At 35.1% G+C, this 144,179-nt stretch overlaps 4 protein-coding genes and 1 long non-coding RNA gene across 6 annotated transcripts in view; 2 read left to right on the top strand and 3 right to left on the bottom strand.

Annotated features, from left to right (window-relative positions):
- Positions 1-12,552: 12,552 nt before the first annotated feature.
- LOC127862657 (uncharacterized) lies at positions 12,553-20,262 on the bottom strand. Its single transcript, XM_052401859.1, has 4 exons — positions 20,053-20,262; positions 14,368-14,539; positions 13,616-13,764; positions 12,553-13,426 (listed from the first exon to the last, which is right to left on the bottom strand). Exons 2-4 carry the CDS (start codon positions 14,472-14,474, stop codon positions 13,251-13,253), a joined length of 432 nt encoding a protein of 143 aa, XP_052257819.1. The 5' UTR covers positions 14,475-14,539; positions 20,053-20,262; the 3' UTR covers positions 12,553-13,250.
- A 31,409-nt stretch (positions 20,263-51,671) lies between these two features.
- LOC127862517 (uncharacterized) lies at positions 51,672-122,517 on the top strand. The gene is made up of 15 exons (XM_052401677.1): positions 51,672-51,795; positions 52,131-52,343; positions 54,683-54,816; positions 55,237-55,345; positions 56,125-56,306; positions 57,242-57,364; positions 57,805-57,916; positions 58,297-58,469; positions 60,845-60,955; positions 65,187-65,243; positions 65,974-66,097; positions 118,336-118,509; positions 120,719-120,828; positions 121,820-121,919; positions 122,343-122,517. Exons 1-15 carry the CDS (start codon positions 51,705-51,707, stop codon positions 122,357-122,359), a joined length of 1,830 nt encoding a protein of 609 aa, XP_052257637.1. The 5' UTR covers positions 51,672-51,704; the 3' UTR covers positions 122,360-122,517.
- Positions 97,052-116,300, top strand: LOC127862518 (uncharacterized). Of its 2 annotated transcripts, none has more exons than XM_052401679.1 (11): positions 97,052-97,125; positions 97,615-97,744; positions 98,082-98,297; positions 100,065-100,193; positions 100,621-100,729; positions 101,564-101,745; positions 108,949-109,393; positions 109,683-109,800; positions 110,538-110,710; positions 111,806-111,912; positions 115,760-116,300. In XM_052401679.1, exons 7-11 carry the CDS (start codon positions 109,310-109,312, stop codon positions 115,818-115,820), a joined length of 543 nt encoding a protein of 180 aa, XP_052257639.1. In that variant the 5' UTR covers positions 97,052-97,125; positions 97,615-97,744; positions 98,082-98,297; positions 100,065-100,193; positions 100,621-100,729; positions 101,564-101,745; positions 108,949-109,309; the 3' UTR covers positions 115,821-116,300. The 2 variants fall into 2 exon arrangements, with proteins under 2 accessions (XP_052257639.1, XP_052257638.1); XM_052401678.1 differs by having other exon boundaries at positions 111,806-111,916.
- Positions 98,856-101,488, bottom strand: LOC127862520 (uncharacterized). Its single transcript, XR_008040662.1, has 3 exons — positions 100,573-101,488; positions 100,051-100,185; positions 98,856-99,214 (listed from the first exon to the last, which is right to left on the bottom strand). It is a non-coding gene; the product is annotated as an uncharacterized LOC127862520 (long non-coding RNA).
- A 13,450-nt stretch (positions 122,518-135,967) lies between the features above and the next one.
- Positions 135,968-144,179, bottom strand: part of LOC127862204 (ras-related protein Rab-10-like) — a 25,233-nt gene continuing 17,021 nt past the window's right edge. The window contains exons 4-6 of the mRNA XM_052401214.1: positions 143,106-143,195; positions 142,642-142,743; positions 135,968-142,167 (exon numbers count right to left, since the gene is read on the bottom strand). Of these exons, the coding sequence (XP_052257174.1) occupies positions 142,087-142,167; positions 142,642-142,743; positions 143,106-143,195 (273 nt within the window). The 3' untranslated portion in view covers positions 135,968-142,086. The remainder of the gene's footprint in view (positions 142,168-142,641; positions 142,744-143,105; positions 143,196-144,179) is intronic.

Here is a 144,179-nt window from a genome sequence, read left to right as displayed (position 1 = left end):
CAACATCTTCAAGCGTCCTTAAATAATAGAATGCGCCCACTTGTGGGAAATAAATTTGCTTTGTACAATTCAAGAACTGAAGAAATAGTCGCAGATCAAGTGTCGCTTATCGTATGCAAAGATGAAATCGTGTGCGTATAATATGAACTTACACAATTGAAATCGGTGACCATTAAGCGATATTACCATAATAACTTGCCGTAATACATAATACTACAGACAATCCTATACAACCCCAAATACGTTTTGTTGTACAATATTTTAAATGGGAAATGTATCAATTCTTATATATTTATATTAGTATATTTTATTTCATGTTCAAAACATTAAGACCGCATGACATTTTGTTAATAGGTTCAATACTTGTGACATGGACAATCATAATCAAGCGTGAATAAATGTATGTCTGTGCATTCATGTGTAATACCCTGGCCGATTGTTAATCTTCTTTTAAATTCGACTAAAAGGAAAATCGAAGACGGAATAGTAAATAACTTAAATTGCGCACAACTAGTCTGTCGTCATATTTCATTAAATGTCATTTAACGATCATGCAGTGAATCCCAATTTTATTATATTAAAGACAATTACATATATACCAAAACCGAAATCAAGTTTGATGTACCAAATGTAATACGAGAAACCATTAATACAGCCCCAAAGCAAATCAACGCACTCTAAAACCATTAGAGTTATGTTTCTTTTTAAAAAGTCAATACCCCTGAACGTGTTTTTGGTTTTGAAATACAGGTTACACTTCTGCATTTGTAACAACCTTAAAGCGCACATACATTATAAAAGAATACAAGGCTCTTCATTAACTTGTGATTAAGATTATTGTCATTATCGTGAGAAGGCGAGTGTGTATATTTGTCGCTACATGAGTTTGGCAGAGAGCTTGGACGAATATAAATCTAAATTTTAACCAAATAAAATGGAAGTCTAATGCGATATTTGTAAATAGCTGTGAAAACCCAACACCTCGGACCACCCAGTTATGAATATAATAATGATATGATTATATAACATGTAACTATTAAAACAAACTTTGGCCAGGTTTGTGTGGAAAGAGAATTATGCATACAATCCGACTTCCGAAAAAATAGTCACAAATTAAGTGTCGCTTGGCTAATGTAAAAAAGCATTCATATTAATGTTGTATACACTAATATTATTACATTAATCCAAATGCTTAACAAAAATATGACGGACGTGATTTATAATTTAGGGTTTTCTTTAGAACGATAATGCAACGGTGATTAAATAACTGAAATCTATAAATATCATAACTATATTTTGGAATACCAGAAAACTCCTAAAATATAAATAAACCAATGTCCTCAAATACCACTTCAATCACAAAGTCATGATATATACAAATCTCATACAAAATACAATGTATTTCCTCATTTATTGCAAATAAACAAAACAAGACTTGTATACTTTGAAATACATTTTCTTATTTTTTAAAGCAGCTGGACAGTCTACTGTCTCCATAAAACATGACAAACATCAACATGATATAATAATTCAACAGAAACTTATTAACAAAACTAATGTTATCTGCATGAAAACCGTTTTATTCAAACACACACATACGCATACAATATACCGCCTATTTTGTTTTCCATCTCTAAGTTAACCAATAACTAAATAATAAACTATGTACAAATAAGAAATCAAACTCAAACTTTATTCAGGTGGGCTTGCGTACATGCGGGAGCTAACCGGGTAAGTTGAAAATAACTTCAAAGATGGCTTCGTTTTCGTGTTTTTCGTGAAGGAAAAGCGGATATTTGTTTACCGGTAAGCCACTTTATATTTATATTTCTTTTAAATGAATACGCCCTTTCGACTCTACAGTGTTTGGGCTTTCCTCGTTTTTTTTGTTTCAAGATCGTTGACGTCGGGATAAAAAAAGTTATTGAAAGAAACCCTTCAACAAATCTGCTGACTACTTACGCAATTAAAATCACAATATATCATTTTCCCGACGTCGTTTCATCTCTGATACCCCCCTCCCCTTTAAATTGTCTTCCTTTTAAGCACGTTTTGGAACCTGACTTCCAAATGACAAACAGCTCTTTCCTATTTTAAAAGGTTTTACACAAAATAGCTATCGTGAATGAATTCCTCATATATGCGAATGTTTTGGGGAACATTTTCCCTTAAGAGATCAAAAGTATATGTTTTATTTTTTGTTATATTATTACTTTGTATTATTAAATGTTTTATCGTATAGTTAACGCTAACATTTTGTGTGAGTGATATAAGAGTATTATTTAAACATTGAAATAATTACTTATCACCTTGGAATTATTAAAGGTAAATGAAAACCCAGCAATCAAACAAAAAAGATAATTTCGAAGTACCACGGCAGTTAAAGACTCAAAATACAATGACATGAACTTGCAATATATGTGTAATGAAAAACAGAAAACGGTAAAGCCGTTTCGATACTATTATAAGGTTGTTGTGACCTGATGCAAATTATTGCGATTCGGAATTCCTGAAGCAATTTGAAATACCTGACGCTTGCTTAGAAGATGCGCATCAGTTGATGTTTTATATTGCAAACTTAAATATTCATTTTCTATTTTAAACAATTCCATGTGACGCGTTTTACCTAAACGATACGGATACAGGCATGTTCCTTTGATGTGACACATTTTGGACGACCCACTTTTAAACAAGTTCTGAGTTGGTCAATGTATTGTAGTCGCAAAAAGTTAACTTGTATTGGATAGAAAGATTTGTACAAATACAATACACGATATGATGTCAGTAGAAGTGATCAATATATACATTTATCACATGTCATACCCTGTTTCCCATGTAATATAACCATTACGAATTAAAATGTGTATCCCAATTAAGGTAGCACACCTCTAATGGGCACATATCCAAATATAATCTAATTAATTATTTTCTTAATCAGCATCATTTCACTGAACTAAATGCAAATTTGTAGGTAGGCTTTCCATGCCTTTAAAAAAAATATACCGATTTTTTCAAAACCACCCCCACGCTCGGCTTTTGTCCAGTTTATTTTCACCCCTGGGGTATATAAAAGTTCCATAATTCATTCAAATTTCCAAATATGGGCATGCAGTTGGTGTGTACAGATGCTGTAAAGGTGCTAAAAGTTTAAACAAGATGAAATAAGTATTCTTTTACAGACATTTATTTTTTACAAATTTTTATCTATGGAAGAGCGCCATGAAATGTAAGTGATTTCAGCCAAGTAAAAATTGGGTCGGTTAAAAACAAAGTGTCATAAAATTCAAAACAGTATCATTTAAGCACTATTTTGAACATAGTTTTTTATAGAAACACTATATAAAGCAAAAATACCAAGAAATAGACAGATTTACCGTTTACTTTTTGAAATAAAAATAAAAATGCAACATGCATGATTCGTATTTTCAACAGTAAATCACCCAATTTCGCCATAACGTTGTTTTAATTTTAATAATTGAAGAATGTGCATAAAAATTGCAACATATTTAACAATAAATATAGCTTATATGCCATATTAAATCAAATTACGTTAGAAAATAAATAAAACGCGTCGCAAAAAAGTATACGTCGTCGGCAGGATTCGAACCTGCGGAGGAATATCCCAAAAGATTTCTAGTCTATCGCCTTAACCATTAGGCTACGGCACCTAACAGTAGGCTCTTCAACCTTCGAAGAAATCGCGGGAAATCATTAGAGGTGCGCTACCTTAAACAGCGAATTCGGTGGATTAAAGCCCCGTTGATTAAATTTCCGCTATAAACCACGGCACGAAATGAGGTCATTTTTTCGACAAAATGACGTCATAAATCCAGCGAAATTATCCAGTGAACTATTTTGTTTATAAATAAAAAGGTTTACTGAATAAAAAGTGGGATAAATAGAATAATAGATAAGTGTTGATTATAGATCAGGTTTATCATGCTCACCACGAAAACGAAAAAGCACTAGTCAAGGCTAGTGCTTTTTGTTTGCTAACCTCGCATGATAAACCTTATCTATAATCAACACTAACCTATTATTCTCTATATCTTACACATGTGTAATATATTTTTATGCGGTTTTATTTGCTTAGTTTTCGTTCGATTGACCAAATTTTGTTTTTTTGTTGAAATGGTGTTGCAACGTCAATTGACGTCTAGAAATGTAAACAACATTCGGGATTCATCATTATGTTTGCGTAAATATTTATTTAATTTTCTCATTTAAAACATGTGATAAAAAGATCTGACACTTGTTGTCACTTCATACCATATTTTATATAACTCTTCCAAGAAATTAGTTAGTATTAACAAAATTCCTGAACTCGTTTAATACAATATGGTATGATATGACAACTCGTGTCAGATCCTATATGTATTTTGTTTCTTTAATACTTATGTGAATATTATTTAAGACTGTTGTATTGAGGAAATAAAGTATTGGTTCAATTATTTCAATTGTTCCTAACATGTCCTTCTAATTTTAAGTAATGGTAATATGCAAAATGCATAACGAATTCATTTCGGCCCCAACAAATGTTATCATGTATGCTAGTGCTGAATACACTTGAAAATGTATGCAGGGAAATCGTGGGAAAAAAATGACGTATCACAGATAATGGTTTATTTGAATTAAAAAAAACGTGAGAAACTATCATCATGACATATACGGAACAAAACGTGTAATTAAGTAGCACGATATCAATTATATGTAAGACTTGTCTATGTAGACTTAAAAAAAACATTCACTTAAATATGATTTAAAGTAGTATCGGTATGAAAACGGTTAACTTATCACTGCAAAATTGAATGTGCACACTTAATTTTACACGAAAATTGGTGCGGTTAATGTACAGATTAAAATCTGACATCAAAACAAACCTAAGTATGCCGAATTTGCGTCGCGAACTAGATATCAATCATTTATTATTTCCAACCAGTTAACTTTGTGCATATTGGTGAAAGAGGAATTGTAGATATGTAAACATGTGTCTTCAAATATCCCTAACAATAACCCACGATATGTAGTATCTAAATTTAGGATCGTTCAAGGATTTCAACGGAATATTCAAAAGAAAAATATTTAATCTATAATGCACATGTATGCTTGTGACTGGCAACTAGCCTACTTGATTAGGAGGTATGGGGAGATTGGCCATAGAAGGGATTTTATAAACTTTCCCCGCACTAGTTATATTACCGGGACAAGGGTCGACCCTACGATGATCGGAATGTCAGTATACAAGTAAGTAAATATTGATACGTATGTCTATATGAAATGCTTCAAACAACAACGGTGGTAAAAGAGACGCACCTTTATTTTGTCCTCTGGCACTCCGAAGTCCTTTGCAATGTTCTCTATCATCTCTGACTCGGGGTATGGATTCTCGTGGAAGAGTTTCAACAACGTCTATATCTGTTAATTTGTATAGTTGATTCGCGCCTTTTTCTTGTTTATCTGCTCGGAGCTGGTGACCGGCTGCTCATGTTTGGACTCCGGGGAAGCGCGCTCACTTCCGGAAGATATGTCGGGACTTCCGGAAGAGGAGACGGGAGATGAATCCAGAGATGACATCGACGCATCGCTCTTATTTGGAGTGACTTGACGCACAACGCATCCGTTTAACAGAAGTGCTTCAGGTTCGAGATCGTCTATAAATACATTAAGAGATAGGTTAGATTCCCTTCCCGCACGTATTTATAAAAATTTATTGCATTAAAAAACTGTAGTCTTTACATTTTATGAGCACGTGTGTCTTTGATTTTATGTAAATATAAATTGGGATATACACATTGGAATGTTGATGCAAAAGAGAAATTTATTAGTTAATAACCATTGATGTTATTGTTTAGTATTGATGATGCTTTTATTTTCAGTAATTCTCACCGGTGTTCGCCTGCAGGGCCTTGCGTCTGTAAGACATGAAGTGTGAGGTAGTGTACGGCGTGTATCGTGCCGCACTTGACATTCTAGTTGACAAGTTACCTTCACCTTTCAATCGCTGCGAGACTCTCTGGATCGTCATTGGAAGTGCGTAGCAACGCCACTTGCGATGTTGTAGTTTGGAATTTCCGACAACCGATTTATGCACTTCAATGGCCAACCCTCGCTTTTATTGTGCAGATTGACATCACGTGACATCAGAAATGCGTTTGAAACGTCATCCGAGCGGAAGTTTCTGTCTGTCGTCTGCAGCGACCAATTTCCACCAGATTGATAAGTCTATATCATTACAATAAAACTAGTAAAATTATGGCATAAAACAATCATCAATAAGCGACTTATTCACCTTAAAATGTTATGTTATCTTATTATTTAATCAAAATAAATTTCTACATTTAAATTAATGTATATAATTATGGTTCATTATGTCTACTTTTTAAATACATTATATCTGAGTTAATACTTACATGTTCGTGCATGATTTTGTAAAGAGTATAATTATCTTGAATTTGATATCATTGCAGTCTACCGGTAATCACAATTGACACTCAAACTACGAGGCATTCAAACAACAACAACAAAAACCTTTATTAGCATATAAGCATAATACAATTCTTTTTTTGCCACAAAAACAGAAAGTGGCGCAGTGTTTATAATAATATCAATACATTGATTCAATAAGAGAAGTTTACAAAAAACAGCAGTAATCAATATACATGTAATTATATCATCAACTGTAACACGAGGAAATTTTAGAATTATTTAAATTATACAAACATATTCAATGAAAAAATCAATAAACATGGCTATAGTCTTGTAAAAGTTAACAATTATAACTGATTGTCTATATTATTACGCATTTCATTAGCATGAAAAATATATTTAGCAAGGTTAATAATGTCTTTTTTATTTGCCGACTGCATTAGAAAGTCAAATTTATTTAACGTTGGCCACCTTTGAAAATATGGTTTTAAATATTCCTTTCTTATTTCTCTATATAAAGGACAAACAAGTAGAAAATGATAGCGTGTCCGTTGCAAAACTTACACTTTCTATTTTCGCGCAGTATATTATTATAACGACCTCTTTCGATTTCTAATTTATGTGACGATAATCGAAATCGTGTAAGTGATGTTTTGTATTTCTTATTTGTTATAAAATCAAGATATGGTTCTAACTCAAAAGTGTTTTTAAATTTACAATAGCTCATGAGTCTAGGGGAATTATTTATCTCACTATACCAGCTTTGCTTGAAGTTATCTAAAAAACGTTGTTTATTTGTATTGTAGATGAATGTTTGATCTGTTTGATTTATGATAGTTGTTTGATCCGCCCATATATTGCTTAACCCAAGCTCGTCAAGAGTGTTTTTTATGTGTGACGCCCAATTTCGATGGTTATATGTGGTATTTTGTTGTGCATCGTTAAATATCACAGAATATGTTATTTTTGTGATACTGTTATCACTCGATCCAAGTATTTTTAACCAATATCGGAAAAATGTAATTTGAGTATTATGAATAGCGGGTATCGTCCTAATTCTCCGTACATACCGGCTAGATTGGTGGATTTGTTTACTTTTAAGATTGTTCGAAGTAGTTTTGCATGTATTATTTCGATTTCTTTACCTTTCGTAAATCCCCATACTTCTGCTGAATAGTGTAGGGTTGGTGTGACAAGTTTATCAAATAGGTTTAATTGTTCGCGTGTTGAGAATTCGTATTGATTTATAATAGTGACAAGTCTATGTAGAGCTCTATTTCCGCGTTCTGCTAATGTTTGGGCTGTTTTATACCAATTACCATTCTTAAATAGTGTTATACCTAAGTATTTAAAGGAAGTCACTATTTCAAGTAATTCCCCGTAGAGGTAAAAATTGTAATTTGTATGGCAATTACTTTTTTCGAAGATCAAGACCTTTGTTTTACGTGTATTAATTTTAAGTTGAGACACTATGCAGTAATTTTCAATGTCATTCAACATTGATTGTAATGATGTTGGTGATGTCGCGAAACGCGGATACCAGCTTGGTACTAATTCTTTTTGCGATATCAGTTTTTGCCATAACAGTGCACGGTTTATGCTATCATAGCATTTAGCATAATCAATGAAAATGCAGTATAACTTTTGGCCCAAATTTAGTACTTTATTTATTAGACTGTTAAGTATAAAAATACAATCTACCGTACTTTTGCCTTTTTTATATCCGTATTGGAAATCAGATATTGATTTGTTCAATTCGCACTATTTGGTTATTCGGTTTAATAATACTTGTGAATAAATCTTTGATGTTATAATATTTCGGGTTATTCCGCGATAGTTTTCTGATTGATTTAGGTCACCACTTTTATAAATTGGTGTAATGTAACCTAGTCCCCAATCTTTCGGGTAATTTCCACTTTCTATGTTTAAATGTTATTGAATATATGTGTCAGGTGCGGTTTTATGACGGTGTATAAAGCTTTGATTATTTCAGCGGGTATCTGATCCGGTATGCTTGATTTTCCGTTATGTTGTGTTGATAATGTTTGTTGTATTTCATTTTTCGTGATCGGGGAGTCAAGAATGTCATTTGTTTCGCTGTTGCTAGTGTTGTCATGGATATTGTCAATGTTTTCATTTGAAATGTCGTTCATATCATTAGTATATAAATTATTGAAATGTTCACACATGCTTTTTTATATTGATATTGTCGGGTATACTCATATGTTGATTATGACATTTTTTTATATATTTTTCCAAACTTGTTTAGGCTGTGTTTTAGCTATATTGTTTAACCGTGCCCTTTCTTTGACTCTTTAGCGGTATTTTGCTTTTCGTCGTAATATATAAGCGGGTAAGCAGGAACCGTTGACAGAATCGAGTGAACTCAAAACACAGAGAGCAAACTGCTAACTCGGTCCTTACGCGAGTATGAAAACAATTCAAATTGTTCTGGCAATCACAACGATGTAACGAGCGTTCAAAGGACCGATCATTCACACATGAGTAACCGTTCAAGCACTATGTGTGTTTGGATTAACTACCTTTCATTTGCGCGTGACAAACACGTTATGTACGTCGAACAGTACCACGAGTAGGTTATGAGTTAATTGCAATATGTCAGCAATTGCAAACATGCCCGTAACTGTAATCGTTCCAATCAAACTTATTTTGTGAGGCACTATGCACGCAAATGAAATCTCGAATGACACGATATATTCATATTAAGTATTAATAAAGGAGCGTACAAAAACATACGAAGTAAAGATATTAAAGGGAATGTATGTTTTTTCCACCAAAAATAAAATACATCTTGCAATTTCTACACAAAATATATATTAATATTAACATGCAATACAATTATAACAAACCAATCACATTAGAGAGGGTGCGCATTCTGGTTTAAAAATCCTTGAACTTCTATCACGGACCTTTATCACGACGTTTGGCGCTTTTTATGCAAAAGTACTAGCGTTTTGCACTCTTCTTGTCGAGCATGAAAGCTGGTTTTATATCATTCGAAAGACTTATATTCGTTTTGGCAATGTCTTGTGTTTTTGCACAATGTGTTTGTATTTGTTAATGTAGTTCTTTACTAAATATTTTATAGTTGAGCATATATTGTAGGTTGTAGCAATTGAATACACTTGTCTTAAGTTTCAGCAGTTTTTCATGCAATATGATTAAGAAAGTATTACAAATCCAAATTTAGACGACAAAAGAACTTGTTTGCAAGTTTTCGTTTTAAGGAGTGTTTTGAGTATACATGTTAACGAAAATTAAAAGCGATAAAGGCATAGAAATTGTTCCATCTTGTGTAATCAGAGGATATGTAGTACCGCATTTTGTTGTATACCCAACATCGGTCTTGTTAACTTAAGTGACTTCTATTTTCGGTCAGCACACTTCGTTGAAGTATAACGTATATATAGTAAAAATAAACGTTCATCATCTTTAGTGTCATAATTCGAAATTTCTATCATAATAAATATCATCATCTTCATTGTTATAATCATATCGTCTACGAAATAAGCACCACCGTCATCATTAGCATCAGCATGTTCACACAGAGTTTTTCTGATCACTAGATTATCAACCTTGCAATTATAGGTCAAAACCATTTGCTTTGATATGGAAATAAGAGAAATACTTTTTCTGGTGACTGCATTATTGTTTGAAACACGAAATTATGAGACGATGGCGATAGTAGCAGTGATTATTTTGCTAGTGTTGTTGTTTATGATGATGATAAAGATGATGTTCGGAAAAATGCTGATGAAAAGGAAGTTGATAAGGATAAAGAGCGAAGATCACAACGATTATATTCCACTTCAAACTACATTTATTGTATAATAACTTAAATAACAGAAATGTTGGTACCGACAGAAACTAACTTTGGTTTTGGCCACACATGTTGGGTTGACACCAAGCATGACCAAACAGGGCGCAATTGCGTTTGTTTATTTGTCCAATAATAGTTACACTTATCTAAGTGGAATGCTCAAATGTTAAGAGATTAGTTGACGAAATTAATGTTTAAGGGAAGCGGTGAAGTTTTGGTACAATACATTCTGTGAGTTCATAAGTAAATGATCGTTAAATCATTGGTTTGCTGTTTATTAGTTTTAATGTTAATGTACTTTGTATATGTTTTTAATACAAATTATCGTTCATCATCGCTTATTGTAAACTAGAAGCTTTATTGTTAGCTTTATTGCTGAAACAAATGATGTTCTTGTTGTTGTATATAAAATAAATTTTAAAAAAATAAACGCCTCAAGAATATGCGTTAAATCAATAAAAAAAAAATTTCAATTGCAGCAACAACGAACCATGGTTCACTTAAGCCAAGCATTATTCATTGTATATGTTCTCGATAGTGTTGCTAAAAATTGAATTTATACTCGATATCGATCGCAGCGAATTCGCAATCGACATTAAACGCATTCGTTTTAATGTTTTGGTTCGCATGAATACTGTAGAGGTTTTCCTGTTGACTATATATTTGCCCCATCCGATAATGAAGAACTATAAGTAAAAAAAATCATTCACTTTAACTATTCGCATGGCGTGAAAAAGCCTTTATCCATGACATTTAAGAACAGTTTTTATAATCAACGCAAGTTTCAAACCCATAAAAAGGCTGTTATCTGTCATTAAATCATTTCAATTGACCAAGGCCTAAGTTTTCAAAAACAAGATATACTTCTGCATATGTAATAACTTTACGGCAAACTTACCGGTAAATAACATATATAAAAAAGCCTTTGCGTGAATATGATTCACTTTAATACATACGATCGGGAGCTTGGAGTCTAAACCTATATTTAATTCAAACAAAAAGGATGTCAAATGCGATATTGGGGAAATAGCTTTGATAACCCAACACCTCCGGACCTCCCAAATATGACTCGAATACAGACCTGTATATATATTGGGTAATTTTTTAAACAAACTGTAGCCAGGTTTGGAGGGAAATACGATACTGTATAATATCAAATTCCTAAAAATTGTCACAAACAGTGTGTCGCAAGCGTATGGATAGAAGTTTTCATGTCAATTTTATATAATTGTATATAATGAGAATTAGCACCATTCAAAAATAAAATATGGGAAACATGATTTATCGTTTATGTTTTTCTGTAGAACATTTATACAAAGGAGATAAAATAACGTACACCTATAAATAGCTTTATTATAGTTTGGAATACCAGTTTACTCCTTATGATTATTAATAAACCAATCACAATAGCCAATAGATTTAAAGATCAACGGACCCGATTAAAAAATCCTGAAATACACCAATATTATGCGAGATTATAACGTTTAAATGCATTTCCATATCATAATTCGATTAAAACCATCGTATTCAGCGAGTATACAGCCGATAAATATGCCGATTTTTCGCACTTCGTGATCGAGTCGACATTTTTGTCTCACCCGGAAGTGACGTATGAGTTAACCACTTGCTACGAGTTCATAACAAAGGAAACGGTATCAGCTTTTGTCTTTTTAAAGTTCGTCATATAACGTGTTTTTATTTTTCATAGTACACATCCACAGGACATCGCATCTTGACTGTTTAAGTATTTAATTATAATTTAATCAGGCAAATATAATTGACACATTGAAAAGATATAATTATTCCCTGAAACTGATCGACGTACGAATGCCAGTCCAAATTTACTAACCGTTCAAGTTCAACACTTCAACAACGTACTAGTTGAAATAAATAATGTTGATTTGAAATGAATAATTCTTACGTAAATGGTCGTGTCATTTAATACTAAATGACCGAGAATAGATGTTTTATTTATTTTGCTAGTATCCTGACATAGCCATTTTGTTGAAACCCGATGTGTTCCCTGCACACGATTTTTTATTTATGGTAAATTGATCTCATTTATGTCGACATTCACTTCAAAGTTTGAATGATCTCATTTCTGTTGTTTTTTAATAAATATTTTTTAATAATAAGTCTTGATTTTATATAAATATGACGCAATTGAATTTTTCTAAACTCTCCACGAGCGAGGTGACTTAATATTATTAATGAGAAATAGCATGTCAAACTTTTACTCTCGATGTTTTTGAAATGGAGAAAACATTCCAACACAACAATATATATGTAGCATACAAGTTTATTGCAACATCTAAAAATATAAATTACCACAGACACAACAACAGAACAACTTGTAACCTGACGACAAGTTTTAGAAAACTGGACGAAATAAGTAAATGAGCTTTACTAGCACAATGTTGCAATACAACTTGTCATGGAGTCATATTAAGTACCTTTAACAAAATGACTTCTAAAACATCTTTTACAGACCAATACTATCACACAAAAAACACTACATGGTCCCAACATTTAAAAATAAAGGTGTTGACATTAACATTTTTATACTAACAGTATAGCACACAATGGGAAAACTATTATTACAGCATATTTGTCAAAATAATACATTCACATTTTTCAAAAAAATAATTGTAGTTGCTATGTTAATTTGAAACAATACGTGATCAGTGCTTCAGCTAGGTTCTAATTTGTCAAAAGGGCACATTCGTAGACATTGTCATATAAAACTTGGGGCATATCATGTTTTCACGTCGAGTCTGCACAGTCTTATCAGGGACACAGGCTAATATGGGACGAGATATTTTGCGCACGCTTTGTCCCATCTTTCCAGCGCGAGGATTTTTTTAATTAATTACAAACATATATGGCACAGGCTAATCTGGGATGACACCTTACGCACGTACACTAAACCCAGCTGGAGCAATACATGACAAATGGCATGCCAAGTTGTTTCCAATTACTGTAATTAATTAAACCTAGAGCGGTGCAACTGCACTGCTTCATTCTTTAAAATTTTCTTCGCAGATGATGCTAATGGTGGTGGAGAGAACAGAATGGAAGAAGATGCCTGCTTAGCAATCCGGGTGCTCTTGAACTGTTGTTTTAATTGCAGCAATTCAACCATGAGCTCTGTGACATAATCTGAAAAAAGCATCAACAATTTATTTTTTACTACTTGGTTAAACTATGCACATTGAACAAATAAATAAAAATACACATATTATGCATAAAAAACAACAACAACAGTCAACTTAGTCAGTTTCACTGTTAGGTTTTTGTATATTATATATTAGAATGCCAATTTTCTATTTTGCTTAGAAGGACCATTACCATAATTGCAGGCCTCTTTGACAGGTTTCACGACATGGTGTCCCGCTTTGTACTTTGGATACGAAATCCTGTAGCGCTTTTCGCCGTTCTTCTTCTCTGCATGTTTCCTGTGCGCATTAGAAACGGAATGCAGGGCTGCCAGATGCAATCTGGATTACAAAAAATAGCCTTTAATCACAAATTATATCAACAATTACTATTTCATATAACAACAAGGCTTGTCACCATAGGATGACATATGCCCCCTTTTTCCAAATTTGTCTAAACCTAAACGCAAAGTGTTTTTCCACATTTTTCGAAACCTAAACGCAAAGTGTGACGGAATTTCAGACAGACAGTGCGATCGCTATATGCCCACCTTCACGGGCATAAAAAGGAACTAAAATCATTTTCACAACTAATGCATATTTATTATGGACATATGCTCATGGGCACTTGATGGTTTATGAACTGCAAATGACAATGTTTATTAGTCAACTAGGATATTAATTTTACTCGAATTAAAGATCATATTTTTGGTTGTTAGAATTTCCGCAACCAATGCCGAATGTAAAAAAAACCAAACCGCATCATAATCAAATGTTGTTCTCATTAAACTTGCACAAATATTTATCAATCGTGTAGGAAATAAACTAATTTTTGCCTTAAAGTTGAAGTTTTATAAATTATTACCACTGGACTATGAAAGACAAAAACAACATGCCTGCGCTAGCTCTTCTGTAGATATAATATTAATCGATCACAATTCATACCTCTGTTTCATTGCTGCGTATGAAAAGCAGACAAATTTTGGCGCAAATTGGCAGACCACCTTGTGTTGAGCCTCCAGCATCGAGGTCTGTTCAGCTGGTGACAGCATGCGAATGTCAGAGAGAAGACGCTTGCTTCCGATGACCAACAGTAATTCCTTGTGCGCCTTCGAGCCTAAAGACAAGTAATAGTCCAACTTTCATGGCAACACATGTCATTGAACAAAATTTCATAATCATTTCATTTACATTAATCGGATGTTAAATATATAATCCGATAAATGTAAATGAAACAAGGGTTGTTTGTAAAACATGCATGCCCCCCATATGGGCTGTCCGTTGTAGTGGCAGCCATTGTGTGAATACGTTTTTTGTCACTGTGACCTTGACCTTTGACCTAGTGACCTGAAAATCAATAGGGGTCATCTGCGAGTCACGATCAATGTACCTATAAAGTGTCATGATCCTAGGCAAAAGCGTTCTTGAGTTATCATCCGAAAATCATTTAACTATTTCGGGTCACCGTGACCTTGACCTTTGACCTTGTGACCTCAAAATCAATAGGGGGTCATCTGCGAGTCATGATCAATCTACCTATGACGTTTCATGATCCTAGGCATATGCGTCCTTGAGTTTTCATCCGAAAACCATTTTACTATTTCGGGTCACCATAACCTTGACCTTTGACCTAGTGACCTCAAAATCAATAGGGGTCATATGCGCGTCGTTATCAATCTACCCATTAAGTTTCATGATCCTAGGCGTATGCGTTCTTGAGTTATCATCTAGAAAAAACATTTTACTATTTGGGGTCACCGTGACCTTGACCTTTCACCTAGTGACCTCAAAATCAATAGGTGTCAACTGCAAGTCATGATGTGTTCTAAAAACACTGTATTATGTGAATTGAGAATAAGACATCAAACAGGGAATGGACACCATTTTGGTGATTTTCTCAAACAAAACTATTCATTTCATGATCTACATTTATTTTTGCAATATAGTATTAGTATCTTTAATTAAAGCTTTATACCGGTAAGCAATTTCCATGACAATTTCATTAAAAATGGTTGTTGTTTTTTTTCATTTTAACTCTTACTGTATTTTAAAACTGTGTCCATGCGCAGCATTATAGCTCATTTCATCAGGATTTGTTTTTTAATTAATAAAAAAATCAAGTTTTGAAGAAATCTATTTAAATGATGCCAGTATTTATGCAAGTATCTGTTTTAAATATAATTTGTCAAACTATATAAATACAATATATAAAAAAATATCCCAATTAAAATAATACAGTGTTTAAATTAAAAGAAAGCATAAAGACAAGAGTCAAGAATAAAAGTGTAGATTGTTGTTCTTAATTAAAATGTTATTTATATTTTTTGCTGTTGTTCAAAATTAAAATGTTATTTATATTTTTTGCAATTTATTTCCTATTCTATTTATAAATACTGTTCTATCTACTAGTGCAGTATGTTGTATATTCAGTTGTTATGATTACTGCAGTCTGATAATCTGCTTGTTTTATTACTGTCTGTGCCAAATACAATTGATAACAGTAGATCACTGATAACAATACTTGACTTTACAGAAACAAAGAGGACCATCTATTTTATGACACCAGCTTGATTTATGGCAGCTGTAGGGTGGTAATACACCACATTCTGCCAACTTGGTGCCTTGTTGGCATGGTGATTTGCAAAAATTCAGCTAGTTTAGTGACCAACTTATTTTGTACAGAAACCATCTAATTAAAGCAACTTTATAAATAAAATATATAAATGATAACCCGAAAAAAGCTTATTTAATTTTACACATATTATAATGCTGTCATTTATTTTCTACAAGATTTGTAACACAAAATTGTAAAATAAAGTAAACTTTGTATTCATAATAGTAAAACTACATGTTTTTCTTTTTTCCACTTCAGAAATTAATCAAACAACACATCTTTAGTACATTGAATGCTATAATGAAATCTCAAAATGGCTAAAGCCCATAAGGAGCAAAATGAGTTTATTACACTGAAAACTGTTTCCAATGCAATTAATGCATCAGTCATTGAAATTTAGATGTAAATCTACAAGCAAGTGGGGCTAGTAATATGGACATTTGAACTAGCCCGAGTCAGATTTTACTAGCCCAAACATTTTTGTTAAAAATGCAGATAAACATAACATAAAACATCCAAAGAAGCATTCATTTATTCAATCTTTAGAACACAATACAACTCTCATATTAATTTCATCCTCATCCAAGTCAGCTTCCTCTTCATCTGAGCCAGCCTCTTTCGGATCCTGAAATAAGAAGAAATTAATTTCACACACGGATTTCAATTTTATCACAATTATAAATATATACATTAAGTTTAGGTAAAAAAATAGCAGAAATGTATCCCATATATCCATGTGAAAGAGAGAGCAAACCTGAACCACCAGAAAATATATAAGCAATTTAGTGCCAGGTTATTCTACAAAAAGCCAGTTGACAAATGCGTCAATCACACTTACCTCAGATTCGCATTCCTCAACGACGTACTTCAATGACAACTGTTCGGCCATTACTCTCTGTGTCCCGAACGAAACGCAAAACATTTATTTTACATAATAACAGTGCCTTCCCCAGGAATTTGTTCAGGCGCCCCGGGGGTGGGTTCGGGAGGGGTGTCCCCTCCCGACGTTGATTTTTTTTTTAATTTAACGTGTCAATTCACGTTCTGTGGTGCGTTATACATGTAACTCAAAGAAAAACAGCGTCAAAAGACGTCATTTGGTGCACTATGACTTCAAAAAAATCCCCCAGTCATTTAAAAATATTTTTTTTTATTGTTTAATTGTTTTAAAACTTTTCCGCACAAATAGTAAAATCCCGACTCGAACGATTCCCCAATACATCCGTTTCAACCCGACTCTATTACTGTATACTTACTATTTTTCAAGTTTCTATTTACTACCCGATAATCCCGTTTATTCCGTTTTTATCAATCTCTTTCTGGTAAATATTTACGATAAAAGCTTTCAGTTATTTCTTTAACACAAACCTTGCCATTTTTTAAGTGACTATTTATAGATTTGATGAAATATTGCCTCTGAATATGCGTCAATCCCCTGACCTGTTGTGTGCTTGTTAAAACGCTCAATACACGTCATTTGTATGCAATAGACGCGACGTTGTACATGCTGCATAATTTTCGCGCTCTTTTTAATTGAGAAAAAGATTCGACACAAAATAAATTTGCACTGCTTATTTGAAGCAAAAATATTTAACGTTGCGGTAACATTTACATTCGGAAGTGTGTTTCGGATTAAAAACGCGTTAACATCGACTTACGGTAATGGGTTTCGGATTACAAATTTAATTATTCCCATTTGAGATTTCAACAAATATTAACCGTTGCGTAATAAATTCAACGATAATTTGTTTACACACTTTACGAGTCGAGTAAATGTTTTGACGGAATTATGCATGAAATTCACGTTGTCCACGAGGATCACGGCCGGTTGCCATCATCAGTCTTCTAACTATCGATTATCGGACGAAACATTTACAAGTGTGCGTAATTAATTCAACGAAAATTTGTTAAAGCGCATTACGTGTCGAATAAATGTAAAAAAAACGAGGTGAATCAGTTCTATAAATGGACATGTTGAAATATACATGTTCTGGAATTAAATAAATTGTTATCACATAATTGTAACCGCTATAATAATTAATTGTTTACCACTTGCAATTAATTTCTCGTATTAATTATGAGTCATAGGTAACACTTGTTTACAGTAAAAAGGTGTGATGATGATGCCCGAAACCGTCTTTAATGTTGTGCACTGTACTAATTACCGGTTTTATATTACTCAAATGGTACAACTATTTGCTAATCAAGCTGCGATAAACTCTTATTTCATGCCCGACGTCAATAAAAAATAATGGTCGATAGTTAACCCCGCCCCCATAAGCATTCGCGTAACCGATTGGACGATGAACTTCACAGTTTGACGACTGGAAAGTTACCAGATACATCCTTGTCAGCATTTAAATGACCGTTTAATGTTAGAATAATCGATACGCGCGTCATGCTATTCTCTTATCAGTGGATTATCCATTACCCCATGTGGTGTTTATAGCGATTACTTGTGAAAGTAGGTACCGAGTGCTCTTTTAAAACAGGGAATATTGATACACTGATAGGGAAACCTTGATTTTTTTGGACAATCTCCACTTTCTTTTACTGAAAAATACACTGATCGGAAAATTTCAAGCGCCCCGGGGACTCTGATTTCGAAATTCAAGCGCCCCGGCAAGGGGCGCTTAAATGGCCTGGGGAAGGCACTGAATAATAATCCGGGAACCGCAAAACCATGCGCTTTATGCACAGTAATCCAATTATCGGCTGATTGCCCAGCACGTGCGCGCAGTGTGTTAAAACATAAGCAGCTGTTGATTTAAGCGGCTCAAAACTTTGTTTACAAATATTGAAAATGAAATTCTAACTCGTTTTGTTAAATGAATTGTACAAACATCGGGCTTGTAATATTGGATTTCCTACAAGCCCGAATTAAAAAAAACTAGTTTTTTGCTGTCGGACTAGTGCGATTTTCGACGACTGATGCATGTAACAATATTAATTTGAAAATATAACATTTATTCAGTCTTAAATTATAAGCCAGACATCCCGGGTTTGGTAAGATGTTATTTGGGCTTCTAGAAATTAATAATTTATATAGTCAGGCTATTGGATTTTTCTCCTGTTTCTAATATAGAACAATGATTTTGGCTAAATATATTACCCTGAAGACTGAAATTGAACTGTTATTTAAATTATCATGGCACTACCAGTAGCCTAAATAGCCATCAGCTACTAAGTACTAGAATCAGTTGCTGTTCAATTTATGAAAACACAAAAAAATCAAGATGCATTTTATGATTCACACTACATGAAGAATAAATGGTATATTAATAATAAAACACATGTCGGCTACTAATTCAAATTTCTTTTTTATTCTTTTAACAGTTAAATGGCACACTATTTCTAACTTATCATCTCTTTTTCTAAACCAGCATTAATACATTATTGGAAGTCTGAATGTATTTACTAAAAAGTCCTTGCGTTTTCACATTTTAAACAATAAAAAGATCAGCAACACATTATTAATTGAATTTTTGGTAAATAGGTAGAAAATATGGCTTGTCAGCAACTGCTTTACATTAGAACTTGAGCTAAATTAACCGTGGTGGAAAACAGTAAGAGGTCACGGTGGTGTAGTGGATGCGGTGTCCGTCTAGCGATCGGGAGTTCCTGGGTTCGCTCCCTACTCAGGGAGCTTTCTCATTATCTCCTCCATAGACACCAAGTACTGGTTCTTCCCAGGAAATGGACTCAACAGTGTCCACTGCTTGAAATGCTTATTGTGTCGACTAGCAGTATATTTAGATAGATACACATTTGTATTAAGATCGAAATGTGTCGATTTCAAACTGATGCCTGTCAAAACACTTACAATAAATAATTAGATCTTGCCGTACTGCCAAAGTCAGTTTGGTTACTAGCTGCCAACTATTCTAACTACATACAATGATTTTTAATTCAAAAGTATTTTTTACATAGTCAGTGTTTTAGCTTTTTGAAATAACATAGAACTTGTGGTATTAAGATGCATATCTGATCATTGACCTTATTAATTAAGTTCTTACCGTTTTGCGATTTCTCTTGGCAAAAGCACCATAGTTGTCACGTTTCCGTTTGGGGGCTCCTAACTCGTCTGGCCTTAGGGCTTTCGGCTGTAATGCCTTGAAGTTGTCCGTGTCAGGGAACAAAGTTGGCACTGCATCAGGATGCAGCGACAGTCTCATCCCAAAGCCCGCACTCGCCATCACACTCGGGGGGGGGGGGGGGGGGTCGGACAAAGCACTTATCCTCAAAATGTTTTATGCAGAGTTTTGCATATTTGCTTGGCGTAAAGTCCACCACCTTTCCGTCGATAATCCTTCGTGAATTCACGGCTAGAATCCATTTCCGCTTCATACTTTCGTCCTTTGAGAAGCCGAAGAATCCTTTCTTCTCCGTTTGCTTTTCAGAACGAGCATTGCAGCCATACGCTGCACAATGAACCATCTTATAAATCAGTAAATCTTCAATGTCATGTAAAAGTTCGACTCGTAATCAACACAAAAGAGATTATAAATTAAGTATATGCAAGTGAATGATCAACACAGTCTTGTAATCCTTGAAGTTTTGAGGGAAATTTGCATGCTTCAGTGCATACTGTACATAACATGGGAATATTCGTCATGCGCAGTGGTGCACACATACGTCATCGGGGTAAAATAGCGGCGGAAATTGCCGAACGCGTTACGGAAATTCCCGATCTTCAAAATCATCGTTTGTTTAGCTCTAACTTTATTTTTTAATTTTATTTTTTTACTTTGTTGTTATAATATGGTATTACTTTATAAAATATGATCAGTTAAGCAGATTTCTTCTGTTGACCTTTAATTCGGAACTCACGCGCTGTGGAGTTTTCCGATTTCTGAGCGCGCGCGGGAGGTACAAACATTGTCATTAAAACAGTAATGACCAGTAACGTCGATATCCGATTTGCTTCCCATTCAGTAGTGGATAATCAGTATTTAAACGACAGTAGGGTTTCTTTTAGGAAATGTCAAAATTCAAGTCTTTTGTTGTTATTTTTATTACTTATATTATTAATAATTACACATAACAAATCTAACACGGATATGGTACATGTATGTCGAACGATTAATACATCCGTAAACGACATGAAAAAACATACTTTGTCAGCTGTATGGTAATGAAGGAACCTATACAAACGGATTGACATATGCAATATTTCTTCTGAAAAACATTATTCATGTTCAGATTGTTTTTTCGGCATGCTGTATAGATATAGCAAAAAAAAGTAATATATGGTAAAGCTCGTTAGTGATGTGCCTTCTTATCTTAAGGTCTTAGTCTTTAGCGAATAATTTTCTTTAATTTTCAGATTAGATTAAAGAAAAGCATCACAATAGAGCTATATCAATAGACATATAAATATCCAACTGATATGGAACGATATATTAGTTCTAGTAGTACGAAATGACTGAGGATAGTAAGGTTTTTGTTGTTTGGTACTTGTCTATATGATTTTAAATATATTTGAATAGTATAATATATATATATATATATATACGATGGAGTCAATGTCTTGGTAGTTTCGTTGACAAACTGCCATTAAAACTGAATGCCCAGGCATAGGCACAGTATATTCAATGACAAAGTTACTTGACCGAAGCAGTTTACATGGACATGCAGTATTATATCGTGTTACATAGTATTCTTACGAATTAAACACGATCGAGATTAGTTCATCCAAAGAAAAATGATTTAATCATGGTATTTTTTTATTAACTCTAGAGAACGTTTGAGCAGAAAAAAGTGGTGTTTACTATTCAGCGATAAGATAAATTTTTGATTCACTCTCTTTTAAAATATGCTATTCAGCTTTTGTTTGTACCTATCGCGCTTGCTCAAATATCGGAAAAACCCAGACTGGAGAGTTCCGAATAACAACTATTTCAATAATACATGTCTATTTCAAGCATTACGTAGGGAAGTTTTATCACACGCGAATTTAAGCCATTTATATTAATAACAAATGAAATATCGAAGTGTAATCTTGATGGAAGTACAGATATTTCATGCCTAGTGACACAGCTTACTCCTACAATAAGAACAGGAGGACCCTGAGAATCTTTTAACGCTGTCCTGACATACTGTAAAACAGTGGAACAAGTTTCGGAATCCCGGCAATAGAAAGCAATAGAATGTGAAAAATATGTAAACGTGTTGTCATTTCATACCAAATTTTATTAAACTCGTCCAGGAAATTAGTTTGTAAGCACGCCAAAGACTCGCTTGCTAACAAAATTCCTGAACTTAAATAAAATATGGTATGATATGACAACTCGTGTAAGATCCTTTATGTATTTTTTCTTTCAATACTAATGTGGACATATATTATTTTAGACTTTTGTATTGAGGAAATTAAGTATTGGTTCAATTGTATCAATTGTTCCTAACATTTCCTTCTAATTTTAAGTAATGTTAATATGCAAAATGCATAACGAATTCATTTCGGCCCCAACGATTGTTAGCATGTATGCAAGTGCTGAATACACTTGAAAATGTATGCGGAGAAATCGCGAGAAGAAATGCCGTATCACAGATAATGGTTTATTTGAATGTAAAAGAAAAACGTGAGAAACTATCATCATGACATATACGGAACGAAACGTTTAATAACACTTATATGTAAGACTTGTCTATGTAGACTTAAAAATAAAAACAAATTAAAAACTGCAAACATCAGCTGTTCATGTTTTTGTTTGGTTCTTGGGGTTTTATTGTCTTCTTTTAGTCCGGCGCTGTTGAAAGATTGTGTCTGGCATATTCTAAATTTTAACTCGTGCGGTGCATGAATGGGGCATGGTATCTCAGTCCTCACTATATGGAAAATTATTTAAACTGAATGTTTGATTTCGAAACTTCACAATGAAAGCATAATATGCCCATTGACTGTAACCTATGACATTCTTCACGCAATCACAAGAAATTGTCAGATGGTGTAGAACTTCTCCCTATTATTGTGTGTACAGCGGACACAATGTTTCTATAAGTTATCATTGTGACCTTGAACGTTTGCGATCCGAATCGATAAATTAAAAAAGGCTATCATGTTGTACAGACCAATCACTTTATGAAATATATATTAGGGATGTCAACGAATATCCGAATATTCGGTCCCGGACCGAATATTCGGATACTATTTTCCGAATCGAATATTCGGAAGAAGAAAAATAAAAAAAATCGAGTAATTTCAAAGACTTTGTATTCGTGAAATTTGCTTCAAACATTGTACAAAAAGTCGTTCCTCGTGTCATAATGTTTAGTCCGGATAATGCGTCGCTATGGTGATGACAGTATACCGGTCATAAATCCCGCTAATTGCCTAACAAAGACAGTCACTTTGTGTCAAAATTATGATAGGTTCTAATCGCATCGGCAATCAAAACACCGACCTGCACTTGATCCAATGACTCGAATTACATTTAAAATTATCAAAGATTAAATGAGTAAAGGAAAAGCCGACTTGGTGTAAAAAAACAAATAAGACCGTATGGCAATTAAAACACCGACCCGTCTTGATCTAATAACTCGAATTACATTTAACATGATAAAAGATTAAATAAGTAAAGGAAGTGCCGACTTGGTGTGAAAAACAAAAAAGATCGTATGGTTATAATCACGTTGTCCAATCAAAAAAGCTTTTAGAAAATAATTTACTCAACCTCTAACCGAGCAAGAGAATTCTGACGAACTTCAGAGATATTTGCTTGTGAAAATGGAGCCAAACGCTAAACCTCTCGACTGGTGGAAACGTCACGAGAGCGAATTTCCGAAAGTCGCGTATGTTGCTAGGAGTGTTCTATATGTACCTGCAACTTCTATGCCATCTGAGCGCATATTCTCAACCACTGGATTGCTCATCAATAAACTAAGAAATAGACTCGCCAGTGATCTGGTCGACGCAATCGTGTTTTTAAATAAGAACAATGTTCATGTGCCCAGTGACGCCGATCCGAGTGACTTTTAAATGTGGCAACGGTGTTTTGTTTGCATGTGTTCGCTATGTAAATAATACGTTTAAGTTCAGTTCAAATTATTTATAGATCTAACTGTTTTGTCATGTAATTATTTTGTCGTCATGTAAATATTATGTTTCTCGTTCTATTGTTGATGTACAATATTAAAGCACGTGTTCGCTATGTAAATACTATGTTTAAGTTCAGCTTAAATTATTTATAGATCTAACTGTTTTGTTATGTAATTGTTTTGTCGTCATGTACATATTATGTTTCTCGTTCTATTGTTGATTTACAATATTAAAAGTTTAAAAACAGTTTTCGTCATTCAATTTTAACAATTAGCGACGGCAATGCTGTGTCAATATTTAGTCACTTCCGGGGAACTTCCGGTAAAAACGAAAGTAGAATTCATGGAGTAATGGTACGGTAAACATAGTTGATTTTTTTCTAACAGATGTTGACCGAATATCCGAATATTCGTTCGGAAGGATGACCGAATATCCGAATACCAATATCGGTATTCGTTGCCATCCCTAATATATATACATTTTGAAATTAATCTCGTTGACCTTGAACCTAAAATCGTTGTGGATTTTGAATATAATAAAAATCAACCATTATGGGAAATAATAATGCTCTTCATTGAAAAGTTCTGATGTTTTAGCTAAAGAACTTGCCTTAATGACCCCTGTGATCTGACCTTTGATATATTGCTGGACGTTACTTTTTAAGAGTCATATGTAACAAGCAACAATTTATTCCTGTTCTTCTTCAGTGTCCTAGTTCATCGACTCTAACGTCTAAATCTATCCACGCAAATTTTTATTTTAGATCTTTTATCCCAATGGAATAAAAAATGTCGGGACTTCCGGAAGACGATACGGGAGATGAATCCAGAGATGACATCGACGCGTCGCTCTTATTTGGAGTGACTTGACGCACTTTGCATCCGTTTAACGGCAGTGCTTCAGGTTCGAGATCTATAAATACATTAAGAGAGGTTAGATTCTCTTCCCGCACGTATTTATAACAATTTACCGCATTAAAAAAACTATAGTCTACACATTTTATGAGCACGTGTGGCTTTGAATTTATGTAAATATGAATTGGGATATACATATTGGAATGTTGATTCAAAAGAGAAATTAATTAGTTTATAACCATTGATGTTATTGTTTAGTATTGATGATGCTTTTATTTTCAGTAATTCTCACCGGTGTTCGCCTGCAGAGCCTTGCGTCTGTAAGACATGAAGTGTGAGGTAGTGTACGGCGTGTATCGTGCCGCACTTGACATTCTAGTTGACAAGTTACCTTCACCTTTTAATCTCGGCGAGACTCTCTAGGTCGTCTGTGGAAGTGCGTGCGTAGCAACGCCACTAGCGATGCTGTAGTTTGGAATTTCCGACTACCGATCTATGCAGTTCAATGGCCAAACCTCGCTTTTGTTGTCCAGATTGACATCACGTGACGTCAGAGATGCGTTTGAAACGTCATCCAAGCGGAAGTTTCTTCTGTCTGTCGTCTGCAGCGACCAATTGCCAACAGATTGATTAGTCTATATCAAAACAATAAAACTAGTAAAATTATGGCATAAAACAATCATCAATAAGCGACTTAATCACCTTAAAATATTATGTTATCTTATAATTTAATCAAAATAAATGTCTACGTTTAAATTAATGTATATAATTATGGCTCATTATTTCAACTTTATAAACACATTATATCTGAGTTAATACTAACATGTTCGTGCATGATTTTGTGAAGAGTATAATTATCTTGAATTTGATATCATTGCAGTCTTCCGGTAATCTTAATCGACACTCACACTACGAGACATTCCTTATATATACGCGGATTAGCAGGAACCGTTAACAGAATCGAGTGAACTCAAAACACAGAGAGCAAACTGCTAACTCGGTCCTTACGCGAGTCTGAAAATAATTCAAATTGTTCTGGCAATCACAACGATGTAACGAGCTTTCAAAGGGCCGATCTTTCACAAATTGTGAACCGTTCAAGCACTATGTGTGTTTGGATTGCCTACCTTTGTTCAATGATTGCGCGTGACGAACACTAGATTTACGTCGAACAGTACCACGAGTAGGTGATGAGTTAATTACAACGTGTCTATTTACAAACATTCCCGTCACTGTGATCTTTCCAATCAAACTTGTTTTTTGAGGCTATGTGCATGCAAATGTATTATCGCATTACACGATATATTAATACTTAATGTAACTATATCATCGAAAGGAACTTCCAAAACATACGAAGTGAAAATAATAAAGACAATATAGGCTTTTTCACCAAAAAGGTCATAAATCGTACAATTTCTACACAAAAATAAATATTTATATTAACATGAATTTTTTAATCACCATTTATTAACGTTAAAGAAGGTGCGCATTTTGGCTTGAAAATCATTGAACGTCTATCACGGACCTTTATCACGATGTTTGGCGCTTTTCATGCAAAAATGCTAGCGTTTTGCACTCTTCTTGTCGAGCATGATAGCTGATTTTATGTAATTCGAGAGACTTATATTCGTTATGTGAATGTCTTGTGTTTTTGCACAATTTGTTTGTATTTGTTTATGTAGTTCTTAACTAAATAATTTAAAGTTGATCATATAGTGTAGGTTTTATCAATTGAATACACTTGTCTTAAGTTTCAGCAGTTTTTCATGCAATATAATTAAGAGTGTATTACAAATCCAAATTTAGACGACAAAGGCCCTTGTTTGCAAGTTTTCGTTTTAAGGAGTGTTTTGAGTATACATGTTAACGAAAATTAAAAGCAATAAAGGCATAGAAATTGTTCCATTTTGTGTAATCAGAGGATATGTAGTACCGCATTTTGTTGTATACCCAACATCGGTCTTGTTAACTTAAGTGACTTCACATTTCGGTCAGCACACTTCGTTGAAGTATAACGTATACTAGTATATAGTAAAACAAAACGTTCAATATCTTCAGTGTCATAATTCAACATTTTTATCATAATAAATATCATCATTTTCATTGTTATTATCATATCGTCTACGAAATAATCGCCACCGTCATCATTAGCATCAGCATGTTTACGCATATGTTTTCTGATCACTAGATTATCAACCTTGCAACTATAGGTATAAACCATTTGCTTTGGTATGCAAATAAGAGAAATACTTTTGTCTGGTAACTGAATTATTGTTTGCAACACGGAATTATGAGACGATGGCGACAGTAGCTGTGATTATTCTACTTGTGTTGTTGTTGATGATGATATGAAAAAGATGATGTTTTGAAAAATGATGATAAAAAGGAAGAGGATAAGGATAAAGAGCGAAGATCACAACGATTATGTTCGACTTCAAACTACTTTTATTGTATAATCACTTACAACAAACTTTCAACACATAGCATGATGTTAAAAAAGTATCGTTTACAGAAAAGTTGGTACCGACAGAAACTTAGTTTGGTTTTGACAACACATGTTGGGTTGACACCAAGCATGACCAAACAGGGTGCAGTTGCGTTTGTTTATTTGTCCAATAATAGTTGCTCTCATATGAGTGGAATGCTAAAGTGTTAAGAGATTTGTTGACAAAATTAATGTTTAAACGAAGTGGTGCAGTTTTAGTACAAAACATTCTGTAAGTTCATAAATAAATTATCGTTAAATCATTGGATTGTGGTATATTAGTTTTAATGTAAATGTACTTTGTAGATGTTTTTAATACAAATTATCGTTCGTCATCGCTTATTGTAAACTAGAAGCTTTATTGTAAGCTTTATTGCTGAAATAAATGCTGTTCTTGTTGTTGTAGATAAAATAAATTAAAAAAAAATAAACGCCTCAAGAACACACGTTATATCAATAAAAAAAGGTTCAGTTCCAGCAACAACGAACCATGGTTCACTTAAGCCAAGCATTATTCAATGTATATATGTTCTCAATAGTGTTTCTAAAATTTAAATTTATCTATACTCGAGGACGATCGCAACGAATTCGAAATCGGAATTACACGCATTCGTTTTAATGTTTTGGTTCGCATGAATACTGTAGAGGTTTTCCTGTTGACAATATATTTGCTCCATCCGATAATGAAGAACTATAAGTAAAAAGAATCATTCATTAACTATTCGCATGACGTAAAAAGCCTTTATCCATGATATTTAAGAACAGTTTTTATAATCAAAGCAATTTTCAAACCCATAAAAGGGCTGTTATTTGTCATTAAATCATTTCAATTGAACAAGGCTTAAGTTTTTAAAAACAAGATACACTTCTGCATATGTAATAACTTTACGGCAAACTTACCGGTAAATTACATATATAAAAAAGCCTTTGCGTGCATATGATTCACTTTAATACATACGATCGGGAGCTTGGAGTCTAAACCTATGTTTAATTCAAACAAAAAGGATGTCAAATGCGATATTGGGGAAATAGCTTTGATAACCCAACACCTCCGGACCTCCCAAATATGACTTGAATAAAGACCTGTATATATATTGGGTAATTTTCGAAACAAACTGTAGCCAGGTTTGGAGGGAAAGCGTATGGAATTGTATATAATGAGAATTAGCACCATTCAAAAATAAAATATGGGAAACATAATTTATCGTTTATGTTTTTCTGTAGAACATTTATACAAAGGAGATAAAATAACACACACACCTATAAATAGCTTTATTATAGTTTGGAATACCAGATTACTCCTTATGATTACTAATAAACCAATCAAAATAGCCAATAGATTTAATTCGGAACTCACGCGCTGTGGAGTTTTCCGATTTCTGAGCGCGCGCGGGAGGTACAAACATTGTCATTAATACAGTTATGACCAGTAACGTCGATATCCGATTTGCTTCCCATTCATTCAGTAGTGGATAATCAGTATTTAAACGACAGGAGGGTTTCTTTTAGGAAATGTCAAAATTCCAGTCTTTTGTTGTTATTACTATTACTTATATTATTAATAATTACACATAACAAATCTAACACGGATATACAGTACATATATGTCGAACGATTAATACATCCGTAAACGACATGAAAAAACATACTTTGTCAGCTGTATGGTAATGAAGGAACCTATACAAACGGATTGACATATGCAATATTTCTTCTGAAAAACATTATTCATGTTCAGATTGTTTTTTCGGCATGCTGTATAGATATAGCAAAAAAAGTAATATATGGTAAAGCTCGTTAGTGATGTGCCTTCTTATCTTAAGGTCTTAGTCTTTAGCGAATAATTTTCTTTAATTTTCAGATTTGATTAAAGAAAAGCATCACAATAGAGCTATATCAATAGACATATAAATATCCAACTGATATGGAACGATATATTAGTTCTAGTACTACGAATGGACTGAGGATAGTAAGGATTTTGTTGTTTGGTACTTGTCTATATGATTTTAAATACTAGTTTATGTTTATTTATGTTTATTGTTTATTAAACAATCCATCCAGAAGGCCAAAAGCCCAAGTGGACAAAGCAAGCATACACGATACAGTGTTTACACAATACACAGTTTATGATTATACAAAATAAAGTTATGCAAAGAAATAAAATCGTTTGGTTACAACGGTGCATACATGAATTATTATACATTGTGAATTATTATACATTTTTTAAATATATTTGAATAGTATAATATATATACGATGGAGTCAATGTCTTGGTAGTTTCGTTGACAAACTTCCATTAAAACTGAATGCCCAGGCATACGCACAGTATATTCAATGACATAGTTACGTGACCGAAGCTGTTTACACGGACATGCAGTATTATATCGTGTTACATAGTATTCTTACAAATTAAACACGATCGAGATTAGTTCATCCAAAGAAAAATGATTTAATCATGGTATTTTTTATTAACTCTAGAGAACGTTTGAGCAGAAAAAAGTGGTGTTTACTATTCAGCGATAAGATAAATAATTGATTCACTCTCTTTTAAAATATGCTAGTCAGCTTTTGTTTGTTCCTATCGCGCGTGCTCAAATATCGGAAAAACGTAGACTGGAGAGTTCCGAATAACAACTATTTCAATGTCTATTTCTAGCAATACGTAGGGAAGTTTTATCACACGCGAATTTAAGTCATTTATATTAATAACAAATGAAATATCGAAGTGTAATCTTGATGGAAGTACAGATATTTCATGCCTAGGGACACAGCTTACTCCTACAATCATTACAGGAGGACCCGGAGAATCTTTTAACGCTCTCCTGACATACTGTAAAACAGTGGAACAAGTTTCGGAATCCCGGCAATAGAAAGCAATAGAATGTGAAAAATATGTAAACCTGTTGTCATTTCATACCATATTTTACTAAACTCGTCCAGGAAATTAGTTTGCAAGCACGCCAAAGGCTCGCTTACTAACAAAATTCTTGAACTTAAATAAAATATGGTATGATATGACAACTCTTGCAAGATCTATGTATTTGTTTCTTAATACTTATGTGAACATATATTATTTAAGACTTGTGTATTGAGGAAATTAAGTATTGGTTCAATTATATTAATTGTTCCTAACATTGCCTTCTAATTTTAAGTAATCTTAATATGCAAAATGCATAATGAATTCATTTCGGCCCCAACGATTGTTATCATGTATGCAAGTGTTGAATACACTTGAAAATGTATGCAGAGAAATCGCGAGAAGAAATGCCGTATCACAGATAATGGTTTATTTAATTTTAAAAGAAAAACGTGAGAAACTATCATCATGACATATACGGAACAGCTGTTCATGTTTTTGTTTGGTTCTTGTGTTTTTATTTCCCTATTTTAGTTCGGCTGTGTTGAAAGATTCTGTCTGGCATATTCTACATTTTACCTCGTGCGGTCCATGAATGGGGCATGATATCTCAGTCCTCTGAATACGGAAAATTATTTAAACTGAATGTTTCATTTCGAAACTTCACAATGAAAACATAATATGCCCATTGACTGTAACACATGACATTCTTCACGCAATCACAAGAAATTGTCAGATGGTGTAGAACTTCTCCCTATTATTGTGTGTACAGCGGACAAAATGTTTCTATAAGTTATCATTGTGACCTTGAGCGTTTGCGTTCCGAATCGATTAATCAAAAAAGGCCATGATGTTGTACAGACCAATCACTTCATGAAATATATATAAATTTTGAAATTCATCTCTTTAATCTTGAACCTAAAATCAGGGAGGATATTGAATTCATTAAAAAAAAATCAACCATCATGAGAAATATGAATGCTCTTTATTGAAAATTTTTGATGTTTTAGCTAAAAAAAAAACAATAAATGAACCCTGTGATCTGACCTTTGATCTATTGCTGGCCGTGAATGTTTAGGAGTTGTATGTAACAAGTAACAATTCATTCGTGTTCTTCTTCAATGTCTGAGTTCGTCGACTTAAACGTCTGGATCTAGAAATGCTAATTTTTATTTCATGTCTTCTATCGCAATGAAAACACACTGATTATCAAATATAGAAATATATATAACCAGATATGTTTTATAAGAACAAAAAAATAACGTTATCAAAAAATAAGACGGTGACCCATGTTAAACTGTTTACTTTTAAACAAAACATGAAACAAGAATGAGCATAGCTAGGTTTTAACACAATTATAAACAATTACAGTTAACAAACAATGAAACGCAAACGTGATTTACTATAATGTATACGGCATAACTATAATGTATAATGCAAAGATTGCAAGCCATCGCCTGTGGAATACGTTGGTAGTGTGTAATGGTGATGTCTGTAACCCTGTGACGTCATCGCGTGTTGCGCCGACGTCATCAATGGATTTGTTAGCACAGACGACCACGATGGCATACTGGTTGTCATGGGAACTGACGAGAAATACGGCGAGTTCGGTGTGAGGTCATATGTTGACACACGAGGATGTCCTGGAAGTAGCTGGTTGTAGTTGTTTGGGCTGAGCGCGCCTGTTTTCATCCACGGGAAATTGAAATGAGTTGAGTGTTGCAGTGATTGCGAGATCATGTTTCCGTATATGTTGGCGTTTGAGGGAACATATGACAACATCGGAGACACTGGCATGAACGGATGACCAGATAAGTTGTTCATGTTGTCATTGACTCGCCTACGCCATCTCGCGCGTTTGTTTTGAAACCAGATCTGAAAATAAAGGAATCGAGACTATAAAATGCACTTGTTATGAAGTCTTGATTTTTAAAGTGGATACATTGAATGGCCAAAACAGTAATTCATCATCAAAATAACGTGAAATGCTTGTTAAGTTGGATATGATTTTCGCCCCTCATTCGAAATCATCTGCAAGGAAATCGATAAAAGAAAACGTGGACATCGATGCAATCATTTTTTTTCGTCAAGACGACACAAATAAACATGTATGTCTTATGCCCATCACTCATGTGATGCAGTGTATAAATGTATGGATCGTGAACAGAATGCCATGAGTTTATCCTAAGCTTTGTATTTTTTTTAATTGACTGTTTAGTTATCAATACTTCATGAATAATGTCTAATTAATCTTATTTGAACAGTAACACAAGGAGCTCAAGGTAATACATTAAGTTAATCTTACTCAAAATGTATATTTTATCTGGTTTTAATATGTTTGTTACTTACATGTTTATACGTGTTTAATAGATGTTAAAGTAAAAAAAAAACAATTCACGTTAAATCTGATTTCAAGTAGTATCGGTATGAAAACGGTTAACTTATTACTGCAAAATTGAATGTGTACACTTAATTTTACACAAAAATTGGTGTGATTAATGTACAGATTAATTTCTGACCTAAAACAAACCTTATTCGCGTCGGTTACTAGATATCAACCATTTAGTATTTCCAACCAGTTACCTTTGTGCACATTGGTGAAAGTGGAATCGTAGATTTATTAACATTAAAATAAGAAGGTGTCTTCAAAAATTCGTAACAATTACCCACGATATATAGTATCTAAATTTAGGATCGTCTAAGGATTTTAACGGGATATTGAACAGAAAAAAATTGAATCTATAATGCATTATGTATGCTAGTGACTGGCAACTAGCCTACTTGATAAAGAGGTATGCGGAGATTGGCCACAGAGGGGGTTTCAGTACCATTCCTCGCACTTGTTATATGACCGGGACAAGGATCGACACCACGATCATCGGAATGTCAGTATACCAGTAAGTAAATATTGATATGTATGTCTATATGAAATGCTTCAAACAACAACGCTAGCAAAAGAGACGCACCTTGATTTTGTTCTCTGGCACTCCGAAGTCCTTGGCAACGTTCTCCATCATCTCTGACTCGGGGTAAGGATTCTCGTGGAAGAGTTTCAACAACGTCTGTATCTGTTCATTTGTGTAGTTTATTCGCGCCTTTTTCTTGTTTATCTGCTCGGAGCTGGTTTCCGGGCTGGTGACCGGCTGCTCATGGATGGACTCCGGGGAAGCGCGCTCACTTCCGGAAGACATGTCGGGACTTACGGAAGACGATATGGGAGAATGAATCCAGAGATGACATCGACGCATCGCTCTTATTTGGAGTGACTTGACGCACGTCGCATCCGTTAAACGGAAGTGTGTCAGGTTCGAGATCACCTATACATACATAAAGAGATATTGTTTAGTGCTTTCCCGCACACATTTATTACAATTTATCGCATTAAAATATGTACTCTGCACATTGTATGAGCAAGTGTGTCTTTGATTTTAGGTTAAGACAATCAAAATTGATTAAATATACACAGGGATAAACATATTGGAATATTTATCAGATTGAAATAGAGCGATAAAATTATTCATTTACATTTAATGTTTAGTATTAATATTGCTTTTTCAGTAATGCTCACCGGTGTTCGACTGAAGAGCCTTGTGTCTGTAAGACAGGAAGTGTGATGTAGTATACGGCGTGAAACGTGCCGCACTGGACATTCTGGTTGTGGACTGACCGTCACCTTTCAATCGCGGCAAGACTCTCTGGATAGTTTGAGGAAGCGCGTGCGTAGCAACGTTACTAGCGATGCTGCAGTTTGGAACGTCGGACAACCGATCTGTGCAATTCAATGGCCGAACCTCGCTTTTATTGTGCAGATTGACATCAAGTGACGTCAGAGATGCGTTTGAAACGTCATCCGCGCGGAAGTTTCTGTCTGTCGTCTGCAGGCACCAATTGCCAACTGATTGAAAAGTCTGTATCATAACAATAAAATGTGTATTATTCTGGTATAAAGCAATCATCAATAAGCGACTTAATCACTGTAAAATATGTAAAGAAGTATGTGTACTTTATGAATAAATTGTATCCGAGTTAAAACTTACATGTTCATGCATGATTCTGTGAAGGATATAGTTATCTTTAATTTGATGTAATTAGTAGTCTAATCACAATTGGCACTCACACTACGAGATATTCCTTATATATATAAGCGGGTAAGCAGGAACCGTTGACAGAATCGAGTGAACTCAAAACACAGAGAGCAAACTGCTAACTCGGTCCATTGTGAGTCTGAAAACAATTCAAATTGTTCTGGCAATCACAACGATGTAACGAGCTTTCAAAGGGCCGATCATTCACACATTGTGAACCGTTCAAGCACTATGTGTGCTTGGATTGCCTACCTTTGTTCAATGATTGCGCATGACAAACACGTGATTTATATCGGACAGTACCACGAGTAGGTGATGAGTTAATTATAACGTGTCACTAATTACAAACATTCCCGCCACTGTTATCGTTCCAATTAAACTTGATTTTGAGGCTATATGCATGTAATCTCCTATGACACGATATATTAATACTTAATTTAACAATATCATCGAAGGAGATTCCCAAAATATACGAAGTGAAAATGATTAAAACAATAAATGCCTTTTCACCAAAAAGGCCATAAATCGTACAATTTCTACACAAAAATATATATTTATATTAACATGTTCTTTAAATAACCATTCAATAACGTTAAAGAAGGTGCGCATTCTGGTTTTAAAATCATTGAACGTATATAGGAATAGTAGTGGTAATGACAGTGTAAATCTAAACAATAAAAAGATATCAAAACAAAGAGGCCCGTCCAGCGAGGAACAGATTTCAGACACTTCTTTTTCAGTAAGTGATTTACTTGGTCTTACAAACTCTGTATTATATGGCGAAGAAGTCAGTGAAGTCAGTGATATATCAAACACAAGTGTGTTTCTAAATAACCACGAATTCTGCAAAGCGCCAAAGGATACCACCATGGCCGGCGCTCAACCAACATTGCAGGATGTTATGAGTGCCCTAGGAGTAATTAGTGGGCGACTTACTGCAGTTGAGCAAAAATTACAATGCTTAGACAACATGGATCAGCGTATGGCAAAAATGGAAAAGGACATTAAAACCCTTTGGTTGGATCTTGACGAAAGAGTAAAAAAAGGTTGACGAGCGCGTGTCGATGCTCGAACACGTCACAGCGGGGGCGGACATTGCGGCGGCACAGGTCTCTAGCAGGATCGGCGGCCTTGAACGGGAGCGCGACAGCCTTCGGGACGACCTCGTGTACATGAAATCGCAAAGTATGCGAAACAACCTTGTATTCACTGGCGTGCCGGAAGTGGACAAAGAGACGCCTGAGGTCACGGAGTCGATACTTAGAAAGCACATTAACGAGGCTCTAAATATTATAAAAGAAACGGCGGACACAATTAAGTTCGAGCGAGTTCATAGATCGCCGGTGGAACATACCCGTGGGAAAATTCGTTCAATAATTGCCAAGTATTCTTTTTTCAAAGACAAGGAAATAGTGAGACGGCAGTGGAAGCATCTCAATGGGACAGGATTTAACGTTTACGAACAGTTTCCACCGGAAGTTCTCATTTGAAAACTTGGGTTCTTGACTCCATGTGCAATCTTCAAGCGAGAACCTAGGTTTTCATTCTGAGAACCTAGGTTCTCATTTTGAGAACCTAGGTTCTCATGAGAAACCTAGTTTCTTGGGATTATGCGTCGAACCGCTTGCCATATAGCTGCTTGCCATATCCGTGGTTTTCATTTGGGAACCATAGGTTCTCTGAGAACCTAGGTTCTCTTGAGAACCTAGGTTCTCATTATGAGAACCAAGGTTCTCATAGAACCTAGGTTCTCATGAGAACCTAGGTTCTTTGAAAACCTAGGTTCTCATAGAACCTAGGTTCTCATAGAACCTAGGTTCTCTGAGAACCTAGGTTTTCAGAGAACCTAGGTTCTCAAAGAACCTAGGTTCCATGAGAACCTAGGTTCTCAGAGAACCTAGGTTTTTAGATCCCTAGGTTTTCAGAATTACGCGTCGGACGGCGTAAACTTGCTCGTTTGGAATACGGGACACATTATTCAGGGCGCAAGATCACTGGGGTTCACATATGATTACACACGGGCTGGACAGAATGAAAACACGCCGTTAAGAACTTTATTTTTGCAGGTATCTCAAGTTATTGAAATATGTTTGCAAAGTCTTTAGCGCATAAGTTTTTCTTGCAATGTTGCCGATATCTTACGATTGAATAAAACATTATTACACATAATCAATAGAGATAAAACTTTATACCATAATGATTGCTTCCTACATGTAGGTCACAGACGTACCTAAAAAAGAAAACTGCACCGTACAGTCGTTTGAGGCCTGAACAAGGGAACTGAATATTTGAAACTCATTCAATGCTGTTACAATGTATTATGTAACGATTGATCTGAATTTTTAGTCTCAAAATAATATTTACAATTAAAGATGTATTTCATAAACAGTTCAATTTTTTATTAACGTGTTCAGACCAATGTCGACCGATTACTTTACTAATTTCATTCCTCAAGAACACCCATGCACGGAAACATGAACAAGAAGCGGTCACCGACGGCTAATGCCTGTTGTCACAAATATTCAACAGATAAGTTTCGTAGAATATTACTGAGCATTGTCTGAACATTGTTCAGAAAATGCTCTTGGGGAGAAACATTCACGGTTTCACGCCTATTTCTATTCATTTTACACATATGCCGCCAGCGTGTACCAAGCAATGGGAGACAACTGGAGGTTAATTATTGCAAGCGATTCGACGCATAATCCCAAGAAACTAGGTTTCTCGTGAGAACCTAGGTTCTCATGAGAACCTTGGTTTACGAAATCCCAAGAAACCAGGTTTCTCACGAGAACCTAGGTTCTCATGAGAACCTAGGTTCTCATGAGAACCAAGGTTTATGAAATCCCAAGAAACCAGGTTTCTCATGAGAACCTAGGTTCTCATTTGAAAACCTTGGTTTACGCTTGAGAACCTAGGTTCTCATGAGAAACTAGGTTTTTCATGAGAACCTAGGTTCTCATAGACACATAGAACTTAGGTTCTCATGAGAACCTAGGTTCTCATGAGAACCTAGGTTCTCATTCTGAGAACTTAAGTTCTCGTTTGGTATCCTAGGTTTTCACAAGAACAAGAACCAAGGTTTATGAAATCCCAAGAAACCAGGTTTCTCATGAGAACCTAGGTTCTCATTTGAAAACCTTGGTTTACGCTTGAGAACCTAGGTTCTCATGAGAAACTAGGTTTTTCATGAGAACATAGGTTCTCATAGACACATAGAACTTAGGTTCTCATGAGAACCTAGGTTCTCATGAGAACCTAGGTTCTCATTCTGAGAACTTAAGTTCTCGTTTGGTATCCTAGGTTTTCACAAGAACCTAGGTTCTCATTTGAAAACCTAGGTTCTCATGAGAACCAAGGTTCTCATTTGAAAACCTAGGTTCTCATGAGAACCTAGGTTCTCATTCTGAGAACCAAGGTTCTCATTGTGAGAACCTTGGTTCTCATGAGAAACCTAGTTTCTTGGGATTATGCGTCGAACCGCTTGCCATATTTGACTCCTTTGCGGGTTCCATATTAAATTATTCCGCAGAAGTATGGGGTTTTAACAAGTCAGATGACATCGAACGCATACATTTAAAATTTGCAAACGATTACTTCAGGTTAAAATAAATACATGTAATGTTGCTGTTTATGGAGAATTAGGTAGATATCAATTGTATGTAAACAGGTTTGTAAAAATTACAAAATATTGGTTTAAAATGTTAACCAGTGAAAATATTATTATGCAAATTGTTGACAAACAAGCTTTTAACGATTGCAATAAAGGTTTTACAAATTGGGTCACACATGTCAAAAACATGTTAAATAATTATGGATTTGGTTATGTATTTGAAAATCAAAATGTTGTGCAAATAAATAGTTTTATTAGAGAATTCAAATGTAGACATGTTGACAATTTAAGACAAGAGTAGTATGGTAAACTGAATAGCAGTCCTGTATTAGATATGTATAAAGTTTTTAAAACCTCTTTTGAATATGAAGAATATTTGGACTTACTTACTAGACGTCTGCGTTTATTTTTTGTAAGAAAAAGAGTCTCTTCACATCCGTTGAGAATTTAAACTGGCAGATATGCCCAAAACAATATTCCACGCAATGAACGATGTTGTTTATGTTGTAATGACACTGATTTAGAAGACGAATATCATTTTATATGTATATGCCGATGTTACATTGATTTAAGAAAAAAATATATAAGTAATACATATTATATTAATCCATCTGTGTATAAATTTCACAAATTATTAGTTTCTTGTGATAAATTAGTAATTTCCAATGTATGCAAATATATAAAAGAAGCTCTAGTTGTAAGAAATACAATCCTAAACAATACTGTTGAATAGATTTCACCACCCCTCGTTAGAACTTATGTGTTCTTACCATATATTATGTTTAATTGTATTGATTTTATGTTATATAATGTTATGTTATTATTCGCATTCACGTGACAGAATATGATGTGTGTTTTTAGTATTAAGACGATGTACTATTGTATAAGTCTGAATAAACTATGTCTGTCTATATCACGGACCTTTATCACGATGTTTGGCGCTCTTCATGCAAAAGTGCAAGCGTTTTGCACTCTTCTTGTCGAGCATGAAAGCTGGTTTAATGTAATACGCAAGGCTCGTAATGTCATTGGATTGTGTTTTTGCACATTTTTTTTGTTTTTGTAAAAGCAGTGTTTTCTTTATTAAATATTTTATAGTTGGACATATATTGTATGTTTTATCAATTGAATACATTTGACCTAAGTCTTAGAAATGTTTCATGCAATTTGATAATTAGTGTTTGAAAGGGCCTTGTTTGAAAGTTTTTGTTTTAAGGATTGTTTTTAGTATAAACTAACAATAAAAGCGATAAAGGCACAGAAATTGTTTGATATTGTGTAATCAGAGGATCTGTAGAACCACATTTTGTTGTATACCCAGCATCGGTCTTGTTAACTTAAGTGGCTTCTTATATTCAGCACCACACTTCGTTGAAGTATAATGTATATATTATATAGTCAAACAAAACGCTTCATCATTTTCATTGTCATAATTCAACATTTTTATCATAATAAATATCATCTTCATTGTTATTATTATATCGTCTACGAAATAATGACCACCGCCATCATTTGCATCAGCAGCTTCAGGCAGAGTTTTTCTGATCACTAGATTATCAACCTTGCAATTATAGGTCAAAACATTTGCTTTGATATGGAGATAAGAGCAATACTTTTGTCTGGTAATTGAATTATTGTTTGAAACACGGAATTATGAGACGATGGCGGTAGTAGCAGTTATGATTTTGCTTGTGTTGTTGTTTATAATGATAAAGATGATGTTCGGAAAAATGATGATGATATAAAGATGATGTTCGGAAAAATGATGATGTAAAGGAAGAGGAAAAGTATAAAGAGCGGATATCACACCGATTATGTTCCACTTCAAACTACTTTTATTGTAAAATCACTTACAACAAACATTAAACACATAGCATGATGTAAAACAAGTCTTGTTAACAGAAAAGTTGTTACCGACAGAAACTAACTTTGGTTTTGACAACACATGTTGGGTTGACACCAAGCATGACCAAACAGGGTGCAATTGCGTTTGTTTATTTGTCCAATAATAGTTGCTCTCATATAAGTGGAATGTTAAAATGTTAAGAGATTTGTTGAGAAAATTAATGTTAAAAGGAAATGGTGCAGTGTTGGTACAAAACATTCTGTAAGTTCATAAATAAATGATCGTTAAATCATTGGATTGCGGTTTATTAGTTTTAAAGTTAATGCACTTTGAAGATGTTTTTAATACAAATTATCGTTCATTATCGCTTATTGTAAACTAGAAGCTTTATTGTAAGCTGTATTGCTGAAATAAATGCTTTTCTTGCTGTTGTACATAAAATAAATTTAAAAAAAACGCCTGAAGAATATACGTTATATCAATAAATAAGGTTCAAATGCAGCAACAACGAAACATTATTCAATGTATATGTTCTCTATGGAACGGTATTTAGGTAAAAATTACACCCTTCTTAATGACTGTGTCACGATTCTTGATGGTACTTTCAATTTGTATGTAGACACCTGTTCATGCTTGATGACACATACATCTTGCCTGATGACCAATGTCTATTTACATTCTGCTTAATGGTATCATTCATGTGTACAGATGCAACATTATTGTTCGTTAAGTGCATGCTGGGTATGTGTATGTTGGTTTGTGCAGAGAGACTTGTGCAATCAGCGCAGTGCATAATGGAATCAAACATTGATGCGTTGGATAAATTAACGCGATGGCAAGATGTGAGTTTAACCCAAGCACAAAGCAACATACACACAACATACAATCATGCATGATGCAATGATGTCAATTGACATTCGTTCCGAAATGCTACGGACGACTACGGAAATTAACGGCGTATAACGGAAATTTATGTAATAGCAGAAGTTGCGCCCCTTTGTGTGATATTTGCTACTGATACGACATTAACCGCGTGTTTGTAGACGTAACTTTTTTTTGTTAATGACTAACCATGATTTGTGTACAGTCATTTACCTTCAATAACCAAAGAAACTCTATGAATATAGTTCAATATATGCTACTTATACATGTATGCAGAGCTCCAGATAAAACGCTTAAAGTCGTAAAAAAATGAATTGAATTTAGTAAAAAAGTAGACTTAAATTCTCTGCGTACGGTTACACATTGAAAAAATAAAATAAGAATTAAAAATTGCGATCATGCGTAAAACTCAATATCAATGCATATAATGTAAACATTTCATCAATGAGTTCTCACTCGTCTAGGCCCTCATTAAAATTATGAAATCAACAGCACTTTAACGTTATTAAGAATTATAGACCATCTTTAAAACAGTCGAAAAGCCAAACGTTTTCCATTATCTGGTCCTTTTTTCACAAAAAGTCTGCTGTAACCCGGCAATGCCATGAGCTCTTCTTAGACTATAAACCTAAATGCTGATGTGCCAAAAATTATACTTGCCGGTTTCATATCTCCGAACTAATATGTAATACGCCCGGTGTTTTTATATGCGGATTAATGCTCTGTTTTAGATCCATAATTCATGAACGCCTTAAAATTTTCAAAAATTAACACCGGATTAATTTTCAACGACATTTTTTCATACGCATTTGATATAAATATTATAGAGCTGAACAAAAAATTAAATTAAGCCGTTTTCCCGGCACACGGGCTGGATATACACCTTTTAAAAAACGCTATAACTATTACAGTACTTGTGCACTTAATTGATTATAAACAATGACGGTTGAAATCCGTGCGTGGGATTTTTTCTGGTAACCAAGAGCGACGTCAACGTTCATGAAGCCTTTCATTCATAAATGTATATGCGTCGGGTGCCAAAACCAGCATCACCAACACATCAGCTCCGTTATGTCCTGAATAAAATACATGTAAACATGAGTACCAACTGCAACTAACAAATATCAAAAACATTCACGGCAGTCAATTTCTTGTGTATGCCTACTGTTCTCAATGGCAATAATAAACGTTTTTTAATGGAGGTTATAAAACAAAGGGAACTAATTCAGCTAAAATGGTTCGGATGTTTTCTCTATTTTTTTCGAAAAGTAATTTATTCAACATTCGGAAAATAAACGTGCGCCACCTGCTGTCATAATTTGGTAACTTGCATTCTGCTGAGTTGCATTCTGCTTACTGCCTGTTGCTAACTGCCGTTGCCGTAATGGCGCTTAGTGGCAAAACCGATTATGACTGGTTTCAGGAATAATGAACACACAAACATTGGATAGTCACCGAGCATGTTGCATCAATCATCAAGTATAACCGAAAAGACAACAAGCATGTTGGAATTGTCATTAAGCATATTAGAATAAACATCAGGCATAATGTAAATATTCACCATGAGTGATGTAATGTTGCAACAATCATCAAGTATAAACGAATAGACAACAAGCACGTTGGAATTGTCATGAAGCATATTAGAATAAACATCAGTCATAATGTAAATATTCACCACGAATGATGTAATTTTTACCTAAATACCGTTTCATAGTTCTCAATAGTGTTGCTAAAATTTGAATTTATCTATAATCGAGGACGATGGCAACGAATTCGCAATCGAAATTAAACGCATTCGTTTTTAATGTTTTAGTTCGCATGAATACTGTAGAGGTTTTCCTGTCGAAAATATTTTTGCTCCATCCGGTAATGAAGAACTATAAGTATAAAAAGTCATTCACTAACTATTCGCATGACGTAAAAAAACGCCTTTATCCATGACATTTAATAACATTGTTTATAATCAACGCAATTTTCCAACTCATAAAAGGGCTGTTATTTGTCATAAAATCAATTCAGTTAAAGAAGGCTTAAGTTGCGACAAAAAGGAAACACTTCTGCATAATTGTGCAACAACTTTACGGCAAACTTACCGGTAAATTACATATCTAAAAAAAAAGCCTTTTCGTGCATATGATTCACTTTAATACATAGGATCGGGAGCTTGGAGCCTAAACTTATGTTTAATTCAAACAAAAAGGATGTCAAATGCGATGATGGGGAAATAGCTTTGATAACCCAACACCTCCGGACCTCCCAAATAGGCATGGAATACAGGCCTGTATATATAATGGGTAATTTTCAAAACAAACTGTAGCCAGGTTTGAAGGGAAATGCGATATTGAATAATATCAAATTCCTAAAAAAATTGTCACAGACAGTGTGTCGCAAGCGTATGAATAGAAGTTTTCATGTCAATTTTATATAATTGTATATAATGAGAATTAGCACCATTTAAAAATAAAATATGAGAAACATGATTTATCGTTTATGTTTTTCTGTAGAACAAAGGAGATAAAATAACACACACCTATAAATAGCTTTATTGTAGTTTGGAATACCAGATTACTCCTTATGACTATTAATAAACCAATTGTCAATTTCAATGATACATGTCTATTTCTAGTATTACGTAGGGAAGTTTTATCACACGCGAATTAAAAGCATTTATATCAATAACAAATGAAATATCGAAGTGTAATCTTGATGTAAGTACAGATATTTCATGCTTTGTGACACAGCTTACTCCTACAAAAAAAAACAGGAGGACCCTGAGAATCTTTTAACGCTCCCCTGACATACTGTAAAACAGTGAAACAAGTTTCGGGATCCTGGCAATAGAAAGCAATAGAATGTGAAAAATATGTAAACTTGATGTTTGATGCCGAAAACATCAGACCTTAAGCCATGGAGTGTAAGCCGGGGCATGTCACGAGGCATTGTGTAAACCGAGGCATGTCGCTATCACGAGGCATTGTGTAAACCGGGGCATGTCGCTATCACGAGGCATTGTGTAAACCGGGGCATGTCGCTATCACGAGGCATTGTGTAAACCGGGGCATGTGGCTATCACGAGGCATTGTGTAAACAGGGGCATGTCGCTATCACGAGGCATTGTGTAAACAGGGGCATGTCGCTATCAAGAGGCATTGTCAGATGAAAGTTAACACTTGCTCAACTCATCTCCAAAATTGTGTGCACGGTGGAAAAATGTTCACGTAAGTTATCACAGTGACATTGATCATAAAATTAAAAGAGGGTCATGATGTCTTTAAATTGTATAACTTAGTGAAATATAAAATCTTTGCAAGTAATACTATATTACGAAGGTGATCTCTGTGACCATGACCTTTGTTATACTTAATATAAAATCACGATTGTCGTAATTTGTTTGTTTGGTTCGATATTTCGCCGTTTTCAACAGTATTATATATTTTAATAAACCTTGCCAACATTATAATTCACCTATCTTTCGACATTGTCTGCAAGGAAATCTGTGAAAAACGAAGAAATCAATATCATACAAATATCAGTTTTCGCAAAGGCTACACATAAAAACAGCGGTATACCTTTTATTCCGCAGTGTGGTGGGGTAATGGGTCGATATAGTGCTCGTACACGGAATGTTTTGAGTTCGTCCTTAGATTTATATCCTTCCGTTTCAACATTGACTTATTATTATAAATACTCAAAAAATGATGTAAATCCATTTAACTCTAAAGTTTATATTTTATATGGCTTTTTAATATGTTTCACTTAATTGCAGTAATAGCAACAAAATAACCCATTCACATTAACTGTGTATTCAAGTAGTACTTGGATATAAACGATTTATTTAATGCAGCAAACTTTATAAGTAAATCTTTGCAATTACCTTAAGAGATTTCGATTTAAGAAAAAATCTATATTGTTTAGTGACTGAATACTGCCTTACTTGAAAAAAAGGGAGGAAATTGTCATTACTAATACCGCGAAATGTACATACACAGGTAAGTGCATATTGCTAAGTATAAATCAAAAGCTAAATAAAACGCTGACAACAGAGACGCACCTTGATTTTGTTTTCGGGTACTCCGAAGTCATTGGCAATGTTCTCAATCATCTCGGCTTAAGCAACGTATATATCTGTTCATTCGTGTCGTTGATTCGCGCTTTTTTCCGGTTCATCTGCTCGGCACTGTTTCCCGGGCTGGTGACCGGTGGCTCAGGGGTGGACTCCGGGGAGTCCTGCTCACTTCTGGAAGATATGTCGGGACTTCCGGAAGACGATACAGAAGATGAATCCAGAGATGACATCGACGTATTATCGCCCTTATTTGGAGTGACTTGACGCACTTCGCATCCGTTCAACGGAAGTGCTTGAGGTTCAATTCGTCCAGAAATACATTTATAGGTAGGGTTGAAAGGCTTATCAAATGCATTTATAACAATACATTGAATTAAAAATCATGTGTCCTCACTTTAAAAGAGCAATTGTATTTTTGTTTTCAAGTTAAGACTGTCCGTTTTGATTCATTTTAAATGGCGAATACATATTGAAATTTTCAATCCTCATAAGGGATATAAAATAAGTTCTAACCATTTAGTTAATAGTTGGGATTTAAAATAGCTTTACGTTTTAAAACAAGAGAAAGTGTTATCGTTATGTAGGATAACATAATTAAAATTGTTCACAAAGAAAATAAGCATATAATAATGTGATTAATGTTGCAATCATTGAACTAAACGCTTGACACTGTGCGGTCAGTACGTTTTATCTTCATCCATGTTACATTCTCGCGAATCATGATTATTTTATGTCTAGTTAAATTGATCGTTTTTCAAAGAGATGTATATTTTGTATTTACTTCAAATATATGTTTGTATTGTATATGTGTGTTTACGCCGATGAGCTTTATAGTAAAAATATGTTATTCCGTTCTGTTTTATAATACATTTTTTAAAGTAATACTCATCGGTGTTCGTTTAAAAAATCTTGTGTCTGTAAGACAGGAAGTGTGAGGTTGTGTACGGCGTGTTACGTGCCGCACTGGACAGTCTGGTTGACGACTGACCTTCACCTTTCAGTCGCGGTGAGACTGTCTGGATCGTCTGTGGAAGCGCGTGCGTAGCAACGCTACTAGCGAAGCTGCATTTTGGAACTTCGGACAACCGATCTGTGCACTTCAGTTGCCGGGCCGTGCTTTCATTTAAAAGATTGGCAGGAAGTGACGAAAAAGATGGCACTGCGTTTGAAACGTCATCCGCGCGGTGGTTACTGTCTGTCTTCTGCAACCACCAATTACCAGCAGATTGAAACGTCTATATTATAAGAATAAAGAAAACATTATTAATAGTATGGCCTAAAACAATCGACAAAAAGCGACTTAAACAAATAAACATTAATATGCTCAGAATATGAAATTAAAATAAAATTATCGACGTTTATATAAATGTTTACAACTATAGCTTATGTGTTTGCATCACTTGCTTTGTTCATTGATTGCGCGTGACAAACACGTGATTTACGAGAGAAGATTAGGAGTAAATACAACGCGTCATTAATTACAAGCATTCCCGTCACGGTGACCGTTGCATTCAAACTTGTTTTATGAAGCAATATGCTAAATGCAAATGTAATCTCGTATGACACGAATAAGTAATAACAAATGTTACTTTGTCATCGAAAGGAGCCTGCGAAAAAACGCGAGATATAGATATTGAAGTAAATACAGTACAAAATAGCTTTTGGACAGTACCACAGTTCGTTAAGGTACCACATACTTAGAGTAAAATACAATGCATCATCGTCGTCGTTGTCATTATTCGACATAATTATCATAATGAAATCACCATCGTCATCATCAGTATTATCATTATCATATTCACCACCGTCATACCATATCGTCACCGTCATTATTATCACATTCATAATTAACACAAGCATATTCAGCCGCGTTTTCTCGTCAGTTTCTTCATATTGGAATCATCGATCAATACTCATTCGCTATAAAATTAACTGTCATGTATAACTATGTCTGGATACTGAATTATTGCTTTGAAACATGAGATTAATACTTTCATATTGTGGATGTAAATCGTGTATTATACGATGATAGCATTTTAAGACGGGCCAGACAAGAAAACATATTTGTATATCTCAATATGCTTATAAATTGTGCTAAGTGTTTTAACATTTTAATAACATAGCGGCATATCTCTTAGAATCGTCAGTTTTTATCTAGATCTAAAAATATCTCGTTCATATTTAGTTCTCATCAAAACAGCAAAATACTACATAACTGCCAAAAACGAACTCTTTTTTGTGTTATATTTACTTTTTTATATACCAGAGAAATTCTCATTCATTCACTTTTAACTTAGTTTGCTTGCGGTGAAATTTTGGTACAAAGTATTTAAAAATCATATCTCATTTTGTCGATCTTTAGAAATGTTGCGCTGTGAGTTAAAGAATAATTTGGAAAATGTGCATTCTTCGAAACAACGATGTTAAATATAAATAAACAGTATGATGAATTATAGTATTCTTAAAAAACACTCGCGTAATAAGTTGCGTGATTGTTCTCTCATAGCACAATCGACTATTAACTGTATTGTTTTTAAGGTAAATGTAAATATATTGCATGAATTGATTATTATTATGTTTTCATGGAACACATTCTTAAGGCCAAAGTTGAACTTTTTCTTGAATTGCCGGTCACAACAGACTACCAGTACTGAAAAGAACATAGTTTTATTTTGTACGTAAATTCTTCTGAGCCATAATAAAGTGCATATAATAAAACATTACAATATAACGTGATTTACTCGTACGTGTCCCTTAAATATATGTGTTTGTATAACAAATCGAGTAAAACGATGTATATTCAATACAAATAATGTATTCAAAACGTTGTGTTGCTGTCATTGCATGCGTATAACAATTTACTGATATTAACAAAACTCGGGCAGTTTTTTTTTCATGTTCGTCATAAACGAATCTGTAAAAGAAATAGAGAGGTTTGGTATTAAATTACACAAGCTGTCTTGATAATTTGTTTGTAGTGTCAAACGTTTAGGGCATGAAAGAACTAATGAAACTAGTATTATTCTATACCAATATATTAAATATATTAAGACGATAAACGCTCTATTTTCTTGCTGTGCATAAGTTTGTCTGCTAGTTTCAAAACGAAATTCATAACTTCAACGGCATAATTGGGATAATTTGCGATAAAACAATGTTTGCCCACATTCAATATGATCACTGAATGTCCCAAAATGTCAGTTCGATAACATAAAATAGGTTTACCACATCGACGAAAAAATAAACTAAGTATTTGGCTAGAAGATGACCTCAATGCTATCGGTAATTAAGGATGAAATACAAAGCTTTCTGGATTTGTCCTGAAAATTTTTGTTGTGCAGATGACCATGAAATTGATTTACACATATACATCCATTTTTATACTTAGTCACGTTCATCTAAATAATGTACACTAATCCCACCATTTCTAAAAAATATAATATCTGTTTTGTTAGTATTAACCCTCATTCCTGACTACACAAAATGTATCATTTAAATTTATATGTTGTTGAATTATGAATGCAGTTTCAGCCCAATTCGTGTGTTTCAATGTTCATTTCAGATTTTCTTATCGATTTATCTTCGATTGATTATCTTTTAAATTATATTCATTCAGGACATATTTGCAAGTTGTTATTTTAACAGATTCGAGACAGTATTTTTTGACATTTTAACGAATTGTGGTTGGCCCAATATCTCTGTAAACAAATTCATTTTTTGTTAGGCTCAAATTGTCACGCTTTTTCCCTGTCCATTTAAATGTGTGGCAAATGGTCACTTTCTTCAAAGTTAAGACCTTGCAGTTATCATAATAATGATCCCCTAAGTCACTTGCCACAAATAAAGGACCTAGTCATGATCATAATAATCATATACTTTGTCACTTTGTCAAGAAAGAACTTTTTAGTGATCCTAAGAATAATCTGTTGATGAAACTTTACATGAACCCTTTTCATGTTAAAATTGTCCTGTATTTGTAAAAAAAAAAGATAATTAAGAAAGCCACATTACAGCTCTAGAGAGTCAGTGGAATGCATGATCTATCAGTTTTTAAGTTGAATCATTAATAACTATAATTGACCCTTTACTGTATTTCATGTCAAAACCGGCGAGCACTAGCCCCCATGGTCGGAAGATAATGCATACTTGATATAATGTCATGCGCAAATATTAGGACAAAGAGCCCTTAAGTATTCGTTCATAAAACTTGCAATATATTTCGACTATCAGTTAATATACGTGCCCTATCAGTTCGATATAGGAAAAGTATGGGATCGATGTTTCATGCACACTAACAAAATTAGATTTTTTTAGATTAAATTGTGTGCATTCCGACGGATAGTCAAGAGTGCCGGGTAATACATTATTAAAATGCCACTTTGGGGTATTTAAAAGGGCCAATACTTGTATTAGTTTGCTTTCAGTGTGCATTTGAGTTATGACAAAACTATTATGAAATAGGTATAGCAGTTTGGTATTGTGTATACCAGTTTCCTTTTCCATAAATCAAAAGGGTTCCAGTTTACCGCGTAAAACATCTCAAGCATCGTTTAACCTCGAAATATTACTAATTCATCCTCAACATGCGAACTCGTTTTTAAAGTAACAATTCGCTCAAAGTTTGCGAAACCTTTTTCTGGACTACTTGTATTAGGTTTTAAATAGTAATTTGACACAAACTGATCTATCAAGAATACGTCTTCATTCGACGTTCTTTTTTTATTCGTTTATGTATGTAACTAGCTTGACTACATATTTTCAGTGGCGTACCAGACCCAAATTTTAGCTGAGGCAGTATTTAAAGTCATTCTAGGGGGCTCGGGGGCATGCCCCCCTTGAAAATTTGTTATACCTATAACGTCTCTGGTGCGTTTTAAAGGCCATTTAAACCACATTTTATACCTATATTATCGAAATCGTGGACGCTACATATGACTGTTTAGTATCAATAAAGTTAACACACACACAATCTGCTATAAGTTTATAGTCAATTTTAGATAATGTTACCATAAACGGTTTTTGAAGTGACAATGGTGTAACAACCTTAACTACAGAAAAATAGTCATATAATTCATTTGAAGTTAGATAGAAAAAAGAAAAAAAAACGCGACGCAGCTCTCTCATAAAGCCATAATATGTATATGGATTATTGAAATACTAAAATAATATAGATCTACCTTATAACATGAACAAAAACAGATCTATCAAACATTTTAGGGGATAATGTTTCAAGAATTGTGAAAAACGTTTTAACTGTTTTAACATGTTTTATTATTCTTCAACTTTTAAATATCAATCTTATTGAACGCTACTTCAACTCTCCCGTCTCCATCATCACTGATTGAATACCTCAGCCAATAAATTAAAATAATTATCGGCCTCATCATGAACCAATTGCACTCAATGATCATATTTGTTGGTGAATATCATCGTGCCTAAAATTCATTAAATTGCCTCAATTTCTTATATAGATTTGATTCTTTGAAATAATTTTTCCTTTTTTCCCTGTAATCTCAACATTGCTCTGCAAATTCTTTGCCGAGGCAACTGCCTCGGTGTGCCTCAGCGTGGCTTCGACGCTGATTTTGTAATACATACGATGTGTACAAAATATAGCATTAATTTAACAGAACTAGTTAAAAGTACACATGTCTCGTGTAAAATAATTTCATTTACATTTGCTATTACTTTCCGGAAATGTAAATTTGTTATTACAAAAAATCCTCACAATTCATAAACCAAATTTTATATGTTAACAAAAAATATTTTTTCATTTATGAACAACTCGTTAGGTATATGATCGTAAATATTCACGGTAAGGTGAGTGATAACTAGATCTATTTATTCGATCTTAAAATTAATTATAGCTCATGGTATCCGCAAAATCGAGTTTTCGAGAAGTTGGGACAGCTGTATCAATTGTAACGCATATTATCTTTGTTTTCAAGACAATATTTGCCCCAGATGAACGCGAAAAGGTGTGTGTTATCGTATATCATTTATAGAACAACTGTATAGGTAGTAAAACGAAGTAAATTGAAAAAAAAACTTTCAAAGTTAATAGATGTAATTTCTCTTTTCTACCATGATCAGGTTTTCTTTTCTTCGGATTCTTAACATATCTTTCCGTTTTTTCAGCATTATGAAACATTAATAACAAATAAAAACGCCTATATAAACAGTAACCCTAAAATACAACACAAAAACTTTTGCGTTTGAAGGAAAACTTTTGAAGGATAGCATAAAGTCTGATTGACAATAATAAAATAATGCCCCTTTATGCCTGTAGAAAACTCACGGGGGCAATACTAACAGGTAAACATTGATAAAAACTGACAGACCCAGACCAAAACAGAAACAAATCTCTGCTGGGAGCCTCCTGTACTATCAATAGCAGTGTCCGTAAGTTAAAATTGTCAATTAATCGTGACAATATTAACTGCATAAGTCTGTTTGGAAATATTCAATCGTGGTAACGTTTTCAAAATTAAGATTCTTTTACTAATTCAAAGAATTGTACATAGCTATGCTTTCCATAAATTAACGAAATTGTGTTGTACGACATTCAGTTGTGTTGTTGTTTTTAACAGTAACTTTTCAACTGATTCTACATAAGTTCCTTTTCAGTTGACAATCGAAAACTACTAATGAAAATTAGAATTATGACATATTCTTATAAATTTCCTCTTATACTCATTCACAATTTTAATGGCGTAATATACTTATGCTTCTTTCACAGAATTATTTTGAGTTGCAGCGTGTTTGCAGTAGGTCGGAATATTATGAACCAAGCAACAGGTATAAATAACAATTACATTTGTAAACAATGCATTACATGGGCTACATTTGATACCAATGTGTTGGAACAGATGCACTTTAAATTACAAGTAACTTAAAAGTTATTTGCAGATGTGGAGATTATTGATTTTCGCGGTGTGTGTCTGGATGGCGATGGGTCAGGTATCTAGCACCACGCCACCACCCTACATTTACCCCAGATGCGCGCCCAGGAACACCACCATCCTAGCACCTTATTGTAAGTGTGAGTTTTTAATTGTGTTGAATTTTAGTGATACTGTTTATACGGACAGTTTTTTAATTTTGATAATAACGTAAGAAGAAAATTAGGGTGACGAATCAGAAGAACAAAAAAATCATTGATCACGGTCAAAACGTAATTAAACCTATTTACATTGTAAGTTTCAATTTACGTCGATTAACGGCTTATTCAATAGCTCAACTGAGTGTAAAATTACGAAGACTTGTGGATTTGTACAGCTGAAAATATGATAAATAAATCAGTGAATGTATGGGCTTATAACTTTGAACCAATTTGTTTATGAACTATCATTTCTCGTATTGCTGCTTCAGTGCAAAGTAACGGCACCGTACTACCAGCCGTGCCAACGTTCCCTGATACGTTCCAAGTGCGAGTGGAAGCGAACATTCTTGAAATGAATAAGACGATCGTGGGAGAGGAATTCCACGACATGAACAAGCGCGCCGCATTGAGAACCATCACGAACAATTCAGAGAACTATATGATCTTAGACTACTACAACGGTCAGCTGTTCTATGACGTCAGTAAGTGTGTGATGTCACTGGCGTTTGAGACGGTACTGTTCGAATAGTAAATATATTTGCATGACAATGCCTTAAACATAATATGACAAGTGGAATTAATTTATTTTTGTCTAAGTGTTTCTTTTACAATATACACAATTGCTACTTTTTCATGGTTAACTTTTCATTAGCAAATGCAGTGCCGTAGCCAGACCCAAATTTAAGCTGAGGCAATATCTTAGGTCCTTCTAGGGGGGTCCGGGGGCATGCCCCCCGTAATTGTTTTATACCTAGAACGTCTCTGGTGCGTTTTAAAGGCCATTTAAACTACATTTTATACCTAAATTATCGGAATCGTGGACGCTACATATTACCGTTTGGTATCAATAAAGTTAACAAAAAAAATCTGCTACAAGTTCATTGTCAATTTTTTTATTCTGGTACCATAAATGGTGTTTGAAGTGACAATGATGTAACAAACTTTACTACAGAAAAAAAGTCATATACTTCATTTGAAGTCAGATAGAAAAAAGAAAAAAATGAGACGCAGCTCCTTCATACAAGCCATAGTATGTATATGGATAATAGAATGTGCTTTACATATTTATTATTGAAACACTAAAATAAATTAGATCTACCTTATAATATGAAGAAACAGATCTATCAATCATTTTAGCGAATAATGTTTCATGAACATGTTTAATTATTCCTCAACTTTTAAATATCAATCTTATTGAACGCTAATTCAACTCTCCTGTCTCCAGTCGAATCCCACATTTGAAGAATTTGTTTTCGATTAACTTCATTGACTATTAAAAAAAAAGACTTGAACTTCTTTATATCAAAAAAGTTTAATACGCGGGATATCATAATTTGAAAATTCTAATGTAAACAAAGATTCTTACCGTCTGAACCGGTCCCGGATTAAACTCGACGCCGGCAATAAAGAGCAGAATTCCAATAAGGGCGAAAACTTCAACCACCTGATGTGTGTCTAGGTCCAAAATGGACCCAGACCTGGCCGTAAAACACCCGATCCTCGCTAGGTACGTTCCGATGTCCACAATGATTGAAACATCGAAGTGTACAGTACAACGCTTTGTTTAATAAAAGTATTTTCCTAATCATTTTGCTGAGCCATTTGGCATCAATTGAAGTTATTAAAATGAAATAATTATCTGCCTCAACATTCATGAACCAATTGTACTCAATGATAATATTTGTTTGTGAATATCATAGTGCCTTTAATTCATTAAATTGCCTCAAATTCTTATATTGATTTTATTATTTGACATTGATTTTCCTTTTTCCTTGTAATGTCAACATTGCTCTGCAAATTTTAGCCGAGGCAACTGCTTCGGTGTGCCTCAGCGTGGCTACGGCGCTGAAATGAAAGCACGCTTTCCACATATATAGCTCTTTGATTGAGCAGATATTGCGCATTTAGTTTTAAAAAAAACTGCAAGAAAACCTGTCTTTTATGCACTATAGATTTTTGCAAATGTATTTAAATAACTTGAGATATTTGCAAATATAAAGTTCTTAACGGCATGATTACATTCTGTCCAGCCCGTGTGTAAACCCCTGAAAACAACGTTGATTCTGCACCCTGGTAAGGATGCTATGAAATGTGTACCTGGAAAGTTGAGTGGCTAAATAGGTTGAAACTCAGATCCGTGTACTAAGATAACATGGAAAAATCGAAATTAAGAGACATAATTTCAAAATTTAAAAACTGGGAGACAAGAACACAGTCTAAGAAACTAGATATTTGTTATTTGTTCACACTGAATATTATTGAAGACGAGTTCTTTTTTGTTTTAATATGTACTTTATATAAAAATTAAAAAATTAAATATACCTATCTAGACTAATAATGGTATGCTATTTGCACCTAAATGGACATAAAGTGTTAAATATCTAACCACAAAATACCATTTTAAACAATTTCATATATTTCTGAAGAATTATTTGCTACGCATGCGTATTCATGTTTGCTTATTGCGTAACTGTATTAGACTATGAGCTGAATATGCTTTAGTCATGAATAAACTTTCTGTTTTGACGATTCTTAAAAATGTTTTAAACTTCCCCAAAGTTTGTGTTGGGGTAAATTACACCACAAAAACAAAGCTTTAGCATAGACTTTTACCCGCAGTCACGTGACCGCGTCTGCAGATTTCACATACGGAATCTTTGAATTCTTTGCTGCGTAAGTGATATTGTGAAAGTGATTATATACATGCAACAAATGTGTTGTTTCTATCCATTGTTTATGTCGTCTATGTAAATTAAATTTTTTGATAGCTTCAGATAACAGTAACAAATGTTTTATTTCAATTATTTTCTTATTTGCTCAGACGGTGTCTGCTATGCCACGGATCTGAAGTATGACGACAATCAACTGTTGTTTGGAATGCAAATGACCGGCGCTGGTATTCCCCATTTCTACAGCACGGCGCAGGCACTGCAGTTCGCAAAGGCCAATGGAATGGTGGATACTTCTATTTACTTTGGCAGTTTGTAATCGTCATTCAAATACACATGTTGCCAATGTAAGACAAGACCCAGAGCATATTATACTATGTTTGAAGTTCGGACCATCTTAATTATCATACAGTACAATAGGAAATAGCGCAACATGACACCATAACAACCGCAAAACGATAACGAAGTACGGCATCACATTACTTTAGCCCAGTGTTACATAAAAAAATAAAGTTTATTAAGCACTTTTTCCGTGCACGGCAGCAATTATATACAAAGCATAGGAAATACTAGGTTATTGTAAATAATTGCACTTACCAAACATCTAATAGGACTTGAATAATGCCACCACGTGGTAAAATTACAGAAATCAGGTATTGAAACTATGATGTTACAACATCAATTGTGCCTTAAACATCTCTTTCAGATGTACATGGGCCGTCAGGAGATCCGAGGCATCCTGTGTGCCTGGTGGCGCTCGTGTATGTACTGGGACATTCTGGCCTCCAACTTTACCCTCGACTTCTTCTTCACAGGTACTCATACTCGGTACTAGTTGTTCATAGTTTCGTGATGATTAAGCATAAGTTGTGCTTTTAACAGGTTTCTTCATATAATCGTGCTTAAGAGCCAACGATTATATTATGTATTGATGCTCATGTGCATGTATCGATAAAGTCAACGTGTCATCTAGATTGTCTGTGTTAAATATTTTTGGTATCAAGTATGCCGATGTTTAGCTCTGTGTTCATCTTTACATACTTATGTTTTGCCAGTGGTAGTTAGTGATGCCATTGGATTAATTCCTTGTGTCAATTTTTTTTTATTACAATAGCAGATTTCATTCTTTTGTGGTTGTTTTCAGTGGACATCATCTGTTATTGGTTTATGCATTTCCTGTTAAGTTTTAGTGTTACGTTCTAAGGTCGGCATTATCCGATAATCATTGTTGTTGGTATTGACTTACCCTGGACATGTTCATACTTAATTACAATTTTCTAGACTAAACCTAAACATATGCAGAGGTTCTAATTTGAACCTTTTCTTTTTGGTGGTTGCCAATTTACAGGCATAAATTGATCAAGTTCACAATAAGTTTTCGTTATTTTTTAAACATTATTTCTTAAAGTAAATATGCAATAAAAAAACAGCTTCATTTAAATAAGACATCATATGAAACGCCACCATCCCATCTCCAACAACAACGACAGCTACAACCACTCATGACTAAGTTTACTAGTAAATCAAACTTTTAATTAAAAGACAAACAAATATAATACGAAGTATACACACGAACGATATATTTTGATATTAGCTCAGGACAGCAGTTTCACATGGGTTGGACCTGACAACGAGAACGTGGTTCCCATCCGCGCCGAGATTCACGGGACCCAGTACATCCCCCAGGTGGACGGGTCTAACTCCAAAAATTTCCATCACATATACGAATACTTCGACTTCCGCAACGCAATCTGGGCTCCCGATGACAAGTTTTGGGTAAGTCATGACCACTTTTTCAAATGTTAACGTACAAATATTATATCGCATATATTAATATGTTGATTACATATTCCGCTTCCGTCGTTTATCGACAAGCGTAGTGTGCACGGGCCGGTTAATGGTTTTATATTTAAAATATCGCCCCTAATACATTTGACACATCTAACCGCAGTTACGTATAGTATTTTACCTCTGAATGTGTTTTCAGGCTCCACAAGGCTTGCTATTTGCCACGATTAGGAATGCATTACACGCGTTTTTATGCTTCCACATGGCTTGTGTGAACACAATACCCGAATTTCCAGATTTATCACACACATTACTCACAAGGTCGTGATATGCACATAACAGACATATACCATGTTGCAAAACACCACTATTCCGTGCTTGCAGCCGCTTCATGGCGTGGTGTGCATATAACACCCATATTCAATTTATAATTACACCGTAAGTCCGTGTGCCTGCAGCCGCTTCACGGTTGTAAATTATTCCACAATGGATTTTTGCAGCCGCCTTACGGTGTGATTTGCAAATGCAACCGTACTCCACATTTCATTAGAAACATATACCGTATTTGCAGCCGCAAAATGTCGTGGTGTGGACATGACACGTGTATTCGACGTTTCATTACACCCAAATACCGTGTTTACAGCCCACACATGGCGTGGTGTGCACATGACGCTGGTATTTGATGTTTTATTACACACATTTAAAGTGTGTGTAGCTGCCACACGGCGTGGTCACACATAGCAGCCATGTTGCCTTTTTCACCCTCTATCATGTTTGCAGCCGCCTCATGGCGTGTAGTGCACATGACACCCTTTTTGATATTTCATTGCACCCAGATATCGTGTTTGCAACTGCAAGATGTCGTTGTGATCAAATTGTAGCCATATTGCCTGTTTCATAACACCCTTATACCATGTTTACAGCCGCCTCAAGGCGTGATGTGCTCTGGCCGTAGAGACCCGAAGCCTGTGCCGCAGCTGACTTCGCAGTATTCGTACCGATTGGAGATCGTCGACTCTGTCAATGCAGCGGTCTCACGTGCGGATGTAAGTAAGATCGTCGGGGTAACACTCTTTTTTTATAAAATCAAAAGGAAAAATAGTGAAAATTATTAGAGGAGCGCATTCCTAATCGAGCCCTTTTTTATTGTTTACGTAATACTGAAGTTTAAAAATACTTGTTCTCAGGTTAATTTAAGTCCAGTTTTGTCGACAGCCCTATGCCTATTAAAGCAGTTTCAAAGCCGTTTCATGTAAACATACCAGAACCGGACCAAAACTCTGCCAGAGCAGGTATTAATGTTAAGATCTCCTGACGGACACCATTTCCATCACACCGCTTTAGTTAAAGCTGAACAAGCGTTGTTACAATAATACGATGAGCAACGTAAAACTCACTAACAAAATATTTTGGTATCTTTAATAGCAAAAACAGTATCCGAAATTAGTTTAGCTATTCAAAGTATTTTTCGAAAATCGCTTTGCAGATTTATTACGACTTCTCGTACCAGCTGGTCAGGTTCGACTACCGGCCGAGTAGCGCTGGGTACCCGTATTACACGACCAACCCCGTCACCCAGATACACGACTATAGCACTGGTAAGGTCGACTGATGTACAATGTGTTTAGCACTTAAAAAGCCTAACAATTAATTTAGGGGTCTGTTAAAAAATTCGTATTAATCAAACGAAATTTGTCTTATTTGAATAGGCCCGTTTATTCAGTCAATCGCGCTCATTTCGTACTTCAAAATCGATATACCTGATGATGGTAAAATTACTTTTAAGTCCTCTTTTATTTAATGGCTGACTGTAGTTCACGTTTTAAGGCAAAAAAAAATGTACCTGCGATATAATAAAAAGGATGCTTATACAATCTACACATAACAACGATAATTGTTAGAAAGCATGCATATTTAATTTTCATTTAACAGTAATTCCACGAAATCTAACTAAATGTTACGACATCACTCTAATAAGGTTTCGCCTACGCTATCGACAAGACTCAAGGCAACTGCTCCGTGAGACCAATCCAGAACGCAAGTTTTTACGCCTCCGTCACCCAGAGGCCCGACACGCAGTTCTACATCCACATGAAGGCTGCATCCCAGCTCCTCTACCTAGATAACACGACATATTCGTATGAGGGACAGGTATATAGCAAGTATTTAAAGTTTTATATTAAGACATGTTTACTGTATAGCATTATAAGTTGGTAAGTCTCAAATGGGATATTCTATTAAGCAAAGCACGTTTCAATATATTATTACATAGAAATCAATGAGGTTAAGTGTTGAAAAATTTCACATTTCCAAGCACAATATTTTAATTGTTACAACGTATTTCTTTTCAAGCAGATTTCAAAGACATCTCGAAACCTAAAAACATTTAAACACATTGTTCATTCTTGTTTCGTTTACATCTGGCCAAAACAAATAGGGATGGTAACGAATATATGGATATCCGAATTCTGGTCAAGTATCAGGATACAAACAAAAAGGGGCTCCGAATTCGTAAATAAACGATATTAACCCTTATGTTATGCACGTTATGCTCCTTAACGTATATTTCGACGTTAATCAGTTCACCAGACATCGTTGACAGACTATCATACATCCGTAAATTTGACTGTTACTCAACGGGCGCCAATGACAGTACCCCCATCAATATGGCGATAATAGCCTAGTTGGCTAATTGTTCGCTTGCACCTTCGTGTTTTGTTTTATGGTCCTTTTTGAACGACAATTGACGACAAAAGGCTCCTGGTCTTTACTTAACGGGTGCAACCTTTTGCAAACATTTGCTCTGTACATTCATTTGCTTTTCAATTTGTCAATACCAATCTCTGTCTGTAAAAAACACAATGTAAATAAAGCTGTGTCTTTCTTCACTGTTGCATATGCAATCATTAAGTCGAGTACTGCTAGCTACCTGTGCGAATTTCTTTACCAGTGCTAAATGTATATATATAATGTAAAATATCTAGCTTGCCTGAGTTTGTATCAGTTTTACGATTTTTTTACGAACGTATTTTACCTCTTTGATATATTGTGTATAATTAAAATAATTTTAATAAATTAACAAGGGACAAAATTGTCACAAAACCTGGTTTTCATTGTTAAACAAAAATGTGATAAAGGGAGAAAACTCAAACTGAACTTTTGAAATGAACAAACAAAATTAACCCCCTTTGTAAGTTTTTTTTTTAATCTATTTTTAGTCGTGGCGACCTTAACATTGGAGATATTGACGTGATTCTTTCGTGCGACACACCGTCCCATGATGGTGAACAAATGTGCCAAATGATTTTAAAATCTCACAATGAATGACATAGTTATGGCCAGGACAAGCTCATTTATGGCCATTTTTGACCTTTGAACTCAAAGTGTGACCTTGACCTTGGAGATATCGACGTAATTATTTCGCGCGACACACCGTCCAATGATGGTGAACAAATGTGCCAAATGATTTTAAAATCTGACAATGAACGACATAGTTATGGCCCGGACAAGCTTGTTCCGCCCGCCCGCCAGCCCGCCAGCCAGCCCGCCAGCCCGCCAGCCAGCCAGCCAGCCAGCCAGCCCGCCCGCATTCGCCAATCTAATAACCAGTTTTTTCCTTCGGAAAACCTGGTTAATCATATAAACGCGTTGTTTTATTCAGTTGTGTGTTAAAGGTGCTTAATATCGTATTCAAAGTTTTGTGATGTTGGTAGTGATGTTGGCTGTAGTCTTATGTAGTTTACCTATAAAAGTATACGGATATCCGAATATATTCGGATACTGTATGCGGTTATCCGAATACCGTTTTTCGATACGATCCCCATCCCTAAAAACAACCAATCAATCTTACTTCCAGAGATTTGAAAATGATGCGCAAAAGATGTTACTTGTGCAGTTCGGTTAGATAAGTCGCCTCAGTTAAGTCGGTTGAATTGTTCAAGCATTATTTCGTGCTAGACGTTAGCTTAGCAATCACTCATGTACCATTGTGTAAAGATCGTTTTTTTCACATTGTAGTTGTATATTATTTTATTCACTTTAAATATATACAATTTTTGCTTGGAATACATCGTCATGCTGTTTAAGAGGGGGTAGCACTCGACTAACACGAAGGCGACGTCAAAGCCGAGAAAGCAATTTTTCGCCGTTTCATTAATTTTATTAATTGTAAAAATGCCGCTCACTATCCAGCAATATCGGCAAGAAAGGGATTAGCGTTTATAGCGTATTATTATTCGCTCTATATCCGATTTTATCCGCTTCAAAATTTCTTAGCGGGTCACAAAATTACAGCTCACGCTAAGAACATTTGCAGCGAGTCAAGTCGAGATAAACAGTGAATATTTAATACGAAATAAACGCTAGAAACTTTCTTGCTGGTATGGCTGAAAGGTGAGCGACATTTAAACAATCAATGCAAGTAATAAAGCGTAAAAACGGCGAAAAATACCTGTCTTGGCATGGACGTCATTATCTTGTTTGTCACGTGATTACCTCCTCTGTGTTTCCCATTTTTTGTGTTTCAGCGCACTGTTCGAGGAATGCTTTGTGACGTGTATATCTCCAAGCGGACGGACTTCACACTTCCCAACATCTCCATAAATTTCACGTCGACCTTCGAATTCTACTTCTGGTCTGTAAGTTATTAGAAACGGCTTTCAAACTGTCAAGGAAGTTATATAAAGCTGGTGCAGTTTAGACAGAATGCAAATATTTTATATTTCAACAGTCTGTTTTGGAAGTTAAGCTCTATCGAAGACTAAGTATCCACTTATTGAGCGAGTTTCATTTAGATTTTTAGCTGCACAAATGGGTGAGAAAAGTTGCCTGCGTTTGCTCTCCGTTTTGCCTGATACTATTTGGATAAAACGTCAGTATGTCGTGGTCGGCTTGAGTTTTGGTCATAGAAATTATAAGCATAACAGACATTGTTTGTTATTTATCTTGGTAGTCGCTTCATGTACTTGATTCCGATAGTAACTTAAAATTATTGATATGTACCAACTCTAGTTTTGCATACCGTCGGTGTATTTAAGTTAAGGTAATGGCCCTTTGAATTTTTTCACCTTAGATATACTGTCTAGTTGAAAACATCTATCCGCACTGATTGGGCGACGCTATAGCCCTTCAACAATATCAGGCAGAAAATACCGTACATGAACTTGGTTCACATTTATCGCATGTTTACCATGCTATGATGCAAACATCATAATTTGGTATCTAAATAATATTTGCAAAAAACAAAATTAATGACGTTTTGAGATTTAATGACTAGAATTTGCGAAATGCGTGTGAATGTATGCATATGGTGATATGAATTTATTCGGTTTTCTATCGCCATCTATGTTACGTGTTGTCTCGAAGAACTTCACATCAAGCGTATTCTAACATTCGACGTGCTGATCTTCACAGAAGAATGTTATTTCATTGGTCACATTTTAAATGTGGAGAATTCATAACTTAAAACGTGTTGTTTTTTTTTCACCAAAAATAATGACATTGATGCAATATGTTTTAAACCATACATACAAAATGAAATTACATGTATAGGAAAAAGACTTAGATCTCCTTTCTTTAAATTATGGATGGTCTTTTCTTTGGTATAGAAGTAGTTACATATTATAATGGTGACAAACCTTGCATTTACATACAAATGATGTCATTCACAAAAAGATAGCACTAAAACACAATAGTAACATTTGGTATTAATATCATTCGGCATATGAGAGTTTAATTTAAATTATCATAATAAAATAATAATAATAATTATTATTATTATTATTATTATTATTATTTTATCACATGCAGTTTATGATAGTTTATGATAGTTTTAAATCAGAAGTCCTGTCCAGCAAGTAGATAAGTATAAGCTACTTTTGAATCACTTTGTCGTATTAATATAATATAGTATTAAGTTGCCGCATAATTGACAGTTTTTCCGAAGCGGATTTCTAAATGTTATTAATGTGATAAACAAAGCCAGAATAAGATGTTTGTGATTATCAGACATGGGTGCATTACGAAGCAATTTTTTATAACAAATAATACATAAAATTGCATTCAATTTTTTGTGGTGATTACAATCAACACTCGCGATCAGCTTATTAAGGTATAGTACATAAAAATGAGGTTACACCAAACAACAAACTGGAAATACTTAGACATTTGTCGGCAAAAACATTTAAGTAAATCGAAAAAATTACGACTTTAATACTGAGCCTTTAGGAATACCGACATTTACTTTTAATGACTGGGAATAAGAGGCGCCAACACATATATTTTGGGTATGGTTAAACTACAGAAACTTTGTATACATTGTAGTATTTTTCCACTCATGTCATTTTGTGCGAGATTTAACAAAAGACAGATGCCAAACTCGATAAAAAGCCTTGGATATATCACTGAGTATCATACATTTAGCACTTTCTTAACATCAATAGAACGATGTATTTCATTAAATATATGTATCCGTTGATAGCCCGTTGAGTGCCGTCTCAGAAATCCTTATATCATGAATAATTCTTGCAGATTGCTGATAATAACAAGAAATCAAATGGGGCGCAATAACGTGGTTCTACGAGTGTTTATATACCATTTGATTAAGTGACTAACAGACGAAAAGAAAAACGGGGGGAAGGTGGCCAAAAAAGAAGTATTTACTCACGCTAAAAGCACTATATGGTATCATAAACCGTTCTGAATATTTGAAGGATAAGATGTGAGCGTAAATTGCAATATCTCAATCGCACGCGTACGAAAAATGAGTTTCTTTTTTAAACAATATGATTTGTGAATAAATATGATCTCTAAGTACTGAAAAGAGGAATAAGAATATGGGGTAAGCTAACAGGATTTAATATGTTTATTTTCGTATCTGTATTGAATTTGCACTGTCCTTTACTACAGGTAATGAATTGTATATCGAGTCAGTCGTGTTTCCTGATTTGGATAGTATTGCTGTCCGAGTCTGGCTTCCTGAGTTTGATAGTCTTGTTTCCTTATTTGGATAGTCTTGCTTCCTGATTTGGAAAGCCTTGTTCCCTGATTTGGAAAGTCGTGTTCCCTGATTTGGATAGTCTTGCTTCGTGATTTGGATAGTCTTGCTTCATGATTCGGATAGTATTGCTTCCTGATTTGAAGTCTTGCTTCCCGATCTTGATAGTCTTGCTTTCTGATTTGGATAGTCTTGCTTCCTGATTTGGATAGTCTTGCTTCCTGATTTGGATAGTCTTGCTTCTTGATTTGGATAGTCTTGCTTCCCGATCTTAATAGTCTTGCTTTCTGTTTTGGATAGTCTTGCTTTCGGATTTGGATAGTCTTGCTTCCTGATTTGAATAGTCATGCTTCCTGATTTGGATAGTCTCGCTTCTTGATGTGGATAGTCTTGCTTCTTGATTTGGATAGTCTTGCTTCCTGATTTGGATAGTCTTGATTCCTTATTTGGATAGTCTTGCTTCCTGATTTGGATAGTCTTGCTTCTTGATTTGGATAGCCTTGTTCCCTGATTTGGAAATTTATGCTTCCGAAGTTGGATAGTCTTGCTTACTGATTTCGATAGTCTTGCTTCCTGACTTCGATATAGTCTTCCTTCCGGCTTTGGAAAGGCTTGTTCTCTGATTTTGATAGCCTTGTGCCCATATGTGCATAGTCTTGCTTCCTGATTTGGATAATCTTGTTCCCTTATTATGCCCTTCTTCGAAGAAGAAGGGGTATATTGTTTTGCTGGATGTCGATCGGTCTGTCTCTCGGTAGACCAGTTTGTTACCTATCAATTACTTGTCAACGAATTGACTGATTGGCTTGATACTTCACATGTGCATTGGCCTTGGACAGCAGACGACCCCTATTGAAAATGAAATCACAAGGTCAAAGATCAATGTCACTATCACACCAAGTGTGAAAATCATTTCCGATCAATAACTAGTCAACGAATTGACCGATTGGCTTGATACTGTACATGTGCTTTGGCCTTGGACAGTAGATGACCCTTATTGAAATTTGGGTCACTAGGTCAAAGGTCAAGGTCACTATCACACTAAGTGGGAAAATTGTTTCCAATCAATAACACGTCAACGACTTGTCCAATTGGCTTGATACTTCACATGTGCATTGGCCGTGGACAGTAGATGATCCCTATTAAACTTGGGGTCACTAGGTCAAAGGTCAAGGTTACTGTTACACATTAAGAGTAAAATCGTTTCCGATCAATAACTCGCCAACTGATTCACCGAGTGACTTGATACTTTCCATGTGCATTGGCCTTGGACAGTAGATGATCAAAATTTAAATTGGGGTCACTAGGTCATAGCTCTGTTTGGGGGGGGGGCATATGTCTCCGACTGCGAACTCTTGTTTGGATAGTCTTGCTTCCTGATTTGGACAGTCTTGCTTCCTGCTTTGGATAGTCTTGTTCCCTGATTTGATAGCCCTGTGCCCTAATTTGCGTAGTCTTGCTTCCTGATTAGGATAGTCTTGTTCCCTTATTTGGATAGTCTTGCTTCCTGATTTGGACAGTCTTGCTTCCTGGTTTGGATAGTCTTGCTTCCTAATTGGATAGTCTTGTTACCTGATTTAGATATTCTTGCTTTCTGTGGTAGATTGGTTTGTACCGTGATTTGAATTGTCTTGCTTCTTTATTTGGAGAAAAAATCCTTATTCTAATAGTCATGCGTCCCGATTTGGATAACACGGGATGATCCAAAAAACGAAATAGACCGTTATTAAAACCAAGCATTCTGGATCTAGTTTGGTATGTTTCAATGGAAATCAATGGTTTTGGGATCTTAAGGTATTTTACGCCAAATTCATGAATCCGTGTTATAAAGTGATTACATTTTAGCAGCCTTATTGTGTTATTTCTAATTGCAGGATTCACCGATCAACCTGACCACACCCGTACAGCTGGTTATTACGACACCCGACATCGTGATGTATAGCACATATTTGTAATTTAAAATACTTTTCAGACTTTGCCACGATCAGCTTAAACTCGTCAAGGCATTCCTTCAGCGAATTGCAAGTAATATCCACTCATCGACTTTATACAGCGCATTGCAAATTAAGTGTTAATTCAAAGATATTCACCAGTCCATTGTTAGTTTTGTAATGTCAATTCATATACATTTACCTGCGCATTGCAATTTTAAATATCCATTCATAAATATTTACAAAAGGATTGCAAGTATATATTTTTCCTTAATGAGTATACACATAGTTAACCTTAAGCTGCATTAGCAGAAGAAAAACATTTTACACTATTTATTATGACCTTTTATTATCGCAAGGACCTAATTGGCGAACAACGAGCCACAAAATCATAAGTTATGATAATATAACCGAAATTGAAAAAAAACCAGCAAAATCTTGAAACGTACTGATTTGTTTAATTATTTGTAGTTTGATAAGAAATGATATCATTGTGCCATGATTATATACAATTGCAGACAGGTTTGCATATAATATATTATTTAATAATATATTATATAATATATTTCTGTATTAACACAGAAATTTGATTGAGTTTACATCCATTACCGTTCAATTGTGAACCCAACAAAGTCAGTGATACTGCACCCTGATAATATATGTCCATCCTTTTTTAAAACTATTTGTTCGTTCAAGTTTCAATAACGCGTTATATTTAACGTGGTTTCAGGTAGGTTATCGAGAAACGTACAATATCTACAACTGGGTGCCAGAGGACCCTACCTACAACAGGTTCGACGTCACCATCTGCTATGACGACAACTCACAGAAATCTTTCACCATGGAGTGGCCGGGTAGGTGGCTGCGGAGTACTGATTGGACAATTAAATCGATACACTGCCATGGTCGTCTAATCTCTCGCATTAAAACGAATGAAAATATTTGCTGCTTATCATGACCCTAGTCAGACAGCGCTTTCCTGAAATAGTATTTAAAAAAAGTATTTTTAGCTCGACTATTATGTATGAAATATATATAGTAGAGCTATCCTACTCACCCCAGCGTCGGTGTTCCCGTTCCCGTGTGCGTGAGCGTTGAAATGTTAAAGTTTGCGTACCACCTCAAATATTTTCTAAGTCCCTTGACATATTGCTTTTATATTTTGCATACTTCTTTATCAACATGACCCCAATATATAAACAAAAGTAGACAACTGTATCAAGCATTTTGTAAGAAATATGGCCCTTTTACCACTAAAAATATGCATATTATTGATAAATCTATGTTAAAGTTTGTGTACCACCTCAAATATTTTCTAAGTCCCTTTACACATTGCTTTCATATTTTGAATACTTCTTTACCAACATGGCCCAACCTATATACAAAAGCAGACAACTTTATAAAGTATTTTGTAAGAATTATGGCCCTTTTTCCACTTAGAATATGCATATTATTGATATATCTGTGTTAAAGTTTGTGTACCACCTTAAATATTTTCTAAGTCCCTTGACATATTGCTTTTATATTTTGCATACTTCTTTACCAACATGACCCCAACCTATAAGTATCAAGGCAATTGCTTTTAAACTTCAAATACTTTCTTACTATCATGTGGGTACTTTACTTAGAAAGTTGAATTTGACCTTGACCTTTGAATGACATTGACTCTCAAGGTCAAATTAATAAATGTTGTTCAAATTGCCATAACTTCTTTATTTATGATCAGATTTGATTCAAACTCCCCACCCAAAAAAAAAGTTGTTTCCCCTATTTTTGAAAGATAATCTAATAAATTACCACACACCCACATTATACCCCCTTCTCCACCCCCAACCCCCCTCCCCCCCCCCCAAAAAAAAAAAAAACATGGTAAAAACAATACGAATATTTATTCATTTTATTTTTTAAGGACAGTCCAACCATCCCACTCAAGCTATTGCTTTCAAACTTGAAATAAAATCTTATTAGTTTGTTTTGTGTCTTTACAAATGTTCAATAGATTGTGGAAAATATACCTAAAGTCAGAATCGTCTATACAGTTCAACTTCTTTAAACCATAAGGGATCAATATGTTTCAATTATGGTCCTATTCAACTTAGAATATGACTATATTACCTTGACCTTATTGAATATGAACATTTTCCCCATGATGGGTTACGTTATACCTGTCAAGCACTCGAATAGTCGAGCGCGTTGTCCTCTGACAGCTCTTGTCCTGACGTTTATTGATTGTTTTAAATAGAAGCGACATACTGATCAACTCGATTGAAAAATGCATGACCATATGTATTACAATTTTTACAGTTGAACCGGTATAACGTTAAACTTTCAATTAACGCTCCTTATGTTGAAAAGATTGACACAACTTGTATGAAACTAGAACATTACAATAGTGTGAATTAATTAAATTGTATAGCACTTCTTCTGTAGCCACATTTTAATTCATCTTTGCAGGAAGCTGGGAATCAAATATCGCTCAGTATCAGAACCAGTTTGTGCGCGCGGTGACGCAGACGATCTCGCGCCTGACGCACGTGCAACCCATCCGCTTACAGACGCCAACGTTCAACTTTGACTCTGCAAACATCTATTTTGTTGCCACACTGCTGGAAGCCCCATCGCCCTTGGGTAATTAGCGAAATGCAAAGTTATTACTCGAACCTATCTAATATTATTATAGGTTTAAACCTGTATTAACAACGGCTTATTCAATATAAGAAAGTGGAATCCTCCTGCACCATACGCGATGCGCATACTGATCAATAGTCAAACGCCGGATATAACGTAATAAAGTGCTATATTATTTGTATGCTTAGTTCGATACATCTTTGTGCAGGTTAAACTATAGAATTTTGTGTATTCTCGTAATGTACTGCCGTGCTGATGTCTGACAATAAGGTGGAACAAAGCGGAGTAAACGTTCGACTCCATGTATCAGCAAATCAATTCAATCAATCAATTACAAAACAAAAACGGTACATTGAGATAATACAGTATCATGTTCTTAATAAATGTAGTCCTCTGTACGTCTACACTTTGCCCAGGTACGGTTGTCTTCCGGTGCTTGAACATTACACTGGATAAGGTATGGACCGCCCTTCATAAATGTATGTCTATAATTTCTCCTAGGTACGGTGGACTGACATAGATTGAAAATTTCCCTGGATAAGGTATTGACCGCCCTGAATCAATGTATGTCTATATACTTTCCACTAGGTACGATGGACTATCAGAGCTAAAACATTCCGCTGGATAAGGTATGGACCGCCTTGCATCAATGTATGTCTTTATATTTTTCCCAGGAACGGTGGACTATCAGAGCTTGAACATTCCCCTAGATAAGGTATTGACCGCCCTATATCAATGTATGTCTATACATGTATATTTCCCCTATGTACGGTGGACTATCAGAGCTTGAACATTCCCCTAGATAAGGTATGGACCGTCCTAAATCAATGTATGTCTATATACTTTTCCCTAAATACGATGGACTATCAGAACTTGAACATTCCCCTGGATAAGGTGTGGACCACCCTGAATCAATGTATGTCTATATACTTTCCCCTAGGTACGATGGCCTATCAGAGCATGAACATTCCCTTTGATAAGGTGTGGGCCACCCTGAATAAATGTATGTCTATATACTTTTCCCTAGGTAACGTGGACTATCAGAGCTTGAACATTTCCCTGGATAAGGTATGGACCACCCTGAATCAATGTATGTCTATATACTTTTCCCTAAGTACGGTGGACTTTCAGAGCTTGAACATTCCGCTGGATAAGGTATGGACCGCCCTGCTTCAATATATGTCTATATACTTGCCCCAGGTACGGTGGACAACCAGAGCTTGAACATTCCCCTAGAAAAGCTATGGACCGCCCTGCATCAATGTATGTCTATATACTTTCCCAAGGTACCGGTTTACTACCAGAGCTTGAACATTGGCCTTGATAAGGTATGGACCGCCCTGAATTAATGTTTGTTTATATACTTTGTACGGTGGACAATCAGAGCTTGAACATTCCACTAGATAAGGTATTGGCCGCCAATTATAAATGTATGTCTATATACTTTCTCCGGGTACTGTTGACTTTCAAAGCTTGAACATTCCGCTGCATAAGGTATGGACCGCCCTCCATAAATGCATGCCTATATACTGTCCCCATGTACGGTGGACTATCAAAGCTTGAACATTCCCGTGGATAAGGTATGGGCCGCCCTGCTTAAATGTATGTCTATATTCTTTCCCCTAGGTACGGTGGACTATCAGAGCTTGAACTTTCCCCTGGATAAGGTATGGACCGACCTGAATCAATGTATGTCTGTATACTTTCCCCTAGGTACGGTGGACTATCAGAGCTTGAACATTCCCCTGGATAAGGTGTGGACCACCCTGAAGAACTCCGTGCTGATCGGGGACTTCCAATTCTCACTGCTCATCAACGGACAGGTTACACTCACCTCTTCCTTTACACATCCCTTCCACGTGTACTTCGGACTTTTTTGTTTTGTTTTATATAACAAAAATATACCTGTAAATTTTATCATTGATATCAGGACAAATAAAACTGTCACGCACCTGTGATTCCTGCACATACAGCATGATAGATTTAAGTCCCCGGTCATAGCAAATATACGAGCAGAATCGTAAGAAAACGTGTTTGTATTGAGAATATCACTGAAAATCCGGTTGAAATCGGTTGAAAACAAACAATATAGCGATTTTTATTTTGGGGTCGAATACGGTAATGTACGAAAAGGACCTAATTAATATTCAGGATTCGACACGTTAATTCAAACCTAAACAAAAAAAAATGCGGATACGGGCGAATTTAGCGGAGAGAAGGTAAGAACAAATGCAAATACATCCGTTACAGACGGAAGTAAAGTTGCAACGCTACGTTTTTGCTAAATCTATGTTTCATCTTCCATATGCTTATAATGATTAGCGAAAGCTAAATATAGATATAATTTGCATAACTCGCGACGCTGCAATGATTTTCGCTTATTGCATGTATTTATGATCATTTATGTATTATTTTATCGTTTCAAAACCGATTTTGAACAGGTTTTCGATGTAAACCTCGATACAAAATATATTTCAAAGAATTTATGTAAAGTTCAATTCTCGCTATACGATTTATATGCAAAACGACGATCTATTCCGCGAACTGGGACTTAAATATTTAACAAATTAGTTCTGCTATCACGTCTTTTCTAAAAAACTATACCACGTAAGCCTTTTTTTCAAATCACGTCTCTCTTGTGTAGCTTTGTACAAAGTATGAACTTCGCATGATGTATGTATTGTATGGGCGTTACAATATCTGCATAATATGAGGATTTCATATTATACATACTTAGTAATGTTATGTATTCGAAGTCGTCAGCGTCGTTTTACATTTGCGAAAAATCACTTTTCTGAAAAAAAAACACTTTAAAATATATATATATATATATATATATATATATATATATATATATATATATATATATATATATATATATATAACAAGGTATTCCGCTCAAAATCACCCGAAAACAGGGTGCATCGCTCTGAACAGCCATTACTTCATCAATTTTGCAGCGACTTTCACGATCTCGGTCTTATTCAACGCAGATATGAATTTCCTTTCTGGAAATGTACATATCTTGCAATATTTTTACAAATGCTGGGTCAACTTTTAAGAAATAACACGATACACAACTCGTGTAACCTACTTTACATCGATCAGACCCGATCTAAGACTGCAATCTTCACGGAGTCAAGGGTATTTCCCTGCAGAGTTCACGTATCTCGATACCATAATTCAATTAAACGCATGAAAAAAACATTCTTACCGTGCTTGCCGTTACATTATGCATCAAAACTAACTGTCCAGCGCCGTTTGAAACCTTTGTTTACAAACATTTCAACTTACCGACATTTTAAACACACGGGTGATTTCATTTGGTACAATGCGAAGGTGTGTCTTTACACCTGAAGATTTCATTTATGAATAAGTTTCCAAAGGATAAGTACCGTAAATAACATGATTATTTATTCATATGGAATAGTAACGTAAATGTGTGCAGATGCAATGAGTAACAAAATGCCATTCTAGAAACCGGTCATTTTAACATAAAGCAACATTCAATTAAAGGAGAACAGAAAAAAATTAACGTATAATTGAGCCTAAAAGGAGATATTTGGTTATATTATAATGTTGTTCGGATAAACTTTAACAAAGTATGTAAGCTACGTACTTAATTAAAATATGAACATATATTTGAACAGTGACTATACTATTATGTGGCGCAGTCCAAATGCAAATATTAAGATTTCGTGGCGCGCACATTACAATGATTATTTTTTTATTTTATAGCAAGTGCAGTTCACCGCTGGAAGCATAAAAGAACATGAGAAAAAGAACACAAATACACCATGCATCAATGACCCGCAGAAATCGTCTGGATACAGTGTAGGTAGGTATCCTGGAACAGCAAAGGTATCCGAATACGCGACCCAAATCATAAAGACTAAAATTCTTAGCAGGCATCGAGCGCATGCCTCAGGATAAGCCTTCGACGCCGGATCGACATTATGTGCAAATCCAAATGCTCGCGCGGAAATGCTGAACGCTCGACGTTTAGAAATTTGAAGTTCGTACAAATTTTTAATCATGCCCAAGTTTTCAAGCTCTCTGAATTATTATTGAATAATTACTTTACTTATGTATTTGTTACCGGTAATTTTATTTGGTCTTGACATGTGATGTGAACCGAAGAACTTATGGAAACCCCCACATGTCTGGTTTGGTGACAACCAACTAAACAGTGGGGACAAACTCTTGCCGCATAGCGAGAAATTAGTAAACCAACTTCCCAACAACTCGAGTTGGCGGCTGCAATACTCTGAAATATATGTTTTACTTTCAGGTTCGATATCCAGGTTAGCTGTCGGTATGACAATACTGGGCATCAAGTTTTGCCAACTGATCTAATTGAGTCTGCGAGCATAGCTAAGTTTTAAACACATGTCGGAATGAACTTGTTCAAGACAATAGTCACATTAGATTGTGCAAATTAAATTCCACGAAAATCGGGGAGAAGCAGTTATCTTTGTGTTGTTTATCTTCACATGTACCGCAATCAGTGATATCAGTTAACTAACGGATACTCACATATCCTCTTTGAAAATATGCGAATGCAATCATAATGGGCAGAAATACTCATACAAGAAAGACACGTTCGACTAGTTGAAATTGCGACAATTAAGTTATCACCATTGTGATAATATTATATATATATATATATATATATTAGTGTGTGTGTGTGTGTGTGTTATAAACGTTTGACTTATAATTCTACGCTTTTTGTAAATATGTGAACATCTAACACAACTGAAACCGTTTTGTATGTATGTAACGACTGCATGTTACGACTGTTTGTCGAGTAAACATATCCGATACAGAAATACATGATAGAATGTGTTGAAAATTGTATATGATGTGGAAAGCATATGTTCAAGTATCAGCGAAATTTATTCAGTAAACGTTTTCGAGATGGGGAAGCTGCTTGGAAACAGTCCGGGTAAAAAAACACTAAACTTATTTCACAAATTTGCATACGCCAGTAACTGGTATACAAATCTTCGTAGTCACGGGGAAACCTATCTAATCCTTAGGTACGCAAACACTGGCTTACTAATTTTGTCGCTCCACAATTTCTTACCAATAATTGCAGCGAATGAATCAGAAAAAAAGCCGCAGTGGACAGCATATTCAAATAAGAAAGCCCAAAATAAGAGTAAAGATTGATAAGAAATGTGTATAGTTATCAAATATCTTATTACTCAGGTTGTTTTAAAGGGATCTTTTCACGCTTTGGTAAATTGACAAAATTGAAAAAAGTTGTTTCAGATTCGCAAATTTCCGTTTTAGTTATGATATTTGTGAGGAAACAGTAATACTGAACATTTACCATGGTCTAATATAGCCATTATATGCATCTTTTGACGATTTTAAAACCTAAAAATTATAAAGCGTTGCAACGCGAAACGATTGAATAATTTGGAGAGTTCTGTTTTTGTCGTTAAATTTTGTGAAACTACGAAGATTGCTTATATAAGGTATAAAATACTTCACGTATATGTACTCGGCGGAATAGCTCAGTAGGCTAGAGCGTTTTTACTTCAGGACTCTGGCAAGATTCCAGGGGTCACTGGTTCGAAACCTGGTCCGGGCAATGTTCTTTTCCTTTTTTTTAATTTTATTCTTGATTTTTTACTGGAGCTTTTACGATCCAATGTTTACATTTATCGATATAAAGCATTTAATGAATAAGTTAAAAAATGCCAAAATCTGTGAAAAGGCCCCTTTAAGATTGTTAAACAAACATGCCAAAGTGACGTTGGAAGCTCACCTGGCAGCGTTACCGTGCGTCGCGGTACTACATCTCTTATTAAAAAAATCGTGATAGCTTGTAATTATTAAAAACGCTTCAACAATCCCTTGTTTATCGTTGACCTCTTATTGACTTTTGACTTTAAAATCACTATAAAATTACATAAAAAAGTAATATTACAGAAAAGCTGTTTTATAAATACAAATAAGACATTTTACCTCTGATTGACCTTTGAGCTCAATAGAAGGCGAACTTTTTTTGCAGGTCGAACACACATTGGGCCATGCTTTATCAATTTTTCCACAAACGGGCTCGGCAAAAATGGTCCTCCTTCATAATGTGATACGTGTACCTTTAATACGATTTAATAAGGTTTAATCTTGGCATATTTGAAAATAATATCGTACTTTACGTTCCGAAAAGATGTTCCGTCAAACAAATATATAAAAACCGTTGTTCTCAATGTGTTTATTATATTAATACATATGTTGACAGACATGAAAATAAAAATATAAAGGAAAAAAGTGAAGTGACACATCATGAACTGAATGTTTCATTTTATGCACTTTATATCGAAAATCACATATTGTTTTTTAATCAAATGGTATTTAGGGCACATCCTTTTTTCTTATTTTAAGGGTTCCCAAGTAAAAAATCATCGCCGACTTAATTCAAGAAAGGTGAAAGCATCACGTTTGCAATTTGGAAAAAGTTACTTCGACTTATCAAAATAGGCACCGAACTAACGTTTCGACCTAAACCAATGTAGCTTACGTAATTTACTAGCAAAACGAAAATGAACAAATTAAATCGCTACGTAGGCGTACAACGTCGGACGTCAAATCGGACACTAGAAACAAGCAACATTTTATAATAAAAATCACGTCCCACTTAATTTGAACGATATCTTTGTCTTAATGACACGCATGAACAACTCTATGCAGCCTAGTCTCTTGTGTAACGTAGAGTTTCTACATTCGCATGCATTCTTAAATCAATAATTGTTGTTTGCAACACCTTCCCGTCATGCTTAGCATTTCTTTTATTATTTGAGAGTTATTTGATGATGGCAAAAATATGATCCTGACAGGGTTCTTTTCTCTTCTACGACTCACAGTGTATTTGAATTTGTATCACAAATGTTATGTGTGTTCTCTGAGCGTATTTCGTAGTCTTGTCTATTCCCAGCTGATCAAGATATAATACAACATCAACTAGATACAAAAGCAGTACTATTGTCCGATTTATATTTACTGAACACTGTTGAATTTAAGATTGTCAAGTAGAAATATACCTGTATTATTAATAAATTTAGATATGATGTAAGTGAAAAAATAAGTATTCATAATACTCTTATTTCACTACATATAATGGTATTATTGGCTATATAAGCACGTTCACAATATAAGAAGTTAACATACACAGAATGCATTTTTTATAAATTACATTATAACAAGAACAGTTAACAATCAAACATAAACATTTTTTGAATATAACTGGATGTTAACATAGCCATAACTTAAAATATCTTCCCACAAATTACATATTTTATCTACATAACTAAATGTATGCAAAACTAGATACCTATCAGCAACAAATCAAACCCCTTGTCTATAAAGCCAATATTATCATTAAACAAGCTTCGCTATGTTCTCAAACACATTAAATTAACATCTTGTGACATTTCAAGGCAATTCAACTAAAACAAACAGCACATATTGTTCAACTCCAAGGTATCTTAATTGTCTGCATAATAAGTCCACCTTGTGTTATGGTGTAAATTGACACATGAAGGTTAACAATAAGCCATTCGTTTGTTCTACGGAAGTTTGACTAAAACTTATGACTGACATACATACAATACACACATGTGGTTCTGGTAAATATTTGTTTCTTTTTAATTTCAATATAACAAAGTCATTGTATGCTTAATACTTATCATTAAAATAATGTGTATTCTTGTTCTTTCTGTGTCTGTGATTATAACACTTAAATAATCCAATTTCACAACTTTATGGCAAAATAACATGTGCAACTACATACATTTAATCACAGTACAACACACATTTATTTTGGTGTTAGTGAATTGTTTTTTTCTTTTACGAGTTATACAAACACATGTTAAAACTCACTTACCAAAAAAAACTTAATGCAGAATTACTATTATTAAGAATCATTAGAATTATTAACTAATTGTCTAAATAAACAAATCACATAATGCCATACAAAATGCACATAAATCATACAGTAATAAACCGAATAAAAATCTTAGTCTAGATATACCAGTATTGGTGTTTTACATTTGTATATGCTTGCTATTTTAAACATAAACAAGTAAATGATAAATAATAGTATAGTAATGTTTATGTAAATTAACATCAGTTGATAAATGAACAATTTAAAATTTAACTTTTCTGACATATGTGGACTTTCACAAACATGAAGAAGTATTATAGAATATATACACTTAGCTTATATGAACAATGAAATTTTACATTGAAAAATATAGAAATACTTGACAAAACAAAAATGTGAGACGGAATATAACTTATTCTGATTAGATAACAATATATTTGTATGCATGACTTCTGCTTCTTAACTAGCTAACTGGAGTAAACGAAACAGAAATGCATAACACTTATTACCCTGTAAACTTTTATATTTTGCTAGCAAATTCTAATAGATGTATTTCTTACAAAAAGGCTATATAACATAAATTAATCTCACGATATTCCATAATTAATGATGAGATAGAAATAATATGTATCATCACATTTGTCCTGAATGGTAATTCAATAACTTTTTAATATTTAAACCATCGTCTTCTGTTAACAACCTATTTAAAGAGGTTATCAAATTGAAGACTGTTTTAGTCAAAACATGGTCTAAATATATTCACTATTTTAAATGAAAGTAATACAATAGTTCGATTTACCTTCTTACATACATACTACATACATTTACCATTGAACATTGCATCATGACAAATTCACTTGTGGTATTGAAGAAAAATTCAACACATTATACCCAGAATGTCTTTACATGTTGTCAATTACACTTAACATTTCATAACATAGAACTAACACAATTTGAATTAATTTTATCATATTTCTCACTTACTAGTTATGAAAATAAGGCAGACTTTTTTCTTAGATCAAAGGTTTTAAGAAACCAAAAATCTTAAAGTAACATTACTACTCAAAATCAACGAAAATTTCGAACATTATTTCGTAAAATAAAGCTAAACAATTAAACATATTTGTTTATTATGGCAATTGCCGAAAAAAACTTCAACGCCAGATGTGGTCTGGTAATAAAGATGTTTGTAGATACAAAATGCTCGTTTTTATTATTTTTTTGCATAATGGTAACATGGTACCATTTAAGTGTTCGTGTGTCGCATGAATAGATATATTAGCGGGAAATTAACATGGAATTGATTGTGTCACAAATAAATAAAAACGAGCATTTTGTATCTACAAAAATCTATGTAATCATACCACATCTAGCGTTGAAATTGTGGCTTTTGCTATAAGGAACACTGATTGTTTAGGTGTTAACTTTATTTTACGAAATACTGTACGGAATTTTGGTTGATTTGAGCGTAATAGAGGCTGTAAAGTAAATGCATAGAAATATACAAATCATCACATAAAGCAAAATGACAATCCATACAAAAAACAATTTCAAATACCTTAGTCACCTTTAAATTTATTCTGTCGTACGTGAATTTAGAACCTCTACAGAGTAACAGATTACAACTATCCATAAAACAAAAAATTCAATCAAAGCGGAAGGAGTCGTCTCTGATAAGCCTATACAGACTGTGAAATCGGTAGGGATACTTTATGCACATGCATTTAGCCCTGTTTTCTCACAACCCGGCTCAATGTTAATATGGATACTCAAACGTTTCCTGAGTTACTGGGTAAAGATTGGTCAATAACCATAATCAAACGGTCAAAAATTCTAAATTGCAAATGGGCTTACATAATTGTAAGCACTACATTATATCAATTCTGCTAAATTACATTTTAATCATGTGGTTATAGTTAATTTTAGTAAAATTCTATCATTTGGAAAATGATATTATCAAAGAACAAAAAGATGGTCTCCTGTTAAATTCTTTATTTGTAAACTAAATAAGGCGCACCGTTTAACAAACAATATAGCATAAACGAAAGTCTCTACAACGCATAAGGCAAAGGCTTCAAAGAACCGCCTGCGGAATACTTCAGTAGAGTGTACTGGTGATATCTGTAAACATGTGACGTCATCGTGTGTTACGATCCCGTCATCAACACATTGGTAAATACAGACGGCATCGAAGAGCTACTGGTTGTCATGGGGACTTTCGAGATATACGTCGAAACAGAGCTCGGTGTGAGTTAGGATAGTGACAGACTTTGCTTTTTGTTGTTGTTTGGGCTTAGAGTGCCTGTTTGCATCCATGGGTAGTTTAAATAGGTTGAAAGTTGCGGTGACTGCGAGATCATGGTGGCGTATGAGGGAACGGGCGACATTATTGGTGACATGGACATAAACGGCTGACCATGGCAGTTGTTCATGTTGCCATTTACCTGTACTCGACTACGCCACCTAGCGCGCTTGTTCTGGAACCAGATCTGAAAATAAAGAATATGAGCAATAATAAATATGCATTAAGTATTGTTATATAGTCATCGTTTTAAAAACAGAGACATGGCAGGATCAATTCGTCGTTAAAATCAGGTAATTTGTTTGTTAAGTTGAACTTTCGCCGTTTTCGACAGTATTATACTATGTTTTTTAACCCGCCCTCATTAATTTGAAGCCATCATTCGACATTGCGAGTAAGCAAAACGAGGACATAAATGAAACAAAATTGTTTCCGTACATATAATACATTATAAGTGGACATTCTTATGCCAGCAACTGCCCTACATGTATAAGAGAATGAGTAAAGTGGCCGTAGAATGGATTTATGACCAATTTCCACACAATGTATATGGTTTAGCCAGAGATCGATTGAGTAGCGATCTACCTACTGAACTAGCGGGCCATTTATGAATATGCGCAATTAAATACGTTTATGTAGATCTACATGAAAAGCCCCATAGAATAACGCTGTCAAAAGAGACGCTCCTTGATTTTGTTCTCGGTCACTCCGCAGGCCTTTGCAAGGATTTCCATCATCTCTGACTTGGGGTAGGGATTCACGTGGAAGAGTTTCAGCAGAGTCTGTATCTGTTCATGTGTGTAGTTGATTAGAGCCTTTTTCTTGATCATCTGCTCGGGGCTGGTTTCCGGTCTGGTGACCGGCTGCTTGAGGGCCGACTGAACAGAACAGAACAGAACAACTCTTTATTTACACCCAAGTTCACAAGGTATACAATAATGGCAACATAACAAAACGATGATTCAGTAAATTTTTGGAATCAGAGCCGGTTTATTTAATAAGAAATGTTCAAATATATCTCATCTTCATAATCAGCTGATCACTGGTTAACTGACGTCACAGTCACATGACCGATGAAGGGTCACGTGATACGAGGAGACCGTCATACACACGGGATAGCTCGAGTTCCTCGTCTCTGTTAAGTTATGGCCGCTGCTGTTTTATCCCAATTGCTTCTTTCATTTGCGTTTCCATAGATGTTCTTCGGAAGTGAGTACTTTAGTGTTGTTAGGGTTGTTTACAATGTTCTTATATGACGGAATAAGTTCGTGTAAGGTGTTCTTTCTCTCTAGTGTCAAATTATCTCGCTGTTTCACCTACATAGTCCTTTTCATAATCCTCACATTAGACCTGATATATAACATCACATTTCTTCATTTTTTCAGTTTTGTCTTTAACTTTGGTAAGGTTGTGTCTGGTGGAATTGAATGGTTTATGGAAGATGTTGGCTCCATGTTTTTTAATACTCTGGACAATACTTCTGAGAAGCCACTGATGTAAGGTTTACCTGCCATAGGTCTATTTTGTGTTCCTTATCTTTGTCTACTACTTTATCTTCTTTTTTAGTTGTCTGAAAATCCAATGCTGGTATCCGTTGGTTCTTAAAGCGGATTTCACATGTTCGATTTCCTCTTTCTGGTCTTTTTCTTCTGTTAGTGGGTTTTGGCTCAGTTGAGGAGAGTGCGTACAATCGAACTTTTGTGTTCTAGGTGGTGGTTGGACTGAAAGTTCAGATACTGGTCGGTGTGCGTCGGTTTTTTGTAAATCGTGGTTTTCGTCGACCCATCATCTGCGACGTGAACACATGTGTCCAGGAACGGAATACGGCCTTCTGCCTCCTCCTCTGAAGTGAACTTTATATGTTCGTCAATAGACTTGATATGGTCCATGAATTATTGGATATCGTATTCATGGATTTTTGTCGTGGTTTCATCCACGTACCTTAGCAAGAGGGACGGTGGGTGACTATCAGTTTCCAATGCCTTTCTCTCAAAGAACTCCATATATAAGTTCGCGACAATCGGCGATACGGGAGATCCCATGGCCTCATAGTGCTTCTGGTGGAAAAATTGTTTATTGTTTATTAAGTATGTGCTACCATGGCAAAAGTCTAACAACTCGATCACTTGTTCAACACTGAGTTTCGATCGTTCGTTGAGCTTGGTGTCTCCAGCCAATTTGTTATTTATCACTGTGAGTGCTTTGGGTACTGTAATTGAAGTGAAAATGCTGAGACATCATAGTATACCAGTTTCGTGCCTATGCTACTCCTAGATCCTTGATCTTCTGGACGAAATCCATTGAGTTAACGATGTGGTATTCCGTTTTACCAGCCAAGGGGCCAATGACCGTAGCAATGTATTTAGCGGTTGCGTACAGTACGCTTCCTGTGCTTGATACAATTGGTCGTAAAGGAGCATCCTTTTTGTGAATTTTGGGCAGTCCGTATAATTTTGGAACGTTCGCTGCTGTGAGACAAAGTCGATTGTACAGGTTATCTGAGATTAGATTGTCTTTCTTCCACTTTTTTCAAGATATTAACCAATCTAGTTTTCACTTGCCTGGCGGGGTCCTTTTTCCGTGGTTTATAGTTGTGCCTGTCTCTTGTAAGCTTATCCATCTTGATAACGTAATCCGTTCTGTTCAAAACAACCGTAGTATGACCCTTGTCAGCAGGTAAAAATACAATGTCTTTCCGTTTACCTTAGTCATACAAGGCATTTCTTTCCTTGGTGGTGATGTTGGTTTTGGGTTTGGTGGCATTTTTCAAAATCTTTACACCCTCCCCGCTTAAACTTTCAGCGGCCAATTTATCCTCTAATTGATGGCAAACCTGTTCTGTTGAGGCAATAATTTCATTTATGGGGATGGTTGGAGGGGTAAAACAAAAGTTCATACCTTTCTTTAACATCGACGTTTCGTCCTATGACAACGGCCTGTCCGATAGATTGACGACCCATTTGTCAGTGTTAATCAAGTCCCTGTCTGTTCCCTAGTCTGATCTCTCTTCTTCTTTCAATAAAAGTTTGGAAAACTTCTCTCGTTGCCGTTATTTACATTTTCCATGTTTATCCTCATGCGCATGCGCGAAGGCGTCTTCCACTTCCGACCAAATAGAGGGAGACAACTTCGATTTCGATTCTTATCGTAAACATTCAGATTCTTCTCCCATTTTGGTTTGAGTGTATCCACATTGTCTAATACGTTCTCAAAGTAATTTTTTCTCGGTGCTAGCTAAAATATTCTCTGCTTTCACCCCGGGAATAGTCCGTTTCAGGCGAATACTATTGGGCGTTATGTTGTTATGACAACAGCGGACATTGAAAAGTTTGTGATTTTTCCAGCGGGGCAATTTTAGCACCAATTTCTCTCCTCGTCGCACTTCTTTTAGGACTTCACGTCCATGTTGACTGAGAAAACGTTCATGTAGGTTTCTCTGCTCTGGTTGATGCATAATTTAATGAATTCTTGGACACAGAGCCGGTTTATTTACTTCGAAATTTTCGAAGATACCATATCTTCTTCATCAGCTGATCACTGGTTAACTGACGTCACAGTCACATGACCCTCAAAGTTCGTATGGAGGGGGGAGTGTCATATATTTACATGTATATATGCAAAAGTTATAAATCGAGATCATAAATCATTTGAGTAATGTGTGAACAATACGTAATAAAGAATAAATCTATAAAAAAACAATGCAATTACAATACAAATTATATATATTGTCGGGAAGGCATAATAACAAAATAACATTAGCTGTCAAAACCGACATTTCTTAATAGCGTTTATTGTATTTACAAAAAATACAGTTTGATTCTAGAACAAGAGTGCCAAACTGTCACAAGATACGCACGTTTGAAGGTTTTGGACTCCATGCTTAATGCTTGTGTCCAGCAGCTGGAGTTTCACTTCTTTATATTGAAATGCACTAAGTGACCTCGTGACCTAGTTTTTGACCCAGCATGACCCATATTTAAACTTTACCTAGTTATCATTTGGACACAACTTCTGACAAAATTTGTGAAGATCGGATGAAAACTACTTCAACAAGCAAATTCGTTGAATTGATATCCCCCGCCGGTATGCTTCTGGACACAAGTGTTATATTTGACACTCAAAAAAGCATTTTTTCAATATACAAAGGGCCATAACTCCGTTATTAACAGATGTTGTACAATGCCATTTGGTGTGCATCATCCTCTTATCCATATATATACTCATACCAAGTTTCAATGAAATCCGCCAAAGCACTTCCAAGATATGGCTTCGGACGGACGGACGGAAAGACACGGAAGGACGGAAAGACGGAAGGACGGATGGACAACGCCAAAACAATATCCCTCCGCCTATGGCGGTTGATAATTAGAGAGCGGACACCATGCTAAATCCTTAAAATGCTCAAAGTGAACCTGTGACCTAGTTTTTGACCCGGTATGAGCCATATTCGAACTTGACCTAGATATTGTCTAGAGACAACTTCTGACTAAGTTTGGTGAAGATCGGATAAAAATTATTTGAATTAGAGAGCGGACACTGCTGTGGACGCCGCCGCCCGCCCGCCCGCCGCATGCCCGCCGCCCGCTTGCCGCCCGCTCGCCAAGGGTGAAACTATAATACGTTCCGTTTTTTTCAAAACGGGCGTATAAAAAGAATAAAGATAAAGACGTCCAAAACAGAAATATGAACAGGCAGTCTAGGAGCATGTAGCACGTTCCCTGAGCAATTTATTTTTTCTTTCGCGGTTTAGGATGACGATAACAAGAAAGAGCGTTTGAATGGGAACGCCTGCCAGCAATTATCGGATTTTAAGCTAAGGGATGGAACGTACCGTTATAGCGCCAGGTCAGCTGGTAGTTTTTTAATAAATTAAGTTCCCTTGAAAATGTTGAAGTTGGCATTTTTGTATTATGTTTACTCACAAATATTGTATTAAATAAATAACTAACGGGAAAGAACCCGTTATTGGAAAAAAGCAATACGGAACAGCAACATACATATAATACAGTGAGGATGGTTGTCATTCGTAAAACTTCAGAACAAAATATAAGGAGGCATAGGCTTGGAAAGATACTTAAATTTTACACCCAAGAGAATATATATGAACATTTAGGATCTTTTTACAAAATCTTGTTAAAAACAAATGCTTATGAGATAACTATACAAGGGCGGGGTGGAAAAAAATAAAGAAACTAATGCGACAAGAACACATGTATGATAGTAATGGGATGAAATGGTAGTGGGGTGGGGTGACATTACTGTTGTTTAAAACTTGGAAGGATTATATATATTTATAAATTTGAAGAATTGTATCTATTTATAAATTTGCGCACTTTAAGGTGAAGTGTTGACGTTGCAAATATAATTGTTTAATAGTAAGGCTTGAAGTTGGGGTGTTGAGTACACTTAAATTCTGTTCTCTTTGTGTTTTGAAGTAGGGGCAAAATAGAAGGTAATGCTCTTCACTTCCAACCTGGTAATTTGTACATTTTGTGCATTTTCTGTCGGTTTTCGGGGTGCCATCATATCTGCCTGTTTCGAGTGGGAGGTTATGGTTGGCTGTTCTGAATTTGAACAGGCTACTTTGCTCACGCTGAGGCACAAGTGAAATATATTTTTCTAGCTCAATATTCTCGTTGAATATTCTATATGTTCTGGTTTTATTTGATGTAGTGAGACTGTTTTGCCATGTAGCTTTATATTGCTCTATTTATATGTTTTAATTGTGTTATTTATTGTTATATTAGTGTTCGATTGGACTTGGTTGTGCCATAAATCTATGCAGCCTGTTGCATTGAGAATTTCTTTTATTTTATTTATCCATTTGAAGTTGTTGTCATGGAGATCCATTATATAGTTATTTATCTGTGCTGCAAAGTTATTTTGTTTCCCGTTAAGTATTCTAGTCCAGAAAGATATCATTTTTGCTTGAATAGTAATTGATAGTGGGTACTTGCCAAGCTTTCCGTGTAAAAAGATATAGGTGTCGAACCTTTAGCATGTGTTATTTTCTTCAAAATGTATTGTGGATTCTTTCAAGTATATCAATGTTTTCATATCCAAAAATTTCAGATCCGTAGGTCAGAACTGGACAGCACAGTATGTTCAACGAGTTTTATAACGAGGTCGATTGGGAGGCTTGAATTGTTTGCCCTTGTGAAAAGTAAGTGCACGGCTTTGGTTGATTGTTCTGCTATATGTTTGCGTGCTTTAAGAAATGATCCATTGCTTGAAAAGTTGAGACCAAAATAATGATAGTTGTCTGTTATCTCAATTGGTGTGTTACCAATGTAAAATTGAAGTTGTAATATTGTCTTGCTCCAAATATTATTATTTTTGTTTTGCTATAATTAATTTTGAAAGTGCCAGTTGTTACAATATTCATAAAAAAGTGTTTAAGCTATTTCGGAAGTCATTTGGGCCATCTGAAAGTAATACAGTGTCATCAGCATATATTTAAATATGAAGTTTAAGCCACAGTGTTAATTGGTCTTTTAACTCTACACCAACAGAACTGTTCTGATGGAAAAATGCTTGCTTGGAATAAAGAAAAGAGAAGTGGGAAAAAGTTTACTCCTTGTTTTACTCCAATTTCTGAAATAAATGTTGAAGGGACAGTGTCATTGTATGCAATACAGGATTCAATATTAATATACATGTTTAAAATGATACTAAAAAATTACCATTTATTTAGCTTTTTATAAGCTTATGCCAGAGGCCTACTGTCCATACCATATCGAAAGCCAGCGAGAAATCAATGCATGCACAATAGAGCTTTTGTTTTCGTTTTTTAAGGATTTATATTAAAAAGGGAAGTTTAAAATTATAGTCACTGGAAGAGAAGCCTTTTCTAAATCCTGTTTGGTTTTCATCTAGTAGATTGTTGTTTTTCAAGAATTGAGATAATTTTTGATTTAGTACAGAGGTGGACAGTTTTCAAAGACAGCTTAATATTGTAATTGGTCGATAGTTATTGGGATCTTTAGGGTCAACTTTGTTTTTAAAAATTGAGATGATAATACCTTCAAGCCATGTTTTGGTAATATTTCCAGTATCAATGATACAGTTAAATAATTAACAATAAAAGGGTATTAGGATTTCTTTGGTTGATTTAATATATTCATTAAGAATGTTATCTGAAGGGCTTGAGGCTTTAGAGTGTTTTAGGTTATTTATGCATTTATTTATTTTATGTTCAGTGAGTGGCGCATTAAGGTACATATTTAAGTCATTGGTGGTGTGTATATAATTTTGAAACGATCGTCATTAATAATATTTGTATTTATAATCTTAAAGCGCTCATAGAATTCATCAATAAAGGGTGCCATACTTAATTTGGGTTGAGGTTTCAAGAAGTTCAACATTTTCCAGTATTGCTTTGGGATTATTTCATTTAATAAGTTTTGAAGAAATTTTTTCATTATGTTTGTAAATGAATATATTCATTGTTCTTTTATTGCTTACTTGCATTTTTTAATCTTAATTTGTTTTCATTATTTTTATTTTTTGTTTATTTGTTTTCAGCATTATTGTAGTTATGTCTGGCTTGATAGCCGGGGTTTGTTGTTGGGCCTATTTACTATATGATTGTTTCTAAACAATTTAGGGTACGTTTGAATTGCTGTGTTGTGGAAAATGGACTGTAGTTTGCTGGTTATGACTTCAACTGTTTCTTTGGATTGAGGGTAGGTGTAAAGTTGTGATATTAGATTGTCTATGTCGGCCATGTTAATGTTTTGCTTAAAATGGTTTTCCATGCCTTGTTCCCAGGCTGGATGATGAAATGTTGGCTTAGTGTCTTGTTTTGGCATTTAGTTGTTCAATATTTTTAAGTCCCATGTAAGAGCGCTAAGTCCATCAGAGAATAAGGGATCTGTTTGAATAATCTCAAATGAGTCAATGTTTGGGAATGGGTGTTAAACAAGTCGTCATTAAATACAACTTTATTTTTCTGGTGTCAAATACATTGCACCTAGTAAGATATCTTCATCTAGTTTGGATAAGTTTTTGAATATGGTAACCCAGAGTATGTATTCCGAATTATTTTGGACAAAGTGAACATATTGACTAATATTGTCGTTTACATAAATACCAATGCCTCCTGATTTTCTTCTGTACTTTTTCAACCTCTGTTTTGATATAATATGGAAACCATTAATATCAACAATGTCATAATCATCAAGATGTCAAAAACAAGTCAAACAAATTTACAATGTCGACAAAATCAGGGTAATTTAAACGTTTTTTAGGCCGCTTACATTCAGACAACATAATTTTAAGTATATTTCTGATTTCAGATTACGCAGAGCGCCTCTCCCCCCTTGGGCCTATTTGAGAGAGTTCTAGGGATTTTCACAATTCGTCTTCTGGTGAGGAACATCGTTTTCATCGGAGTTTGTGGTAACAGTTTGGGGTGTTCTGGAATTAACACGTGTTGCAGATTGATCTGTGTTTGTGTGCGTATTCGTTGACTTTGATGTCCATGGGCGCTGTAAATCAGATTCCCCCGAGGCAGACGATCTTTTGCTAATCGTGTGCGTCTCCTTATGGAGCAGGAGATTCAGATTGAGGACGCCTGGAAGTGTGTTTATGTTCATTTAAAGAGGAGCTCATTTTGTTGGTGTGGATCCTATAAACTGTTGGATTTGGGGCTCCTTCATATTACTATTTGGACCGTGTATTGTGGACTTGACTGTGCTGCGTGACTTGTGGAGTGGGCACCTTATCGCCAGGAGCGGGCTTATGGTGCACTTCGTATTGGTGGAGTTTTGTAACGAATGATTGTTGACTATAGTTGCCGTTTGGAGAGTAGTCGTGATTCTGTCGCCATTCAGGACTTTGCTCCAATCAGGAAACGTGTCTGCCACAACATGACCATCTGCCACTATATTTGCAGGATATACAATGCTTATTTTGTTATTTGGGTGCAAACCACAAAGTTTTTTGAGCTCTGGCCACAAAGTTTTGAGAACTTTAATAATATCTTAAGGGTAGTCTCTGTTCATGTTAAATGGTGTATTTCTTAATTTATTTGCATTGCCAATACAAGCTATGTATCTCTAAAGTCAAGGTAATAAACGATGAAAGCTCTTGTGGAACTATCCGGCTTCTAGCCTCCAGATAAAGTGACTTATATTCGAGTAATCTCAATCTAACGTCATGTTGGTACACTAAGTTTTCTAGTGATTTCACTTGGTTGTGTAAGCTCAAGCAGTCATCAACATTCTGTTCAATACTGCTCATCCGTACAGATAGTTTATCGTCAATACATAGATTTTCATATTCATGTTGTGAGATTGAATGCTCCTAACATTGAATACTTTGACCGCCATTTCTGTACTTGCTAATACGTTGAAACGGTTTTCTGTCACACACGCAACGTGCTCACCGCTCATATACGAGTTTTATATTGCTAGAATGATCCATTGTTGCACACCTTGTTCAATGCTATTAAAATATTATAACATGTTGTCTTGATTTTGTTTGTTAGTGTGTTTTTTTTCACTACAAAAACAAATCAACCATCTTGATCGGAAGTAGCAATCAATCCGGGGAGACGCGTTCTCTTCTGGAAGACATGTCGGGCCTTCCGGAAGACGATACGGGAGATGAAAACAGAGAAGACCTCGACGAATCGTTCGTATTTAGTGTGATTAAACGCACTTCGCATCCATTTAACGGAAGTGATGCAGGTTCGCACTTCGCATCCATTTAACGGAAGTGGTGCAGGTTCGAGGTCGTCAAAAATAAATTCAAAGATAGGGTTGAGTGCCTTCCCGAACGTATTTATTACAATGTATCGCATTAAAAATCTTAAGTCTACAAATTGTATGAGCAATTGTGTCTTTGTTTTCATGTTTAGACTATCGAAATTTATTTAATATAAATGTGGATACACATATTGGAGTGTTGATAAGATTCAAAAGAGAAATACATTTGCTTATTTCCATTTATGTTATTATTTAGTATTTATGAATACTCACCGATGTTCGCCTAAAGAGACTTGTGTCTGTAAGACACGATGTGTGATGTAGTATACGGCGTGTAACGTGCCGCACTGGAAATTCTGGTTGACGACTGACCCTCACCTGTCAGTCGTGGCGAGGCCCTCTGGACAGTCTGTGGAAGTGATGCTGCATTTTGGAACTTCAGGCAACCGATCTCTGCACTTCAATGGGCGAACCTCGCTTTTATTGTGCAGATTGACAACAAGTTACGTCAGATATGCGTTTGAAACGTCTACCTCGCGGAGGTCTCTGTCTGTCGTGTGCAGCCACCAATTGCCAACAGATGGAGTAGATTGTATCATAACAATAAAACGAGTAAAATTCTGGCATAAAGCAATCATCAATAAGCGACTTAATCACCTTTCAACTTTATGTTATCTTATTATTGAATTAAAGTACACTTTCTACGTTTCAATAAATGTATAAAATATTGGCTACTAATGTCTACTGTATGAATACATTGTATCTGAGTTAATACTTACATGAACGTGCATGATTAAGTGAAGAGTATAATTATCTTGCATTTGATGTCATCGACAGTCTAATAACTTATTAACTATTAGCACTCACACTGCGATACATTCCTTATATATAAGCGGGTAAGCAGGAACCGTTCACAAAATCGAGTCAACTCAAAACACAGAGTGCAAACTCGGTTCTTACGCGAGTCTGAAAACAATATATTTTTGTCTGGCAATCACAACGATGTAACGAGCTTTCAAGGGCCGATCATTCATACATTGTGTACCATTCCATCACTAACTGTGTTTGGATTACCTGCCTCTATTCAATGATTGCGTGTGACAAACACGTGATTTACGTGGAACAGTACCACGAATAGGTGATGAGTTAATTGCAACGCGTCACTAATTACAAACATGCCCGTCTCTGTGATCGTTCCAATCTAACTTGTGTGTGAGGCAATATGCATGCAAATGTTATCCTGCGTGACACGATATATTAATACCTAATGTGATTGTATCATCGAAAGGAGCGTCCAAAAAGCATACGAATTGACGATATTAAAGGTAATATATGTTTTTCACCAAATAGTCATACATCGTACAATTTCTACACAAAAATAAATATTAACATTAACATTTTTTTAAACATTTCAATAACATTAAAGAGAGTGCGCATTATGGTTTTAAAATCATTGAACGTCTATCACGGACCTTCATCTCGATGTTTGGCGTTTTTCAAGCAAAAGTGATGGCGTTTTGCTCTCTTCTTGTCGAGCATGATAGCTGTTTAAGTGTAATTCGAAAGACTTATATTCTTGATGTCATTAGCTTTTATTTTTGCACAATTTGTTTGTATTTGTTAATGTTGTTTCTTTATCAACGATTTTATAGTTGAGCATATCTTGAAGGCTTTATTAATTGCATACACTTGTCTAATGTCTTAGCACTTTTTATGCAATATGATATACCGGTATTATCGATTAGGAATTTAAATTGTGACGACAAATGCCCTTGTTCGTTTTCGTTTTTTAAGGAGTGTTTTAAGAGTAAACTAAAATCAAAAGCGATAAAGGCATCGAAATTGTTCCATATTGTGTAATCAGAGGATCTGGAGAACCGCATTTTGTTGTTTACCCAACTTCGGTCTTGTAAACCTAAGTGACTTCAAATGGTCAGCACCATACTCTGTTGAAGTGTAACATATATATGTGTGTGTGTGTGTGTGTGTGTGTGTGTGTGTGTGTGTGTGTGTGTGTGTGTGTGTGTGTGTGTGTGTGTGTGTGTGTGTGGTGTGTGTGTGTGTGTGTGTGTGTGTGTGTGTGTGTGTGTGTGTGTGTGTGTGTGTGTGTGTGTGTGTGTGTGTGTGTGTGTGTGTGTGTGTGTGTGTGTGTGTGTGTGTGTGTGTGTGTGTGTGTGTGTGTGTGGTGTGTGTGTGTGTGTGTGTGTGTGTGTGTGTGTGTGTGTGTGTGTGTGTGTGTGTGTGTGTGTGTGTGTGTGTGTGTGGTGTGTGTGTGTGTGTGTGTGTGTGTGTGTGTGTGTGTGTGTGTGTGTGTGTGTGTGTGTTTGTGTGTGTGTGTGTGTGTGTGTGTGTGTGTGTGTGTGTGTGTGTGTGTGTGTGTGTGTGTGTGTGTGTGTGTGTGTGTGTGTGTGTGTGTGTGTGTGTGTGTGTGTGTGTGTTTGTGTGTGTGTGTGTGTGTTTGTGTGTGTGTGTGTGTGTGTGTGTCCGTCCGTCCGTCTGTCCTGGCCACTATCTCCTCCAATACACTATAAGCACTAGAACCTTGAAACTTACACACCCGGTAGCTATGAGCATATGTGCGACCCTGTTTGGAATATTTGGAATATTGATCTGACCCCTGGGTCAAGAGTCATGGGGGTTGGGGTGGGGCCAGGTTAGAGATTTTCACTCATTTTTTTATATGTTATTTTACATTAACTTCTTCATTTCTTCACCGATTTACTTCAAATTGATACTGAACATCTATTATAACAATACGGTCAATCTCAACTATGCATGGCCCCATTACCAACCCTGGGGCGCCCCTCCCACATAGACCACGCCCACCCAAAATTGCCTTTGACTATAACTTCTTCATTTCTACACCGATTTACTTCAAATTGATACGGAACATATCTAATGACAATACGGTCAATCTCAACTATGCATGGCCCCATTACCAACCCTGGGTCGCCCCGCCCACATAGACCACGCCCACCCAAAATTGACTTTTACTATAACTTCTTTATTTCTACACCGATTTACTTCAAATTAATACTGAACATCTCTTTTGACAATACGGTCAATCTCAACTATGCATGGCCCCATTACCAACCCTGGGGCACCCCGCCCACATAGGCCACACCCACCCAAAATTGCCTTTTACTATAACTTCTTCATTGTTACACCGATTCACTCCTAATTTATACTGAACTTCTCTTATGACAATATGGTAAATTTCAACTATACATGGCCTCATTACCAGCCCTGGGGCGCCCCTGGTTCAAACATGCGGCGTGGGGATACGCGTTGGCCTCTACCGCGCCATTTCTAGTTATTTTTAATGTTAATGCACTCTGTATAGGTTTTGAATATAAATTATAAATGTTCATATAACGCCTATTTTTAACTAGAAGCTTGATTGCTCAAAAAAATGTTTTCCTGTTGTTGTACATTGTATATAAAATAAATTAACAAATTTAACCCCTCAATAATATGCTTATATCAATGAAACACATTCAATCGCAGGTATAAAGACTCATTGTTTACTTAAGCCAAGCATTATTAAATTTATATGTTGTCAATAGTGGTACTAAAATCAGAATTTATCAATACCCGAGGACGATCGCAAAGAATTCGCACTTGAATTTAAACGCATTCGTTTTAATGCGTTGGTCCACATGAATACTGTAGAGGTATTCCAGTCTCCAATATTTTTTATCTATTCGATAATGAAGAACTCTAAGTAAACATCACATTCACCGACTATAATATGACGTTAAAAAGTCTTTATCAATGCAATTTATAAACAGTGTTTATTATCAACGCACTGTTCAAACCCATTAGACTTTAGAGGGCTGTTATTTGTCATAAAAAATCATTTCAATTGAACAAGGCTTATGTTTTGAAAAACATTATACCTTTCTGTATCTGAAACATCCTTACGGTAACCACACAGGTACATTATTATATAAGAAAAGCTTTAAACTAACTTGTGATAGAGATACTTGTAATTACCTTGAGTAGTCGTCTGTGCATATGTTGCACTTCAATAAATACGGTGGTCGGGAGCTTGGATGAGTCTAAACCTATGTTTAATCCAAACAAAAGGAAAGTCAAATGCGATATTGGGGAATTAGCTTTGATAACCCAACACCTCCGGACCTCCCAATTATCATATGAAACATATACATACTTGTATATATAGCAGGTAATTATTGAATCAAAATATAGAAAGGTTTGTGGGGATAAGCGATGCTGAATAATGTCAAATTCCTAAGACATAGTTACAGACAGTGTGTCGCGAGCGTATGGAAAGAAGGTTACATGTCAATATTATATAATTTTATATAAAAAGAATTAGCGCCAGTTTAAAATAAAATATGAGAAGCATGCTTCACCGTTTATGATTTGCTTAACGCTCTGTGGTTTCGTTTTCTTCACCACACATATGACATGTTGGGTTAATATCAAACTGTTTAAAGTTCTTACGTTTTGTTTGAAGCATACACGTCCCTGTGAGTAATCGTACGTTTGTTTTTAAACGTTCTGACTCCCTGGCAGTGTATTCCAAGAAGAGTAAAGGAAGAATCTTGCCTGGAAGTAGTTATCTTGTCTCAAGAAGAACAATGTGAAATTTAAGGGTGTTAAGCTGTCTATATGATCACTCAAATAACTATGAACCCCCTTGTGTACACGTGTCTTCCATCTTCCCTTCGTCAGCAAAGTCAGCAACAGTCCCCAAATCGTACTTCCACATTATATGCTGCACTTGTGTGAACCAAGATGAGCTGTCAACTTATTTTAAGTTAATCTGACGTTAAGCAGCGCCCACTCAATACTGGTTTTATCTTGCGATCATATAGTATGTAAGAAGATCGTCGCCTGTATGTGAATTTGTGCTTCGATCGGTAAAAGTTAGGATAGAAGATATATTGCCGCATTGGCTGTGTTATCTGGTAATCTAAGAATTTCTTTCACAAACTTTCTTTAGAATGTCTCGAGACAGTTACTAATGCGTTCAGGTGGTAATAACAGTTCAAATTCATATAAAAGCACCGGAAGAACATAATATTTGTAAAGATGAATAATTGACAGTACATTTAGTCCCGCTTGTCCTTTGTAAACACAACCGATTATACTATATGCTTTTCTTCTTGCTTTGTTTTAATTTTTCATCCACATTAGCTGTTTGGTTGTTCTGCATAGAATCAATTCGTATAGAACCGAGATGTATAGCCCTTTGCACAGATGGTATTTCAACAGTGTTCATGAAGAGGGGAGTAGACACGCCCTTTTTACGTTGGTGACTAACATGGATATGCACGCTCTTGGTAGGTTGTAACAGGTAACGCTCCATATTGGGGAGCTGTGATGAAATGTTCCTGAGCTTCATTGACCGTCTCGGCACATAAACATATATCGTCCGCACAAGCACTGGCCTCACATTTAACGTCACCTATAGTGGATCCCATACTGGCTTCTCGTAGACGATCAAGCAGCGGGTTAAGGTAGACCTTGTAAACGTCGTTGATCAGTACTCCTCCCTGTCTGACGCCCTACTGGACACTGAACTTTGACGAGACATGCCATTTCCACTTCACTGCACTAGTAGCACTCGTACTATCGCATTGTCGCAATCGTACTATCGCACTATCGCATTGTCGCCCTCTGGATTTTAATGTGTAACTACGATGGCCCTAACGGTATTCCGTCCATTACCAATCCCCGCACAAGTGATGTGACCGGGACATGAATTGACCCGCGATCCTCGGAATTGTAGCCTGACGCAATTTACGTACACAAGTAAGTGCATATTGATATGTTGGTATAAATCAAAAGCTCAATAAAACGCTGCATTCAAACTTGTCTTGTGAAGCAATATGCTGCATGCAAACGTAATCTCACATGACACGATTTAGTAGTACTTAATGTGACTATGTCAAGGAAGGAGCCTGCGAAAAACGCGAGATATAGATATTGAAGTAAATACTAGAATAAAATAGCTTTTTGGTCAGTACCACAGCCCGTAAGTCATATACCACATACAAATAGTAAAATACAATGCATCATCATCCTCATTATCATAATGAAAATCCCCATCATCATCATTATTATTATCATTATCATATTCACCAACGTCATACCATATCGTCACCGTCATTATTATCACATTCATAATTTACACCAGCATATTCAGCCGCGTTTTTTGTCAGTTCCTTCATATTGGAATCATCGATCAATACCCATTCGCTATGAAATGAAACTGTAATTTATAATTATGTCGGGATATTGAATTATTGCTTAGAAACATGAGATTAATACTATCATATTGTTGATGTATATCGTGTATTATAAGATGATGATAAGAAAGCATATTTGTATATCTTAATATGTGATAAGTGTTTTAACATTTAATAAAATAACGGCATATCACTTAAAATCATCAGTTTCTATCTAGATCTCAAAATATCTCGTTCATATTTAGATCAAAACAGCAAAGTACTACATTCAAACCAAATAGGATTCATTTTTGTGTTATATTTACTCTCTTATATACGAGAGAAATTCTCATTAATTCACTTTTTGTTTAGTATGCTTGCATTGAAATTGGCGTACAAAGTATTTAATTCATATCTCATTTTTGTCGATCTAAAGAAATGTTGCGCTGTGGATTAAAGAATAATTGGGAAATGTGCATTCTTCGAAACGACGCTGGACAATATAGATAAACAGTATGATAAATTATAAAAATCACTCGCGTATTAAGTTTCGTGATTGTTCTATCATAGCACAATCTACTATTAACTGTCTTGTCTTCAAGGTGAATGTAAAAAATATAACATGAATTGATTATGTATTCATGGAATACATTTTAAAAGGCCAAAGTTGAACTTTTTATTGAATTGCCGGTCACAACAGACTTCCATAACAGAACATAGTTTTATTTTGTACATAAATGCTTCTGGGCCATAATACACTGCATATAACAAAACATTACAATATAACGTGATTTACTAGTACCTTTCCCTAAAAATAAATGTGTCTGTATATCAAATCGAGGAAAAATATGCATATTCAATAGAAATAATGTATTTAAAAAGAAGTGGTGTTGCTGTCATGTTTCAATGTTCATTTCGTAATTTCTTTATTTATTATCTATATTTATGCTTATTTGCATTTTTACGGCATTGTTACCAGTTCCTTTTAATTAAACTTTAACCACGTGACTATGACGCATGTTAGCGCACTGTTTTGCATTAATTCATTCCTTTGCGACTATCGCTTAAGTTGTTTTTGATTTCGTAGGGTGTTGTGTTTGCTTCGGACGTAAGAATCAATGAACGTAACATCTTAACATTTTATCCAACGCCAACATGTAAAACTTAAACAATATCTTCTCCTTTTAAAGGGACCTTTTCACGTTTTGGTAAATTGACAAAATATAACAAAATGTTTCAGATTCGCAAAGTGTCATCGCAGTTATGATATTTGTGAGGAAACAGTACTACTGAACATTTACCATGCTCTAAAATATCCATTATAGGCATCTTTTAACGATTTAAAAACCTGAAAATTAAAAAGCGTGGCAACGCGAAACGATTGAATAATATAGGGAGTTCTGTTGTTGTCGTTATATTTTGTGACACTACGAGGATTGCGTATATAAAGTATAAAATACATCACTCATTGTATGAGCACGGATGGCCAAGTGGTCTAAGCGTTACACTTTTACTCCAGGGGTCAGTGGTTCGAGCCATGTTGAGGATTACTTTTTTCTCTCTTTAATATTAATCTTGTTTTTTTACTGGAGCTTTTTAGATTTATTAATATAAAGCATTTATTTTTCTCCAAAGTGAAAACCTTACAGTTATCATAATAACCATCTCCTTAGTCACTTGCTACAAATTAAGGACCTAGTCGTGATCATAATAATCATGTACTTTGTCACTTGCCACAAATTAAAAACCTTGCAGTAATCTTAAGAATCATCTGATGCTAATGAAACTTTACATGAACCCTTTTCATGTTAACAGTGTCATGTATTTGTCAAAAAAGGTTTCAAGTTAAAGCACTAATAACTATTATTGGCACGATACTGTATTACATGTCAAAACCGGCGAGCACTAGACCCCATGGTCGTAAGATAATGCATACTTGATATATTTTTGTCATTCGCAATGATTAGGACACAAACAATTCAGTTATCTTTCATAAAACTTGTAATACAGTTCAATATTCAGTGATTATACCTGTCCTATCAGTTCGATAAAGGAAAACTATGCAATCAATGTTTCAAGTACACTATCAAAAAATAGATATTTTTAATCAAACTGCGTACATTTCGACGGATAGTCAAGAGTGCCGATTAATACAAAATTAAAACGCCACTTTTGGGGTATTTTAAAGGGCCAAAACTAGTTTGTTTTCTGTGTGCATTTGAGTTAAAAATAAGAGAAAACTATTATGAAATAGGTGTAGCGGTTTGTTATTGTGTATACCAGTTTCTTATTCCATAAACGAGAAGGGTTCCAGTTTATCTCGTAAAACACCTCAAGCATCGTTTGACCTCGAAATAGTGCTTATTCATCCTCAACATGCGAACTCGTTTAAAAATAATAATTAATTTAAAGCTTGCGAAACATTTTTCTCGACTACTTGTATTTTGTTTTTAATATTATTTTGACACAAACTGGTCTGTACGGCTTCATTGGACGTTGTTTTCATTCGTATATGTATGTAAGTAGCTTTACTACACATTTAGTAATACACACGATGTGTACAATATGCATTCATTTAACGTTACTAGTAAAAAGTACACCTGTCTCGTGTAAAATTATGTCATTTACATTTGCTATTACTTCACGGCAATGTTAATTCTCTTCACAATTCAGGAACCAAATTTTATGTTAACAAAACTGTTATTTTCATTTATGAACAAATCGGTTGGTATATGATCGTAAATATTCACGTTAAGGTAATTGATAACTAGTTATTTAATCTTAAATTTAATTATGTGTCATGGTGTCCGCAAAAGCTAGTTTGCAAGAAGTTGGGACAGCTGTATCTATTGTAACGCACATTATTTTTGTTTTAAAGATAATACTTGCTCCAGATGATAGTGAAAATGTGTGTTTTATCGTATATATCATAATTATATTGCAAAGACTGCATGTCTTTGAAATGTTATAGAATTTGAAGGATAGCATAATGTCTTATTTACCACAATAAAAGAATGTCCCTTTATGCCATTAGAAAACTCACGCGGTACAATACCCAAAGATAAACACTGATACAAACTGATAGACTCAGACCTAAATGAAACAAATCTCTGCAGGGAGCTTCCTGTACTCATCAAACGCAGTGTCCGTAAGTTTAAGTTCATCTTAAAAATATTAACTGCACAAGTTTGTTTGGAAATATTTAATCGCGGTAACGTTTTGAAAGTTAAAAACCGTTTACTAATTAAAATAATTGTACATGGCTATGCTTTCCATAAATTAACGAAATTGTGTTGTACAACGTTTACTTGTGTTGTTTTTAACAGTACATTTTCAACTGATTCTACATTTCTTTTGGGGTAGACAATCAAAAACTACTAATGAAAATTAGAATTATATCAAATTCTTAAGTTCCTTTTGAACTAATTCACAATTTTAATGGTGTTATATACTGACGTTTTTTTCACAGAATTATTTTGAGTGGCATCGTGTTTGCAGTAGGTCCGAATATTATTAGCCAAGCGACATGTTTTAATAACAATAACACTTGTAAACAATGCATTACATAGGCTACATTTAATAAAATGTATTGGAACACATGCACTTTAACATTCAAGTAACGTAAAGTTATCTTCAGATGTGGAGATTACTGATTTTCACGATTTGTGTCTGGATGGCGAAGGGTCAGGGACCTAGCACCACGCCACCACCCTTCAAATATCCCACCACATGCGCGCCCAGGGGCGCCACCATATTATCACCTTATTGTAAGTATGAGTTTTAAAGTGTGTTGTATTCTAGTGTTACTGTTTATACGGACAGTTATTTATATATTATTTTGATAATGCCGTAACAAGAAAATTTGTGTGACGAATAAGAAGAATAAAAAATTGATCAAGGTCAAAACGTTACTATACCTATTTACATTGTAACTTTCAATTTACGTCGATTAACCGCTTATGCAATAGCTTAATTGAGTGTTAAATTGCGAAGACTTGCGGATTTTTACAGCTGAAAATATGACAGATAAATCAGTGAATGTATGGGCTTATAACATGGAACCGATTTGTTTATGTACTACCACTTCTCGTATTGCTACTTCAGTGCAAAGCCATGGCACCGTATTGCCAGCGGTGCCCACGATTCCCGACACGTACCAAGTGCGAGTGGAAGCGAACATTCTCGAAAATAATAAAACGATCGTTGGAGAGGAATACTACGACAAGGAGAACCACCGCGCCGCAATGAGGATCATCACGAACAACTCGGAGGACTACATGATCTCAGACTACAACAACGATCAGCTGATCTATGACGTCAGTAAGTGTGTGATGTCACTGGCGTTTGGGACGGTACTAGTAAATGTATTTGCATGACAGTGCCTTTAACATAATATGACAATTGGAATTTATTTCATTTTGTCTAAGTGTTTGTTTTTACAATATACACACTTGCTACTTTTTCATATTTAACCATTCATCAGCAAATGAAAGCACGCTTTCCACATATATAGCTCTTTGATTGAACACATATTGCGCATTTAGTTGTTGCTTTTTTAAATATGTGGAAAAAATGAAATATTTGAGTTATTTACGGTTTGTCAATTATTTTTTAGATAAAAAATATATATCAATAAAATAGGCGCTAATATGCATTTAGAACTATAAATGTGTCGCACGTTAAAAGAACAGCTCAGCGGGGACAAGTATCGACGCAAAAGAGAAAAAAAAACACGAGTCGTTCACTGGCAATATGGCGGCAAAAAACGTATCAGTGTAAATAGCACATGGATAGCGACGTTTTTGCAGGCATGTAAATATTTCATGCTATGTCGTCACAGCCATGTTATTATAACAGTAATCAATAGTTGAACACGGTTACACCAGGAAAAGAACAAAAATGCCGTCCTCCCAATTGCATGTACTCCCAGCAATATGCAGAGTTTAAAAAATGTTGATTACGCAATTGAAAAGATGGTCCATATGCACACACAAACAAAAACGAACACAAGTTAGACATAATTCAAACATCACTAAATAGTCTTTCACTGAGATGAGAATATTTGTACAAAAAAAAGAACACAATCAGAAAATCAACAAAACCGTCGATTTCACAATAACGCGCTTGACAAAGTAAACAATAAACAGAAGAAGATCGATTTATAAGTTGAACATGCAACACGAAGTCGCGGATCTCAAATGTCGCAGCACGCTATTTCCGCAGGAAAAAGATGAGCACTGCGAAAGAAAATACTCACTTTATTGAGTCAAAATTACGGCTTAAAAATGCTTCTAGATGGATATAAGTGTGTGTGAAATGTGTACCAGGGAAGTTGAGTGGCTCAAGAGGTTGAAACTCATTTAAGAAAGATCCATTTAAAAAAAACGGAATAATCGAAATTCAGAGAAATTATTGCAAAATTTAGAAACTGGAAGACAAGAACACTATCTTAGAAACAAGATATTTGTTATTTGTTCACACAGAATGACATTGAAGACGAATACTATTTTGTTTTAAAATGTAATTTATATAAAAATTTAAGAATAAAAAGTACCTAACGTTCACCAAAAAAAAGACAACAACAAGAAAGTGAGATAGTTTACACTTATTCAAATGGACCTGAAAATCTGTATTAAAACGTCTTGCACATTTCTGTATTAAAATATATAAACTAATAGCAGATCATATTTCTGAAGAATTCTTTTCTACGCATGCGTATGTATGTTTTGCTTATTGCGTGACTGTATTTGACTATGGCTGTATATGCTTTAGACATGAATAAACTGTCGGTTCTAACGATTCTTAAAAATGTTTTAAACTTCCCCAAATTTTGTGTTGGGGATAAAGACCACAAAAAACAAAGCTTCAGCACAGACTTTTCCCTTTAGTCACGTGACCGCGTCTTCAGATTTCACATACGGGACCTTTTTCATCTTTGCTGCGTACCCGATATAGTGAAATTGATAAAATACATGCATTGTGCTGTTTCTATTTATTGTTTAAGTCGTCTCTGTAAATGAACTTCTTGGGAAGCTTCAGATAACAGTAACTAATGTTTTATTGAAATAATTACCTCTTTTATCTCAGACGGTGACTGCCACGGTTCTGAAGTATGACGACAACCAACTGTTGTTCGGAATGGATATGACCGGCGCTGGTATACCCCATTTCTACAACACGGAACAGGCACTTCATTTCGCCAAGGCCACTGGAATAGTAGATAATGTTATTTACTTCGGCATTTTTTATCGTCATTCAAATACACATGTTAGTAATGTAAAACAAGATCCAGATCATATCATACTATGTTTGAAGTTCCGGTCATCGTAATAATTATACCGTACAATAAGAAATAGCGCAACATGACACCGCAACAACCACACGACGATAACGTAGTACGGCATCACATTACTGAAGCCCAGTGTAACATAAACATATATTTTAATTCAGCACTTTGTCCGTGCACGGTAGCCACTATCTACGAAGCATAGAAAGTACGAGGTTATTTTAAATAACTGCACTAACCAAATATCTAACAGAACTTGAATAATTCCACCACGTGGTAAAATTTCAGAAATCATGTATTGAAACTTACAAAATATGATGTTACGACATTAATTGTGCCTTGAAAAATCTCTTTCAGATGTACATGGGCCGCCAGGTGATCCGAGGCATCCTGTGTGACTGGTGGCGCTCGTGTATGTACTGGGACATTCTGGCCTCCAACTTTACACTCGACTTCTACTTCACAGGTAACTCGCACTCTGCACTGTACTTGTTCATAGTTTCGTGATCGTTAAGCATTAGTTGTGCTAACTTTTTACAGTTTTTTTTTCATAGAATCCTGCTTAAGGGCCAACGATTATATTATGTATTGATGCGCATGTGCATATATCGATAAAGTCCACGTGTCACCTAGATCTTCTGTGTTATATATCTTTGCATCAAGTATGTCGTTTTTTACCTCAGTGTTCATCTGTACATTATTACGTTTCGCCAGTGGTAGCTAGTGATTCCATTGGAGTAAATCTTCGTGTCAATTTATGTTGATACTTTTCGTACATGAACCACGTATTTACGAATATCGACAGCATAATATTCATTTTTTACAATAGCAGATTTCTTCTTTTGTGGTTCGTTTTCAGTGGACATAATTTGCTTTTGGTTTAAATATATCCTGTTAAGTTTTATTGTTACGTTCTAAGGTTGGCATTATCCTATATCATTGGTGTTGGTAGAAACTACCTCTGGACATGTTCATACTTAATAACAATTTTCTAGACTAAACCTAAACATATGCAGAGGTTCTAATTTGAACCTCTTCTTCAGGGTTGTTGCCAATCAATAGTCATAAATTGATCAAGTGCGCAAGAAGTTGTTTTTGAACATCATTTCTTCAAGTAAATATACATTACAAAATACAGCAGCATTTTAAAAAGACTAACGCCACCATCCCATCTCCAACAACAACGGCAGCTTCAATCACACACTCATTTTACTAAAAAAAATAAAATTTCAACATTTTAATTAAAATACAAACACATATAATACGAAGTATACACATGAACGATCTATGTCGATATTAGCTCAGGACAGAAGTTTCACTTGGGTTGCACCTGACAACGAGAACGTGGTACCCATTCGCGCCGAGATTTAAGGGACCCAGTACATCCCCCAGGTGGACGGGTCTAACTCCAAAAACTTCCATCACATATACGAATACTTCGACTTCCGCAACGCAATCTAGGCTCCTGATGACAAGTTTTGGGTAAGCCATGGCCACTATTTTACATGTTAACGCACAGATATTATATCACATATATTGATATGTTGATAACACATTCCTTTACCATCGTTTACCGACAATCGTAGTGTGAACGGGTCGGATAATGGTTTTATCTTTAAAATATCGCCCTTAATACATTAGACACATCTCACCGAAGTAACGTGTAGTATTTAACCTCTGATTGTTTTATTGGGCTCCACAAGGCTCGCTATTTGCAACGAATCAAAATGAATCCGATAGCCATGAAGAATTACGTCGCCTCAATGAATCCGTTCAGTCAGTACAAAAAGAAAAGCATGCTCGTCGAATCGATAAAGACACAAATTCGAATATCCATGAGATATTGAATGATTTTATGAAATCCGTTTCAAGTTAAATAAACGAACTCAAAAGTGAAATGCGGGAACACATACTACAGACCTCAACGCAACTTGCTGAAATAAAAGATATTACTGTGAAACCATTTATTTTCGACAGCACAAAATTTCGTCATTTTTAAAAAAATGACGATTTCGTCAGCACTTAAATTCGCCGATTTCTGATTTTGAATTTTTTTAAAAATGTGTCAGTCAATATCCAAATTGTGTGTAATACATATTCGCGATCAATCGCAGTTGCGAAAAATCGTGGTACGAATGCGGGAACACACTTGAGAATCACTGCAGGAGGTGGGGCCTGTTTGTCACATGCCAATTAAAGGGGCCTTTTCACAGATTTTGGCATGTTTTGAAGTTTGCCATTAAATGCTATATATTGATAAATGTAAACATTAAATTTTAAAAGCTCAAGTAAAAAATCAAAAATTAAATTTAAAAAGGGAAAAGTAGCCCGCAGCAGGGCTCGAACCAGCGACCCCCGGCATCCTGAAGTAAAAACGCATTAGCCAACTGAGCTATTCTGCCAAGCATACATAGAAGTCGTATTTTATACATTATATAAGCAGTCTTCGTAGTTTCACAAAATTAAAAGACAACAACAAAACTCTCCAAATTATTCAATCGTTTCGCGTTGCAACGCTTTATAATTTTTAGGATTTTATATCGTAAAAAGATGCATATAATGGCTCTATTAGACCATGGAAAATGCTTAGTAATACTGTTTCCTCACAAATATCATAACTAAACCGAAAATTTGCGAATCTGAAACAACTTTTTTCAATTTTGTCAATTTAGCAAACCGTGAAAAGATCCCTTTAACTAGTCTTTTGTTATCAAGGGACAGTAAAGGACCCTCTTAATGTATGCCATTCAAACGTTCATTGTTATGATTAGCGGACAAGTGGGATCGAATACTAGTAACCGTTAACGAGTGTTTTTAACAACGAAGCCAATTGCCAATAAGTCTTATTCTATTATTATAATTGCCATACTGATAACAATCGTACCTTTATCGGCACCAATTAGGGAAGGTGTGAACAATATGGGTAATAACTAGTGTTAGGAAATTATTTTGTCACTTTTCAATAAAGTTTCAAGCGTACATTTTTGATAATTTTAAGAAAAGTAATTGGTCTCAAATGTCACTTTTTATCCTGATATCAACATTAAAATTATAAACTCTATGTGTGTGTTTGTTCTTAAAAATTAAACTACCGGTATATAAATCAATAATGTCAATAATTTAAAAATAAATAAATTGATACATATAAAATAGTAATAAGTGTGGTTAAACACAAACAATCAAACAACAAACAGAAATTAAAATATTCTTTATTAATTTGTGATAAATACGCATGTTGATCACACATCGTCATCTTTTCATTTGGTTTATTGTCTTTCATCGGCATTCGCTGCGTGGTGGCTAATATGCAACACCCCTGAAAAACACAATGCACCTAATGGGTAATAAAGTTATAAACAATTAGCGCTAATTCATTACCATTCTACATAAACGAAGTCAACGCATTCGATACAGCTGTACTGCACACGCGTTTTAAAGAAGTGTAACGTGTCAGTTAAGTACCTTGTGTAATCTACATCCCTTTGTGTCAAAACCGGATTAATATTGATTACGAAACAGCAGTGAATGTGTGCATGGATTATGTTGGAATTTAATGCCTCATTTCTACGGTAAAGTTTTAAAATATTGTTCAACTTAGTGTTTGTTTTTGTTCAAACATAGAGCATGATTGTTCGTTAGGATCTTAAATTCGCCGATCGGTCGACTGACGAAATTTATGAAAATTAATGCCTGACGATTAATAATGGTTTCACAGTATATGTGGTTTAAAAAATCAACACACTCTGTGCTGTAGTGACATGAAAAATAAGTTGAAAGATGTTACTTTAAATTCACAATCTGTTAAAACGCAAATGAGCAACCTGAACGAGGGACTTCTAAAACGATGGCAATCCTTCTCTGAATCAATGAAAACCCAGATGTCTAATATTTTAACGCAACAAAAAGAAACTAAAATATCGCTAAATAAATTGATGGAAACTCCTACTAGATCGTATGATTTATCAAATGATCGTACAACGTTTCCCGCGACGCAATCATTTGATGTAGAAATAACGTCGCCCGCTTTGCAAACTTCGAAAAACACGTCGGAACTGACCGGAAGCGGAAACGCACATACTAATGACTTCGTACATAAACCCAGACTTGAACAAAATAGAACGTTATTAATCGGAGACTCAATGCTTAAAGGTATAAGTAAGCGTGGCCTTCAGAGCAATGTGGACGTACGTACACTTCCCGGTAAGAAATCGAGTGACATTTACACTCGTCTTTTGACTGACGATATATCAAAATACACAAAAATAGTAATTTATGTCGGAGGCAATGATGCAGCTTCCGGAACATCACGCAGTGTGTATGAAACGCTTCGCTCAACATTTGAGGCTCTACATCACCAGCTCACTGTATATTTATGCACTCTCTGTCCGCGAACGAACACGGACACGGACATCGGGCCGGTAAATGAAGAAATTCAGAAATTCAGCATGGAAACGGGTGCTGTTCTCATTGATTGCTACCATTCGTTCATTTACGCTGATAAAACCACAATTCTTCCGTTTTACTTCAAAGACGGTATACACCTGTGTCCAAAAGGCTCGAGTAGACTGGTTTCGACAATCAACACGGTAACTCCAATTGTGAAGTCCAAACATACGTCGCCGCTGCACGTTACTCTCGGCCACCATGGACAGGAGCGACATATGGCATTAGAGACCGTTTCCAGAACAATGGTCGCCAGTTTGGTAATAGAAACTTTCAGCTACGTGGATGATGGTCACCGTGCAGACGTTGCGGTTTAGCAAACCACTCGACAGAAGATTGCCGAAATCACAGATTATGGTAGGAAAACACTGACGGACATATCCACTCTGACTTATTTACTCATGAAAACCCATTTCTTAAACTTAACAATATATGTACTGAATGCAACAAAATAATTTGTGACTATAATAATCAACCTGACACTATTTTTGTTTCTAAAAATACATGTACGTTGTATTGTAATTGCAATGATTCATACCAGTATCTAAATGTTAGCAAAAACGTAGATTCATCGAAAATGCCTCCTCTCAAAACGAATAATAATTTCAAAGAACAAATTGTTGATTCATAAAAACGTTTTTACTTTCAGCAAACAAGGTATTCATGTAGCAAGTTTGAATATTCAACACATTCTTCCAAAATTAGATGAACTCAAACTTATAATGGGAGAGCGAGGGTCAATTGATATATTTGGTTTGAGTGAAACGCTTTTAACAGTTTCAATTAATGATACAGATCTATAAATTAACGACTTCGTTTTTGAACGTAAAGACAGGTCAAAAAAGGCTGGTGGAGGACTCATTATATATCTCAAAAAGAACATAAGCTATGTCCGTCGCTTTGATCTAGAATCCTCGGACATTGAGACTATTTGGATACAGGTAGCTATCGAAAATAATAAATCCCATCTTCTATGCTTTATCTACCGTGCCTTAAACAGTCCCCAAGTCTTGGATGGATTCATTTGAGAAACAAATGGAATTTGCAAAATCTTCTAATATGAATTGGTCAGCTATTGGTGATTTTAACATTGAATTTTCTTCACCTAATAAATTTAATAATACAAAATGGGCAAAAGCTGTACTTGATTTCGGACTTACACAACTGATTCAATATCCAACCAGAGTAACAAAAACGTCATCAAAAATAATTGATCATGTATACACAACACCAATATCTTGCGTATCAGAAGTTAACGTTCCAGTAATAGACCTGAGTGACCACTATCCAATCACGTGTACACTCCTTTGTAAACTTAAAAGTACGTCTATATCTATCTGAACATGGACTGATAACTTATAGATCGTTTAAACATTTTGATGAAACACTGTTTCTACAAGATCTAGGTCAATATGATATGAATAATATAGAAACTACCAATGATCCGAATTTGGCCCTAACGACTTTATACAATATATTAAATACAGTATTATCCCACCATGCGCCAATTAAGAGTAAGCGGGTTAAGCGCTTACATCAGCCTGGATGGTATTCTGATGAAATAAAACAGGCAAGATTAAAAAGGGATACATGCATGCTTGCAACAATTTCGATCAGTATAAAATATGGAGAAACAAATGCAATTCCATAATTAAGAAAAATAAGAGAGCGTTTTTCAATAATGCTGTTAAAGAGAAGAAAGATATAAAACACTTGTGGCGATCTATCAAAAGCATCAGAATCTGACATGTATGCTGATGATGTAACAATCCACTGTAAAGGGAATAATATAACTATGATAAATTGCACTCTTCAAGACGACTTACTAAGGTCACAAAATTGGTGTATGATAAATAATATGGCAGTCAACCCAGATAAAACTACTTGCATGACTATAGGATCACGCCCAAAACTTAAACATTCAGAAGATCTAAATTTGTTTGTAAATAACTCAAAAATAAAACATGTTGCAACCCAAAAACTTCTAGGTATCCATATTGATAAACATTTAAATTGGAAGGCCCATGTTGATATAACTTGTTCAAATCTTGTTTCGAAATTATCACTGTTCAGGCGTATACAATATTTTCTAACACCTGAGATGAAAATTATGTTCTATTATGCGTATGTAACACCAATTATTGAATATGGATGTGTCACATGGCAAAATGCAAATACTAGAGACATAAACAGAATATCAAAACTGCAAAGAAGGTTTTAAAGAGTAATATTACGTAATGACTTAAATATAAATGATTATGATTTATCACAAAAACTACAATGGCTTTCTTTTGAAAACAGATGTAAATATTTCACATGTATAATTATTTACAAATCTCTTCATAATTTAACGCCCACATATATTGACGACTTGATAAAACTGGTGAAAAACAATAATTACAATTTAAGATCGATATCAAACAATGATTTGACGCATAAAACACCTCACTCAAACCTTTTAAAAAAAGTCGTTCAGATACTCTGGTATGGAAATATGGAACCACATACCGGTTTGTATTCGCCAATCTCTCGCTCTCACCACTTTCAAACATAGGCTTAAGAAATATTTCCTCTTTGATGCGAAAAATGAATCTCACACGTAGTAACATTTTCTGTTTTCCTCTTATTTATAAGTCAAATACTCCTACATAAGTGTCGTAATGATTGCTGTAGATTTAATTTCTGCAAACAAATATACATATTGCTTTTTCAAACTATTTATATAGCAAGGAGGTGCAGGCTATTCTTCATAACAGTTGTGTAATTTCATATCCTATTGTGAACAACAATGATCATGAATATTGTTTTCTGTAATTATAATATTTGTGTATATCAGCCACTTCTATCAATCGTAAACTATTTCAAGAATAATGTTTTCCACGTTTTTAAACTCTGACTTTATATAATAATGTACGTGGCTGTTTTTGTAAACTTTATGTTATTGTTATTGGTCGTGTTAATTAAGATATGGTAATTGTATAAGTGTGTGTGTGTGTGTGTGTGTGTGTGTGTGTGTGTGTGTGTGTGTGTGTGTGTGTGTGTGTGTGTGTGTGTATAGGTGTTTGCGTGCGCGCGTGTGTGTGTGCGTGCGTGCGTTAGAGTGAGTGCATATGGGAAAATGTAATCAACAATAAATACATTTATATTCTTGAATAATTTCTGTTAATAAATATTTGTTTCTTGAGACCATTTCAATATTGGAAGAGAAATAAATAAGACAAGAAAAGTCATATAATATACTTGCTTTTTATTACACTTCTATTACACTGTTACAGTACTCTTATGTCCGTCAGTCTACATGTTTGCATTATGATGTAGAAATGCATTATACATACCATAGTTGTTTGAAGGCCTCATTGAAAATAAGATTGCCATTGTTAAACTGTTTGCATGACTTTGTATCAATGTGTTGTCTTAATGAGTTACCTTCGGAAAATAAAGAGATTATTATTATTATTATTATTATTATTATTATAATCGGAATGCATTACACGCGTTTTTATTCTACAGACTCCACACGGCATGTGTGAACACAATACCCGTATGCCCAGTATTATCACATACATTACACACAAGGTCGTGGTATGCACATAACAGACATATAACATGTTGCAAAAACACAACTATTCCGAGTTTGCAGCCGCATCATAGCGTGGAGTGCATATAACACCCACATTCTATTACACCATTTGTCCGTGATAGAAGCCGCTTAACGGGTGTAAATTACTCCTTAATGGGTTTTTGCAGCCGCCTCTCGGTGTGATTGACAAATGCAACCATATCGCACATATCATTACACCCTTATACCTTATTTGCAGCCGCAACATGTCGTGATATGGACATGACACGTGTATTCGATGTTTTATTACACCCCTATACCGTGTTTACAGCCCCACATGGCGTGGTGGGCACATGACGCCGGTATTCGATGTTGTATTACACCCATTTAACGCGTGTGCAGCCCCACATGGCGTGGTGGGCACATGACGCCGGTATTCGATGTTTTATTACACCCATTTAACGTGTTTGTAGCAACCACACGGCGTGGTGGCACATAGCAGCCATGTTGCCTTTTTCACAGTATACCATGTTTGCTGCCGTCTTATGGCGTGTAGTGCACATGACACCATTTTTTTTCTGTTTCCTTGCACCCATATACAGTGTTTGCAACTGCAATACGTCGTTGTGGGCACATTGCAGACATATTGCCTGTTTCATGGCACCCTTATACCATGTTTACAGCCGCCTCAAGGCGTGGTGTGCTCTGGCCGTAAAGACCCGCCGCCTGTGCCGCAGCTGACTTCGCAGTATTCGTACCGCTTGGAGATCGTCGAAAACGTCAATGCAGCGGTCTCCCATGCGGATGTAAGTAAGATCGTCGGGGTAACACTCTTTTTTTATGAAATTAAAAGGAAAATAGTAAAAACTATGAGAACTTATTGCAGATCATTGCATTCATAAACAGCCTTCTATGTTGATGTAAGTAGGTCCGACAGAGAACCGCATTCGTAATCGAGCCCATTTTATTGTTTAAGTACTACTGAAGTTTACAAATACTTATTCTCAGTTTAAGTTTGACTCCAGTTTTGTCGACAACCCTTATATGCCTATTAAAACAGTTGAACATCCGTGTCATGTGAACATACCAGAACCTGGCGTCTTACCGGACCAAACTCTGCCAGAGCAGGTATGAATGTTAAGATCTCCTGACGGACACCATTTCCATCACACCCTTTATTTTGATATGAACAATACAGCGATGTCACGCAATAGAACATTTGTACAATAATGTAAATACAGTTATTAAGATATATGCCGGAAAGGTTTATTCGGTTTAGATCGATGACAAGTCATGGGACGATCATACGACGAGCAACGTTAAACTCACTAACAAAATATTTGAGTATCTTGAATAACAAAAACAGTATCCGAGATTAGTTAAGCTATGCAAAGTATTTACAAACCTCGCTTTGCAGATCTATTACGACTTCTCATACCAGCTGGTCAGGTTCGACTATCGGCGCCGGAGAAGCACTGGACACACGACCAACCTCGTCACCGAGATACACACCGAGATACATGACTATAGAACTGGTAAGATCGACTTATGTACACCGTGTTTAGCACTTAAAAAGCCTGACAATTGATTGAGGGGTCTTTTTAAAAATTCGTATTAATCAAACCACGAAGCCTATACAACGTGACTTTTTAAGATCTTTGTTGGGAGAATTAAGCGCGACTCAGTTAACATTTTTAATGATGTCTTTGTTAATATTTCATCATTTTTAATGGGAGAAAGTGGAAAGCCCGCTCAATCGTGAGAGTTCTCTATGCGTATCATGATATTTTTAAACAAATAAGTATTTTTTCAGTAAAGTGCAACCGCGCGTTTGTAATATGAGGTCCCAACACTGATCCGACATTTTTTAAAACCGTTCAAACGCGCGGTTGCACTTTACTGACAAAATACTAATTTGTTTAAACAGATCATGATAATTAACTATTACGAATGAGCAGGCTCTTCACTCAATCCCATTACAAATTGTGAAATTTTTTAAAAGAGATCCTTGAAAATGTTGACTGGGTCTCGCTTTATTCTCCCAACACAGATCCGAAAAAGTCACGTGGTATAGGCACCGTGATCAAACGATATTTTTCTTATTTGAATCGGCCTGTTTATTTAGCCAATCGCGATCATTCGCACTTCAAAATTTATATATCTGATGATGGTAAAATTGCTTTTACTAGTAAGTCCTCGTAATGGTTTTATCAAATGCTTAACTGTAGTTCACGTTTTTATAATTAAATGATAATACAACACTCCGTTTCAGGTATCGCCTACACTATGGACAAGACTCGGGTCAACTGCTCCGTGAGACCCATCCAGAACGCCAGTTTTTTCACCTCCGTCACCCAGAAGCCCGACGCGCAGGTCTACATCCACATGAAGGCCGCATCCCAGCTCCTCTACCTCGATAACAAGACGTATTCGTATGAGGGACAGGTATATAGCAAATATTTAAAGTATTAAAAGTTTGTAAATTACAAATTTTTTGTAATCTATTTAGCAAAACACGTTTCCATATATTATTACATAGAAATCAATGAGATTGAGTGTTGAAACATTTCACATTTCTTAACACCATATTTTGATTACGTATTTCTATTCGATCAGATTTCAAAGAAACCTAAACACATTTAAACATATTTGTCATTCTTGTTTCATGAACAAGTGGCCAAAACAACGGATCAATCTTACTCCCAGAGATTTGAATATGATGCGCAAAATATTTTTCTTTTTCAGCGCGGTTAAATCGTTCGCCACTGTTAAGTCGGTTGAATTGTTCAATTATTATTTCGTGCTAGACGTTAGCTTAGCAATCACTGAAGTGCGAGTTCGTTATTTTACACTGAAGTTGAAGATTATTTTATTCACTTTACGGTCTATATAAGTTTTGCTTTGTTTAATTGTATTCATGCTGTTTCAAAGGGGGTAGTAGTACAAGGTCGCCGTGGCGTAGTGGATATGGTATCCGCCTAGAGATCGGGAGGTCACGTGTTCTTTAGATCTCCCCCATAGACACCAATAACTGGTTCTAGTCCCAGGACACGGACTCGAAAGCGTTTCAAATAAGCCTTAGGCTTTTTATGCAATCGAGCTTAAATAAATAGGTTTAAACTAAAGGGGGTAGTAACGTGACAAACAAGATGGCGACGCAAAGGCCGAACAATTTTTCGCCGTTTTATTTATTAACAATCAATAAATTGTTAAAATGCTGTTAACTTTCCAGCCATATCGTCACGAAAGTGATTAGAGTTTATATCGTATTAATATCGCTCTGTATCTAGACTTAATCCGCTGCGAAATTTCTTAGCGGGTCACAAAATTACAGCTACCGCTAGAAAATTTGCAGCGAGTAAATCGAGATAAAATGCGAATATTAATTTGCTGATAGCGCTGGAAGATGTGCGGCATTTAAACAATTTATGCAAGTAATATAGTGTAGAAAACGGCGAAAAATATCTGTCTCGGCATGAACGTCGCCGTCTTGTTTGTCACGTGATTACCTCCTCTGTATTTCCGTTTTTTGTGTTTCAGCGCACTGTACGAGGAATGCTTTGTGACGTGTATATCTCCAAGCGGACGGACTTCACGCTTCCCAACATCTCCATAAATTTTACGTCTACCTTCGAATTCTACTTCTGGTTTGTAAGTTATAACAAACGGCTATAGACATTGTCAAGGAAGTTATAGTACTGCACCAAGGAAGTTATAGTACGCTGGTGCAGTTTAGACAGTACGCAAATATTTTATATTTGAACAGAACAGTCTGTTTTGGAAGTTAACCCTTTCTCGAAGACTAAGTATCCACTTATTCGGTGAGTTTGATTTTGAATATAAGCTGGAAAGATGGGTGAGCGAGGTTGCATACGTTTTCTCTATGTTTCCTCTGGTGCTATTTTGACAAAACGTCAGTACGGTGTGGTCGACTTGAGTTTTGGGCAAAGAAGTTACAATGTATAAGCAAAACATACATTGTTTGTGATTTATTCTTGTAGTCGCTTCATGTACTTGATTCCGATAGTAATGTAACATTAGTGATCCGTACAAAATCTAGTTTTGCTTACTGTCGGTGTATTTAAGTTGAGATGACCTTTTGAAGTGTTTCACCTTAGATATAATGTCTAGTTGAAAACATCTATCCGCGCTGATTTGGCGACGCTTTAGCCCTTCACCACTATCAGGCAGAAAATGCCGTACATGAACTTGGTTTATTTTTATCGCATTTTTACCATGCTATGATGAACTAATCGTAATCTGGTATTTGGAGAATATCTGCAAAAGACTAAATTAATGAAGTTGTGCGATTTAATGGCTAAGATTTGCGAAATGACATTATAACATAATACTTATAATAATACTTATTAGAAGTAGTATTATTAGTATAAGTATTAGTATTTTATCATATGCAGTTAAGGATAGCTTTAAGACATAAGTCCTGTCCAGCAAGAAGATAAGTTAAAGCTACTTTTGAATCGCTTTGGCGAATTAATATAATATAATATTAAGTTTCCGCATAATTTGCAGTATTTCCGATGCGTATTTCTAAATGTTATTTATGTGAAAATTTAAGTCAGAACAAGATGTTTGTGATTTTCAAAAATAGGGTACATTACAAAGCAAATTTTATTACACAAGTAAAATACTCTTGTGTCGTAAATAACATTGGTTCAGTTTTTGTGTGGGGATTAAAATCGACACTCGAGATCAGCTGTATAAGGTATAGTACATCATAAGGGCGTAACAAAAAACTGAAAATACTAATACATGTATTGGCAGTAGCATTTAAGTAAATCGTGAAAATTACGGTTCTAATACTGAGCCTTTAGGAATACCGACAATGACTATTAATAGCTGAGACTAAGAGGCGCCAACACATACATTTGGGGTACGGTGTGACTAGTAGCTTTGTATATATTGTAGTATTTGTCCATTATTATGCCATTTTGCTTGAGATTGAACAAAAGTCTTTGAAGCCAGAACTCGGTCAAAAGCCTTTGCTATATCACTGAATATTATACATTTAAGTTTCTAAGCACCAATAGAACGATCTATTTGATAAAATATATTTATAAGTTTATAGCCCGTTGAGTGCCGTCTCAGAAATCCTGATTGCAAAAATGATTCTTTTCAATTGCTTATACTTACAAGAACTTCAATTGTGCGCAATACCATGGCTCTACAAGCGTTTATATACAATTTGATTCAGTGACAAACAGACGAAAAGAAATACGGGGCGGGAAACAACAACAGTATTAACTCACGTCAAAAGCACTATATGGTAAAGATAGTCTTGCTTCCAGATTTAAAAAGTCTTGCTTCCTGATTTGGATAGTCTTGCTTCTTGATTTTAATAGTCTTTCTTCCTGATTTGGAAGTCTTGCTTAATGATTTTGATAGAATTGCTTCCTGATTTGGATATTCTTGCTTCGTGATTTGGATAGTCTTGCTTCGTGATTTGCATAGTCTTGCTTCCTGATTTGAATAGTCTTGCTTCTTGATTTGGATAGTCTTGCTTCCAGATTTCGATAGTCTTGCTTCCTGATTTGGACAGTCCTGCTTCTTGATTTGGATAGGCTTTCTTCCTGATTTGGATAGTCTTGCTTCTTGGTTGGGATATTCTTGCTTCCTAATTTGGATAGTCTTGCTCCTTGATTTGGATGGTCTTGCTTCCTGATTTGGATGGTCTTGCTTCCTGATTTGGATAGTCTTGCTTCTTGATTGGGATAGTCTTGCTTCCTGATTTGGATAGTCTTGCTTCTTGATTTGGATAGTCTTGCTTCCTGATTTGGATAGTCTTGATTCCTGATTTGGATAGTCTTGCTTCCTGATTTGGATAGTCTTGATTCCTGATTTGGATAGTCTTGATTCCTGATTTGGATAGTCTTGCTTCCTGATTTGGATAGTCTTGCTTCCTGATTTGGATAGTCTTGCTTCTTGATTTGGATAGTCTTGTTACCTGATTTGGATAGTCTTGTTACCTGATTTGGATAGTCTTGTTCCTGATTTGGATAGTCTTGCTTCCTGATTTGGATAGTCTTGCTTCCTGATTTGGATAGTCTTGCTTCTTGATTTGGATAGTCTTGCTTCTTGATTTGGATAGTCTTGCTTCTTGATTTGGATAGTCTTGCTTCCTGATTTGGATAGTCTTGCTTCCTGATTTGGATAGTCTTGCTTCTTGATTTGGATAGTCTTGTTCCTGATTTGGATAGTCTTGCTTCCTGATTTGGATAGTCTTGCTTCTTGATTTGGATAGTCTTGCTTCCTGATTTGGATAGTCTTGCTTCCTGATTTGGATAGTCTTGCTTCCTGATTTGGATAGTCTTGCTTCCTGATTTGGATAGTCTTGTTCCTGATTTGGATAGTCTTGTTCCTGATTTGGATAGTCTTGCTTCTTGATTTGGATAGCCTTGCTTCCTGATTTGGATAGTCTTGCTTCTTGATTTGGATAGTCTTGCTTCCTGATTTGGATAGTCTTGCTTCTTGATTTGGATAGTCTTGCTTCCTGATTTGGATAGTCTTGTTCCTGATTTGGATAGTCTTGTTCCTGATTTGGATAGTCTTGCTTCCTGATTTGGATAGTCTTGCTTCCTGATTTGGATAGTCTTGCTTCCTGATTTGGATAGTCCTGCTTCCAGATTTGGATAGTCTTGCTTCCTGATTTGGATAGTCTTGCTTCCTGATTTCGATAGTCTTGCTTCTTGATTTGGATAGCCTTGCTTCCAGATTTGGATAGTCTTGCTTCCAGATTTGGATAGCTTTGCTTCCAAATTTGGATAGTCTCGCTTCCAGATTTGGATAGTCTTGCTTCTTGATTTGGAAAGTCTTGCTTCCTGATTTTGTTAGTCTTGCTTCTTGATTGGGTAAGTCTTGCTTCCTGATTTGGATAGTCTTGCTTCAAATTTGGATATTCTTGCCTCTTAATTTGGAAAGTCTTGCTTTCTGATTTGGATAGTCTTGCTTCCTGATTCCGATAGCCTTGTTCCCTTATTTGGATAGTATTGCATCCTGATTCGGATAGACTTGCTTCCTGATTTGGATAGTCTTGCTTCCTGATTTCGATAGTCTTGCTTCCTGATTTGGATAGCCTTGTTCCCTGATTTGGATAGTCCTACAGCCGTATTTGAATTGTCCTTTTCCCTGATTTTATAGCCTTGCTTCCTGATTTGGATATTCTCGTTATCTGATTTTTGATAGTATTGCTTTATGATGAAGATAGTGTTGTTCTTTGATTTGAATAGACGTGCTTCTTCATTTGGAAAAAAATATCATGAGTCTGATAGTCATGCGCGCTGATTTGGATAAACACAAGAAGATCCAAAAAACCGAAATAGACCGTTATTAAAATCCAGCATTCTGAATCAAGTACAGGAATGTTTCAATGAAAATCAAGGGTTTCAGGATCTTTATGTATTTGATGCCAAATTCATGAATCCTTCTTATCAAATTATTACATATTTAACAGCCTCATTGTGTTTTTCCTAACTCCAGGATTCAACGATCAACCAGATCAGACCCGTACAGCTGGTCATTACGACTCCCGACATCGTGAGTTAGAGCACATATTTGTAATTTAACATACTTTCCAGACGTTGCCACGAACAGCTCAAACTCGTTAAATACTGGAGCGAATTGCAAGTTTAAATATCCACTCATTGACATTATACAGCGACTTGCAAATCAATTGTTTATTCAAAGATATTCACCAGCCATTTGTAAGTTTTTTTTAATGTCAATTCATAGATATTTACCTGCGCATTGCATGTTTAAATGTCCATTCATTTATATTCACAAACGGATTGCAAGTTTTTATTTTTTCCTTAATTAGTATACACAAAGTGAACCTTCAGCTGTATCAGCAGAAGAAAACCCTTTTTACACGATATATGATTACCTTTTATTATGGAATGGACCTAATTGGCGAACAACTCAAAATCAAACGTTCTAATTATAATACCGAAAGTCACAATACCAAAAAAATCTGGAAACGTATTGATTTGTTTAATTATTTGTAGTTCGATAAGAAATGATATCATTGTGCTATGATTACATGCAAATGCAGAAAGGTTTCCATATTATATGGACCGCGTCGTGAAAAAAAAACATTATATATCCGTATGCTTGAGAAGTATTGCAGACCGTTAAGTGCCACAATATATTAGGCATATTAGAAAACATTACTTGCAAAAGCCTTCCTTTTGGTGGATTAAATATGATATACAATTACTGCCTTGACAACATTTATAACGAATTGTGAAGACTTGTCTTTGTTGTGACACTTTTTTTAATTTTGAAATGTACCACCATTTGTATCGTATTGATATGAATTTTTTAACACAAAAATTTGACCTTACACTTGTCGGAAGGTAACTTCCAGGCTATTTATTATGCTTAGTTTTCTAAAAAAAAATTCGACAAAACAAGGACGTGATATTCACGGTAAAATCAACTCTTACTGTTTTATGATGTACCATTTCATTTGTCAACGTGTATTTTGATTACAATAAACTATACGCTATAAGTTATTGCCCTAACAGATCAACAGCGTCATTTTGAGAAACCGAAAACGGCATAATGTTTTGAGGTCCGTTGTTTATAACGTAATTTAAGTTATAGTAATGGAAAATGTCATTGGAAAATTATTGCTGATACATGAGTTGTCTAGTAATAAGTAAATAAAAATTAAGGTAGTCTTTAAGTTTGAATCGAAGCATTTAAATGTTTGCTATTTCCCCTACTCGACTAATTAACATTAAAAATTATTTCTCAACGACGTCATTTGCGCAACAATACACGAAATCGCTGCGAACGACACATATAATATACGTCCATCTTATTTTATAACAAAAATATATTTTTGTTCAAGTTTCAATAACGCGTAATATTTTATGTGGTTTCAGGTATGTTATCGGGAAACGTACAACATATACAACTGGATGCAAGAGGACGCTACCTACAATTGGTTTGACGTCACCAGCTGCTATGACGACCATTCACAGCAATCTTTCACCATGGAGTGGCCGGGTAGGTGGCTGCGGAGTACTTATTGGACTATTTCATTAATACACTGCTATGGTCGTCGAATCTCTCGCATTCAAAGGAATGCAACTATTTGCTGCTTAACATGATTCTGTTCAGGGAGCTAATAACATTCGCTTACCTGAAAAAGTCAATGAGAATTTTTATGCTCCCGGTACGGTGGCATATAGTAGTTGAACTGTCCGTCAGTCAGTATGTCAGTCCGTCCGTCCGTCCGAAAACTTTAATGGTCATAACTTTTTCAATATTTAACATAGCAACTTGATATTTGGCATGCATGTGCATCTCATGGAGCTGCACATTTTGTGCGGTGAAAGGTGACGGTCAAGGTCATCCTTCAAGGTCAAATGTCTTATATATGGCGTTTGTCCGTCCGTCTGAAAACTTTAACATTGGCCATAACTTTTTCACTATTGAAGATAGAAACTTGATATTTGTCATGCATGTGTATCTCCTGGAGCTAAACATTTTGGGTGGTGAAAGGTGAAGGTCAAGGTCATCCTTCAAGGTCAAAGGTCAAATATATGGCTTCAAAGCGGCGCAATAGGGGGCATTGTGTTTCTGACAAACACATCTCTTGTTATGATTGTTTTTCTTTATTTGTTAATAGAAGCGACATACTGGGAACAACTCAATTGAAATAAGTGTTACCATATTTATTACAATTTAATTGTTGATCCGGTAGAAAGTTTAGCGTACAATTAACGCGCGTTATGTTGAGACTATTCATTTTATAAATATATGAATTATTTAGCTACTTTCCACGTCATGAAACTCATTTTAATTAAATTTATGTTTTCGTGTGATTTTGAGTTGAATACATTGTTATATATACATATTCGATAGTGACATTTTTTTCAGATAAGTTGAGTTTTCGTTACAATTTGATTATTTTTTGTTCAAAATGATGTTTTTACTAATTAATAGCATAGCCACACGCTAACCATCTGTGCTTTACAACGGTACAATTGTCTAAATAAATATCATTCAATATACTCTTGTAGCCACATTTGACTTCATCTTTGCAGGAAGCGGGGGCTCGAGTATTGCCCTATTCCAGAATCAGTTTGTGCGCGCGGTGACGCAGACGATCTCGCGCCTGACGCACGTGCAGCCCATTCGCGTGCAGACACCAACGTTCAACTTTGACTCTGCGAAAATCTATTTTGTGGCCACACTGGTGGACGCGCCATCGCCTTTGGGTAATTAGCAAATTGCAAAATTATTACTCGACCCCATATTAACTTACTTTCGTAGAAGGTCCGACATCACCGTTATGTCCTGTATTAACACCGACTTATTCATGATAAGAAAGCCGAATCCTCCTGCATCATATGCGATGCACATATGATCGATCGTTAAACACCGGATATTACGTAATTACGTACAAACGCATATTATTTGTATTCTGAGCTCGATACATCTTTTCATGACATAATTGGAGTCGCACTGAAGTGCGGCGACTAGTATGTAATACGTTTTTTTTTTGCTTATGGGAGGAGAAGTTATTTTCCAGATCAATGTATATATTTTTGTTGTCAGAATATCTTGCATAGTGGTGATTTTGTGTGTAAATAAGTGTAAATAAGTACTTCATTTGTGCCTATTACATTTACTACAACATTTATTGACAATAATGCAAAGCTAATTTTTTTAATTAATAACTGATCACAGGGACTGTGCAATAATATAAGATCACAGGGACTGGGCAAATACGCGAACCGGTGAAACTTTCTGGTTTTGTATAAAAACAAAACTTCTTTGTTCCACTATCCTAGCAACCACCTAGTTACCAATAAAGGCGCTATAGAGCGCGAAGCGCGACAAGTATTATTAATTGTAATAATGAGTCTTGATAAAGGAAGCAGCCGCATTTCAATGAGGAGCACCATCACAGCACCCCTGTCTAATTACTATCAAGTCCTCCTACAGGTTTTTTTTAAGAACCAAATATAGAAGGCCGCAGGCCTGACCCGTATCTTGCCAGTGGTATAGACCCTTTGCTATGGACCTTGAACCCCGCTCACTATCCAGCGTTTAAACTTCCGGTTTTACATTTAAACCAACTATTAATAGCTTATTAATATCTTAGTTAGAAGGTGATTTTTCAAGCGGTTGCGTAGTGTAGTGGTTACACGCTCGCTTCACATGTGAGAGGCCCAAGGTTCGAGCCCCAGTAGAATCAAATTATTTTATTTGTGTTCTATGTTAACTTTTTGTTTTGATGTAGACATTTTAGTTTAAATAAATATACTGTTTTATTGTAACCATTTTTTGTATTATAATGCCCATGAAATATATGTGAGAGAGGGTGGGGGTTCATAAATACATTTAAACTTTTACAGTGTTTTCATATCAATAATTACTCAAGCCCTAGCGTAAATGAGAAACGTAAGAATAAGTTCAAAATCATCTCCCCTTGAAGTTGAGAAAAATATGAAATTACACTTACAAGATGAAGTAGATTTTTTAATACCTACACAGTTCTGTTCCATTAATGAAAACTGCACACGGATGCCAGTAAAAAAGGAAAACAATGTAAATAAAACGAACTATGAAATATTTGGGGGTTACAACTCAAAATCATAGATAATGGTTATTTTGGGGTTATAACAAAACATCATAGATAATGTTTATTTTGGGGTTATAACACAAAATCATAGATAATGGCTATACCAGTATCTTTTTCTATTTTGTTTAAAATAATCGGCCAATATATTAATATTTACAGTAGACAAAAAATCGTTCCATGTAACTTCATTGAGTGCCTTTTACACTGAAATTCCCGACGCCCTTTGATGCTTTGCATCAATACTTATCTTGTTATAAATTACAATGACGTGGATCGAAGCGTAGTAGATGTTCGACTGCCTGTATCAGTAAATATCAATTACAAAAAAGGTACATAACAATAATGCAGTGTCATGTTCTGAATAAGTGTATGTCTATATACGTCTACATATCCCCAGGTACGATTGACTACCAGAGCTTGAACATTCCCCTGTATAAGGTATGGACCGCCCTAAATAAATGTACCGGGTATGTCTATGTACTGTTCCCAGGTACGGTGGTCTACCAGATCTTGAAAATTTCCATGGATAATGTGTGTACTGCCCTGAATAAATGTATGTCTATATACTTTCCCCAGGTACGGTGGACTGCCAGAGCTTGAACATTCCCCTGGATAAGGTTTGGACCGCCCTAAAAAAATGCATGTCTATATACTTTCCCAAGGTACGACTGTCTACCAGAGCTTGAACATCCCCCTGAATAAGGTATGGACCGCCCTGAACAAATGTATGTATTCGTACTTTTGCCAGGTACGGTGGTCAACCAGAGCTTGAAAATTCCATGAATAAGTTATGGACAGCCCTGAATAAATGTGCATGTATGTATATATACTTTTCATAGGTACGGTGGACTACCAGAGCTCGAACATCCCCCTGGATAAGGTGTGGACCACCCTGAAGAACTCCGTGCTGATCGGTGACTTCCAGTTCTCACTGCCCATCAACGGACAGGTTACACTCAGATCTTGATTTATACATTCGTTCCACGTGGTCCTTTTTGTTGTGTAGTATATAACAAAAAGTACCTGTATCTTTTATTATTGCTATAAGGACAAATACAAATGTCACGCACCGGTGATTCCTGCAATAATATACAGTATGATTAATTATTAATATTAATATTTAACGAATTAGTTTGAGCTATCACGTCTTTTCTTGCAAAATATGCCACGTTAGCCTTTCTTTAAAAATCACGCCTCTCTTGTTAAGCCTTTTTTTCAAAAAATGTCATTTAATGAAAATGTCTGCATGAAGATTTTATATTATACATACTTAGCAGTTTTATGTAATTCGAAATCGTCAGCGTCGTATTACATTTGCATTAAGAACCATACGTCATGTGTTTTTTACGTTTTGCCCATTATCACAGAGGTTTGCTTTTATTGGGAATCTTACAAACAGTTGACATTTAATATAGGAAAAACTGATAATACACATTATATATATATTTAAATTATTTTGTTTATTGAAATTCTTTTTGTGATGATATCATTACGAATAACGACTATCGTTTCAATCAAGCAAAAAGTGTAACAGTATTTGCATTGCTCTTTGGACTTGCACGCCTTTGTCGATGAAAAGCGAAAATTAATACTATGTATATATACCCCTGTAATAATTTCCGAAAGGATAAGTAAATAACATGATAATTTATTCACGTAAAAGTGTGCAGCTAATATGAGTAACAAAAGCTTGTTATAATATAATAGCAACATTCAATTAAAGGAGAACAGAAAAAGTTAACGTATAATTGATCCAAAACTGGGATATTTGGTAATATTATAAGTTTTTCTGATTATCTTTAAAAAAAATATGAAAGCTTCTTACTTAAATTATATACATATATTTATACAATAGCTTAACAACTATAAGGCACAGTCTCATTGCAAATATTAAGATTTCGTCGCACACACATTCCACTGATTATTTTTCAATTTAATAGCATGTGCAGTTCACTGCTGGAAGCATAAAAGTACATGAGAAAAAGAACACCAAAACACCATGTATCAATGACCCGCAGAAATCATCTGGATACAATGTAGGTAGGTATCCTGGTAAAGCGTAGATATCCGAATTCGCGACCCAAATTGTAAAGACTCAAACTATTAGCAGGTATCGAGCGCATGACTCAGGATGAGTTATGAGGTCCCTTGGCACCGGACCGAAAATATGTGCAAATCCAAATGCTCTCGCGGAAATGCTGCCCGGTCAACGTTTAGAAATTTAAAGTTTGGACAAATTTTTAATTTATTGAATAATAACTTTACTTATTTATTTGTTTCCGGTAATTGCATTTGGTCTTGTGAAACCGGAGAACTTAGGGAAAACCCCACATGTCTGGTTTGGTGACAACCAACTCAACAAGCATGCTTCGAGTTGTGACATACTCTTGACGCATTACAAGAAATAAGTGAACAGCTCAAGTTTGCGGCTGCAATAATCTGAAATATATGTTTTACTTTCAGGTTCGATATTCGGTTAAGCGTTCGGTATGATAATGTTGGGCTTCACCTTTTGCCAACTGATTTGATTTTGCGAGCAAAGCTTGGTTTTAAATACATGTCGGAATGAACTGTTTCAAGACCATAATCAGATTTAGATTGTGCAAATTAAATTCAACTAAAATCACGGAGAAGCAGTTATTTTTGTGTTGTTTATCTTCAACTGTACCACAATCAGTGATATCAGTTAACTGAAGGATATACAAATACTCAACCAAGAAAACCCCGTTCGACTTGTTGAAATTGCGACAATTTAGTTCACCATGGCGATAGATTTTAATGTGTTAGTATGTGTGTTGTAAACGTTTGACTGATAATTCTACGCTATTCGTGTATCTAAAAACATCTCTAACGCAACTAAAACCGTTTTTTATGCATGTTACGACTGTTTGTCGAGTAAACATATCCGGTATAAACACTGTAGAAATACATGATAGAATGTTTTGAAAAAAGTACATGATGTGGAAAGCATATATTCATGTATAAGCGAAATTTATTCAGTAAACGTATGATGGATCGAGATGCTGCTAAGAAACAGTCCGGGTACAAAAACACTCTAAACTTATGTCACAAATTTTCACGCGCGAATAACTGGTATACGGATCTTCGTAGTTAAGGGAAACCTATCCAATCCTTAGGTACGCAGACCGCTGGCTTTCTTATTTTGTCGCACCACAAATTCTGACCAATAACTACAGCGGATGAATAAGAAAAAAAGCCGCCGTGTGCAGCATATTCAAATAAGAAATCCCGAAATAAGAGATTAATGTCTATAATTATAAAATATCTTATTACTCAGTTTTTTTCAAGATTGTTAAACAAACATGTCGAAATGACGCTTGAAGCTCACCTGACATCGATACCGCGCGTCGCGGTATTACATCTCTTATTTAAAAAAAAACGTGATTGCTTGTAATTATTCAAGTCGCTTCAAAAATCCCGTGTTTATTGTTGACGTCTAATTCACTTTGGACTTTTTAAATCACTAAAAAATTACATAAATAATGAATATTCTAGAAAAGCTGTTTTATAAATAAAATTAGACATTTGACCTCTTATTGACCTTTGAGCTCGGAGAAAGGCCTCGCAAGCAACATTGCATCCCCAACATCATTTATATAAACGGTAAGTCATTAAAAAATTGGGAGACACATGATACAGTCTGGACATCCAGTGTAATGCTCGAATTTGACGTTTCGCTGTGAAGTGTGACCGTGATTATTGAGTTTGGTGTTTTACATGCAACACGACGTCTCCTTGCCGTGAAATTATATGGCAAGTAACAATTATTACATTACGAATAACGAAGTTACGATGAAAACTTGACCTTTAAGATTATCGTGTCTTGCACCTGACACATCGTTTCCACGTGGTAAACATGAACGACACGTTTTTTGACAATTGCATGATCGATAAAGTTTCAGTTCTGACATACTGTTTAGATTAAAAACGTTTTGTCTTAATTGTGACCTTGACCTTTGAGCAAGGAAGACGGGTCTAAGATGCGACACGCCAAGTGGCGAATTTTGTTGGCAAGTCATGTTCAATTGCATGCTGCATGCCAAAGAATCTGTCCGAACGAACTCTTGTTTATTTTAAAAATTTAACTAAACTTACCTTGGTTAAGACTACCGGTATGTTTGATTGTAATTCTATGAGGATATAGAATTATGGAGGGATTAAATGAGATGTGTGCGTATGCGCAATAGGTCTTTAAAGCTCTTTTTGCCAGTATTTCTTCTTTATTGCAAACAGAATCGTAGATTAAACTCTGTCGAGATGGAGGGTGGCTTTTAATCCCTCCATAATTTTAATTTTAAAATTCTATTTCGCTTATTAGAATTACTTCGGTATTAATTGAATTAATTAATTCCAATGTTAAAATCTCTATAACATTTTGGAGAATAACTGAAACCGAATCAATGTGTTGTGTACGACAGAACTGTAACCATCTTAAAATATACACTTGATATTCGCGTTTTGTGGAATCGCGCCATGGTGACATGATAATGTCGGCAGCCGTTCTCGGAATGATTTCCGGACACTTTGCATGCAATAATTACCAGTTTCTGCGACATTGGATGCTTTAAACCTTTGTATGGCGCTTTTAGCAATTGTGTTGTCCTCGGTAGTATAGCTGGAACATCCACCATTATCTTCATTAATAAACTGAACCATGCCTGTGTTGGCCACAGTAGTGCAAGAAGAATTGCTCTGGCCTGATCTGTTTGAATCTTGCGAATGCAACGAGCTAAGACACTGGAGGAGGGAAAACATATCCAAGTTGAAATGCCCCCCCCCCCCAAGTCAACTGTAAACGCATAAATATACAAAGAAAACGGATCAGGTTTCCACGAACAATAAACTGGTACTTTTTTGTTTAACCTTGATGCAAAAAGATCAATATCGCATCCTGGCAAACAGCCAACTGTCCTTGCTAACTTGATTGTACTTATCTGACCTAACTCCACCCATACTATTGATGTAACACACTGCTGTAGAGCTATCCGATAATATATTTACATGTTTGTTTCTCAAATACTCAACCAGTGTTTTCAAAGCAAAGTATATAGCTTTCAGTTCCAAAAAATTAATATGTTCATTTCCTTTTTCGGTATTCCATCTACCACCAAACTGTTGGTCTTGAAAAACAACACCCCATCCGAGAAGACTACTGTCAGTTTGAATTTCCAAAACAGGATTTGCCCTGTGTATCTGTCGGACCTGAGAATGGATGTTAAAAACCCACCATCGTAATTCATGTTTCATTTACTGTGTTATATGCACGTATGCCTCAAAATTTCCTTTATTTCTTTTTAATGTTTCTATTTTCTCTTTTTCGAGCTCTCTATAAAACAATTTTCCAAACTCGACAGCCGGAAAAGTCGACAGCAAAACACAAATTACTTGGGCTAAAACCCTTACTGTTTTTTTATCAGCTCTTAAAAGTTTTTTGCACATGTCAATAACATTATCTTGCTTTTCTTTAGGCAATCTAACCACCATCAAAATGGTGTCAATAATAAACCCAAGTATAGCACAATCTGAGAGGGTATCAAAAACGACTTCTCTTCATTCATAATGAAACCTAAACTTTGCAACAAATTTCGAGTTACAGACACAGTATTCACACATTCGAATAAGTAAGATAACCTCCTAAAAGACTATCGTCTATGAAACCTGTGCAAATATGGCCTTCAGCTTTAATCTTTGCACACACTGGTTTTAGCAATTTGGTAAACAACTTAGGGCCATCTCTATAGCCATTTGGAATGCAGGTATACTGATATATTTTATCTCGCCACTGGAGCCGAAAAAACTTTCGATCATCATTTGCAACTGGAACTGAGTAAAATGCATGTTTTATATCCAAAGTACAAAAAACATGCCATTACTGACCACAGTAAGTGCAGTCTCGAAAGTATCCATTTTAAAATGATGGTATGATACATCTTCATTAAACTTTTTCAAATATAAAATCATTCGATACTCCTAATTTTTCTTTTGTCTCAAGAAAATTGGGGAGATAAACTGTTTTTCATGCCAATTTACTTGTGTAAGAACTTTCAAGTCTAAAAGTTTCTTTAATTTCTCTGTCAATTATCAGTGATTCTTGTACATTAAAATTTTGCCGTGCAAACTGATTTTGAGTAGGTGGTGAACCTTTCCAGTTTATATGACAATGCTCAACAATGTTTAAAATGAATAGATCATTTTTTATAGTTTTCCATACGTCGACAAAATATTTCAATCTACCAGCAACAAATACCTCACTAACCTGTGAATTTACATCCTCCTCACTCCCCCTCGGCGTTGGGAGCTTTTTGGCCATGGCCCGTCAGCAGGTACGTAAGCACAACGTCCTCTAAAAGCACCACGACTCATGCCGGCTCGAACTATTGGCCGGAAACCAGATCGACCTCTGAAACTACCACGGCCTGTACCATAATGGAGCTTGAAACCAAGCCTCGAACACTCCTTAATTTCCTTCGCTGCCTTGAAGACATCGTCCCCAAATAACTGACTCGTGTAAGGTAAGGAGTGTGTGCACACATGTGCATATTCATTTCGCATTTCAGGTTTTAACAGGTCCCTTCGAAGAAGATTTAACTCTATTGGCATGGCAAAGCAAGGCTAATGCATCATTACATCCATCAATTGTAGGTCCTATAGCTGAACCACTTTGTTTTGCCTGGGACTCCATCTTAGCTGCTTTATCAACAGTTTTTTACAGTACACTTGCTGATTTCACAATACTTGTCTCCAAAGTTTGCAGTTTCTTATCCCTGGATCTGGCAACTTGTGAAACAATGTCCCACACTAACAGGTTTAAGTTTACAACAACCAAACCATCACAGCTTGACGGGCGGGCATTAACCTCATCTTTTGTCAGTTGGTTATACTGTCCTTCCTCCACACCCTGTCTGAACAGTTCATTTACATTGTTTGCTAAAACAGGATCTACATCTTGATCGCAAGTTTCAACCGTTCGAAATTTCTTTGACAGACTGTCAAAACGACTGCTGCTGGCAACAGCTTCATTATTATTGCCATCCGACTTTTACCCCAGCAGTGACGTCAGACACACTTCGTGTATCTTCACCACCAAACTCAGACCCCTGTTCTTGATACATTTCATCATATTGATCATCTTCGTCACAATACTCATAATTCTCAATTTGATCTAACCTGTGTCCGTATGCTTCTAATTTTTTATTTGTATTAAGCTGTTCCGTACGAAGTACGACTTCAAAATTGACAAAATGTCCTCGTTTTTGTCGGTTGTTTTTTGAAGACGAACTTTTCGCCAATGATGGATTCACATCATCAGAAACATTAGCAAGTTTTTTAGACTCGTCTGTGATACGAGATTTGGCTGGCTGTTTTCCTCTTGAAGACTGTTTAACAGTCTGACTTTTCCCTTTTTCACATGTCTCGACTGGAATCACCGGTTTCGCCATTTTTAGCCCCACCACGTGTGGCAAAAGTTTTTGCAAATTTAAATTTGTAAAATAAGTTTAAGTGTTCGTACTTCGTAGAAACGTGTGGCAATACCTTTAATTTATCAAGAAAATACTCAATTCGTACGAAGTACGTTCGTTTTTGCCACTATAAACTCGAAAAGTATCGATACAATAATGCATATGTCTTCCATTGACCGGAAGCGCTGAGCACACTGATTGCGCATGCGCACATATCTCATTTAATACCGTAGTAATTCTAATAAGCTAAATAGAATTAAGATTGACTTTTGACCCTCTATGTGTGACCTTTACCTTTGAAGTAGGGAAGCGGTTGTTTCATGTAACACACCGTCAAGGTGAAATTTTTTAACAAAGTTATAATTGCAAAATGAATGGGAAGTTACCGTCAGAAAGCAAGAGCGCACATTGGCCATGCTTCATCAATCTTTCCACAAAAGGGCTCGACAAAAATGATCCTCCTTCATAATGTGATACGTGTACGTTTAATACGATGATTAAGGCATATTTGATAATGATATCGTACTTTACGCTCCGAAAAGCTGTTCCGTCAAACAAAAAAATAAAGACCGTTGTTCTTATTGTGTTTATTATACTAATGCATATTTTGACAGACATGCAAATAAAAATATAAAGGAAAACAAGTGAAGTGACACCCAATGGACTGAAAGTTGCATTGTATGCACTTAATATCGAAATTCACATATTGTTTGAATAAAATGGTATTTAGGTCACAACTTTTTTTTCTTATTTTAAGGGTTCGCAAATAAAAATTCAGCGCCAACTTACTTCAAGAAAGATTAAAGCATCACGTTTGCAATTTAGAAAAATATTACTTCCACGGAGCTATCAAAATAAGCACCGAACTAACGTTTCGACCTAAACAAATGTTGCTTACATAATTAACAAGCAAAACGAAAAAGAATAAATTAAATCGCTACGTAGGCCAACAACGTCGGACGTCAAATCGGACACAAGAAACAAGCAACTTTTTATAACAAAATCATGTCCAACTTAATTTGAACGATATTTATGTCCTTTTGACACGCATGACCCACTCTATCGTCCTTATGACACACATGACCCACTCTATGCAGCCTAGTCTCTGGCGTACCGTAGAGTTAATACATTCACATGTTTTTGCAGTCTTAAATCACTAGTTGTTGTTTGCAACACCTTCCCGCCATGCTTAGCATTTCTGTTGTTATTTGAGAGTGCTTCAATGATGGCAAAAATATTATCCTGACACGGTTCTTTTCTCTTCTATTATTGTGTTTGATAATTTATCTTCGATTCACACGTGTATTTGACTTTGTATTACAAATGTTATGTGTGTTCTCTGAGCGTAGTTCGTAGTCCTGTCGATTGCCATCTTATCAAGATATAATACAACATCGACTAGATACCAAGCAGTACTATTGTCTGTAATACAACATCGACTAGATACCAAACAGTACTATTGTCTGATTTATATTTACTGAACAATGTTGAATTTAAGATAAACTATCCAACTGAAGTAAACGAAACAGAAATGCACCAGTTTGTTAAGAGCAAATGCACCATTTTGTTCCACGTGTATCACAAATGTATTTATACAGATTTTTTCAACAAGGACATGTTTCTGTTTAAATTTTCTGTAATCTAACAGCATCTGTGAAATTAACTGCTTAATTGACAGATTGTTTTTACATAACACCTCTTACCCTGTAAACTTTTACATTTTGCTAGCGAATTCTTATATAAGTATTTCTTACAAAAACGGCAATATAACATAAATTAATCTCACGACATTTCATTATTGAAATAGCACAGGCTACTTAATGATGAGATAGATCTTATTTGTATCATCACATTTTTCCTGCATGGTAATTCAATACCTCATTTATATGTAAACCATCATCTCCTGTTAACAAAATATTTAAAGAGGTTATCATATTAAAAATGCTTTAGGCAAAACATGGTCTAAATAAATTTACACATGCCTATGGGACAATTATGCTACATTAAAGCAATAAAATATCTCAATTAACCTTCTAAAATACATTTACCATTGTAGATTGCATCATGACACATTCACCAGTGGTATTGAAGACACATTCAAAACATTATACCCAGAATGTCTTTACATTGTGTCAGTTACACTTAATATTTCATAACATAGAGCAAACACAATTTGAATTAACTACATCATATTTCTCACTAACTAGTTATGAAAATGTTTAACATCTGAGAGTACACTTGGATTTTAGAATTCACTAACAAGTAAAATGAATTGCAATGACACACAAAAATAAAGTGACAAGAGAAGGTGATTTTTACGATGTTTTATGTTCACAAAGGCAGAATTCTTTCTTGGTCAAATAGTTTTAAGAAAACAAATATCTTGAGTGAATGCAGCAAAATGAACAACTCAACACATAAAGCAATATGCCAATCCAAGAAAAGTTATTTAATATACCATAGTCCCCTTTAAATGTATTCTGTTGTATTGTAATTTAGATATTTAGATCCTAAACAGAGCAACAGATAACAGCCAATTGCAAAAAAAAAGAACAGAAAATTCCATCAAAGCGGAAAGAGTTGTCCCTGATAAGCCTGTGCATAATGCACTCGCTAATCTGGGAGAAATTTTCATGCACATGTATTATGCCCTGTTTCCTCACAGCCCGGCTCAATTTTAATATGGATACTCAAACGTTTCCTGAGTTACTGGGTAAAGATTGGTCAATAACCATAATCAAACGGTCCAAAACTGATTATTGCAAATGGGATGACATCATTTAAAGCACTCCATTATATCACTCCATGCTAAATTCCATTCACATTATGTGGTAATACTTAATTTTAGCAAATCCTTATTGTTGCTCTTAGGCTTCCTTATGTTTTAATCCGTATCACATTACTCAACTGCAATAAAGTAGTTTCTTGCAGTTTAGTAATGTGATAGCAGTTAATTTAACATTCAATAAAAAAAGTAACAATTTCCCCAAACCAGAAAACAATAAGTAAAACTAATATAAATTTAGTTGTCATAAGGACTAAAACTCTTAGCAGGTATCGAGTGCATGCCTCAGGATACGTTTATTAGGTCTCTTGGCGCCGGACCGACCTTATGTGCAAATCCAAATGCTCGCGCGGAAATGCTGCCCGCTAAATGTTTAGAAATTTAAAGTTTTGACAAATTGTTAATCATGTCCAAGTTTTCAAGCTCTCTGAATTATTATTGAATTATCACTTTACTTGTTTGTTACCGGTTATTGTTTTTGGTCTTGAGATGCGATGTGAAACCGGAGAACTAATGGAAACTTCCACGGGTCTGGTTTGGTGACAATGGCGACAATTTCTTGCCGAATGGCGATAAGCTTGTGAACCAACTTATGAACAGCTCAAGTTGGCGGCTGAAATAATCTGAATAATATGTTTACTCTCAGGTTCGATATTCGGGTTAGCGATATGTATGATAACACTGGGCATCAACTTTTGCCAACTGATTTCATTGAGTAGGCGAGCATAGCTCGGTTTTAAACAAATGCCTGAATGACCTTGTTCAAGACCATAGTCAGATTAGATTGTGCAAATTATATTCCACGAAAATCGTGGATAAGTTATCTTTTTGTTGTTTATCTACACTTGTACCGCAATCAGTAATATCAGCTAACTGACGGATACTCATCTATCCTCGTTGCGAATATGCGAATGCAATCATAAGGGGCAGAAATACTCAAACAATAAAGCCACGTTCGACCAGTTCAAATTGCGATAATTAAGTTCAGCATTATGATACATTTTACTGTATTAGTATGTGTGCTATAAACTTTTGACTTGTATTTCTACGCTATTCGTGTATCTGTGAACATCTTTAACTGAAACCGTTTTGTATGCATGTTATGACTGCATGCTACGACTGTTTGTCGAGTAAACATATCCGATAGAAACACTACATGATAGAATGTGTTGACAAATGATGTGGACAGCATATATTCAAGTATCAGCGAAATTTATTCAGTAAACGTATGATGGAGAAGCTGCTAAGAAACAGTCCGGGTAAAAAACACTTAACTTTTTTCACAAATTTTCATACGCCAATAACTGGTATACGGATCTTCGTAGTTACGGGGAAATCTATCTAATTCTTTGGTACGCAGACGCTGGCTTACTTATTTTGTCGCAACACAATTTCTGACCAATAATTGCAGCGAATGAATCAGAAAAAAAAGCCGCAGTGGACAGCATATTCAAATAAGAAAGTCCAAAATAAGAGTGAAGATTGATAAGAAATTTTTATAGTTATCAAATATCTTATTACTAAGGTTGTTTTAAGATTGTTAAACAAACATGTCGAAGTGACGTTGGAGCTCACCTGACATCGTTACCGTGCGTCGCGGTACTACATCTCTTATTACAACAAAATCGTGATTGCTTGTAATTATTCAAGACGCTTCAACAATCCCTTGTTTATCATTGACCTCTAATTGACTTTGGACTTATAAAAATTACATTAATAAGTATTATTCCAGAAAAGCTGTTTTATATCCACAAATAAGACATTTGACCTCTAATTAACCTTTGAGCTCGGAGAAAGGCCTTAATGCAACATTGCATCCCCACATGTTTTACATAAACGGTAAGTCATTCAAAAATTGCGAGACACATGATACAGTCAGGACATACAGAGTTATGCTCGAATTTGACGTTTCGATGTTAAGTGTGACCGTGATTAATGGAGTTAGGTGTTTTACACCAAACACGACGTCTCCTTGCCGTTAAATTATATGAATGATGAAGTTACAATGTAAACTTGACCTTTGAGATTATCGTGTGTCATACACCTGACACATCGTTTCCACGTAGTAAACATGAACGACGAAAATTGCATGAGCGATAAAGTTTCAGTTCTGACATACTGTTTAGACTAAAAACGTTTTGTCTTAATTGTGACCTTGACCTTTGAGCAAGGGATACGGGTCTTAGACGCGACACGCCATCTCCAAGTTGCGAACTTTTTGGGTTTAAACATATTTATTCAACAATGTGTTTTACAACATAAATAAACGCATCTAAAGTTTATAGGATTGGAACGATAGCTTAGCTAGTAGGGTTCCTTTCCTCAGTAGTATATGTACCAGCATAGTGGCGGTATTTGTATTTTAAGCACAAAACATTTGAATAATCATTCGAGTTTAAACAAGTTTGTAAGTAAGATTAGAATCAAAGTTTTTTTTTATGTTGAAACAATTTATTAAGAAAAAATGCATTGCTGGTGTAATTATAATCAAAGAAATTGTTTGTAAAACAAGGGCTGTTTGTAAAACATGCATGCCCCCCATATGGGCTTTTAGTTGTCGTGGCAGCCATTGTGTGATTACGTTTTTTGTTACTGTTAAATGACCTGTGACCTAGTGACCTGAAAATCAATAGGGGTCATTTGCCAGTCATGATCAATGTACCTATGAAGTTTCATGATCCTAGGCGTAAGCGTTCTTGAGTTATCATCCGGAAACCATTTTTCTGTTTCGAGTCACCTTGACCTTTGACCTTGTGACCTGAATCAATATGGGTCATCTGCGAGTCATGATCAATGTACCTATGAAGTTTCATGATCCTAGGCGTAAACGTTCTTGAGTTATCATCCGGAAACCATTTTACTATTTCGAGTCACTGTGACCTTGACCTTTGACCTAGTAACCTCAAAACTAATAGGGGCCATCTGCCAGTCATGCTCAATGTACCTATGAAGTTTCATAATCCTAGGCCTAAACGTTCTTGAGTTATCCGGAAACCATCTGGTGGATGGACGGAAGGACCGACCGACCTACCGACATGTGCAAAACAATATACCCCCTCTTCTGCCAGTTCGAGTCACTGTGACCTTGACCTTTGACCTAGTCACTGATGGAAAGATTATCATCTCCATACAGTAATGTTCGGAGTGATATATCCGTTTATTGTTCTATAGTTCTAACTAGAGTTAATCTTATAGCTGCATCTAATAGACAGACCAGTAAAAAGTGAGTAGTGTCCTCTATTTTGTACGCATTGACATAGTGGCGATGGAACCAGATTTTTACAAAATAAGTGTTTATTAAGAGAACTACAGTTAGTTCTGAGACGTGTGTGCAGCAATTGCTGTCGTCGCTTACCATAATAGAACAATGGATTACTACGAGGTTTGTTAAGATCCAGGGCCTTTTTAAAAATAAGATTTGTTATCAACAAGCTTTGCTTTGTCTGGAAGTGAATTCCAAGCAGCAATTGTTGAGGGAAAGAAGGAATGCTGGTACAGAGAAGTCCTAGTCCGAGCACCATCTAAGTGGGATGAATTACGAAATTATCTTACAGATCGCTCGCCAACTGATTGTGGGGACAGTGATGACAAATATTCTGGACTAAGACCTTTAACCATTTTAAAGAAAAGAATGAGTTTGTGTTGGGACCTTCTTGTGCCAAGAGTTTCCCAGCCAATTTCGTTAGAAAGTAATCATAAGGACACAAGTCGGGTACAGCCTGAAACAATGCGGGCAGCTTCCGTTTGAATTTTATCTTTTTTTTTTCATACATCGTACAGTTATCCCAGACAACATCTGCATATTCTAGAATAGGTCGAATAAACGTGAAGTAGGTTATTTCAAGTGATCTTCGGTCAAGGTGAAAACGAAGCTTTTTCAAAAGGTTGACTCGTGACCAGGCCTTTAATTTAATTCACTCAATGGGTTGATGCCATCTTCCATCATTTGACAGAATAACGCCTAAATGTGTGTATTCACTGCGGGAATAGGAGTATCGTACATATGGAAAGGAGTATGATATGGTTTGTCCCTCTTAAGCAATAAAATAAGTGATTCTGACTTCAAGGGATTGAATTTTACCAACCATATATCAACCCATTATGCAATTTTGTCTATATTGTGTTCTAAAAAGGCGGCTGCAAAATTTGGACTGTCAACAACCACGAATAAACTAGTGTCGTCTGCAAAAAAGTTTATATGAGCTTGAATGTCATTTACAATGCCATTAATATATACAAGAAATAATAGGGGACCAAGAATGGAGCCCCGTGGAACTCCAGCCTTGATTTCGGCTAAGGTAGATGAGGCCCCGCGAACCACTACGCTTTGATGCCTTGATACAGATAGTTAGAAAACCAGTTCAAAAGTTTGTCTTTGATACCGGCGAGTTTCAGTTTCATTACAATGCCACTATGCCAGACTTTATCAAATGCTTTGCTTATTTTGAAAAACACCACCCTTACTTCCAATCCATCCTCTAGAGCTTTACAAAACGTGTTGTAAAGGTATGTGAGCTGGTTGACAGTCAAGTCACAAGCAGAAATCCGGATTGAAATCTTGTGAAAAAATATGCATCACGAAAAAAGTTAAATACATGTTTAAAGATAACCCGTTCTAGTACTTTTTCCATGGTACTCAGAAGTGAAAAAGGGCGTTAATATAGGGAATGGAAACGTCCCCTTTTTGAATATTGCACAAACGTTTGACGTTTTCCAATCATATGGTACTGTTGACGACGTCAAAGACATATTAAAGAGATCACAAGGTGGTTGACTTAGTTCATTAGATGTCTCTACAAGTTATTTGTTATTAATACCGCCAAGGTCACAAGCTTTACCCAAAGGCAGATTCATAAGAGCGTCTTTTACTTTGCGAACTTTTTGGCAAGTCATTTTCAATTGCATGTTGAATGCCGAATCTGTCAGAACAAACGTATATTTAAGATTGTCTTTTGAAAATGTATGTGTGACCTTAACCTTTGAAGTAGGGAAGCGTTTGTTTCATGTAACACAACGTCAAGGTAAACATTTTAAACAAAGTTGTATTGAAATTGCACGATGAATGATGAAGTTACCGTCAGAACAAACGAAAACACATTGTACCGTGCTTCATCAATCTTTCCACAAACGGGCTCGGCATAAATGGTCCTCCTTCATGTGGTACGTGTACGTTTACAACGATTTAATAAGGTTTAATCTTGGCATATTTGAAAACAAGGGACAAAATTGTCACAAAACCAGGTTTTCATTGTGAAAAAAATCTGATAAAAGGAGACAACTCAAGTGAACTTTTGAAATGAACAAACAAAATTAACCCCCTTTGTAAGTTTGTTTTAAAATAAATTTATTTTTAGTCGTGGCGACCTTGACATTGGAGATATTGACGTGATTCTTTCGTGCGACACACCGTCCCATGATGGTGAACAAATGTGCCAAATGATTTTAAAATCTCATAATGAATGACATAGTTAACTTATAGCCAAGACAAGCTCATTTATGGCTATTTTTTATCTTTGAACTCAAAGTGTGACCTTGACCTTGGAGATATTGACGTAATTTTTTCGCGCGACACACCGTCTAATGATGGTTAACAAATGTGCCAAATGATTTTAAAATCTCACAATGAACGACAAAGTTATGGCCCGGACAAGCTTGTTCCGCCCGCCCGCCAGCCCGCCAGCAAGCCAGCCAGCCAGCCAGCCCGCATTCGCCAATCTAATAACCAGTTTTTTCCTTCGGAAAACCTGGTTAAAAACCTGGTTAATAATATCTTACTTAACGTTCCCAAAAAGATGTTCCGTCAAACAAATTAATAAAGACCGTTGTTCTTATTTTGTTTATTATACTAATACATATGTTGACAGACATGCAAATAAAAATATAAATATAAAGGAAAACAAGTGAAGTGACACACCATGAACTGAAAGTTGCATTTTATGCACTTTATATCGAAAATCACATATTGTTTTTCATCAAATGGTATTTAGGTCACAACAATATTTTTTTCTTATTTTAAGGGTTCGCAAATAAAAATGCATCGCCGACTAACTTCAAGAAAGGTTAAAGCATCACGTTTGCAATTTAGAAAAATTTACTTTGACGGAGCTATCAAAATAAGCACCGAACTAATGTTTCAACCTAAACCAATATAGCTTTCATAATTTACAAGCAAATCGCTACGTAGGCCTACAACGTTGGACATCATATCGGACACTAGAAACAAGCAACATTTTATAATAAAAATAATGTCCAACTTTATGTGAACGATACCTATTCCTTATGAAACGCATGACCCACTCTATCGTTCTTATGACACGCATGACCCACTCCATGCAGCCTAGTCTCTTGCGTAACGTAGAGTCTCTACATTCACGTTTTTCTGCAAGCTTAAATCAATAGTTGTTGTTTGCAACACCTTTCTGCCATGCTTAGCATTTCGGTTGTTATTTGAGAGTCCTTTAATGATGGCAAAAATATGCTCCTGACAGGGTTCTTTTCTCTTCTATTATTGTGTTTGACCATTAATCTACAACTCACATTTGTATTTGAATTTGTATCACAAATGTTAACTTATGTGTGTTCTCTGAGCGTATTTCGTAGTCCTGTCGATTCCAAGTTTATCAAGATATAATACAACATCGATTAAATACCAAAGCAGTACTATTGTCTGATTTATATTTACTGAACAATGTTGAATTTAAGATTATCAAGTAGAAATATACCTGTAGTATTAATAAACTTAGATATGACGTTAGTGAAAAAAATAATTATTAATAATACACTTATTTCACTACATGTAATGGTATTATTTGACTATAAAAGCACGTACACAATATAAGAAGATAACATACACAAAATACATGTTTTATGAATTACATTATAACAAGAACAGTTCTTTTAGTTGACAATCAAACATAAACACATTTTGTGAATATTGCTTTGTGTTAACAAAGCCATTTCTAAAAATACCTTCCCAAGTATTACATATTTAACTCCATTTTGCAAAACCAAATGCCTATCAGCAACAAATCCAGCCCGTTGTCAATAAAGCCATTAATTATTAAACAAGCTTTACCATGTTCTTAAACACATTAAATCAACTTCTTGAGACATTTCAAAGGCAATTAAAAAAATATTGTTCAACTCCAAGGTATCTTAATTGTCTGCATAATTAGCCCATCGTTTGATATGGTTTAAATTGACACATGAGGGTTAACAATAAGCCATTCTTTTGTTCTACGAAAGCTTGATCCAAAACTTATGACTGACATACATACAATACACACATGTGGTACTGGTAAATACTTGTTTCAGCTTCATTTTTAGTTCAATATAACCAAGCGATTGTATGCTCAATACTCAGTAAAATAATGTGTATTCCTGATCTTTCTTTGTCTATGATTATAACACTTAAATAATCCAATTTCACAACCAATGGCAAAATTACACATAAAACTACATACATTTACACAGTACATCTAACATTTATACAGGTGTTTGTGAATTGTTTTTGCTTTTACGAGCCATACTAACATATGTGAAAGCTCACTTAACAAAAAACTTTAAGAAATACCAGAATTAAACAAGAGCGCCGCATGACGGAGCAATATACGCCCGATTCGTGTGCCATTGGAGATGATACACTGATGATTGATGTATTTGTTTTGGAAATAAGCAAAAAAAACAACAACAACTTATATAACTGATATATTCATATATATGCATTGATATCAATAAGTGTACACTTAGTCTCATTTGTTCTCTAAAACACAATATTTAAATCATAATTGTTTAGACCTACATAGGTATAGAATGGCAGTATTTCCTGTACTGATATTACTTATCTTGAAATTAGTTCCCTAAAAACTGAAATAAATATTTGGTTTGAATGTTTAAATACTGTTTGCTTTTACATTTTATATCAGCATGAATACCAAGGCTGTCTGTAATTCACCTTTATAAGATGCTTATAGCGGTTTTTATTGCTATCAAGTTCGATAAGTGTTCAGCGGATGATAAATGTAAATGAGGTGTATTACCTAGATATCAACTAGATGCAACTACTGACCAAGTTTGGTGAAGATCGGATGAATACAATTTGAATTAGAGTCCGGACAAAGTGGCGCCGTTGAAAATGCACTAATTGACCCTATGACCTAGTTTTTGACCCGGCATGACCCATATTCGAACTTGGCCTATATATCAACTAGATGCAACTGCTGACCAAGTTTGGTGAAGATCGGATGAATACAATTTGAAATAGAGTCCGGACAAAGTGGCCCCTTTGAAAATGCACTTATTGACCCTATGACCTAGTTTTTGACCCGGCATGACCCATATTCGAACTTGGCCTAGATATCAACTAGATGCAACTGCTGACCAAGTTTGGTGAAGATCGGATGAATACAATTTGAATTAGAGTCCGGACAAAGTGATGCCTTCCGCCCGCCGCCCGCCCGCCAAGGGGTTTCACATAATACGTCCCGTATTTTATACGGGCGTATAAAAATTGTCTAAATAAACAAATCACATTATTCCATACAAAATGCACATAAATCATACTGTATTAAACCCAATAAAAAATCTTAGTAAAGACATACCAATATTGGTGTTTAAATTTTGTATATATTTGTTATTTTAAACATAATTAAGTAAAGGATAAATAATAGTATAGTAATTTATATGTAAATTAACATCATTTGATAAATGAACCTTTTAAAATTTCACTTTCTGACAAATGTGGACTTTCACAAACATATAGAAGTGTCCTAGAATATATACACTTAGCATATATGAACAATGAAATTTTACACTCAAAAAGATGGACATCTTTAACAAAATAAAAATGTGAGACGGAATATAACTCATTCTGATTAGATAACAATATGCTTGTATACATGACTTATGCTGCTTAACTATCCAAGTTATAATAATCCAACTGGAGTAAACGAAACAGAAATGCACCAGTTTGTTCAGATCAAATGCACCATTTTGTTCCAAGTGTATCACAAATGTATTCATACAGATGACATGTTTCTGTTTAATTTTATCTGTAATCAAACAGCATCTGTGTAATTGACTGTTTACTTGACAGATTGTTTTTACATAACACTTATTACCCTGTAAACTTTTATATTTTGCTAGCATATTCTTATAGATGTATTTCTTACCAAAAAGGCAATATAACATAAATTTATCTCGTGACATTTCATAATTGAAATAACACAAGTTACTTAATGATGAGAAAGATATAATTTGTATCATCACATTTTTCCTGAATGGTAATTCAATACCTTTTTTAATTTTTAAGTCATTGTATCCTGTTAACAAATATTAAAGAGGTTATCATATTTCAGACTGTTTGAGTCAAAACATAGTCTAACTATATTCACACATGCCTGTGGGACAGTGATGCAAAATGAAAGCAATAAAATGTGTTAGTTTACTTTCTTACATACATCTACCATTGTACATTGCACCATGACAAATTCACCAGCGGTATTGAAAAAAAATCAAATCATAATACCCAGAATGTCTTTACTTAGTGTCAATTACACTTAACATTTCATAACATAGAAAAAACACAATTTGAATTAATTACATCATATTTCTCACATATTTCTCACTTACTTGTTATGAAAATATTATAACACTTGCATCTTAGAATGCACTCAAAAGTAAAATGAATTGTAAGGACACAAAAAATAAGTGAAAAGAGAAGCTGATTTTTAAAATGGTTTTTATTGCCAAAGGCAAAATTCTTTATTGGTCAAGTTTTTTAAGAAAAAAATATCTCGAGTGAATGCATCAAAATATACCAATCATCACATAACGCAAGATGCCAATCCAAGAAAAACAATTTCATTTACCATAGTTGCCGTTAAATGTATTCTGTTGTAGTGGAATTTAGATCCTCAACAGAGCAACAGATAACAATCAATTGCAAAATAAAGGACAAAATATTCAATCAAAACGGAAAGAGTCGTCCCTGATAAGCCTGTGCAGACTGCACTAGCTAATCTGGGAGGATACTTTATGCACATGCATTAAGCCCAGTTTCCTCACGGCCCGCCTCAATTTTAATATGGATACTCAAACGTTTCAGGAGTTAATGGGTAAAGATTGGTCAATGACCATAATCAAACGGTCCAAAACTGATAATTACAAATGGGATGACATCATTTAAAGCACTCCATTATATCACACCATGCTAAATTACATTCAAATCATGTGGCAATACTTAATTTTAGCAAAATCCTTATTGTTGCTCTTTGGCTGCCTTATGTTTTACTCCTTATCACATAACTTAACAGCAAGAAAGTACTTTCTTACAATTTAGTTATGTGATAGGGAATTAATGAAAGCAATTAATTTAACATTCAATAAAAAAAAATAAGTAATCTAACAATTTCCCGAAACCAGAAAAGAATAAATAAACAAATATAACTTTGGGAAAAATTTAGTTGTACTAAAGAAGAAATACTAAAATGTGGCAAATAAATCAAGATTGAAAAATGTTTGAAACAATAATACTTATCCGACTCCTTATGAAAGAAACTGGACTATCATTCTTTTTTTACCCACAATGAGTGAGAAACAAGACATTTCCAAAAATACTAACAAAAGTTTTTTATAACATAAATGAACATAACTCTCTAAAATTTTAAAGAAATCCATTTTATAAGCATTTTAAAAAATCACAGTTTCATACATAACTGCATATAGACCAAAAAAAGCATTACAGTATTCGAAACAACAATCAAAAACATTACTATCAATAAAAAAAACACACAAACTTTACTTGGACAATAATGTAATAGAGTTGTCAGACAATCTTTTATTAATTTCTGCCATCTTCATTATTTTCAAATATGAGACACATAGCAATCCAACAAGGGGCAAGTGTTTTTTATCTAACACCCAAAGATGTACTGAGACGACTTGCCCCAGCAAAATTAATTAATTCAATCTGAATTGTAAATATGGTTGTTTATTTCAATTCGCAAACACCGTTACTTTATTTATGCATACACCCGAACCACAATTCACTGTAGTAATATACTTAATTTAAATGAAGAAGTTTGTCTTTATGAAATCCTTTAACACATTTATCATCAATATTGCAAATATTTTGCTTTTGAATTATAGAAATGGTGATTATACTGGATTAGCAGGCAATGGATAGTCTGAAAATGAAGGTATACAGTCATCAATCCCGTCGGGTTAGGTTTATATCTGTTATGTAAGTATTGGATAATGTTTGTTTCTGTTGGAACTTTCAATAAAAAAAAATAATGACTTCATTATCAGCTCAAAAAAATCAAACTACCAATAACTTAAATGACTTGCATGCATTTTTTCCAATTTGAAACACATGAAACAGCCCACAAATTGTAGGTTCAAGGTCCTCATTAAAAAATTTAATGAAGTATGGCTTCTAGATTTTATGATTAAAATTTCTGCTATAGACTTAAGGATTTCCAACATAAAAAAGCTAAATAAGAAATGTAGAAATACAGATTGCCCAGGTGTCTAGTATCTAGCGAAACTGAGGCTGTTGTTGCACAAATAATGTAACCCAGGTTAAGAACAAAATTTAAAAGCAACAATGTTTGTTTAATCTTCAAGTGTAAGAACATAGTAATTTGATAACAATTTGCCTTTAAATGAGTATTTACCCACCGAAAAAAACTTTACCTGCTGTAGTATCAGGCCCTTACCCCCTTCCCCAGTAGTGAAAAAAGGCCTAAAGGGGATCAAAAATAATGTTTACAAGCATGCATCTTTAGGCAAATGTTTCATCATTCATTTTCTTTGTTATTAACATCAATGGAACACACATTATGAGAACACCATGAAAGCACCACCAGTGATGAAGCAGCAAGCAGTTAATGACACCAAATGATGAAAAAGTTATAAGAAATGTCTCTACACTAGTCAGTTAGCAGCACCTTCTGCTACCCGTGTCTTGAGTCTTGTGAACATCTAGGCCTCCCAATTGCTGGGGGTCGCGACCTGGAGTCTGTAACACATTTGAAACACATGGTTAACATTCTTCACTATAGGAATCATGATACAACAGAAACATCAGAAGTGGAAGACGCGGTAACAGCTGATTGGCTTTTATTTCATGCAGAAGACCATTTGTCTATAGATAACAGGAATACTAGTATACATACAACACAATCTGGAAAATAATAAAACTTGGATCAAGGCAGTGAAGATACAACAAAATTCACTCAGTAGAGAACGTACAGTCTTCAGGCTTACCAAAATTAAAAATTTCCCAACAGAATTTCAATAACATACAGTTGAAAGAGAAATTTAAAAAACATATAGGTATTTAGTCAAGCTTAATTGAAATGTTCTACAGACATACTGAAGTGTGCAAATCAAATTATTATCAATATAACCCTACTTCCTTAAAGACCAACATAAATAATTGCACAATAAACATATCACATAAGGTGCAACATTTATTTAACTGAAAAATTACCTTTTTTAATATGGCTGCTGCTAAATCCATAAATGCCTTTTCTACGTTAATATTAGCCTTTGCACTGGTTTCTAAAAATGGAATATTGTGTTCCCGGCCAATCTAAAATCACAAAACATAAACATTTTTAAATTTTGATGACCACTAGAAAGAGAAATAAAATTGATTATCCATTGCATTTAAATACTAATGATACTTTCACCCTTAAGGAATATGACATAAAAAACTGAAATAGACTCAAAAGTGTCTTAATGAACCTCTGGAGCTTTACCGAATCAAGCATAATTTACAGGTCTTTACAATACTAAAAGAACACAACAAGTGCATGGTTTAAACTATATACACAACTTTTCTGATAAAAACCAATATATGTATACATATAGATTTTGTAAATCCTCTATAATTCCTGGCCTAACTAGTGCTATAAAATAATTCTAATAGAATCAATATCAACAAGTACATACTACTTCTCCTTTCTCTTTGGAGATTTGTCTCTTGTCTTCCATATCACATTTGTTCCCCAATATCATCTTCTCCACATCTTCATTTGCATGCTAAAGGAAGTAAATGTTAAAATGTCATAATGGCAAAAAATAAAAGCCCAAAGTGTTCATAAGAGCTCAGACAAAGATGAAGACTATTAGCAGCAGTTGAAAACATAATAATTAAATATATCATACAACACATGTAAAATGAAATCATTAACATATTTCATAAAATCTTCAATAAACATAAGTGACTTTCATTTGACTAACACAGATTTTTTACGATATAGATTTGTCATCTATGTATGAAAACGCTTTGCAAAAGCTGGACAGAGACAAAAGGACCAAACCACTTACCTGAGACAATAAAGAACATAACTGTTTAAGGTAGTGAGTATTCAAAGGTTTCACAAAAGAAAACTGCCCAACATCTGGCAGCCATGTTTTTGAACCACAATCAAGCCCAAATGTTCTTAGGAAGTATCACAATGTGTGGGAAAAATGTGATTCTTGGGTGTTTAACTGATTTAACTTTAGCCACTTAAGCAAAATGGCCCTGCCTCATATCTCACTCTTCAGAGAAAAATTAGAACAAACTATCAAATAAAATTTAATGAAAATTTATCAAACAAATTTGGTTTCTAGAGTGTATGTAAGCTTTTCTTTACTTTGACAGCGAGACCTAATTTTTGATCTTACATGACCCAGTTTCGAACTCATTTGAGATGTCATTGGGACCAATGTTCTAAGCTCAATGAAGATTGGGCCAAAATATGTGAATTCTAATGTTTTCACACACTTTTAATTGTTTTTTATTTTAGTTGACCCAGTTTCTGGTCACACTTGAACCTGATTTGAACCAATCTTCTCACCTAGTTTCATAAGCATGGGGCCATAAATCTTGCCTCTAGAGTATTCACAAGTTTTTGCTTAAACTTTGTGACCTAGTTTTTATGCCACACAACCCTGTTTCTAACGTGGCCAAGATATATACCCCGTTGACAAATGTTTTGAAAGCGTTTCTAGAAGATTGGGCAATAATGTGACCTCAAA

Source organism: Dreissena polymorpha, chromosome 16 (assembly GCF_020536995.1).
Source record: "Dreissena polymorpha isolate Duluth1 chromosome 16, UMN_Dpol_1.0, whole genome shotgun sequence".
Lineage (NCBI taxonomy): Eukaryota > Metazoa > Mollusca > Bivalvia > Myida > Dreissenidae > Dreissena > Dreissena polymorpha.
This window is presented reverse-complemented; position numbering and strand designations above follow the sequence as displayed.

Excerpts from the sequence above, each read along its gene's own strand:
- LOC127862518 (XM_052401678.1), top strand. The coding sequence starts at position 109,310 with ATGCCTATTAAAACAGTTGAACATCCGTGTCATGTGAACATACCAGAA. Across the intron at positions 109,801-110,537 it reads GATACATGACTATAGAACTG|GTATCGCCTACACTATGGAC; the intron begins GTAAGATCGACT and ends ACTCCGTTTCAG. Across the intron at positions 111,917-115,759 it reads TCGAATTCTACTTCTGGTTT|GATTCAACGATCAACCAGAT; the intron begins GTAAGTTATAAC and ends TCCTAACTCCAG.
- LOC127862657 (XM_052401859.1), bottom strand. The coding sequence starts at position 14,474 with ATGCTGTCACCAGCTGAACAGACCTCGATGCTGGAGGCTCAACACAAG. Across the intron at positions 13,765-14,367 it reads TACGCAGCAATGAAACAGAG|ATTGCATCTGGCAGCCCTGC; the intron begins GTATGAATTGTG and ends TTTGTAATCCAG. Across the intron at positions 13,427-13,615 it reads CAAAGAGGCCTGCAATTATG|ATTATGTCACAGAGCTCATG; the intron begins GTAATGGTCCTT and ends TGCTTTTTTCAG.
- LOC127862517 (XM_052401677.1), top strand. The coding sequence starts at position 51,705 with ATGGCGATGGGTCAGGTATCTAGCACCACGCCACCACCCTACATTTAC. Across the intron at positions 56,307-57,241 it reads CTCCCGATGACAAGTTTTGG|CCGCCTCAAGGCGTGATGTG; the intron begins GTAAGTCATGAC and ends CCATGTTTACAG. Across the intron at positions 120,829-121,819 it reads CACTGCCCATCAACGGACAG|CATGTGCAGTTCACTGCTGG; the intron begins GTTACACTCAGA and ends TCAATTTAATAG.